Raw genomic sequence first — 144,179 nt, 5'->3', positions numbered from 1 at the left:
TAAAACATGAGATCATTTTGATGCATTTTATTTCTGGTTTAGAAACTCCATCCCCCAAAACAACAGCTGACAGTCATCTTAATGAAGAGTTAACACTGAAGATATGGGTACTTGCACAAGCGTAAAAGGTACTTGATGATGTATTATAATGTTCCCCAAGCAAAGCATTGCTAAGGAGTAAAAGGGAATCATAATGTAAAAGGTAAATGTAAAAGATGTTAAAGAGAATCCACAGACTTGATATGTGAATATACACTTCCTCTCACCTGAGGCAATCTACTAAGTGTAACACTGAGTAATTACTATTTCTGTTCTCAGAAAATATGATATTAACACTTAGCTTAAATTTCAAAAACCTATTTCCACCTCTTGGCTAACTAAACTTGAGGCTGTTTGGGATTGCAATGGCCTGTTCACCCAGCACAGACCTAAAAGGCAGGATAGCTACAGCAGGAGGATGTAGTATGTGAGTATTTTCTTCACATCAGGCATTCTGAGGGCTTCTGATGAGACATGTAAAATGTTTCTCAGCCCTCATGACACTGACAGATTCTGACTTTGTTAAATGTTTCTAGCGTTTGCCTACAGTGTCTACTCAAGAGCAAATGTAGCACATTAGGATCTGAGCTTGTCATGAGTCTAGGATCTTACTGACGACATGTGTTTCCATCTCTGAAAGAGGAGCTATATAATTCACTTGTTAATTAAATCAAGGTTAATTGTTTTAACAAAAAGACTGTGGTTTGATGTTGTAAAATGTTCTGGCAGGATGGGATTGATGCTGCTCCCTGATGCCCATTCCCACTGTCAGCCATTCAGCTGTATTGGCAGAAATGCTGCTGTGGTCAGTGCAGTGACTGAATTAAGGGACTGATTCAGCTGAAAAATAACCCAGTGAAATGAAGCAAAGCATTCCCCATCTTTTACCATTTCTTACATCCGACAAGGCCGGCTCCCCAATCTTGTGTGTCCCCATGGAAAGTCAAGAAATTATGAGAGGCTGGGTGAAGCAGCAGGTGGAGATTTTAGCAGTAGTATCTTGTGGTATCGGATCACAACTACAGACGGCAAGACTGCAGAACTTTATTCCTAGCTCCTCCACTGAGTGACTTTGAATTTATCTTTTTCCTGCTGTTTGTAATTCTTTTAAAATTCTACTGAAAGCTGAAGGAAATAATTTTTTATTGGAAGATCCTAGCTCAGTGAAGTGCAAATGTTTCAATTTTAAGACTTTTGCTAGAGGCTGTGCTTTGCTGCAGTTTATGGTGGGCTACTTGAGGACTATGGTTTTCCTTGACTTTGCTCAGTGCCTGAATGTCATCAGCACTTGGTCTTCATTACAGTCTCCTGAAGCTTCTTCTCTTCTTCTTTTTTTTATTTTTTTTTAAATTTTTTTAAATTTTTTTTTCATCTTGCTGTGATGCAGCAAGCAGCCTGAGGACCTTGGGAATCACAGTTTTATCAAGAGGCTTTCAGAGCTTCTGTGCCATTCCCTCTTCCCATCAGGAAGAATAAGTTCTATTCATGGGAGTCAAGGCAGTATGGTTGTCTTGGCAGTCAGAGTAAAGTTTTTCTTAAACCAGAGGTTTCTAGTATTCAGCTGACTAGAGAAGATTTTTTTTTTTTCCAAAATATTTGACTTTTGGTAGCTGAAACTCTGTTTTGTTCATCCAGTTTTATGCTTTTACTTGAGGCATCTGTATGCTTTAAGCATGCTATTTGTTTATGTTCCTTCATTTGTTTATTTTTAGCACTTTCCTGGAGAATGTAATTTAAAGATCTGTTCCTCAAGAGTATCCACTTTCTTCATCCTGTGAAGTATAGTCCTTTCAGGTCATCATTGGAGTACTTTCTATCCTTTAGCTGACATTGACATGCCTTAGTTAGTTTCAGTACAATATATATTCTTAGTAAATGATTTATTTTTTTTTCCCCTTCCGGAAGATCATTTGTAGATTTCTGTGATATTCCTCCAGCTAAGTTGTTTTATTAGGGGATTATTTCATATTGAAAATAGATACCTGCAACCATGTTTCGCAGACCGAGAAAATCTGTATACGGTGTTAAAAAAAATAATTGTTAGTTCAACATAATAGGTGGGGTTTTTTTTAATTCTCTCTAATTTAGTGCAACTACACACTGATTTAGTAAATCACCTATGAAAGAAGGGATGTGAACAGTCTTTGGCTGTGCCTATATGGAGATCTTGGACCTTGTCGTGCCTTGTATTGACCTGGAGGTCACCTGGAACATGCTTATTCTGAACCAGAGCAATAAGATGGAGGTAATGGACCAGGTACCTGATCTCATGGCTGTACATACACTGTGTGTCATATAGCCATAATGTCTAGTGCTTGTTTCTTAGCTATGGCATCCCAACTGAGATGTAGCATGTGATTGAGTAGTTTTTGTGGTTTGTCTTAGGGCAAGGTCAATCAAACCCTAACCACAGCTGGGCTGTTAGGATATCTGTCAAAGTTCTGAAGCAGACTCACAGCACTAGTCCATATGCTGGGAGGTGTTTCAAAAAGCTGCTCTTCATCATTTCTCAACTGTTTGTTGACCTTCCAGCTGAGATGAGAGGTGAGATGGACCCATGGTACACAATAACAGGTCAAGTGTCAGCCTAGGACTAATGCAATAGCAGTTTGCCATGGAGAAGGCTGAGGTAAAGTATGTACTTGGGTAGTCCTACAGAGAGATTTTCATGTTGTTTGGAGCTTGTTTAATTTGCCTATCAAGAGCTAATACTTTCTTTATGTGGATTTTCATGGGTTTATATTTGAAAAGTCTCGCAGTAGGATTACTGCTTTTTTTGTGCTAAGGAATGGCAGTAATGACTGTCTGAATGCTGTGGTGATTCATGCTTAATGTATGTAGCAGTTATCAGCTTAAATTTGAGATTGATTTATTCCACTTGTGAACTGTAGGGTATGGGTTATCTGCACAGAATGGGTTATGTGTAGCCTATGGAAGGACACAGATTCTTTGTGGAAAGTGTGAGGACAACTGCCCAGGCTGTTTTGTGCAATGATTGAAGCAGTCGTAGTTTGTCACTTTAGGGAGAAAGTGGACTTTGTAAATTATTTTTTTTATCCACACATAACTCAGAATTGACTTAGTGTAAAAATGTCAAGCTTCCTTTATAATCTTACTCTCATCAACATTACCTTGGCTGTCCAGTATCAGACTGACCTTCGAATGATACATTAAGTGTGAGCAGCTGAGCTTGATTGATGATGTGTGGATTTTCAGCAGCAACTGGGACTAGTAGCTACATATAACTGGGCCACAATTTGTTTAGTGATGGAAGCAGTAAGAAGAGTTGTATGCAGGAATAGGCACGCTTTTCTGTGGACTGGTGACACTGAATTTATCACTGTTCCAGTTTATCGCAGTTCCAGTTCAGTTTATGATATTGACATTACAAATAGATTTGATTTACTATTTTATTATTTAGTATATTATTATGTAAGGTACCTCAATACACTCTGTTGTGTGTGTTTTTATTACTACTACTATAGATTTTGGTTTGAAGGGGAAAATTAAGTTAGTAATTTTTCCTTTTTCCCTGTCCCCGTCACTTTTCTCAACCTTTTCTGCCAAACTGTCTCCTTTATGCAATTTTTTCCTGTTTTTAATCTTTGTAATCTGGCATCACCAGAGTACAGCAAAGCAAGTTGCTTTACGTTTCTGCTGAATAGAAGCATGGCTTCCAGTAGTTGTATATATTTGCAGAGAATGATCATGATATAACTTTGATTTTAAAATACAATTCTACTCTGATAGGCGATACCACAATTTACTTTATTCCACATTAAATGTGTTCATTTTGTGAAATCATGATTGTAACTGGATGCTTCAGTTTATTAAAAAAAAAAAGGAAAAAAAAAAAGCTATGCCAAGACAAACAATAAAGTTTGTCCTACCTTTGGCTGTCCGAAGCTAAGAACAAAGCTATGAAGAATGAGGGGTAATGGAAAGCAAGTGACCTGGCATTGATTTGGTTTTGATGTATCGTTTATTGACATTATGTACATAGCTGCAAGTTATCCCTGTGTAAAATATTTGGAGACTCTTTTGATTGTGCTGGTGAAACAGAATACAGTTAGAAGATGATGAAATTACTAGGCAGCTGTGCCAAAGTATCTATCATCTTTGGAAATGTGTTTCCTTTTATTGCTAATGCTAATTAATGATGCAAGGAAGGAACTGCCTTTCTGCATAAGATCCTGAGATGAGTTGAAGGATCTGATGCTTAATATTTTACAAATACTGTATTTTCATTTAGAAATGATGGATCCTTAGGAGGCAGTAAATGCAGAATCCCACCCTTGGTGCCATTTTTTTTTTAGAGTTCATATGAGAAGTGCACCTCAAGACATGGTACCGCAAACAAAGCTGCACATCCTGTAGAGATCTGTAGCGCTGTATATTCCCTGAACTGCTGTTTAAGCCCTGAAAGCTGATCTTTAGAAGGATTCTTAACTCTGTGAAATCATACATTGTGATTGCTCTCCTTGTTTTTAAAAGCTAAGATATTTATTTATTTTACTTGAAGCACTAAGGTGGGTGGCCTGGTGGTTTCTGTAAGCTGCACTGCTTATAATGTGAAGGCCATGATAATGGTGAGGCCTGAAACATACAATTTATGATTTTTGAAGCAAAGTGTACAGCCAGTTCATTTAATCCTTTTATTTTTTTTAAGCTGCTCTGTGATTGGATGATTGGACCCCTGGTTTCCCTGTTTTAGGGCTTCAAGACTTTCTGCTTTCTTCTGGGTGAACAGGCTATCAGTGGATTTGGACAAAATTGTTCTTTGGTTTCTGTATAACTGAAAGGGACTTCCAAGTTTAGCTCAGATCAATTGCTTTTCTGGCATCTTGCAGACTGCTTTTGCTTTCAATTTTTTTTCTTAGCTTTCCAGACAAGATAGTAATATAGCCTCGAATGTTTCTCCACATCTGAACCCACTTGCTGCTTCTAAAGTTGTCAAATTAGTGCTCTGTACTAAAGTGTCTCTCTAGTGCTTTTAAATTTAAGTGTTAGTCTGTAGCTATAAAAAGGCATTTTTGTGCCTGCCTATGCAAAAGATGGGCAAAATTAATACTTCATTGATTGCTGTGAAAGGCTGGATAAAAAGCTTGTATTAGTTGTCTTCCTTGCCATTTCCCCTCTTCTCTGGCCACAGCTAACAACGTAATTGCTGATCCTTTGCATATAGGCTGAGATTACACAAAGCGATCTAATGGCTTGCTGCTGCTGAGAGTGGCTTTCATGCATCCTGGGTATCTTACTAGGAATAGTGTCCTTGCTGGCACTGGTGCTCATCTGATCCTTGATGCATCACTTCTGTTCACTGCACTGTTAGAAAAATAACCTATGGAAAGAATTGTAAGGGAAAAGTTAATTGCTTTCTCCTGATTTAACAGTCTGGACCAGCTTACTTGAGAGGACGGGGCCAAGAAGAGATCCTGATTGCATTTCTGGGATCTGAGGAGCACCAAGGAAGAATGGGCCACCCTTGTCAATGACTATGAGCAATTTCATCAGCATTGTAGTAAAACTGCACTCATACTCAGCAGATGCTTAAGATGGCTGATATGTCAAGATGGGCCAGGGCAATGCTAACTATCTTTATCAGGTACTTAGGTTTGGTACAGCACTTACAGTACTTTGCCACCTGCCTGATTTTCCCTGATTGCAGATAACCAGACATACAGCTGTGATTTGAGCACAGAAAATCAGTATCTTCTCACACAGTGGATTGGAGCTGAGAATTCTGTCCTATGCCTTTACAGTCAGAATATATTCTTTGGGTGCAAAAGTGCCATGTCTTTGAGAGCAGCCGATAAAAACTGGCAGTGGCCTAAACTGTATTAGGCAGATTTTTAATGGTAAAAATCTAGAGTTCAGTAACATGACAGTAAAATATCATTTGCTGTTTCGCTAAATGAACAGTGGAATACTTCTTCCTACTGGGGAAAAAAGAAGCCAACAGTTGAATTTTTTAAGCCAAAAAAATTTAAAAATGAAAGTGTTTTACTTATGTATGAATGCCGTGATATACTCTAGAACTCTCTCTCTCTCTCTCTCCTTTATCATTTTGTTTCTCAGAAATGCAGATCAGAAGCACTTCCTTATTTTCTAATACTCCAGAATGATAATCTAGGTTTAAGAATTTTACATGGTTTTAACTTAAATGACTTCAGCTTTCCTTCTATCTGCCTCCTTTAATAAAGAGACAAAAGACCAGTTATTTTGTTGGCTCTGTGTAATCGTACCAGTAACTGCTCTAACAGTGTGACCTGCAGGCTGTCAATCAGATGACTATCACTTAAATCTTTACCTCATTTTACCATAGGAGCTCAGTCTACTGTATTTTGACATACTGCTGGTATTAAACCGCTGGAATTGACCCTGTTCACTCCATGGATTGAAGCAGAGGTTTTCACTTCCGCGACTGCAGCTCTACAATTCTGGTGTCTGTTCAGCATATGCTGCCACCATATGTGAGAAAGCGAGGTGTTAGCTTTTCCCTTCTCTCTGTGCGTAACCTGGGAAGCTGTGGGTGATGCCTTGCATGTGTGTGAGGAGTACCAACTGCAATCCATGTGTGATCAGAGCAGGCTGAAGTTCTGTGCCGCAATCTCACAGCCATATAGGTGGCTACTTCAGAGTCCGATCCTGCTGTCTTCTTCCTTGCTGAATGTTGTGTTTTAAAATAATTTGTACATTCAAGAGTGGTTTTGGTTTTTTTTTAATCTATTAAACTGTGTTTTGATCTACAGTCTTATGTGAACTGCATGGTAATGATTAAAACCAGATGTCCTTCAGAATCCCTTTTTGTCTTATGAATTATCATATGTGGAGGTATGGCAATAAAGGACATTTTTCTTAACTGAGGTGGCAGTGCAGAAGAGGGAATGAGTTTGGGGGTCAGGAGGGGGAGAAGGATGATGGAGGGGCTGAAGCTGCTTCAGCTGGCATTGCTGAAAGAAATGTCTGTCCCCTGCTCTGAGAGTCACTGAAGTAGATCATCCATTTGCTTAGGAGGTTGCTGGCACTTAATGAAGAAAGTTCGCAAAGGTGTGAAAGGGCCGTTACAGTGTCATCAGCAATGAAAGGTTATCACTCACTCACTGGGGCAACGGGGAATTCGGCTTTTGAACTGCCTGTTGAAGGCTTGAAATTCTACTCACCCAATCCCAGCCTGATGCCACCGCTGGAAGGGCATGGGGCTTTTTAGTTTTGACTTTTTGGTTGAATAGTTGTCAAAATACTTCAGATTTTTTTTTTTTTTTTTTTTTTCCTTGACTAGAAGGTACATTTTCTGAGTAGGGGTTCCTTCCCCTGCTTAGGAGCAGGTGGAAAATGAAAAGTATGACTTCTGACAGAGAGACCAAAATCTAATGTGTTCTCATAGGGCAGAAGGGAACACCTAGGGGTTGGGGCTGTCATTCATGTGCATATGTGGTTGTTATTTGCTTTTGATTTTTGTGCAGGCTTTGAAGTGTAACCATTACGTGTAAGGTGTTTTTTGCTTTGGACCTCACACAGCTTACCAAGGCATTAAAGTTAATGATTGATAAACTTTCTTTGTTATACAACACTTAATTCCGAGACCTGCATAGATGCACTATGGTCACTTTTTTAAAGTTAACTAAACTTGCATGATCTAATAAGCAGGCAAACTACTTCAAGCATTACTGTTTAAATGTCTTTGGTTTCCCTACAGTACCAGGCTTAAGTGCAAATAACGCTTGAAGAAGTATGTAGTAAAGCTTCTTTCAAATAGATCTTACAAACGATTTGACAAGAAAATCTCTCTCTCTGCACCATGGAGACTCTTGACTTCCATCAGTAAAATTTGTAAAATGATTATAATTATCTGGAACTTTTTGGTTCTGCCATAAGAGAATGATAGTGTCACCTCACTAGTAATTTTATTTTCAAGCTGATGATGGGCTTTATAGACAAGAATATATCCTTACCATACAATGCATGTAACATAAATGTGCATGTGCATATATCCGACTGTCTCTTATAACTCCTGAAATTTGAAATAATTGAGAAATATATGTTTCATATCTTGGCAAAAAATACAAGTCTGTTCTCAGGATAACTTAGATCCCAGTGAAAAGGTTTTGATATTCTTAACAATCTTTTACATTCATAAAAGTAAAAGGAAAATTTAATAGAAATATTTTTGTGGGAGGGAGCTGAGATAAGATAGTTTTGATAGAAAAGATGATGGATGTCTTTCTGTGAGAGTATAGGAGTGGGAGAAACTGTAAAAGTCTAGGAAAGATAGCGCATCACAACACAATGATTTTTTTATATATATAGGTATTTTTTTAAAGTGTTTTATATTTTTGAATTTTGGGCAGGATCTAAACATGAAAGGACGTGTATCAGAGTATTATAAATTCTAATAAATTATTTGAATCATTTGTGCTTCTGAAATTGTTAAAAGTTATGTTTACTGAGATTCTAATGTTACCCACTTAACTTGTATGTTCTTTGCCTCTTCCATTACATCTGAAGCTGGGGGGGGCAGGTAATTATATTAAATTAAATTATATTAAACCAAAGCCATTGCTGATCTATGTCTGTTAGGAGCTATCTGAAAGTTAATGGAAATATTCCCACTGGCTGTATGCTGTGAATCAGATGCTTTGTGAATTCTTCCTTTATTGGGTCATTTTGTATCTTTTACATCACTAGTATCCTTCAGTAATTTATTGCCTGCTTACTTACATCTATTACAGGGCCAAGAATGTAATATTGGCACTTAATGTGTAGTAAAATGATAGTCTTTTTTCAGAATATGTTGTTTTCGATATAGGTGAGTTGGAATTCATAAAGATCTTGAAAATATAGTTTAATATGGGCCTTTGAAGTATCAGGAGGGACTTTATACACTTTCTATAATACTATAAATTATTTATTAGTAAATTCTAATAAAACTGCAGTCTTTAGGCTATAAAAATAATGCTTGTCATCTGCTGGTTCTGAAAAGTTTTAACTGTTAACTGTTTTTCATTAGTGTTCTTCCACTGCAAGAGAAGTTCATGTGTGTTACGAAGAAATGTGAGATACAGCTAAAACTCAAAAGAAGGAGAAAAGTATGGAAAACAAAGCTTGGGCAACTCTTGCTACATCCAGGATGATCCCTATAAGAATGTCCCTATGACTTAATTTTAAAAATATTTGGGGCAGATCTTACACCACCACCCCCCACCCCCCCACCCCCCCCATCACATGTGGGCGGATGTGTGGTACATGACCATGATTATCTCCCTTTTTCATTTCCATCTTTTTTTTTTCTCTACTTTGTGAGATTTGGGTTTTTAGTCATTTATCATTGTGTCTTTGGTGGTGTGTTCTTTTTCTCACTTTAGTTGTTATTTCATTAGTCTTCTGATAGAGAATGAAAGATTTGTCATTTGAGAGTAGAAAATAACAAAAAAAGGTTTGATTTGGGGAGATACCCCGATGATCAAGGAGAGCTGGGATCTGTGAACCGTAGACGATAAGAACTCAGAAAACTATGAAATTCATAATGCTGCTGTATGTAGAATGAATAAGGTATCATTAGACACATCTACTTTCCAATCATAAACTAAAAGTACATTTTAGCAAATCATTATTTGGTATGTAAAGGACAACTTTAAAATAAATAATCTATATGGTGATAAAGAGTTTGAAATATTTCTAAAAACAATACGTTTTATGCATTATAAGGGGGTTCAAGTATCACATTTGTGATTCTGTAGAAGTGAACATCAACAGCATATCATTATTCATATAGGTTTGATATTAAATGAATTTCCTGCAGTTTAAATGTGTGCCTCATGATTCAGATTGCTTTGCAAGCAACATGAAAAGCATCCTTTTGTAGATGTCAGTCTTCAACAAAGTGTTGTTTACACCATGGATCAAATATGAAACACTAAAATGCATTATAGGCAGATTACTGACTCCCATTATATGACAGAAGTGTGTCAGTGAAATTAACGGCAACAAAAAAGACAAAGATTTCCTTACCTCTTAGTTGGAAGGTAGCAGCTGTTTGAGTAATTCCACAGAGGGGTAACAATGACCAACTGACTTGCACGTTTTAAAGAAAAAATGATATCAAATCCTTTGAGGATGCCATATGTTCTGTGCTTTGAGGCAGGCTGTGTATGGTATCATAGCAATTAGACAGACTGGAGACTCTTGCTAAAATTTTATACAAAATGCCAGCAGAGAAGAATTTCTTGGGGCTTTTTAACTGTGAACAGAGACATACCTATGCTCCCATTATTTATTACAAAATAAGTTAGTTAAAGTGCGGGGTTTTGGTTTTTTGTTGTTGTTTGGTTTGGGGTTTTTTTTTTTTTTCAATCCTTTCCCGTAGAGTGCTGTATATAAGTAAGCTGATTTGGTGTGTGGGTTTGGGGTTTTTTTGTTTGATTGGTTTGTTTTGGGTTTTTTTGTTTGGTTTTTTTTTTAATTATGGTGGGGTTTTTTAATTATGATTATTATTCTTTTGCTTACAGAGAGACTCTGAAAGCTTAGAATAATGTTAACTTCTTTTGTCATTTGTGAATGAGGTATGCTAAAACAGCCTTGGTAATTGCCACTGGGAGTTGGACCGTTTGGATGATTACTGGATCCAGCTATCTGTTCTGTGGTTTGGTATTGAACTTCTGTAGTTTGATGTAACTTTTTGCCAGACCTATTCTGATTTAAGAAAGCCTGTATTGACTGCTTTTTCGAACTGGGCACATATAAATAGTCTGTGCTGATGTTTTGGAAATCAGTCACTCGCCAAACTTCGCTGAGCTAAAAGCGAGAGCCTTGTATCACAAAAGATGTATTTGGAGCCATTAGGAAGCAGAAAGGCCTATTAGCTGAAACTGCTACAAAGATGTTTTCAGTCTGTGCTACACAGTCTCCAGAGACCTGCCAGGACATACAACCCTCTGTTAACAAGCTGAGAGATGGTTTGTCTATGGATGCCCATATATACTCTAAGCTACTGTATCCATTTTGAAGCAAGGTCTTTTCTGCTGTGCAGGTCGTCTTATTTCTTTGCCTAATAACTGACAGCAAGATCCGCAGTGGCACTTGACTGTTTTTCCAGTGTCTTGGTTCTGTCTGGCAGTTCACAAAGAGCCTGTCTGACCCTCTAGGCATTTTGGCATTCAGCTTTTCTTTTATTTAAAGCACGTTCCTTGTACATGTGCAGAAAAGGTCCCTAGAGCTTTATAATTCCTGCTCATAGTGCTTTCTAATGCAGTGTTGCCATATTGAGTACTGTGGTTCCCAGGTCCCCTTGTAGGCCCTCTCCTTCCCCCCTCTCACTCCCGGGTCCTCATCCAGAAATACATTGAATCCCCAAATTGATCTCTGAAGTCAATAGAATTACTTAGGCTTACTGTTGTTTGATGAAGTTAAGGACTAGGAAGAGCGCCATGTAACCGAAGGCTTGCTTAAGAGGCAGTGCAACCTGCAGGCATGCAGTGTTGAAGGGTTTAAGATCTGGGATTTTGTGATCTGTTAGATCTAATGTCAGAAAGAGCAGAGGAAGGAATGAAAGATCCCATGTTTGTCTGTGATACAGTGAAAGAATATAAAATTTTGAATCAACATCGACCATCCAAGCCCAAAGGCAGTACAATTTGAAGGGTTATTTATCTATTTGAGAGTTAAAAGAAAAATTCTTTCTGAATGTTTTAGGTTTTGTTTTTCTTTTTTGGGGTCTGTTTTCCCCCTAGAGACAGATGTTTGAAGCTGTGAAGTTTGCCGTCATGGAACTGGTATCGATCAATATAAATTAGCATGATAATCGCAAATAAAGAGGTCAGAGGTGTGTGGTGAATACAGTTTTATATATACTTCTGTAGTTTATCATGGTTGTTCTGGTAATTTGGGGTACATGTGCATGTTTACGTACACTTCAGAAGTTGAGTAAATAATGCTGTATTTAAAGAAGAAATATGCATGAATTACGGGGGTTTTTTGCCTTTTTTTTTTTTTTGGAAGAAGTGTCAAGTAGTGTTTGTAATGTATGGTATAATAGTGTAATTTTCTACATGACCTCAGTATTATATGCCTAGGTGTTTACCTGATGTAAAGGGAGAAAAGGAAAGCTCCTTCCCTTTATTTGTATGTTAGGAGCTTCTATGTTTTCTTTCCTGCTTCTCAGATGTTGTGAGCATTGACATTTCTGGAAAAGCCACAGACTGTCAGTGACTGGGGTCATGTGATGCTCTCTGGATCTGTCTCCATGGCTGTGGTATCAATTCTTCAGGGCTCCTAACAGCCAGTCAGGGTGAATCAAGAAATCTGCTATTAATGGCCGTTCCTTTGAAATGTCTTTGCTGTTGCTGCAGAAAAAAGAGACAGTGTTGCAGGCAGTCCTTGAGCGCTGGCATTGCTGTTGCCTGCTTTAACGAGCCATGGCAACCATGAGGAGAGGATCCTGGGGCATCTCAGCTCTGAGGGTGCCATCTGCCACGTCTCGGCCGAAAAAGCCCTTGTCTCTCTACGTCCGACAGGAAGATGGTGGCGGGAGATGTTTGTTCTTGAGGAAAAATGCAGTCCCAGAGGGAAGGCGGGGAAATAAAGATCCTCAGGGGGATGGGGGCGTCATGAAGTGAGAGAATTGCTTAGCAAAGGGATTTCTTTACTTTTAAGGAAAGAGCATTGCTGTTTGTCTCGATAATATGATGGTGGACTGTCTCCTTCACTTTTTACTTAAGGTATAATATGCTGTTGTCAGTCATTTTGCATCCTCTGAAAATTGCATGCAGTCATTTCTTACTCCAAGCCATAGACCCAAAGCAATCTAGGGCAATCTGGTAAAAAGGATTAAGTGTAGGCATTGTAATATCTTCTTTGTTACACTTGAGAGGTCTTTCCTGCTGAAATTAAATTTAATTGAAGTTGCTGCCTGGATACCTCACAAGCAGTGTGCGTCAGGCTGGGAGAAACAGCTTGCAGCACTCCTATTAAAGGTGGCATAGGGGGAAGTTTTGGCAGTAGGGTCAGTTCAGAGCCATGACCTGGGAGTTATGATATTTTTGGAAAGAGATTTGTAAAGGGCTACTGGTCAGCTCTGAGTCTGGGAAGATCTTTGGCTTCAGCATTGTCAATGGTCATGCTTAACTTCTAATTTGGAAAGCAAAAAATACCCCCGCATCCTTACAAGGTACCTGATCTTTAAGAAACTAAGCAACTAAGCACGTAAAACGGATCATTGTCTCCAATTTTACCAGATGACCTATGCAGAAGCAGGATCGTCTCACAAAGTAGCTGGAAGGGACCTTCCATAGCAAGTCTAGTAAACCAAAGGGAGAATTAGATGATTGTCAGTACAGGAGTAGGGGACAGCATGGAACTGAGCACATGCACAGTGACGTGCCATTTTGCTCAGCATAACAGCAGTCACGCTTCCAGTGCTTCTTTGTAGATTTTGCCCCTTTGTCAATGAAGTGAAATAAATCTTATAATGAATGAAATATAAAATTAATATAAGTATGCAAAAAGAATAGCAGATGAATATGAGCTATAATTGTCTATATAGAGTGCTGCACCTATACAAATCTAGGTGGAGGTGAAGAGGAGTAGGCACAGTATATGTGTAATATTTAGGAAGTTGTGGTTTTCATTACAGGGTTAAGATGGTCAGGTATATACAAGAGAGAAGACTGGAGTTCAACATTATGGATTTTGTGCATCTGTAAGGTTCTTTTTTCCTTAGGATTTTTAATACCTTGCACTGTTTTACTGTTGTTAGCCTGTACGTCTGCTGCTTTAATTTCTATGGCAGTTTATACTGTGTATAAAAGCACTGACTTTTTGCTATTACAGTCTGTTTGCTATTGACTTTATACATGCTTCTGTATGTAAAACAAATTTATATTTCATAATGTTTTAATAGGAAGCTCAGTTCAAAAAGCAGACTGATTAATAAATGGTCCAGTGTTTCAGCATTTATGGATACCATGTCATTTAATCTCACTGTGAGTTGACATATTATGTCAGGCAGTTGAGGACAGAATGCAGTTCAACTTCTTTTGTGCTACTGAAATGTCTTTTAAGAGGTAAAATACTTTAATTAAAGATAACTGAAATCTTACCTCGAATTTTCCTTGCTGTATCAGATTTTTAAGTTGCAGTCTTAACCATAGCTATTCTTGTCTTTATATTACATGTCTGTTTTACAAACCTGTACTTTTCATTAAATTTTTTTTTTTTCTAATTTCCTTCTGGAAATTATGTTTAGTTTACTGTCTCAGGAAGCAAAATATGTCAATACTAATTCCCTTGCTACCTGTTTCTTGTTTGAAATTTAAACTACCTTGTATTAGGCTTTCCATAGCACAGACTTAAAGCAAAAGCTTACCACGTGATAGTCTGATCATAGATTAAACATTACATTATTTTTTTTATTGTAGCCTGACATGACTGGTGTAAGAATTGATCAGTGTTTTCTAAAATTTTCCTATAAAGTAGAAGGTTTATTAAGGAGCTTGATGATTTTTTTTTTTTTTTTTTTTTTAAAATAGGTTAAACTGGTGAATTTATTATCAGGTAACTTGTAATTGAATTTTTCCATACATATTTGTGCTTGGATGTCATATTTGAATTTCTCTATCTCAGAATAATTGTTTTTGAACTGCTTTTTTGTTGCAGGACAGGTAGTCAGGGCAGTTACCACTATAGATTAACCTGTTTGTTTAATCTGCTGATGACCATGTCAGGCCTCTTTTCTCTCAGTGTCTAGATTGATTCTTTCCTCAGGTCACCCATCATCTTTCTTTCTTTCTCTCTTTTTATGTCTGAGAAACAAAAGGAGGGGCGGAAACTCCCCAAACAAAAGAGGAATAAAAAGGCCAAGACTGAAGTGAGGGAGCGGGTGGAAGGGCAGTGGGAAGGGCAGAGTGGGTTTCCGACAGAGTCTATCCTGTGAGATTGAAAATGAGCTGGAATAATCAGTCAGGGCACCTGAGTGCCGAAAATGCAGTATCCAGATTACAAGGAGTCTGGTTTTCCAAGTGTCTGTTCATTGTCTCCGTCCAAGCAGCGGGCTTCTTACCCTTGCAAGAGACCTGGACTGTGTGCTTAGCTGCCTCCCTATCTGGACTTGTGTCCAACAGCAAATAAACAGTAATGAGCATATGCAGACCGTCACTATTATTTTTAGTGTACATCTTTCCTTTAACAAGGACTGCTGCTGGGTTGTGGATGAAAGCCCAGGCATCCACGTTCTGTCTTTCTGCTGGCTCTTTGTGTTTAGGAGAGAACTCATTCTGAAGGAGGCTGCTCAGACGTAAGAAAAAATGACAGTGGTGATAGAAGTGCTTCAGCTGCGTTGGAAAAGATCATTCTACTTTGTTTTGAAAGCTACAAGAACAAAGTGCTCTTTCCCTGTAATAAGGCCTGTGGTTCCTGCATTCCTCTGCACATCATCACAGAAGGTCAGGCAAGACAACGCAGTGGTTACTTCTCTAGGTCTTTGATAGTTCTGTCACCTTGGTTTCTAGAAATTGATGAGTCTGGCAGCTCATTCATTTCTGGACACTTTAAAAGACACTGAACATTTGTTTCAGTGCCCCGTACTTCAAAATCCTAGGTGACTTTTGAAGGTGACTACAAGGAAGATGAGTAGAGATGCTTCATGAAGCAGAGTTTTTCAGCTGTTGCTTGCTTTAATAGCAAGAAGACACTGACTTTGTACATGAATTCTTTCCTTTTGCAGATGAGAAGACAGTCTAGCTGTTACCAGCTTCCAGCTAACTCTTGAACATTTGGAATGTCTTTTATTTGGATCTGATAAAAGTTTGTATACCCAAGATATTCTCCCTGCTAGTAGTATTGCAATTAAAAAAGAATTAGAAAATAAAAAGAGAGGTTAATATCTCAAAGCTTGCAGGGCCCTGCTTTTCATCCTAGAATATCAGTGTGGGAGGCTTGCTTTGGTTTCAAATTCCCAGGAAACTCTCCATTCAGGATGCTCTGCAACTTATTTAAGTAGCATAACAACTCCCATTTTCTTGTACCAATGGATTGAGAAAATTCAGAGCTATAGTAATTTCCCTTTTCCTTTTCCTAGAGTTTTTTTTTTTTTTAATTTATTGAGTTAGGTTTGCTTTTCTCAGTCATTTTGGTCAAAATTTGTTCTGAACTCGTACCCGTGTTGTTCCCTCCCTTCTGTTCAGTAGCTTTTGCAACTGCTGCCAATGAGACTTGTTTTGAAAGCTTTAACTCTTGCTTGGCTGCTTGGAAATATTTTTGTTTAATGGCTACAGTAAAGCTGACTCAAACTAGAGGTTACTATTGCTAGATAGTTGTGTGTGCAAAGGGAGGTCGTGAAGATGTTGCTGTTGGAGATCCTTTAATAAAAGACTAGGTAGCTTTTGGCTGGGGTAAGGGCTGATGTAGGTAAATCTTGCCTTGGGGCAACAGAAGGACGGAGTGTGCTGCTGGGACAGGTCCTTGCGGTTGCCAGGCCATTCTCTGGTTTTTGCCCTATGTTGCTTGGGATCAGGCAAGGGTTTCCTGGGCTGTTGGCTTTTCTGCCAGCATAGTTCAGCGTTACAGTAATAAGCATTAAGCCTACATCTCTAAGTTATCAACTAAATGCTCTGAAGGCTCTTTATCAGTTTGAAGACGGTAGAACTGTGGTGTGGACAGGAAGGACTTGTTGCTCAGTTGCTGTTTATTTTGACAAATTTATCTATCCCAGGTATGGGTGCAGTTTCCAGCAAATTTAATATTTCTCTAACAAAAGAGGGGTGTGTGTGAGAGAGAGGGAGGGGAGGACTAAGGGTGTATGTGTGTTAGGAAGATTATTTCACAGGTTTGCCTCTGTGCTTACTGATAGATGGCACCATATTGCTAACTCTCTGAACTGCTTGTCATGGGCGGGGAAGAGAGCAGACTATGACAAACAACTAATGGAAAGTAATTTTTCTTTGTGTCAGTAGAATTGAATAATAGAGCAGCATACAGAAGCATAGCAGAAGCCTCTTTTGTAAGTGGTCAGTTTCTAATGCATATTTGTCATTTTAATTGAGTGACACTTTTTTTCAGCATTAACGAAACTCAAAAGATTCTGGCTATATTTAGGAGAGGCACAAAGAGAGACAAACTGATTAATCTTAATCTTGTCCAGTATGAAAGATTTTATAGATAGCCACTATGATCTCTACTCTGACTTTTTAATCCGGGGTCCTGGGACCTGAATAGCAATTCTAACTGTGCCAGAATGCTTCTGCAAGTCCATATTGAGACATATTTTGCAAACCATCTCTTTGAGCCCACTCCTGCCAGACCTTTGTAAGTCTCTAACCTGCACAGTATCGTCTCTGAGCTACTATAGCAGATGCCAGCATTGTCTGCATTTATAATTGTGTAGCAAAAACATAAGGAATGAGATTATGGACTCCCCTGATGGTGGAGGGCATGTTCCTTGAGTTTTGTAGACAAGGCTAGGTCAATGTGGCTTTGTTGGGTTTTGGATTTTTTGGCTTTGGTTTGGTGTTTGTTTGGGTTTGGAATGGGGGGTTGCTTTGATGTGTTTTTTAGTTGTTGTGTTGGTTTTTTTTGTGGGTTTTTTGTGGGGTTTTTTTGTTTGTTTGTTTTTAATAGTGAAGAATTGAGTAGCAATATGTAAGCTACTTAATCTCCAGTTAATGATGCTGTGGAGCCAGAGCCTATAGTTTCTGAAATTTATAACTTAGCTGGGAGCATCCTAGTTTCCTCTGGTAATACTGACTTAGGACCTACATGGGATCCTTGTAAATGCTGTGTCATTTCTATTGGTATATGTCAGGGATCTGTTTCTTGTACATTCATTATCACCTGTTACATTAGCATTTAAGAAACTTTACTGGATGGAAAATATGTAATGTGTTTCTTGGTCTATATTGCCTTCTTTAGGGGAAGCAGGATCATGGATTTCATTTCATCTGAATGCTAAACTCTGAGTCTTGATTTGATACACATAGTTAAGATACATTAGCTTAGCTCTCCAGCTGAGTGCAGGGATACTTCTTCTCATACAATACAGGAAAACAATTTTATTCTTTTTTCTAGGACAGAAAAGGGAGATATAAACATTAGAAAGCCTGTGAAACAGATGGTGATTTAACTGGTAAAGTTATTACAGATAGGATGGCAGTCATTCAGACAGAAGATGTGCAAATCATAATAGCTTCTCAGGTGCATATGCATGATATGAGCTGTGTTACAGAGCAGGTCAAGCAATCAGTTTTACATTCATATCCTGAGCCTTAGTCATTTTTGTTAGATCACTCTCCTGTGAGCAGCTTATTCCGTCAGGGCATGGAATTTTAGTCTCAAATGAATGTTTGTTTGGAAAAAGAGGCAGGAAATTCAGAACGGGTTTGACCTGTTTCTAGATGACCAAGATAAAATTACTTTTATTCTAGTTGGGGTATGGTGGTGACTTATTCTTTAAAATACAAATGGAGTTTTTAAATGTAGGAAGGTTACAAAAATATTGCAAGTATTTTTATGTGGAAAAGAATATCCCTAATATTTTCCCACTGTTCTTTCATGTTTATAAAGTGCTTTTCATTAGAAATATCTTAGTTCACTATTTAAGCTTTTATGTATAGGTATGGACCTGCCTATTTTGTGATTCTTTGTAGAATCTATTCATTAGCACAAAGTCATGGAGATGAGTCTTAAAGTTCTTTGAATAAAGAAAGAAAAAGAACATTTCCAAATATTGAACCAGGTATAAATTGATGTACCATCATCTCCTTGAAAGTGCAGAAAGCCTGCAACAGGAACTTTGATCTTTTGGACCATTCTTATTATCTCTTTGGAGTGTCAACACTCAACTTGTTTGATAAAAATGTCAGTGGCAATGTTATCCATTTTTGTGTTGATCGCTTTCACAGAGGTATTCAGCAACTGAGTCTCTTTCTCAATCCCAGGTCATTTTTGAAGCACAAATTCCTTCATCTTTTTTCTTTTCCTGTGCAACTGCCAAAATTTCCTCCTGCTACAATGACATTGATCATGCACTTTTAAAAGAAAATGTACTTATTAAATACAAAATGTAAAGCGGGTGTGATTATGCATTTTAATGGAAAGTTCTGCCTTATTTAAAGAAAGATGATCAGCAGTGCTCTCTGTGATGGAAGAAAAGTAAATTGAGTTTAATATCAGGGAATATTTTACTGACTTTCTTAGCAACTCACATATGGTTCGATAAAATTTGTCAGGAGCTGTGGAAGTACATCCAATCTGCCTGGTAAAGTACCACAATAATAGGAAACTTTGACAAAAACCTATGGATCTGGCTGCAGGTTTTGGAGCAGGAACTATTTAGCCAAGTTTAGGGTCAATACTGACTGGTGGGAGCATTGTAGTTCCAATCTATTTTTAAGTAGATGATGATCTAGAAAACCTGAGCAAGACTTGACTGCAAGACTATGTGCTTGCCTGTAACTAGTACATGATCTTGTAGGACAACAAAAAAGGCAGGTGTGAGCATATAGCAAATCTATTATGTATGTTCTAGAAAGAAAAATCTAAACAAAGCCTCAGCAAGCCAATAGAACACATTTTACAGGAAATATAATTATTTAAATCTTGAAGATTATGCAAAGTGGGATGAGTGCTGCAGGGGTTTACTAAAGGTGCATTATGCCGTGTGGAGAGGATATCTTTCTTTGCTAAAAATTAATGAATTTCTAGACTAAGGAGGTGTGGTTGACATCATCTGTCTGTACTGGATATCTGGAAATTAGTGTCAGGGTATTACTAGTCAAAAGTGGAAAACTAGGGATCAGTGTAAGTAAAATATGTGATTAGCTAAATGAGAGAGCACTGGTTAGTGCTGAATGAGAAAGTACAGGGTGGTGTAGGTGTCACTATTGGATAAGTATGTCACAAAGGATAAGTATTGTGATCAGTCTTAAATTTTTCCTCAAGTGACTTGGACACTGAAAGTGAGAGCAAGTTGATGAAATTTGCTGATGAGGAGGAAGAAAGTTGGGTCAATTAGCTGATCACTGAATGACTAAGTCACTATTATTATACATCAGTTGGAAAGGAAAAGGAAAAATCATAGGATGCATTTGAATTTGATTCTGTATGGAAAGAGGAAGTGATTCGTCATTATTCAACGCAATGGAGAGGTATCTTTTAGAAGTGCTCATTGAAAATTTTGTTTACTTGTAGAGAAATAAACTTGTAAGTTTGGTTTAACAAACTCTGAGACAGAATGTGCTTTTTTTCATTCCAGGGAAAAGAACAGTTCGTTTAATCTAAAAGATGAGACTAACAGATGAACAAGTTGGTATAACCTGGATGTGATAAATTTGGAATAAACCTGGAAATTAGAAGCTTTCTAAAAACAGAGTAGGGAAGTTTTACCTTCAGATCAGTGCAAGAGAGCGAAATTGTTTGAAGATGGTGTTGAAATAAAACTTTCTGGAAAAAAATATGCAAAAGGTTACGCACAATAGCAGAGAACTGGGCTAGCTAAAAGCCCAAGAGATGCTGGGCCACCAAGATTTATCAGCCTGTTTAGGAAGGATGAAAACATGAATGTGGTTGCGTAAGTTGAACTCTTGTCTTTCAAGGAAACTAGTAGTTTCTGTGTCCCTCTTCTGCTGGGGTTATTTGGAAGGGAGGAGGAAAAGGAAGGGAAGGCTACTTTCATCTTTTTTTTTTTTTTTTTTTGGTCAGGATAGCTATGGTAATTGATTTGGGCATTATCTGGAAGAGGTGATTTGTTAAATGGTGCATAAGGCATTCGCATGGAACAACTACCTCCCATGTTGACCCTGATTATATTGAGAGCTGAAAAATGTAAATCTCTGCAGCTGGAGTTAGCATCTTGGACTCCCAAGCTGACATAACTAGACTAGTTGGCCTGATCTTGGGTGTCCACAATTTGACCCTCTCTATGTTGCTATGTAGTTGTTAGCGTGTAACTTCTGTTTGATAAAGCACACTTAGACAGTTGTTATGAAGAAAACTGTGTAACTGGCAGAACTAAACACAAGAATATTTGTCTGCTGACTTGCTACGCCAATCATGAGCAGGAGCTTGGTGCAATCACCACCTAGAAGAGGTCAGCCAGCCTGGGAGATGCTCCCTGTCTCATAAAACTCATCCACCTCAGCCTGACCACCTCGGGGACATCTGACCATGCAGGGTTTACAGGGATGTGTGGTTTTAAGCTTGTGTGGCCAGAATCGATGCCTGTAATATCCTATTCTTCCTGACTTGTGAAGACGGCCGCTCCTCCCAGCAAGGAGGAAGGTAGCAGAGATAACCAAGTTTCTGTAGTTTTGTGTTGTTCTGTATGCATTACTGATCGCTCCTTCGCAGGGGCAATAAACGTCCAAACTTTTTCATATCTATCCAGCTATTTTGTAGTAATTAATGCATGTGTTTAGTTTGTCATGACCTAAACTGCAACAGTCAGTCTCAGTGTCATAACAGATCCTTTTCTTTTGCAAATGGGTATTGACAGGTATGCACAGGGATACCTTAACTACTTTGCTTTACATTGAAATTAACCCAATAGTGCAGTAATATGAGGAAAAAAAGGACACAGGAGCTGTTTTGGGAGACCTTACCCTGCACGTCTGTTCGTAGGAAGCAAGGATTCTTCTGCAAATTAAGCCGACTACCGTTAGATTTGACACAGTGTGGAATGGTTTGCAATGCAGGCTTGCACAGCTCTGCAAACGAGAGCAGAACATTTTTCCTGTAGAATCAATTTGCGAGAACAGATCAGAGAGAATTGGAGAGAAATGGTACAAAGGCGAGACTGAGAGAAGGGTACTGCATATAAGGAGAGAGAAGGAACCAGAATATCAAAAAGATGGAAAGAAGAAAAGGATAAAGATAAGCAAGGATAAGGGATATGCAAAGGGGGGCTGAAAAAAAGAGGAGAGGGCATTAGGGAAGACAAACAGAGGAGGGTGTACATGAATGCCTGTAGAAGCTGCTGAGAAAAGGCTCATGTGCACAGCAGAAGCAGAGAAAGATGCACGATGGATGCACATACTGGGGGAGGGGGAGAGGCAGTGAATACGCACAGCAGGAGAGGGAGACAGATAGATGGCAAACATGCATATAGGAGTGGTGTGGAGAAATAGTGGATGTACGCAGCAGGGTGAGAGCAAGTGAGAGACACACAGCAGATGCACGCAGCAGGGGGGAAGAAATGCATAGAATGGGGCGGGGGAGGAGCGCAGGGAAAGTATCAAGAAGCCTCAACAAAATTAAGCAAGAAAATAATAAGAAATGATAAAATCCATTATTTGAACATTTATCATTATTTAACACGGGAAATCAAGAGACTTTGAAAAGAATTTACATTAGTTAAAAATTTTAAGCACTTGAAATGTTAATAGTGTTTGGTTTGGAATAAGACTATGCTTGACTTGATGAATTCCTCTTTGCATTTGCAGTGAAGCAGATGTCTGCTTTCTGTGTCTGACAGGAGACCCAATCCATTGCTTTTTGACGTCAATAGGACTGTAGCTTTTTCAAGGGCGTGCGTTTATCTTGTCTATGTGGTCTAACCAACCAGCCTTGCTTCTCTGCTCTGGTCTCGCAAAGGTGAGGAAGGTGGGTGGGAAGTGTCATCACCTAAACTTTGTGAAATCTAACAGCTGTTGGATGCTTCTCGATACTCTTATGCATGTTTGGGCACTGATCCCTGTTAATCAGTGCAGCACGCAGCTGAGGGGAGGTTGCTGTGATGTGCCTCCATGTGTGGCTTGTAGAGGTATCTGCACCAGCCCAATGGCACTGACAGGGTTAGGCCACCTTGATGATAAGTATAAATCAGTGTAAATAACAGCAGTAAAACTGTAAAATGGGTTAAGGGACAGTATATAGAGGATTTTTTTCTTTCATTGGGTTAGATGATGTGTATCTTTTCCTAGTTTCTGTGGAAATTATACAAGAAAGCTCCAGCAATTTTTATGAGCATAACATAAACTCCACTGGTATGCATATGGAGGGAACACTGCCACTAGAGTGATTTTGTTATTACAACTCTTCGCAAAGTTGCTCCTCTGTGACTGAGCTGACAATTTAATAGACAATCTATAAGGGAATAAAATAGCATGGGAAAAGTGACTGAAAGGAAGATACTTTTCACTTGTGAAGAGACAACATTGGTACAGCAAAGGCATGAGAAAATGATGGTTGGAGAAGCTGTTTCTCAGCAAAGCAGGGTTTCCTCAACAGGAGAGGGGACTTCCGTGTGGTAGAAATGAGATGTTTCTGCAAAACTTGGCCTCTCACAACTGTTTTTGTTGGTGGAATCACAGGAATGTACTTAAGAATGTACTTAAGTCTCTCTCTCCTCCAAATGCTTTAAATCACCGAAAATAATTTATTCCCATTAGTGTGAGAAAGGCTCTACATAGCACTGATTGCAGGCTTTTGAAGGGAGAGTTACTAGTGTCCAGGTTTGTGGGACAAAGTAAGTGCAGGCAATATATCCATGCAGGCCTGCACCTATGATCAGAGCATGGGAATGTAAGGCTTTTGTAGCTTCAGTGAAAAGTAGGTGTATAATGACCAGATTAGTCCAAGATAGAAATGTGATAGAAGACATGCTCAAAAAGAAGTGCATGCTCTTATCCATATCACTGTTTTCCTCTCTTCTGAATTCTTGCTGCTTCTGAAAGCTCAGAGAGAAAAAAAATATTTTCTTAAAGTTTCCTTTAACCTCTGCAATATGTTCTGTGGTTGCTGCTGTTCTCCTACAGTGTAAGGGGCTTAACAGAATGCTATACTCTCTGGCCAAGGAGACTTAGCAAAAAGGAGAGAAGGTGGGTGAAATATGTGGGGTTTGAGAGAGAAGATGTATATGTCACAGACTCGTGTCAAGACGGCAATACTATAGGCCATACTGAGAAATTAGGAAGTCCTAGAAGGGTCTGTTTGTCTCTTGTCCAGATTTGGAAGGATCTTACTGCCTGTTTCCTTCTGGTATAGCGAAGTCTGTGTGCGATTTTCCAAACAATATGGAAAAGTAGGGAGGGAGAGACTCCTGCCACAAGAGCTTGGCTTTTTGTATAAGTAGAACCAGAAATAAATACGGAGAAAAGTGGTGGGACTGATGCATTCAATTAGATTTTAACGTGTCTGAAAGGGTGGTTCAGAGACAAGCTGGCCCTTCTATGTGCATTGGTACCTGCTCCAAGGGTCCATTAGTGCTTTTTAGTGTAAGTGCTGTATGCATTCATTGCCTGTAAACATACTTCTCTCAACCTCCTAGCTCGGTGTTGTGAGTTTGCTCTCCTTGTTCTGAACTGGGCAAATGGGAGGATTTTGGTTAGACACTGCTGGAGTGGGGAGGGGTTTGGTCTGAACTGCTGTCATGTCCATCTGCATTGTCAGAGGCTCTGTTCTCTGGGAGCATCAGCCCAGGCTTTTCTCATTCTGTGCCCTCACACTCTTTCGAACACAGCATGGCATTGCTGAATCGTTCGAGTGAACTAACAAATGCTGAGGAATAAGAGTGCTCTCTTCCACATAATGTGCAACCATGTTTTTGGAGTGCTGCTGTGTTTGAGGCAGAGAGGGGACCTCTCACGACTCCCATGGGCTTTGTGCAAAGCTGCCTGAAGCTGTTGGGAAGATGTGTCTTCAGGTTGGGCCCAGTATTAAGTAATAGATTCTGGGATGCTAAAAATAGCTAAAATATTAATATTGTCTCTTTTCATGTTACCATAATAAGTTTTGTCTCTTTTCTTAGATGCTTTAAATTTCTGCATGACGTTCAGAAGGAAAAATCCTGTTAGTCCAGATGTTTGAATAGGACTTGAAAAAGTCTCCTTTGGCATTCCAATAATTCTGTTTTGTAACCGATGTTGGCCTGGGAAAGCAAGGATTATCTCCAGCAATTCAAGTGTGACAAGACAAGGTAAATCTTATTATCAGAGAGAGGGGAAAAAAAAAAAAGGCTAAAATACTAGGGAATCAGTAAATGGTGGTGATTTGAAAATCCAGTAGATAGAGCTTTAGTGGACCTGTTGTAAAAGCAAAAGCTTAGCTGAGAGTTTCAGCTGGGTGAGAGGTGATAACTCTGTGAAGCAAACATTGCTGCTAAACAGAACCTGTGTGTGAATGTTGTGGTGCCAGGAGCACCATTTGTTTTTGGATACCATGATTGCTCTGTAATTATCTGATGAAACCTTTGCTTTTCAATATGTGTTATTTTAATTTTTTTAAGATATGCTTATATATGTTAATAGCACAACCAGGTGTATTGTGAAATATCTTTTACCACATAGGTAAGTAACACCTCATAAAAAAAAAAATCTTGTTTATGAAGTGGCAGCTATGAAGATTGAATTCTGGAGGGACAAGCTTTAGAAATACCTATAAAACACTAAAACCTTTCTGTTTTTCATCAGCTGGTCTATTGAAATGAATTTTACAGAATATCAAATTAGATGCTGTTTGTTTAACTACTTGAACTGTAGGGGTTACATGCCAGATAGAGAGAAGTGTTTTGAATGTAAAATAGTTCAAAATTAAGTCATTTTAAAATGAGAATAAATACTGTGAGAAAAGCTCAGTCCCCTTCAGCTCTGATTAGTGACTGTGTGATACTTAAAGCGATAGACTTGAATATTAATATGGTTGATGTGTCCTATCCTAAATCTATTCTATAAAAATTAGAATTAGATGTACAGCATAAATCATGTCTGATTCTGTAATTTTGTAACATGTTCTAGGTTTTTTGGTAGGTTTTTTTTGAGGGGTCTATGTTGTTTGTTTTTCACTTCAGCATTAGCAGTGTTGTGATTTAAATTATGCTTCATATTCAGAGTGAAATTAGAGGACCTTATCTGGATGTTGATTGCAGTTTTGATGATTTTTGTTCAGGACCATGTAGTGCACAGACACCATATCCTCTTTTTTCCTGTCAACAAGCAGAAGACAAAACATTGAATTCTCACATTTGGCAAAAGACTCTAAGGAAGAGACAGAGAGGAAGAGAGCAGAAAGTAAAATGGCACGTAAGGGAAGGAAGCAGTGAAATGCAGCTGAATTTCTGTGCATTTATGCAGCACAAACTGGGACTTACGCAGCAACGTGACAAAAATGTCAATTATGACCATATCACTGCTACGTAACTAAAAGGAAAGGCCTGCTCAGCTGCTGTGTTTCTTGATAGATGGCAATGTACTGTATGCACGGTGTCTTGATTTCAGTTAGGTTATCGAAGCTGAATTTAGGTAATGTCAAAATGGCTCATATATTACAAAGAAAGAAAAAAAAAAAGTTGATATATGCTTTCAGACCTATCTCAGCATACACGTGTCCCTTGACAGTTGAAAGCGGTTAGAACATACCATGCAATTCTGAGTTTTTTAATACTACCTTCTTAATAGGTTTTTTTAATGTATGTTCATATCAGTTAATGATAGAATATGCACAAAATGTGTCTTAGTGACCTTATTTGAAAATATTGGTTTGGATCTGGTCCTTTTTTTTCCTTAATATTAATATTGGTTACAGATTCTGAGAATTTTTCTCTATTCTCTTTTAATTTCTTCTCTCTCCACTACTCATTGTATTAAATCAGTAAGAACCTTCCTTTCTGTCGTCTTTATGTCTAACGGCTTGATATAAGAGGGCATGGTGGCAGAATTCAGAACATCGTCATGTTTATTGCTTTTCTTGTGACAAGTCTTTAACAGAATTTAGAGAAAATAATGTGTTTGAAAAAGAAAAAAATATTAGACTTCTCCCCCCGCCCTAGGATTTTTTTTAGAAAATAGTTATAATGTTGAGTTTCTGAAATACACTAAATAGGAAAAAACATATTTAAGCTCTAAGAATTGCATGGCGTCTATGTGATCTGCATTGGTTTGGAGTAGGATGGTAGCGATAGATTGTAGTTAAAGTTCCTCAATTAATTACTTACACCATATTAATGGAACAGGTTCAGTTCTGCTAAATTCTGTACTGCCATTTCTGAAATTAGTTAAAAATAAATATGACTATTACAGATAAGATGAAATCTGACATTGGGCACATTCAAAAAAGTATATTCTTGAAAAACTACATAACAGTCTTGCAAAGGCCTTATTTATATGAGTATGTTGAATATCATGTTGACCACATTTATAGTTTCTCAGAGAGAACTTTCAAGTTAGAAATTTAGGGAAATATTATGTATGAGATTTTCTGAAGAACTCTCTTTGGATTTTCCTTACAGAGAAATCCTTTTAAAATTTTAACCTTAATTATACAAATTGAGTTGTATCAAATTGTAGTTGATCAAAATATTGCTGTGTTATTGGTAAATTTCTTTTATCTAGGCAGACAAAATCTTGGTTTTTTTACAGGTGAAGTATATTCATATGCTAGAAGTTGCAGAAGGGTTCAGCCAAACTGAGAAGATGTAATGTAGTGTTTTGTATCTTAATTTTGTTTTATTTATTTATTTATTATTTATTTATTATTAAAAAATGAAGGAACAGAAATTGATCTTGAGCATACGGTGGCCGGTTAAAACATTTTTGAGAAACAAACCCCCCACTCCCCAAACCGTCGTAGTGTAATCCAATTGGTAAGCAAAGAAAATCATGACTGGGCAAATTGCCTCATTCCTCCTTGAAAAGTCAAGGGCCTTCGCTGCGTAAGTAATGTATTTCATAAATGCATCAAGTCACTGCTTTGTCTTTAGTGTCCTGTTTTGTCTGTGCTACGTTATTCATAGGAAAATACAAGAAATATTTTATTGGATGACAATGAAGTAATCTGTCTGTTGAGAGAAATTCTTCCTACCCAGCTAATGGATACTTACTTGCTTCCTCCCTTGAGGGATACTCTTGATGATCTGGGGGAAAAAAGAAAAGGCCCACTGAAGTTCCTGCCTTCTGTGGTGTCTTGTGACATTCAACTCTTTAAAATAAATTTGTATAATAAAAGCAAGTGTCTCTTTTTCAAGAGGCTAAAAATGCATTAGTACGTTGAAAATTACCTTTGTGTGTGTGGTGAGAAGTCGTAGCCACTCATATACACACAGTGAAGAGTAAAAATTAATTTATTTATTTACTTATTTTTACATAAGGAAGCCCTGACTTAAGAAGCTCCTGACCAACTACGAGGTCTCAAGTAGAGAGAGGGAAAGGTGTCATGTCCATGTTCTGTGCTGTTTACTTCTTGCCATCAGTCAGGTCAGGTCAGTTTTCTAGAATTACAGTGTGAAAAGTCATGGATACAGCATAAGACCTAAGGAATGCCAATAAAGAAGTCAAAATCTGTTAGTATACCTTTCTAAATCAGTGATAGGAATTGCATTTGAAATACTCAGTGCAATATCAACCTATTTCACACAAAAATGTTGGGAAAGAATACAGAATAATCTGAGCATGAAAACATTTTTTAAAAGGAGAAATCAAAAAAGGCTGAAATTTCTTGTCTTCAACAAGATGATTTTGACAGTTCTTGGTAGCCTTTTTTTCATAACGACAGAATATTCAGTAAAACATTAAGGTGATAAATTCCAAATGTTTGAAAGATTCTTCCAGAGGGCTGTTGTGGTACTGAAAATAAATCAAATTAATAAAATGTGATGTGGTGGGGAACAGTTAACAGCTTTTCAACTTTTGAAGAGGGAAACATAGTTCTAATTTACTTTGAATTTCAGACTGGGTTTTGTGAAGTTCTTTATCAAATGTCTTAAGAAAAAAATCAAGAAAGTGTACCTAGATGACTTTCTATATAAGGACAGGCTGAACAGAATGGAACTTTTAAGCATAGAAGAGGTATGTGTGTGGGAAGTGCTATGGTAGAGGTCAATACAAGGATGATTCCTGCAAAGGGGATAAATAGGGACTAGCTGTTCATCATCTTCCATAGGAATCAGGGGAATCCAGCATAATTATGAGCTGGTAGGCTTAGGAAAAAAAAACAACCCAGCAGCTTTTTCCCCTGAAGTACTATATTTAAACCGTGGAATGCATCTCTACTATTTTCAGAAGGTCAAAAGTACAAACTGATATTAAAAGAGACTGGAAAATCAACAGTGAACTGGCTCATGAGGAGCTATTAAAGACAATGGTGTGGATGCAACCTGTGCCTTGGGACATATCCTTGTTTGAACAACCTGGTCTAGTGGAAGGTGTCTGCCCATGGCAGGGGGGTTGTAACTAAATGATCTTTAGGGTCCCTTCCAACCTAAACCATTCTGTGATTCTATGATTAATGACAGATATTTTGCAGCTATGGAGATGGGCTGCTTACTAGATGGACTAATGTTCTGATCTGTGGTTGCTTTTTCTAGATTCCTAATTTGTATATGGCTATATGTACAAAAATCCTCACTTTAATCTTCTTTTCCGGAGTCTAAGAAAGATCAAAAATCACTTGCTGTAGTGTATCCCTATAAGATACTCTGCATAAAATATAGGTTGCTGTTTTCTGCTTGATAAAGGTGCATTGCAACATCAAGACCAAAGGTGACAGTGTTTTGCTGCTAAACTGGATCGGTACAATAATGTTAACAATTGTTCTTGCTCTGAAAAATACTTTAGGTTGTGATGAGGAGGAATGTTTTGAAAAGTCAGTATCTTAAGGGGCACTTACATTAAAGTTTCTAGTGGCGGTTACGCTCCTGTTACATTCTGCCTAGATACTGTTGATCGCGTTACTGAGTGATGACGGAAGTGTTATAATGTATATACTGTTGGGGCATGACGTGGTAGAAAGCAATGTCTTTCTATATCCCAGTTCAGGACTGAGGAAATAAATGCACTGTGCAATTCTGAGTAATTACTTTCACTCCGTTCATGAATCTACATCTCTGCAATTTCTTTAAACATAAACAACTCTGATTGCTTCCAATATTTTAGCTTTTCTCTTCAAAATTCTTTGGCTGAAGAATGCTTTCTCCTCTCTTGCAAGTGTTTAGTTGCTCATCAACCAATCCAACCTGTTATTTTCTGAGAGCCCAATTGGGCAGCAGTCAGAAAGGAAGCCTGTCGTTTGGGGACTTATTGGGCTACAAATGAAAGAAAGGTCCAGTTTATATCCATTGTGTTTTATTTTTAACTGATGTTTTTTGCCTTAGTGGAATGAAATATTTATTCAATTATTTTAAATGTATTTATTTAAATGTAAAAGGTAAAAACGTTAATCGGGCAATTCATATGTAAATTCAAGTACAACAGTCTTTTTGAAAAAGTACATGTTACAAAGCACAGGTGTTATCTAGTGTAGAAAAAGTAAATAAAAAATAATTCCTAGCATATGGGTCTGACCCATCAGAAAAACACACCTTATTGTGAAACGCTGGTGAATTTATGCTTTTGAAGAATCTAAAAGCTTAAGGAGTCACCTGCTGGATATGCATAACAAATAATAAAGTTGTCTGCTACATTTAACTTCAGTTTAGCATCAGAGCCAAAGATTATGGTTTGTCCACTTGTATCAGCAGAACACTTCGGCTTATACTCAATTTTCAGTACCTTCTTATATTTCACTGTCTTCTGAACTGAAACATATGCCTATGTGGTTTGCTGAATAGGGTGGACCCCAGGACACTTGAATGCTTTTGTGTGCTTAGTCCTAATCAAGAAATGTGTCTGGAATTTAGGATGTTTCTAGCAGACTCAAATATGTTACTGGTTTGACAGATCTCAAATTCAACTTGTTTTTAGCATAGCAGTGTGTTTTTGCTGGAGCAGTCTGCTTTGACTTGTAGAGTTTTATGCTTGTGTAAAGACTCTCTTGAATGCCTTTCCTTTTAAAAAGAAAAAGAAACAAATTTTAAAAACCCACCACAAAACCAAAAAGAGAAAGAACAACTCTTACATAATTCTTAACGGACCAGCTGTGCTTTGTCCCAAGGTTAAAAAGAAAAATTGAAACAAAAGAAGGACCAGTTAATAGAATGTAGGATGTTTAGGTAAAATGAAGTCAGGTTTCATCTATGATGAAGAAGATACCGACACTCTAGCAAGCACAGTCTGAAGAAGACATAATAACTAATAACTTATCTGTACCTGGGTTATTAGGATAAATCTGCAGATAAAGATATGTGTATAATGGAAGCTTCAAAAGCTGCAAATCTGATGTGATAAATGATTCAAAGTACAGCACATTAGCTTAGATTTTAATGTTTGTAAAATGAATCAAACAGTACGTCTATATGCCAAAGCCATCTAATCATAAACGTATTTGGTAAAATATGAGACATAAATTAGACTTAAATTTAGTAATCTGTGATGGTATACTTGAATGTATCTTTGTGATTAAATGTGAACAATTGCTCCTTTAAGGTAAAGGTCTGTGTATGTGTGATTAATCAGATTGAAATGACAGGGCGGACAGCTCATGCCATGCCTAGTTATCAGAATGATTGATTTTAGGTGATGCTGCTGGATGAAAAAATATCGGTTAATAACTACAGCTGCAAAACTCCTGATGTCACTGATAGCACAAATCACTTCTCACATTCTGTATTATCTGGCTTATTTGCAGGTATGGAGCACACAAACCGATCCATTGGAACGCAAAATTATAACGTACAGATTTATGCAAGAGGGATGACTGCAAAGTGCGTTGCATGAGTAGTGTAAGAAGCTGAAAACTGCTGCTGTTGTAGCTGTCATAGACACGTTATTTTCTTTGGTATGTGTGGAGTTTTTGCTGTCAGGCTTTTATCTTGCAGATTGTTTGTGCTGTACCTCTCTTCCTGCTTAAAATAGAAAATCAGGCACTGAACCTGAATGCTACTAAGTGTTCTCAGAATAGTTCTTATCTAACTTGGTTGATTTGCACTTTCTGATGAAAGAACATTTGGATGTTTATTGAAGGCTCTGAACAAACATGTTGTTCCAAAATCAACAAATAAGATTACAAATGGCGTTGCATCAACAGAATTGTTTACAGTAGGTATATTACTTGCCATATAATATTTATCTGTTTAGTTGATATGTTTTTATTTTGAAAGATCTGGCATTTGTCTTCATTGAACATTGCATCTTGTCTGCATTTTGAGGGGTTAACAGGAAATGTGGATGTCTTATGGACCTCAGAGGAGAGGGACAAGTAATCATATGTGTTTGGTAGGATGCGCTGTTCTTGCATTCTGTCTGTTTATTACTGCATGTAAGGGTTTGCCCTGTCCATTTGTACTGCTTCCTTTTCTCCCTTTTCCTGTCTGTTCAAGGTGCTTAGCACCTGCAGGTGGAATAAGCTTCATTTTTATTTTATTTTTTTCCCCAGCCTCTCATGTCCATAAATTGCAGAATGGACACAGGTCTGAAAGAAGTGCAAATCCTTTTGTGTCGGTGTTAACTGTTTCTCCCCCTCCCCCAGTAATTCACTCCTTGTTGTTCTAAATCTTTCTCCCCTAGCTTTTCATCTGCTGTTCCCCACTGGCTCAAAACAACGCATTTCCTGTGTCTCCAACCACAAAATTCTTTGCAGGTTCTTATGGTCCTCCTTCCCCCTAGAATTCACAAATGCATCCATTTTCAGGAAGTGCATACAGTGGTGATCCAAAATTCTGGGATTCTTGTTTTCTTGGAATGATAAAATTTGCTCTTTCAAGCTTCTTCTTTCTTCTTTGTAGGTAAGTTCTTCAACTTCGGAAATATTTGTATACAAAAATGCCAGACATGTTGAATGTGTATGCTATTTCATTATTCTGCCGTTTAATTATGGCTGGTATTCTGCAGAAGACCAAAGCGTGGTCATAGTGATACTGGTTAACATTTTATGGATGTAAATGATAGGGAAAAAAATGGTAAGTTAGAAGAAAGCAGAGATGATTCTTGCTTAGTAGAATATTAAAGTGTTACTGTCATTATTATTTGTTCTTATTTCTCCAGAGGATCTCAGTCTTGATTATGATTCTGTTGCGGTAAGTGCCTCTATCAATCACAGGGAGATCAAATCCTTGCCTGAAGATGTGCATATAAAGATACCCCATACAGGAGCATGCTCTGAAGGAGCTTGATGATAATTTCATAGGTGCCAAATATATTAATGTGATTTCAGGTAGACTGGCATGTTTTTGAAGTCTGACTTATTTCAAGATTAAAACTTTTATTTATTTGTTTGTTTGTTTTAATTATTCCTGTGATTCTCACAAGAATAACTGTGATTCAGAAACAAGATTTGCCTGCATTTCAGATCTGCAACCTTCTTAGCTTTAAATGGAAGGATAACCTGTCATATGTGAGTATGATTTTATGTAATAACTTTCATCATTGAAGAACTTTTTTGTAAACATTAACAACATAACCCTCAACAACATCTCTCTGGATAATGCCCTTTTATGTGTTGAGAAGGGATGTGTGTGAGTTCTGTGTTAGGTGCTTTCATGAAAGAAATGGAAAATGGAGGATGAATCCTTGCCACCAGTGCAATTGATGTAGGAATTTACTGAGGAAAAGTCACAACATTTTAAATAACAAACTTGTAATATTCAGAATGGAGCAGTTACCCTCTAAGCAGCTAATAATTTTGAAATGCTGTTGTCCACATATACCCATAAATTACCTTCCGTCACTTCCCTTTCATACAAACAATGAACGTTGCACTGAGCTGCAAAAATGCTTTTGTCTTTTGTTCATGCGAAAGAGTAAGAGTTGACTTTAAGCATGCTCATGTGTGTATAGTGTTCCTGAATTCACTGTCTGATTTGTTTGCAGATATGCCAGTGAGAACTGAGCAGGTATGGTTAAAATACTGCCGGTTGTTTTTTATGTGCAAGAAGAATCCCAGCTGTGAAGGAATCTGAACTAGGAGGAGGAGACAGGAGTTTTTGTCTGCACTCTTTTACTAACATCAGTAAGCCGTTGCTTTGGCCATAGGATTGAGTGAAGATGCACCACCTAAGGAATTTTAGATAGAAAGTCACAGTTTGACACCAAGTGCAGGGCATACATACGCATATGTTCCATTACACAGGGCATCCATTCTGTCTCCAGGCAGAGCTGCAGGACTCTTCATGTATAAATAAATAACCTGGTGTAAGACAGATTATGTTCTTCGGGTATCAATCACTGGTAAATATCATGTTTCTACTGACGATGTAAGAATACTAAATGGCAACTCATGAAGATTTCAGATTGCCATTATATTTACAGTCCCGGGGCTTACTGCTGAGAATTATTGGATGCCTTTGCCTCTGAATATGAGCTGAAAGCTGCAGTGGGATACTCGTTCCTAGCTTGCCTCTCAGACTCTCAAATCAACATTAATCTTACTTCCTATAACCCTACCTATGAATCACTGTAAATAATGCAAAAAGCTACCAGTTCTTCACCTGCTGGGCTCAGTGAGGAACAAAGCCCCAAGCCCAACCTTTCCTGATTCCATATCTGGCAAATGGTTTGGACCAAAGTGTTCTAGGTATTGTGTGATTATGGGGACTGAATACAGTGGGAGAGAAGGGGAGAAAATATGACAGAAAAAGCTTGAAGTGTTGGAGTGCCTTCTGGTAGATGTGCAATGAAAGAGCAGTTGTTTCATTCCTCTTCCTTCTACTTGGCTATCAGCTCTTTTTCTGTCAGCAGTCAGACATTCCCCATTTCTAGCTGAAAATGATATATTCCTCCATGTGCTGGCGTCAAGAGGCAAGATTGATTCAACCCTAGATTATTGCCATCTTTCTGTGGCAGTGACTCCAATTTCTTTGCAGTCTGTTTGTATGCTTCCTTCACCAGACCCTCTTCTCCACTGGCCGAAACAAAGGTGAGATTGTTTACAAAATTCAGGAATTCTGTGCTGGAGACTGTCAGTGTTGTGAAACAAGCCACAATTGGGTATTCTGAGTATAGACTCTGATATTTTTCAATATGAATGCAGCTGCTGTTTCATTCTGTATGAATTTTGGCGTATTAAAATATAATTCTAGACATGTTTCAGTCTTTTTTTTTTTTTTTCTTATGCTATTCTGTTCCATTCTATTTATTCTCACATGAGAAAATATAGTCAGAATATATAGCATCCCCCCGCCCCCCCCCCCTTATTTAGTGTATCAACAGATAGCTTGTGATCATTTTTAATGAGCTATCAGGATTAGAAGGAACTCAAAGCTTGGTAAATAATCTTTGTTTTTAATCATTGTTGCTAGTAGGGAATGCATAAAGAATGGTAGATGATGGATATTTGTTACCCTTTTCCTTCTTGACATAATTGCTTTTATTTTAGGATTGGATTTTTTTAGTTCTGTAGCATCCTTGTTTAATCACAAAAGGACAGTTGCAAGCGAATTAGTAGCACATCCATGTAACAGTGTCAGCAGAGCCAAAACCAGCTCAGCCAAAATGTCAGCTAAGAGGGGTACAGAGCACTTCATTAACCTGGTTTTGTCCAGGTACCCTGGAAGTAGGCCTAAGGAGGTTATCTAGCTGAGTCAGCCAAGCTGGTAAGAGAATCATCACAACTTTGTGTAGCCAGCTTTATCCTTAATGAGCTTTGATGTGGAACAGTAGAATCCAGGCTGACGAAAATTTGGATATGTGTTGAGGGATGATTATTTCCATTTGGAGCATAAGGAGTCTGGTGGTTTTTTGGGTTTTTTTAAGTCCTCTTTTAATTCCATTTTGGGTTACAGCCACACAAAAAAATAATTTCAGAGTGCCTCTTCATGACAAGAATTTGTGTTTTCTGCGGTAATGTTCTACTCCATACAACATCATGTTTAACACATCACGGGCTTCATGACAGTGGACCTCCTGAATTTTCTGAGAAGATTGCTTCAGTGTGAGGGAAAGCTTACTATTTTGCTATTGGTTTCTATTACAGATTAAATAATTTCCACGTAAGAAGTGATTTGGCGTACCACAAAAATGTACAGCATTTTCAAATGTAAAAATCAGAAGCTTATTTTTACTGCCTCTGTGAAACAGTCACCTCAGAGAAAGCCATTTATGAATTGAAAAAGGGAGGTAGAGACTTTTTAGAGATATATTCAGCCAATTTTGATTCTCTTAAGTTGTCTTAGGTATTTTCAAGCATTTTTTCTCAGTGGATTCATATTTCAGACAGTATTTCTGACAATCTATTTTATGCTTCGTTGACCTCAAGGTTTGAAATTCTAGTCCATATTGGCACAATAGTGCCAAATCTGTAGTGATAAATGGATAACTTTTTGATTTTAAATAGGTCTCTGTTGTTTAATTTGAGATCTTTAATTTTTTTTTTTCAGTTCATTACTTCTGCTATTTTTCTGTCTAGGAAAAAGTGATCAAAAGAGACAGAGGGATCAAGGTGGAATATTGCTTTAGACTTGTCCATATAAAGAAAAAGAAGAAGAATTGGATTGTCCAAGGAAGGGTAAATGTACTTATACCATGTGTTCATTTTACTTTAACAGAATAAATTTTATAATTTTCTGACTTTATTTATTTTTTTTAGACAAATGAGAGATCGTGTTTTTCATGGTGACAGTTTTTAGTTTTTTCTATACCAACGTTGCTACTCTTGGGAATCTATTTAAAATGTGTAACCTGTGACTCATAATTGGATAGTATGCTTGCTATTATCATAAGCAAAGATCATTTATTTAGATGTATCCTGAATAAAATTTCTTGAAGTGGTAGTGTTGCTAAATTATAACCTCCTATAATAAAAGCAGTAATATCTGATATCATTATTTGTGTTGTACTCTACAATTATAAGGAAGAGGAAGCTGAAGAGGAGATTAAGCTCTGAAAAAGGCATCTATTTTAGCATGTTCTCTATTATTCTTTATCCATTTTGCAGTAAACCCTATCTCCTCAGAAATGGGCCCTGAATCCAAAGTTAGTCATGTTGTTTGCCTAATTCTACAGAAGTTTAATATTACTCATGGGAGATTTTCCTGATCTTAGTCTTTAAAAGTGTAGAATTTTTTTCATATTTTCCTCACCCTAAACCTCTTTTCATATCCTCATTTCAAAACTGAAGTATTTGAATAAATTCTAACAAACAAACAAAATCATCTTATAGTGGCCTACATAAAATCTTTCAGGCAGCCATTGAATAATCTCAATACATTTTGTAAAATAGATGGTTTTGCTGACCAACAGATACTTTAGATGTATACTAGAGAGAATGAAATCTGTAGTCTGTGCATACAAGTTTGAACTCTTTGGAGGACAATCAGTTTTAAATAAAAATAGTTCAAAAAATTGATGAGAAACTTGTTAGCCAACTCTCTTGTCATGTAGCTCCTTCAGGTACTGTAGCCTGGATTTTTAAATTCTTTATATTATTGTATTTATTCATATTTTATATCTAAATAAAACATGGATCATATTATTATCTGTTTTTTCTTCAAATTGGTGGAAAATATTATTGTATTTTCCGATGCTGTGATAGCTGGTAGAGTCCACCTTTTATATAGGCTACAATTAAATAGAGAGGACACAGAGTGAGATTACGGTATGTCAGGAGGGCAAGGGAGTGAGTTGCCTACCTGAGACCAATGAGTAGCTTGAGAGACCTGAACAGTATTATGTTGTATCTAAAGGTAATATAGAAAAGGAACTGGTCCTTAAATGGGCAATAAAGTGCTTGCTTCTGAAACTGGTGAGTGGCTGTTTAAACACATACTATGATGAGGAATAGGACTAATTTTGCTTTCCCTTATTTATTTGGGTCTGTGTCTTGTACGCAGTTATGTGTACTACATTTCTGCATGTATATTTTGTGTTGTGAAGTATTCAAGTTCCTAGGTTTTTTGTGTGTATCAAATCTACGTGTGTTTATTTTCACAAAGAAAATCCATTTGTCATGTGTTTTTGTTTTCAGTTTTTCCAGGAACCCATGATAATGAATCATAGAATCATAGAATATCCTGAGTTGGAAGGGACTCAAGTATCATTGAATCCTACTCCTGACTCTACACAGGGCAATCTAAAAGTTAAACCATATTTCTCAGAGCATTGTCCGAACACTTCTTGAACACTGACAGGCTTGAGGCCCATGACCACTTCCCTGGGTAGCTTGTTCCGGTGCTTGACCACCCTCTCAGTGGAGAACTCTTTCCTAATCAATCATAGAATACCAGGTTGGAAGGCACTTCAAGCATCATGTGGTCTAACCTTTCTTGGCAAAAGCACATTCTAGAGAAGATGGTCCAGCACCTTGTTCAGCTGAATCTTAAAAGTGTCCAGCATTGGGGAATCCACCACTTCCCTGGGGAGATTATTCCAATGGCCTATTGTTCTCATTGTGAAAAAATTTCCTCTTGTGTCCAGTCGGAATCTCCCCAGGAGTAACTTGTACCCATTAGCCCTCGTCTTTTACATGTGACTCTTAAGCTTCCTTTCACAGTGGTTTCACAAATCTGGTTGTTTCTAAAAATGCTAAACTGTTAAGTTATAGTACAAACAGAAGATCTTTTGGTTAAGAAAAGATGAAGTGTTTCAACTGGCACATATTTATGTGCATATGTACGTGCATATATACATATTTGTATGCATGTATTCAATATATGACATATGTATATATACATATTCATATAAGTAAAAGACAGTTTTATGTATATAATACTTATATCATGAGTAAGTGATAAATGTGATACTTACATCATGAACTGTGGTAATAAAAATATGCTAAAACTTGAACGAAGATTCCAGAATGCCCAGGTGAATTTTTGTCTTAAAAATTTGGTGTAAAAGCTACCATTTTACCATTTTCTTTACTGTTACAATCTCAGTAAAACTGTTTTCCATTAAAAGGAAGAGTAAGGGGAAAATAAAAGTAATTCAACACAAAGCCTTCTCTTTGGGATTTTTTTGACAGGGCTTACATTTGGATTTCAGCAGGCCTGTGTGTTTGAGGAGATGCTGGTTTGCATTCCAAGGTGTGCTCACTGTACTTACCGCAGTAAGCTACTGAAATCATAAAATACTTCTAATACTGGTTAGACTTGAGATTGCTATCCCACTCCCAGATTTGGTGGAAGTTGGCCAAGTTAAAAAAAATCACTGTGCCTAGAAAAAACCCATGATCTCATTAAGCCTAATTTCAGGCTGAAGCAGTGGTAAAAGACGACAAAAAGATACAGTGCTCATAATAAGGAAATTTCAAAATATGTTTAGAATTTAGATCAGTATTTTTAAACAGAACTAAGGGTTTTTCTTGGAATGGGAGTGGGGATTGATTACTGGCTGATCTCATCTATAATTCATCAGTCTTCATTTATTTTGATACCTGTGAATTTGTAACATAGCCAATGGCACTTTAGAACAAAAAGCTTCTCCTCCTCTTCTTTTTCTCACTGATTTTGTTTGACTTAAACTGTGTTGACAGAAAGGAGTTGGAAGGAATGGAGTTTGGACAAATTTATCTCTGTCATAAGAAAAGTCACACTTGGGAGAGGAAAGGCAAGGAAGAGCTTCTAATGTTTTAGCATGCATTAGAATATTAATAGACAATTATCACAATTAAATAAAAGAAATCTAGTTTCTAGCGTGCCAGTTTTCAAAAAAAAAAAAAATTCCTTGTCTCTTATGTGAGAGATATAAATCAAATTGTCTACTAAAACCAGGGAATGCCAAGGCACATCTTTTATTTATCATGCCATGTCTATCTATTTGTCTTTTCTTTTATTGAAAATGTAGGTTGGCTTGAGATTTAAAATTGTTAATTTTCTACTCTCCCTCTTTGCTTGAATGTCCTTTATTTTCATGTGCAGTCAAAGAAGCATGAGTATAATCTTCCATGCTGTGCATATAACTCACTCCTCTAGCAACTGGCAAGAATTAAAACATGGCATTAGTGGCAATAGCTGCATTAGTTGGAATGGTTTACCCAGAATACATTAACTAATAGACTTATATCTATTTAAGAAAGATCAAATTAGGATGCTTTTGTTACATAATAAACCAAGCCCCATTGTTTATTATAATAAAACCTACATAAAATAATGAATAGAACATCATTTTTTATAATTTCATTCAAATGAGATGACTTAAAGCTAATTTCTGCATTTTAAGCATTTAGTTTCATGGCATTCCCTAGCAATTCACTGACTATTATGCCTCAAATGTTTGCTATTATTAAGAAACATTTAATGTAAGATTAGTTCAGTCATAAATGTTTTATAGGGAGAAAAAAATATTCTTTCAGGTGTTTTCCAATGTCTTTATGCCTGTAATTCTGTGCATCTGCATACAAATAAAAGGGATGCTCTATTAGCATATTACACTCCTACTGCATTCTTCTGGCTTGGGTGACTCAGTCTGAAAAAACTCTGCAGATTGTTTCAGTTTTACTTCCAAAGTCAGCTAGGTAAACTGTGGGAGGACACCTCTCTCCCGGACACTGTCATCTCAGCAGCCTTTGAGGTCAAGTTATGCCTGTTCCCAGGCATCTGAAGGGCTGTGCTCCACCATCCCTTCCCAGGGAAGACAAGGTTTGCACCATGGTAGTCACATATGAGTAAGGTAGATCAGTCTGCCCAAATCAAGCCAGTGAATGGGAAAGTGGACGGAAGAAAACTGAACTTTATTGTTTACAGATTGTATGGCATGATTGCTACAAACATAAATATTGTAATTTTTAGACACACAGTTTGTATTAAAAAAAATTTGAACCTTCTGAGGAAATGAGCCATATTTTACAGGGTTTTTTTCCCTTTCATCTTCTTTGTTTTTTGTGGTCAAGGAACTGCGTACCACCTGCTGCTGGCGCGTTAGGCGGACATCCCTCCTGACTGCCACTCTTGTTTTTATGACCCAAACAGCAGTTCCCAAAGTTTCCCTCTCAGGGGCTCATGACACTTCTCTGGGTTGTGATTCATCTTCAAGAGTCCGAATATCCCATGGGTTAATGACCCCATGCGTATGCACACCCTGTCTTGCAGCATATGGACTGATGAACCGCTGATGTGAACCATGCACAAGAGTTGGACATGAGCAGCAGCAGCACCAGCCTGGTGTGGAGCTTCCTGGAGAATGATCACCATTTTACAAAGAAATAGCACACCTCAGAAATGATGCTTGGTAAGATTACTCTGTTGTGTGCTTTAGGGCTGTTCTTCACTGTAGAAGTTTAATAAGCTCTTTATTGTTTTACCTTTTGTTGTATTAGATTGGATCACTGAAATCTTCCTTGGAAATTGACATTTTTCAGTGTCCACAAAACTTAGGTGTAGAGATGCTAACTTCCTTGAATGTTTCATTACCTCTGTGATAACCTTAAAAATCTGTGTGATCCACATGCTGCCACGTGGGTGCTGGCGCAACAGCATTCCTTTTAACGATTGTTAGGAAAGATAAGGGACTAAAATGATAAAAACTAAAAATATTTCTCTTCTTCTGTAGAACGTGGGATTCTTATGCTTTCAAAGTAGTTTTAGCTGTATACTTTGCAACAAGTTGGGTTTTTTTAGGTTTTATTTTCGTCTAGCTATGGATTCTCCTTAGACATCTATACTAATGCAAGCAGCAGTCCCCTATTCAATGCATAGAAGGGTATTATTAAGTTGTATATGTGTGAATGGTGCCTTTTGCTTTTTTCATTCTGATTTTTTTTTGGCAAACAGGGATTGGAAAGAACAAGAGAATAGGGTGGCAATATCCTTTCTGTCTGTTTAATGAAAAACCGCTACAAAGTCCACAGTATGACAGAATTTATTTCCTTTCAGCACATACAAAAGAAATACAGTGTTGTTTACAATACCACCATTTTACCATTTACTTCCCTTTTTTCACTACATGATAAACACGGTATTTCTTATGTAAGAAAACCGTTTGTCTTCTTTGTACACCCTGTAAAAATAACATCAGCAATTAGTTCTTTCAGCACTGGTACTAATAAAATCACTTCTACTGATTTGATCTTGTGGTTACTTTTACTTTGGAGCCTTGGAAAGATACAAACATTGATTGAAACTTTTCAGAAGTTTCATGCCTGGGCTCTTTGCCGTGGTGGCTTCTCTGGTGCATATGTTAGTGCCACAGCCTGTCCCTCTTTAGGGGTGCATGTTGGAGGTCTCTCCCTTTCACCAGAAATCTCTTTTGACAATACCTATGGGAACAGTGTGTTTAACCTCTCCACCCCAAAGCTAAATTTCAGCAAAACTAACAGTTCAGGAAGTGATTAATGAGGGTGGTAAGCAGGCTGACAGAGCAGATAGTATTGACTGCGTAAACCCATTTAGCTAGGAAACTGGATTAAAAAAAAGCATAAAAATTAAATGTAGCCACTAATGCTTCCTTGTGATGTGGTATGGGAGGTGGGAATCACTCATGGTAAGTTATAGTTCCAAGGAAAACGTATGCCATTATGATAAGTGTGTTATAAATAGGTAGGTAGGCTGGCTTTCAACTGCTGCCTATTACTAAGTCATTGTACTGCCCCAGATTTGCTGTACTGTAATGATTCATAAGATAATTTCTTGTAATGCATGAGTAAAATTCTGGTGGAACATGGAAATTGATAGTATAGCTTGGTTTTAAATTATTTATTTTAGTGATATAGTAGAAGCTGAAACTAAAGCAAGAGCAGAAGTCTCCTTTTCTCCTTCAAATTCTTTTGGAAAGAACACAATATTTGAAAATTATTTTATAAAGGTATGATGAGGCAGGTGTTTTCTCTCTGGTTGCAATCACCATCTTAATTATTTAGAAAAATTGGGGAAAATGTCTAGTTTTATATGTTGTTTTAGCTAGAAGTTGGGGGTTAGTCTCACCTGTGGTGATACTTGTCTGCATCATGGAAGAGAAACAAATAAAATTGGGAGAGCTCATAACTTTTGGATTAGTTTTTCTAATAAAAGTAAATTTTTTTGACACTCTGAAGTCAGGAAATGAAAAAGTGATTGTTCTCATGGTAACACTAGCTCAGCTGCTTTACACAAATAGTTTTGGGTGGGTTTTTTGTAGATTTCTAATTTTTTATTTTTTATTAATTTTAAAAATTTTAATTCTAAAATCATACGTTATTAATTAAAGTTTATTATATTACTATTTGATTTGCTCTGCATGGAAGAAATTCCCTTTCTTGCAAGATATACATTGCCTTCTGTACGCTGTCAATAGCTAAACTAATAGCTATGGTTAAAGGATGGGCTGTACAGCTTGGCTAAGTTCAGCTATTAGAAGTAGGTTTTCATTTCCTGAGTCTTGATTGTTGATGATATTGATGTAACCTGAATTTTAACTGTGTATATGTTTTGAAATGTAAAGCAGCACATCCAAAAATGTCATCAAGCGTGAGTAAAATGTGCTAGACTCTGTATCCCTCCAACGCAAAACACAAAAAGCAAGGAAATAAGCAGCTAAGTCATTCGATATCCTGTGCTTCACTCAGGTCTGTATCTCAGCCTTATCTTCCTCCCTTCCGTCACACACAGCTCACCTATCTTTACCTCCTATGTAACAGTCTTTTTATTGCCCACAATTATTATTTGCGAACATACTTAGTAGAAATTACAGAGTCGAAGTTTATAGATTAAAACTGTCACATAGTTCAACAATACTCTGTATATTTCTGATCCCGAGTTGCACTGGCTAGCACAAGCTAGGCAGTGAGACCATGTAGCAGGACTTTTTAAAGCGCTTCTCTGGATTTTTCTACACTTTTGAGGACTGAAGAGGTATCCTCAGCATTGTGTGTGCTGCCCTCTGCTGCTGCATCTCCTTCTCGTTGTAGCCTCTGTTCACAGTGAACAACCCTCACCCGGACCAGGAACCTCTTTGCAAGACCAGGGCTGGTGGAGATGAGGTCAAGCCAGGACCAGCAGGTGAGGATCAGCAAGGCGTGGGTGTACCTGCAGCATAATGCCAGAAAGGGCTGAGGGCCGGAGCTTAAGTACAGCTCCTGAGCTGAGGGGCAGAGGCAGGTCTCTTGCAGCTGTTTTCCCAGCAGCCGATCCAAGGTTACACAGCAGCACCATTATTGGAGGTAGCCTTGAGCACAGGCAGCTAAAGCCCAGGACGGGTGGGGGGAAAGGCTGCAGGGTGCCTCTCTACCTCATTTAGGGCTCTGACAGAACCTATATATAGAGAGAGTGTATCTATGTAAATAGAGTTTTATGGCTGTCTCGGCCTTCCCTGCTGAGAAATGGTGTGAGAATGGGACCAAGACACGTGGAATTGGCACGAGTGGTAAGTTCTCCTAAAAAGCATTCGATCTATTGGCCACCTTTGAAACCTGTAGTGTGAGACTTCCTATCATCAGCAGAGCAAGCATTGCAGATCTGATGGCAATTCTGGTCTTAGTGACTAATGCTGTCAGGGGAAAGAGAGGAGGTGATGCCTTGTGTGGGATGCTGGAAACTAGAGGCGAAAGAAAAACTGAGCTGGAGAAAAGTCAACTACTGAGAATACCTTAAGATTCTCAAGTCTTTTAATAGACTAAACAGAACTCTAAAACTTTTGCTTGGATTTCAGAGAAAAACCTCCCTTCCAGTATTCAATGCTTTTGCTGCTTCCTGAAATAGTAAATTTTGCCTTCCCGTCTTAAGCTTCATGAACAGCAATAAACAGTCTAAATATTTCACCTTTCTTTTGTCATCTGTTTTCTGTAGGAGTTGGGAAGCTGTGTAGTTTAACATATGAAGAATGAATAATTGAGAGATGTTACTCCTTTCCCTCATGGATGTGAAGGCCAACAGTAGCTAATTGATGAGGAGGAGACCTGCGTTTGTTGATTTTTGTTAAACAATGCAAGAAAGGAAGGAGAGAAAAGTGGTTTTCTCCTTTGTTTCCATTGGGAAAAGAATAGCAAATACACTGTGATGTGACATGGTTGGTATTGCTCATGGAGAGGGATATATTTCAACAAAGTAACTCCAGACAATCAAAGAAGATTGGCTAATTGAAGGTGAAGCAGTTCAAAAATGAGCCATCGGAACTCTTTTTGTCCCTGAAGTTCATCAGGTGGGATGGTTACTTTTGGTTCTTCTCAATATTATTAAGGTGACTCATTTTATTTGCTAAAACTGAGTTAAAGATGTTGAATTTCCCTTTTTAAAGAGCATACATTTTTCAGCAAGAAAACAGACAAAATATTAGAAAAGTACAGGTGTAGAACTGTTATTTGGGTATCTTTCAGTCTGTGAGGAGGACCCCTGCGGTGTTATATTCAGAGACATTTATTCACTGTCTTTTTATTCTTTTCTCAAAGATCTAAATTTCAGTTGTCAAAACTTTTTCCTTTCAGATGTAGAAATGGAAAACTTTAAAGCCAAGGGAATAACCTTTGGCTTGAATTTAAATGCATGTCTCCAGGGATTATAAACTCAAACCAGACTCCTTTCTACCCAACAGATTCCGCAGGCAATACAATATAATTTAGAAATTCTTTTCAGAGTCAGCCTTGCCTGATCTGTCACCACGCGCGTGTGGAGTAAGGGGAAAGAAGAAACCACAATGCTCCAGAGAGAAAGTTACAGCTTCTTGTGTTGACATTCCCTTGCGTTAATCCTTCTTTTTTCACCTTTCATCAGCTTGCATGTCTTTGGCAACTGGTGCTCATTTCTTGTACACCGAGTTACTCACAACCATCTTGATTTTGTGGTAAACACTTTAGCTACAACTTTCCTTCCTTTGCTGTGGCTGGTGTGCTTTAGAATTCTTGAAGTGTTTCGCCATTTGAGAAGAGGTCGTCTAAGTGAAAACATAGACAAGTCATACGAAATTGATGCTGCATGACTATTTTGTTGTCTGTGAATGCTCTGAGGAGCTGTAACACTAGGGGTGTATGTGCATATATATCTGTATAATATAGATATATGTATATAGTCCTGGTTATGGCCTGCATGTGCGCACACGTACACGCACACATCATCTTCTCTGTTGGGGTCTTCTTAATTCATGAGGTGCAACTTTTTGCCCACACAGGAGGTTTCTGGAACCATAGCCATTCATAAAGAACACCAAACATTAAGGAATCAGGAGGCCAATGACCTTGTATGCATTAATTATCATTTTGCTTTCAACAATGTTGTGCATACCTTGTGTTCACCTCAGAAAAAAGACTTCTGTGGCATTGACTGGTGTTAGATATAAGCCAGAAGGTGGCCTTCACAGGTGATGTGCTCCTGTTCCTCAGAAAACTAATGTTCTGGAAGAAGCTTTGCTCAGCCTTCCAGCTGCAGTGCCACAGCAATCATGCAATACTTCCAAGGACTGGAATACTGTGTGGAGCATGTGTTAAAATGCTTATGGGAATGACATGTAAGTGTCGCTTGCTGAAACCAATTAGTCATATGCTGGAAAGGAGCAGGGTAAACCAAGAATTCAGCCTATCCTGGACAACACAGCCATGATGTGCTATTTTAACAAACCAGAGAACTCTCCTATCCAAGTCTTCCCCTGCGTCACAGTGTGTGGTGTTTTTTTTATCCAACATACACGTTAAAAAGGAACAGAAACAAAACAAAAAACACAAACCCTCAAGGTCAGACAATCCAAATAATGACAGGCAATACAAATGCATTTTTGTACGTAAACAGAAAAGGAGTGGGCAAGCTCTTGCTCATTATGCCAAATAGCAGTCTGGCTATGATTTAATGCATTTGAAATTAAGTCTGTCTCTTCAGCTGTACATTTTTACTAGATCTGCAGAACAGACTGGCAGACAGTGTGAGCAGATGCTTCTGGTTGGATCAAGCGTAGGAGATGAAGGATAAGTTTCTTTGTGCTGGCTTTTTGGTCTGATATCATTTAAATCTTTGTGCAGGACAACAGCAGCAGTGAGCTTTAGGTGTTTTCGAGATGAAGTATTGGACCAAAGGTGTCTACTGGTATATCATCATAGGGAGTCTATAAAGGCAGATTCTGTTTAAAGATCTCTGCTTACTGCATAGGTAAAGAACAATTATGACTTCATATGACTTTAATCTCTCTCCCTCTTTCCATCTCCTCATAGCCCCTTAAAAACTGTTTAGAGAATTTTTGTAATTTTTTCACCCAATCAGTACAACAGCTGGTCCTTTTTGGGTTTACAGTAATTGAAGTAACACCTTATTTCATAAGGAACCCAAAGCAAAGGAGATTGTGGTTTTGGTTTTTTTTTTCTTCAGTAACAGAAGTAGTAACGTACTTTCACCTCCTGCTGCATCATGTTTGTGGGTGTTCCAGGACAATTCTAGTGTTAAGACATTCATCAATAGTCAAACTCGTAAAGCCCCAGATCCCTGTTCCTGTCCCACAAGCAGGCCCTGACTCTAATGATCTTTTACTGAAGAGTTTGGAAAACTTATCTCACAACGAGGCGTAATGAACTGGCACCTATCTTCAATATATACCAATAAACAAGCACCTCTAGAATGACGTGAGATACAGTACAACTAAAGCCACGTTTGGAATTATGATGAAGTGTTATTGATTGAAAATATTGGAGGTGTGATTTATTATTGTTGATGCATATAGCTCAATAGCTTATTTTTTTTTACTTTAAAATGGGAAATAGTTACAATCTCTGAAAAGTAATTATGCTTACTTAAAAGTCAAAATAAATTGAATTTGATGGAAAGGAGCAAGGAGTTTAAAGAAAAAAACAAAAGAGTTTAAAGATGCCCTTCTTTATCGTTATCTATATGCATGATTTTTCTTTGTTCCTCTTTTTTGTTCTTTTTTTTTTTTCTTTCTACTTAGAAGCTTTGTTATCTGGATCTTTAGTTCTTCCTGCTTCTTTCACATCGTAGCTGCTCTTTCAGCAAGAGTTTATGGCCTGAAAGCCAATTGCCTTTTTCTTCTTTAATTATGGAAGCTGAAGGCCACTTTGTCTGCCCTGAGTGCTTAATTGAAGGAGGACCATGCATGCTTTTTTGTTCCTGCCTAGCCTGCCAAGAGTATGGTGCACTGCATAGAAGGGACAACAGCTTCTTTGGTGATTTCTTTTTAACTGGCATCCTGGAGCAAGGAGAGAGCCAATAAGGAGGTTATAGTACTCTGTCCCTTATTTAGGAAGGATTGTGATGGCCTGGTCTAGATTGAGTATATGTGGAATGCTCTTCAGTTTTCCCTTTACGCTGGCAAAAGATATGGAAAGTAAATTTTTTTTTTTTTCTTTTAGGGAGGGCATTTAACATCTCCTTCATCTTTTTTTCTTTTCCTTACAAAAAGGGGAAAGAATTTTTATTCACAAAGAAATCCCCTACTTTCTACCCTTTCATCACTAGGCAATATTTTTCTCATGAATTTATTTTGAAAGAAATGTGTGTATGGTCACTGCAAGCTGGTTGCTTGGCCTTTTATATGCCGTCCCTATGAATGAGTCAGAATCAGCCAGAATGTGGCTTTGAACAATAATTATCTCTGTTCGAGTTCTAGTCTTTATTTGCCCTTGTTTAATGTATTTGCCCAATTTGATATGAGTCATTGTTTTATAAAAGACGTCTTTAAATAAAATTATTAAATACAGTGATAAGATTTCTAAGCAGAGAAGCATATTTGAATTGCTCTTACAGTATTTATGCTAAAATGACAATCAGACACTCAAATTCTACCCTGAGACACTTGCTAAAATAGTAGTGGGATTGAGCTTGGCTCTGACTTTTCAGAACATGCAGATCTTATGAATGAGTCATGAAGGGTGAACTGTCATATATCAAAGCTTAATTATTGCATAAGTTTATCCTTCAACTGTTCTCCTCTGATCTTCTCGTACCAAAAGTCAGATATTTCCTGTTGTGATGTGTTTTATTTTCCCAGGAACAATTCCAATGATGCCAAAGTAAGCTGTGGTTGCACTTTAGTGACAGAATACAAAAAGGAATGTGATAATTATGTTATGAATATTGGTTATAAATTATGTTGTCTCATGTAAGCACTTGGGGTTTCTGTTGTCTTTTTCTTTCTACTGCATCATTTTTTCACAATATTGGAAGCCTGGCCATGTGCAGAGATTTCCTTATCTAAGGATACCAGCTGTTTTCTGGAGGTTGAAACTAGTTGTTCCTTTCTCAATCAATGTCTGTCACAAGGAGACAAAAATGTGTGTATGACTTACATGATTTGTTTTCATAATGACGAATGTAGTTTAGTTAGGAAATTGATTATAAAAATAGAAACCAGGCTTTGAAAAGCAATTTGAAGATATGGTGTAGATCTGTTATGATCATTTTAAGGCTAATGAGTATATTTCACTTACGTAGTTAATCTTTTCAGTGTCTAGCAACAATGTTAATGTGTGAAGCCAATGTCTAGAGCAGGATGCACACGTTGCTGTTATTCACCCAAATTATATGCTAACTATTTAATGGATTATTTCCATGGAATGAGTACATAGAATGCAAATGTAATATAAAGCTGAGGCATTAATCTTCTTCAGAATATACAAGTATCAGCGTAGAAGTGCAGTAATCTCATTTAGGCTTGCTTGGAATAATGTTGAGAGAAGATTTTGAATCATTACTGGTTTAGAGGCATGAACAACAGTTTGAGAGGCAGGTTCTATCAGATTCATGTTACTCTTGAACCACGTTTCAAATCCAAGCCTTGAAATATCACAAAGTCTAGGCTAAAAGACATCTTCTTTGTGTCAAGGGAATACTTAGTATGACCCAGACAGGGACTGCACTCTGTGTCGTCGTATTCCTTCACTCCTCCCAGTGGTCAGTGTCGCTCCCTGTTACTCTGTATTAGCTCTGACCAAAATAAGGGGGCATCCTTTGTGTAGCTATGGAACCCTCTGCCTCCTGATACCGACAGGTGACTCTGTTTATTTTATAAGCTCGATGAACGTTGCCTAGGTAGGCCAGTAACTTCAAATTCCCTCAGGACTTTGATTCAGTACCCTGCTGCCTTCTTTGATAGTCCTTCCACCAAATGAGGAAACAGAGCAGGTGTCATTTAAAAAAAGAAAAAAATGAGAAAAGTAAAATTTTCTTGGTCTTAAATTATGTTAATTTACCTTTTAGCATGCTAGAATTGTGAACTTTGAAGTTCTCTTGGTTCAGTATGGCCATTATACAGCCTTATCTGTGATTATTTTGCTCTCCTGACAAATGTAAGAGGGAGGCCAGAGAGACAGTGACAGCAGCCCTAAGGATGTGGCAAGTAAATTTTAGCATGGTGCTTGCTTTCTGTAATTTCATTTAATCAAAATCAGTATGGAAATGCCTATGTTTCCGCTTTGAGCTTTATTAGCCCATGCAAAACTTTGCCATTTCATCTCTTTACTTTGCCTGACATATTTAATAAATGTGGCAGCAACTCAATGAAGAAGGCATAATAAATGAGTCTTTCCATATCTTTAGCAGAAGAAAGTGTAGATTATTAAAAGATCCAAGTTTCTTTAGAAAAAACCCAGACTACACCTTGATTTCAAATCCTCTGTATGTGTGAATGAATTGAAAGGAATACTACTTTAGCTGAGAAGCCCAACAGAATGTCTGTAGATTCTTTGCACATTAAGCAAGTATCTTTTATTTTAAGAAGACCCTAAGACTTTGTCTGATCTCTGCACTTCTCAGGTAATGCAACTCAACTTTCAAGGCACGGTTTTGAGATACTTGAAAACACACTGTGGAACTTGGACATGTAAGACCTTGTGGTTTTTTGTTTGTTTGTTTTGTTTTTATTTTTATTTCCGATTCTAGTAGTCCTGTTTTGCCAGGCTGAATATAAGACTGCTTTGGGTGATGGAAGGTGGGGGGGCTGAAGGTAGAGTCAGAGATGATTGTTCATGTTTTCTTAAACACCAGTTCTTGCAATTCTTCTGCACAATGGTGCCTCCAAAACATGTTGGAGAATTTAGCTAATCTTACTATGTTTAGCTTTGCATGCAAGTGGGGATCTGGTTATGTACAGAAGAACTTAAACAGACTTGTTATACTAACATTTAAACCTTTTCTTTCCAGCACAACACCACTGCGGGTGTGTTACATAAATTGCCACAATGGAGTGTATTTCAGATCCTTCAGCTCAGAGGCCATCTGTCATTGAAAGTGGCACATTCACCTGCTCATCACTTCTGCAGCAGTGTGTGTGCTAGACAGGGTATATCCAGATGAAGTTAACAACAGGAGCAGCTCTTCATACAGCTGGGTTTGGTAAGACTTAGTAATCAAGTCACTCTTTCAGATGCGAGCAACCACCACACACAGATCGCTCTTTCTATCCAAGAGAACACCAAGTGCTTTCCGCTTTGCTTCAGAAAAGAGCAAACTGGTTCCCTGAGGGATATTTTTCTACACAGTAGAATCCAGCATCGCCTCTGTGGGCACTTCTTTACTGTGCCTGACCCACAGGTAATCACAGAACTCTAATAAGAAAATTGTCCTCAAGTCATTGAATAGATATAGACAGGATTCAGCATTTTATAATTATTAATAGTTATCCATGACTCCCCGTTTCCCTTCCACTTTTGTATTTCCTTGAACTCTGAGGAAGTGGAAGTAAGCCAGGACATGCTGTTAACCACTTCTCCTAATATCATTTGTCCAGAGTGTTTTTTGGCTTTCTGTATTTGTCTGACTTTTCCTTGTTCCACGTTTAATGCAAACCGTGTAAGTTGTTGAAGGAGGAACTTGACAGTGTGGATGTGTGCAGACAATTTGCTCAAAGAATTCCAACTATGGGTCAGAGATTTTTCTTCCTAATCAGTGACAATGTACATAACCTTTCTTTCTACTCTAAATGTTCTTGTCTGTAAAATGAGATTTTACTTGCCTGCCTCACAGGCATGTTGAAGCTTAATTAGTGTAGTTAATAAATGCTAAGTATTATTTTGAAAGATCTATTGCATTCTAAAATGATCAACTTTGGATCTTAATTCATAGTTTTATGGGGTAAGGTTCAGTATTGATTACCTTAGAGTTTCACAAAGCCTCTCCTGAATTTAATAAGGGATTTAACAAAATAACTCTTGAAAACACTTATGATTCATCTTAATAAAAAGGTAACTTGTATAAAACTAGTACAGCTTTGCACATAATCAGAGGTTTCTTGAATGACAGAGTCTTTGAAATGCAAATATTGTAGAGGTCTTCCCCTTCTGAAGAATATATGCTTGTTACTGTATTAACATGTGTAAAATGTTTTTCTTCAGATATTTTCTTAAATTATTTTCTTCAGGTTCCGGTTTAAAGGAAGAACATGATTTAAAAATCACACTCATTTGGCATTCTTTCAACATTTCATAAGTAAAAACAAATTACACAGTAAAAATGGATTCCATTTTTGCAGGGTGGGAGGACAAAGAGTAAAATGTTGGGGTTTTGGGGTGCCTGGCTTTGTACCACATCACGTTTAATCAGACTGGTATCAATCATGAAAGACTGTAGGTCTAAGATACCTTTCTCAGCATTCCTTGGAAGATGAGTGTTGCAGTGCTTTGTTTTCTCTCCTGGTTTCAGACCCGCTGCAGAGATCACTTTTTTTTTTTTAAAAAAAAATATAAAAAAATCAGAGGTATTACTGGAAAATTCTATCAATAGAATTAAAAGGTGCAGCATAGAAACAAGGAACAATGTGTTCTGCAAAGTTTAGAGGACTCTAAGAGGAGCTATCTTGACACTAGAAATTACTTTATCTATATCTGTTGTAAAGTTAGCCATGCCTCTGTGTGAGTGTGTGCGTTAAATGTGATTTTCCTTTTTCGCTAAATACTACTCTTCTTGTACTTCTTCTTGAGGCCACTTCTTGCTATTACAGTATGTAATTAAAATTAACCTTTAGTCAGGGATTCCGAGCAAGTTCCTCCCATTGATTCTTCCAATCTAAAGGCTGCCTAAAGCTGTAAGATGAAGATGTGGTTAAAAGTGTCATTCTTTTGCTGCAATGTAAGCTTCTCTGGTAGTGTTAAAAATCATCTCTGTTGGACACAGGTCATTCTTGGGAGTCACGTAAAGATTCTGGGATTCTCCCAGGAGCTAAGAATCATCACATATCTCTTTTTAATTTCTGCTTTCATTGGTAGGAACATTTTTGACCTTGCCTTTGTAAATACATAGCAATAAGTAGAAAACAATAAAATAAACAGAAACCAGATCCCTTCATCTTAATCCCTCAAACATTCTTCTCAGCCATGAAAAAGGGCATAGGAACAAATAACATGATGAGGATGAATCATATTGCTGGATGCCCTTTTAGAAAATGCTCAGGTGTTATTAAGTCAAGGGTTTAATGTGTGTATACTTGGTGATGTGCCAAAATTGGTTGTCATTGTTTTTAATTCATACATTGTAGTAACTACAGATAGTTACATTCACAGCTGTGGCAGATGCATGTACAGAACTAGTCATGCATAAGCACACTCCATGCAATGTGCAAATAGATATAACTTAAAAAGGATTTATCTCTTGGTGGTTAGTTGTTGATTTCCAATGATGAGAGGGTGCCCTTGTGCCCTTGTGTAGTTGTTAGGTATTCCAGTAATGGAATTCAGGTTAGTTGTCTTTTAGCAAAAATGTGCAATGTCTAAAAACAGTCTCTTTACAATGAATGGATAAAACATGTTTGAGGATTTTCTGTATAGCAGTTATGTCTCTCCATCTATTTGAAGGGAAGAATCTCTGTGAAAACTTTCTACTGAACTGGCATAGGCAGTTAGTTATGTCCTTGATTCAGAGCTGGCACTCTTCTAGATGCATCTGATGCTTTCATTCATTAAGGAAGATTTCCAGCAAACAGTTTTATATCTGCATATTTTAGCAAGTTGAGATGTCACTGAAAACAAAGCAGTGAAGAACTTCCATATGCTAACACTGGCCCAAATTAAAATAGTGCTTAACTGTCCTTTAGGAGCTTAGAACTAGCTCTCAATGGCCAGCCTGACACTTTAGGCTGCACCTCCTGTACTCTGGTAATTTCTTCCCTTGTTAGGAAGCAGGTGAGTTCTTAGAATTCACTTACTGTATGAGAGAAATATCTTTGTGATCTTCAAGATAGTCTAAAAGGCTGCCTTTTTTCCCAAAATATATATTTCAAGATCTCAGTGGAGAGCTTTTGCTGTTCTATCTCAGGAAATGACTGATACCTTAAATAGCGAGTTCCTGATGCTATGTAAGGCGCTGGCTTTGATGCTGGCTGGTAGAAAATAGACTACTGACATCTAAAGCTGGTGGGTCAATAAGTCAAGAGTTCATTTGGACACAAGGAAATGGAATGGAGATGCATCAGGGGAAGCTCAGATTGGACATTAGAGAAAGGTTCTTCACTGAAAGGATGGTTGATCACTAGAACAAGCTCCCCAGGGAAGTGGTCACAGCACCAAGCCTGTCAGAGTTCAGGGAGCGTCTGAACGATGCTCTTAGTCATATATTTTAGTTTTAGGTAGTTCTGTGAGGAGCAAGGAGTTGGACTTGATGATTCTTATGGGTCCATTCCAACTATAGATATTCTGTGATTTAAGACTGCAGAGTTTTTGGCTGATTGAACTAGGACTATAAATTTAAAAAACAAACAAACAAACAAAACAAACAAAAAAAACAACAAAAAAACCCCCAACAACCCACTTCATAGTTCTTGTCTCATGGTAAGTTGCAGATTTTTCAGTCTTTGACTAAACTCACTTGGTGTAGAGGAGGATCTTGAGAAATCTGAGAAAATGGCCATTATTTTTTCCCCAGAAGGAAAAATTAAGAAAACACTAGGTACGTGAAGCAAAGGGCATTTCTTTGCTTTTTAAAAGGAGAATATGGTCCCTCACTATGTATCCAGGAATGACACTGGAAGAGTGTTTTTCATTTCTTTTGTGGGGCAGTTTGCAGGGTGATAATTACATAGTCTGTTCCTTTGGCTGCCTAGTCTGTTACCCTTTCCCCCTTAGTCTGGAGGATGAGGCGAAGGGTCTCATTGCTGAAGAACTGTTGAGGAAGGAGAATTCTCTTTAGATTTTTTTTTTTTTTTTTACTATGTATTTTAATGAATAACTGTGAGATCTAAAAGTATTAGCCTCTTCTCCTAAGCTAAAAGACAAACAGAGTCTGCATGAGGTCTACCTGCAGAGTGTGGTGGGGGAAGGACTGTCACACTCTGAGCTTGACCTATTTTTCTTATTTGATGAAGAGAATGAGTGAATGTCCTGAATGCCCGTCAGCTGCATGACTGAAGAATTATTTATACTAAAAGAGCTTTAACTAAAAGTGTATAGCAACAAATATTTACTTCCTTTAGTTAGCACATTCCTGCTGTATTCAAGAGTTTTCTCCAAGGAGCATATGCAGAGCTATGTGTAAAGCAGCATGAAATTCTTTTTTAACTTAGACTGTTAGTCAACCCTTCATTTCAAATGCCCTCTTTCGTCCCTAATGGTTAAAAAAAAAATGCTTAGTTTGTGTTTTCCTTCTATAAAAATAATTTCCTGAGGGTTCCCTGGCTTAGAGAAAGATCGTGAATAAATTCAGCTGTTTTATACAATCCCCGGAAAGTCAGTTGTCTTGTGAATCTTGCAGGAACCGTTTGAACGTCTTATATATGTAAAGTTTGGAAAGAAAGCCCTGTGAGAACATGATTTAGTGTTTCTAGGTAGGATGAAACTGGCTTCAATGATTTTTTGTATTGTAAAAGACAGATTTCTCATCCTTATTCTTCTAGGACAAAACCTTTTCACATTTTTTTATTGATGAGTTATTTTTAAACAACGTTTTCCTCTTGTTACATAGAAATTCTCCTAGAGTGATTCAGGTTTGTGTTGAGGTATGAGTGCATGCAGGTTTTTAAACTAACTATAATGTTTAAAAAAGGGAGCGTGAAAAGTCTTAATCCTGTTGGAAAGTTGGGGTTCTAATCACTAATGTTTAGCTTTTTTTTTTTTAACCAGCGCATGAAAAATCTGCACAAAGATGATATTTATCATCATAAGTCAGATGACATTGATTACTTGAATATGGTGCTTAATTAGCTCATTAAATGACCCTTGAAATGCATGTGGTGGAAAACAGGTGGAAGAGTAGGTCCAGATTCTGTTGGGTTTGCTACGAGTAACAGTTTGGTGGCAGCTCACCAAGGGGTAACAGGACCTTCAGGAGCTTGGCTAGCCCACCTTCTTCTCCAAGGGCATCATCAGCTGTAGCTGCATCTTTCCCAAAACTGCTGCATCTATCTGTATCGATTTTAGCCAGGACCACTTGTGGAGTATGTCACTAATCAACGTAATCTTAATAACTGTCTGCTTTTTATTTTAAACCTCTATGGGCAATTGATTTACATTTAGTCCCTCACTTACACCGTGCTGCAAAGTCTTTCTTCCAATAAAGTTTATTGACAGTAAGTATTAACATACTTTACGCTCAGTTAGTGCCTGTTTAGTGGATATGAATGCTGAACAGTTGATTTTAATATTCCAGCAGCAAAAGTCAGTTGTATAATTCCTCTCATAGATAGATGACAATAAAGTAGGGAGTTTGATAGTTTCTTGTAGATAATCTGTTTGGAAATAAATATTGTCATAAATACATCCAAAAGAAAGTTGCCTGATTTTTCTCTTTTTTTTTTTTTTTTCTAAATTAAAATATCTGTTTAACAGTACTGTATTCTGTAGGTTTTAAAAATACTTGTCCCTGTGAATTTTGCATTAACTTTACCAATTTTGCGTGAAAATAAGGTATCTCATTATTTTTGTAGTCACCTGGAAAATTCCAGCTCTAACGAGTTTTTGTAATACATTTATCACTACATGATATGAATTCAGTATTTTTAATAAGTTAGACCATTTCTGACTTACAAGAATAGAAACTCTCATGAGACTGGAGCAACTGGCTAGGGTTAACCATGCGCCCACTTTCTATTAAGCTGGTTGAAAGAGGAGTAGCAAAATACTGTGCTTGCATTCTGCAATCTAAAGACTACATTTTTAAAGGCATGATAACTGAATAAAAGTGTGTACTTAGCTGAGTTCTGTTTTGTTGAGGAGATGACGGTCTCGTTTGTTTAGCAAGGGGTTAAATAGAAACTAATCCTTTAGGCTTACTTTGAAAGGTGGTTATCTTTCCAGCAAGAGAGAGAGCATTGTTTGCTTTGCCAGAAACAGTGTAATTGTTCCTTAAACCATCATGTTCTCTAAAAGAATAAACTTATTAGAAAGAGGAAAAATATCATTGGCATAAGCATTGTCTTTAAAAGATTCAAAAAATTAATGAAAGTGCTTTCATTTATATCTAACGAGCATAGGCATTTCACATGGTGTATTAAAGCTTTTTGTGAAGAGACTATTTTTTGTGTGACGAGTGCTCTAATAGAAGTATCATAGGTTATGGGAAACGGAACAGTAGTATGGTTGGCTCAAGTTAATTACATTTATTCAGATGAAATAGTAGTCTACTGTACACTTCACGGCAAGCAGAGAAAATACCGAAACCTTTTTTAGTCAGCATTTATCTATTTCAATTATTTTTGACAGTGTGTTGCATGTGTGCTTTAGCTACCGTGCCTTTATATCGACAGTTGGTAGCACAAGCCTTTTAAAGCACAAAGGGTAGCAGTACTTCAGCCAATCTGTGATAAAAGGGAAAAAATGAAATCACTATGGAAACTGCAGGAAGAATCTAAAAGCTTTCTTTATAAAGTAAACGTCTGATGTTTGTGACTGCGGGGGCAAAAAATTCATAAATCTGTACGATGCTATCATTTCTGATTTGTTATCGCAGTAAATGCCAAGTCTAAGCAGTCTGACCTTAGCCTTATTAAGTGCTTTCTTTTCAGATACAGTTATTATTCGACAACAGAGAGACTGCAGTGCTGCAAGGAGGAAAACTAATATATTTAAAATGTGTGTGTGTGTGTCTGTGTGCGCCTGTGTGCATGTATATATATAACTATCCATCTTTTCTTCCCCGTGAAGCTTATGGAGTTGGGAATGCTGAAGGTGGGAACTCAGGGACTACTATTCTGAGCACAATTGAGAAAACTATGTTTTCATCCCATTGCATGCGCCTATCTTTGATCTCAAATTGAAAATCTCTGAGCCTCTTCCTCCAATCCAAAAGCAAATAAATACTGAGAGAGAGAAACGTCTCTCCTCTCAGCAAATAGGGCCTCCACGACTGAAAAATGAAGGTGACTGTAAGAGCTCTGATGAACCTGTTTGGACAACAGACAGCAAAAAATACCTGTCTCGGTGGAGGAGTTTAAGAGCACTGCAGAGATCCTCAGACAGTACAGAATATCTTGGCTCACACAGGCCACTCTCTTTATCTCAAAACAATACCAGCCAAGCTCCTCTGTACCTACAACTGAAGAGCTGCAGGAACAGGAGGACAGTAACTAATACAGCTTTTAAATTCAAATCTCCTTGTCTTGTTTAGGAAAAGAAAAAAAAAAAAAAAAGAAAAAGACATGAATTCTAAGCAAGATAAGATATTTGGTAAGTATTTTTATTGCCTTTGGTTGCTTTAACTTGAAGATTATTTTTAGTCCTAACTGTCTGCTATAAACAAGATTAGGGTTTGAATGAGTGTGGGGTTTTTGTGAAGTTTTTTAATTATGGAAAAATTTGATGCCTATTTTTGTATCTCCAACTTTGATAGCTTTTGAATTTGTTTGTTTTGTTGCTGTGCTGTAATTAGTGTATAAGCTTTGCAAGTCTGATGTTTCAAGACGCTCTAAAGAGCACTGTTGTTCCTAGGCTTTTTGAATATAAACATGCCCAGTGGTAATACATATTATTGTATACTATATATATATATACACACACACACATACTAACAGGCTTTAATGTTTGTTTTAGTATGGCAGTTTTAAAACATACTGATAAAGACCCAACCCAGGCAAGTACTTTCCAACTAAGTGTTTCAAGCTCTCGAAACAGTGTGAATGTTTTAACTCTTATTGAACAAGTTTATATATGAAGATTTAATCTATGACAGATGACAGCACGAAATTATTTGGCTATAAATGTGAGAGGCCAGAAGAATTCCTGATTATATTTAGATTTCATGGTACATTGGTGAATACTACTATAGTGTGTGCTTAGGTTATTAACAGTAAAGATTTCAGGTTAACAGTAGAAAAACAGAGACAATACAATTCTTGGAAAAGCAGGTCAGTCTTGCAGTAATAAATATAAATCCAAAAAAAGATATAGTTTGACGTATTGGCTTCATTGCAGCTTTTTATACATATAATGAAAACCAATTATCTGTGGAGAAAATTTGACTTTGTGGAATGGAATTAAATTGCTTTTTAAAGGCTTCTTTAAACAGCACTAGCTGGAGGGAAGTCCAATAACATTTTCAGCTCTGAATTGTAATGACTTTGCTATATTAATAAATCATGTTGTGTTCTGACTTTTATCAAAAGATTCCAAGCAAGAAAACTATGCACGGCAGGTTGAAGCTACAGGGGCAGTCCTGACTGTTTTTTCTCCATCCAACTGCTTTACTTATGGCCCTTCGACACCAGCAGTTCCTGTAGATCAGCACTTAAAGCGGTAGGTCCAAATCCATCTAAGGTGATGAAAACAATTGATAAATACAAATTCCTGCTAACAGCTGAATTGTCAAACTGGAATATCTGTAATGTAGTCTGGCTACTTAAACCACTGTTCTTAAGGAACCAAGGGGAAAAATTCTATTCATGTTCATCACATTTAGGGGGGGGGGGGGGGGGGTTGTTTGGGCATTTGGGGTATTTTTTGGTGGGTTTTCTGTTCAGTTGGTTGGGTTTTTTTATAAGGAAAACTATTGTTCTATTTAATATATTTATCTCTTTTCTTGATATGGAACTGAGTACAAGATTGATTTTAAGAGTAAACTTTTTTGAAAGAAGTGGTTTAATTTACTCAACAATGTGTGAATATGCCCTGGTGCTGTAATTCGTGCACCACCAGTTAGGTAGGTAAGTGTTCGGACTCTGTTGAATGGAGGGAGGTTTTGTAATGTGTTTGGGATTCAAAATCTGAGACGTTATGAAAAGAAAAGCGTTTATTTGAATAGTGGTTTGGTCTGCTGATGTCAGCTCTAAAGTAATTGGGGGAGAAAAAAAAAAAAAGATACTGTCAACTTCTAATCATTTTCCGCAACAGATCACGTATCAAAAGTGTAATTTGTAAGAAGAACATGAACTACTGAAATGTACCTCTGATGCTGGTTTCCTATGTTATAATGTAGAATGTTTGTAATTATCTTGCTGAGTCGTAATCCCTGACATTTACTTTCACAAAGCATCTAGTGGAGAATGCAATACCCTAATTATGTTTCTGTGAAAGAGTTGAGCGGGGAAAAAAGTTGTGCTCTTTAGCACAGTATTTTAAAGAGAAGCTATTTAATTAATAATATACATATCAAATTTTGGGAAGGCTAAGGGTACTTTTTAAACTGTAATTCCTGGCTGTCTTATATTTCAGTGTACAAACATAGTTGAACATATGTTAATTGTAAGTTCTTTTCTGAACTACGTGCTGTACTTGCCTACATCCTAAGCAAAACAGGCGCTGGCTCCAGTCTAAATATTTTTATATCTTTGTTTGCTACCTTATGTTTTTCAGTATTTTCTGAGATAAATAAAGTATAGCTACCATATTTTAAATAAATACATTTTGTTTAAAAAAAAAAAAAGCAGTGCTTTCTCATATAATGTTTTACAGTAGATTTTATATTAAGGAAATGAAGATCAAGAATAACAGAGTTAAATTTTATTGCAGCTCATGAAGATCTCCTCATGTTATGTCTTTTTATATAGGGGACTAGCCACAAATGATGTGAAGTTGTAAAACTGGTTTTTGATCACGGGTAGAGCTCACTTTTTATAGATAGGTTTGTCCACAAACTGAGGCAAAAGGTTAATTGAGGTTGCATACTTGAATACATTATGTGCATTTCACCTCTATAACACAGTTACTGAAACACTGTGCTTTTTTTTTTTTTGTATCTGGTATGAACAATTTCTAAATACAAAGGTATTTACTAAAGAATCATTAAAATGGAATCTCCAAAGGAAAATGGATATGTGATACCGGTATGTGGCTTTGTTCACCAAATCGGGGCTGTGTGGGTTAGCTGAAAGAAATGACTCCAGCAGTCTGTTCTCAAGCAAATTTCTCAGACGCGGGATTGTTATGCAGAACATACCTGGCCTTCTTTATGCTGTCGTTTTGGGAACTGTTCAGATATCCTGTAGTACGTGAAACAAGTTATCCAATGTTGTGCCCATAATGCCTGCTTTTATTAGATGAGCCGTACAATTAAAAAAAAAAAAAAAAAGAATGAAAAAAGCCTTGCTTTTCCTCCCCCTTAAGCAGCCCTCTTTCCCTCTCACTCTGTGCTTGAGTGTTTCTGTCCTTTAAAAAAAAAAAAAGGGAAAAAAAATATTAGCGCCAATCACTATAAACAAACACCGCCCTTTTCATAAATCTCGTAATTTGTACTTTATAACAAGGCATCTGTTACCGGTGACTTGGGGTAGACTTGGCTGGGAAGAGTGGCTATCTTCCTGCTCAGAGGCAACCTCCAGAAAGTGCAGAAGGTCTTTGGGCAGAATACTTCTCTCCACTCTTAAAACCTGAAGACAGTTGTTTCCCTCATGGATGCAGCCTGGGGATTGCTCCAGCGAAAGCAGGGAGGGTTTCTGAGGAGGAGGTCATGCCTTCATAATAAGCGCTGACTTCTCTGTCTTCCCACGAGGTGCTCAGCTCTGATGTAAGCTCACTAAAGAAAGTATTCCTTTTCCGTGTTTTTTAAATGCTGTGTTGTTTTTGAGCGGCGTGTATGTTCCTGTAGATACCAAGCCAGCAGCCGATGAAGACTTACCAGGGTAACTCAGCGCTTGAAGATGAATGTGGGAGGCTCGGTTCAGGGTGAAATATCCCAGGGTATTACATTGAGCAAGGCCTAACCAGAGGTGGAAATTAAATATGACCGTGCTCAGGACCTTGTCATGTGGTCCTCGGGGGGGCTTCAGACCATTCTTTCCACAGCACAGTGTCAGTGGTCTCCATTTTGCAGTGGTATACACATGCTGGGTAGGGTAGACATTTCCAGGCAGTAATGTGTACTCCACAGCCCTTTGATGTTATGGCTTCATGGCCACATTCTCACCTGCGAGGGGCTGGCACACCTCTTCCACACTACACTAGCAGCAGAGGATCTGCCTGGCATGTATTTCCCCAGAAATTTTTAATTCCATTTAGTGGCAAAAGTTTGTTACCAGTTTACTCAAAACAGAAGGGAAACCAGTGTAGAATGCTTCAGAATTTGTAATAAATTCATCTTTTTATCTAAGAACACTGTTAATTTAATTGAAAGCTTTTTTCCTGCAGAACTCCAGATATTTACCTAAGCTGGTGATAAAAAGTACGGTCCAATATATATGTCTGTCCTTAAGGACTGATACTCTAATTGACATGAACGAGATACTCTGGAATTAAACAGCAACAGGGTTTGTGAATGTAGAGTCCTGGTTCATTAAAACACATCGGGTAGTCTAGAGGTATTCTGCCACACAGGGTGCATTACACTGAATAACACTGATTTGCTTTCCTGTTTGCTTGTTTCCTCGCTGCACTGGGAGAATTCTGAAAGGGACTGGACGCCTGGCATTTTTGTAGGAGTATAATTACATTCACAAACATGCAGAGAAGATTGCTTTGAAACACTACAAAGTGACCATTGGCAAATTTCAAAATAAATCACATGCAGTCTTTTTAACATGTCATTTTGAAGTTGCTAATAAAATGATTATTTATGTAATGAGTAGAGAGGCTGCTCTGAGTTGATAGGTTCTGCCAGGTTAAAATACTGGTTTTGACGTCATGTCTCTAATTTGCATTTGTGTTAGCAGTCTGAATATTTTAACAAATCCCTGCATTTTATAAACCTGATTTTATTGCCAGTGTGACTGTGAAAAGTTTTCTTGTAATCTTACACCTTTACACTTTAAAATTGCATTAAAACAATTCAACGCCCCCACCCTAAGGCAAGTATACCTGTGCATATATGCATCCTACTACAACCTGCTTGAAATGAAGTTAAGGCTGACTTAAACAGAAGAAGGGAAAAAGGTGTTTTAAAGCTGAAGTCTACACCTGGGCTGAACTTATACAATATTTATACAGAACCCAGAATCATTAGCTTTTCATATAATAATGCATTACTTCCTAAAAGTCAAACAAAGAGCGTAAATGTCAGGATATTTTCTCTAACAGCTTCATTGCCTGTGTCTTTGTGAAAATTTTTGAAATTTTTAAGCTGCATGTCATAAAATAAAAAAAAAAATTGTGCAAGTAAAATCTCCTTGTCAAAATATAAAACTGCTGCAAGACTGAAATGAGTATCTGCTCCTTCTTATGCCAACTAATTGGCTAACTGTCTACTTGCTGTAGCACAGTTTTCTGTCAGAAACACTCACTTCATTTCCAGTCAATGCTGAAAACTGTTTTCTGGTGGAAAAACTGCTGAAGCATTTCACTAAATTTCTCTGTTTCTTAATACCTAGAATATTTGAGCAATGATACGTTACCTATTCAAACTGTTTTACTTCCCAGTGAATTATGAGAATTCAGAGGAAGGCAGAGCAGGAGTTATTTACCTTACAGAATTAGAATCCTGTTTTACTGCTGAAGTGTGCTATTGCTGTGTTGTTCAACACCAGACTAGATGAGATTTCAAAATTAAAATCAATACTCCTGAATTTGCATAGGATTACTGACTGTGTACGTGAAACCTGAAAAACATTTTTCTTAACAAAATCTGCACAATTTACTTTTTTGGGGTTTTTTTGTTTGGTTGTTTTTGTTTTGTTGTTTTTTTTTCCTTTTCTTTCTCTGTCCCTGCTTCTCCAGGGCAAGAGGAGATCTTTGTAAAAAGTAAAGCACTAGTAAATAAAGAGTTAAACTGAAGGCAGGCTCACTGGTTTGTTGAGATCTGTCAGAGTCTGAGTGGCTGGCTACATATCTGTCTCAGGAACAATAGCTACCTGTATTCTGCACGGACTGCTGGGCAGGCACTAGCAATCTGGAGAAGGTCTGCCTCTGTTAGAGGATTTTAGTGGGAATCCCTAATGACAGCCCAACTTCTCATTGGGGGGAGCGAGCAGGGGGGAGAAATCGTGTCTACTCTGTTGATGAGGGACAGAGCTTTGATCATTTTCATTCAGCCTTGACTTGGCCTGAGGTTTAGGTTCCCAGTCCTGAAGTCAGCAGGCTCTCTTTCTCACACACACACACACGCACACACTCACACCACACACACCCCCTTACTGGTCTGTGCAGGCAGATTAGTGTCACGGCTGTAACTGAGGCACAGAGCAATAAACATAGCAGAACCAATCTCCATGGTGGCAAGAGGGGGCACTGGAGGTGACAACAATGGAGAAGGATCTTTCTTCTGACAAGTTTTAGGTAAGAGAGAATATTTATACCCTCAGCCAAGTATTTTATAGCCTTCTAAATAAGTTAGAAATTGTTAGGTTGCAAACATGCCTTGTTATAGAAATATTTTGGTTTACTGCTGTATCCAGGCTGTTACTAGCTTTTAAACCTGTAATTGCCATGCTTTGTGTTATGAGAATGTTTGCAGAAAGCAGGCAGGGTTTTTCCATGGAAGTGGTGGCTACTATAGCTACGGTCTTAAAAATACAACATTTCTAACATTAGCATTTTTAAAATTAACCACGAAGCTTCATTTTGGCAACGTTAAAATTATACTTAGCTATAATAAATATCCATATCCTGTAAAATGTTGTGTAGCTGATAGCACACATGCAATATTAAAACAGTGCTCCCTCAACCCTAATTTGTAATTATTTTTACACCCTTAACTGCACTGGGGTCAGAGAGTTTTAAAAATTAATGAGGTTCCCTGCTGAGTTCAAATAGTATAATCTACATGAGTTGTTGCTGCAGAGGGCTGAAATTATTTCTGCATATTTTTAATTAGGTGTAGAATTTTGTTGCAATATATTGCTTTTGAACGCTTTCCTTTAAATGTCAGTTTATGCAACCTGCAGTAAGAAGGGAATGATGATCCATTTTTAATAATGACAAATTGAGTGCGGGAAATGCAGGGCATAGAGTGACAATACAACGCAAACATTTGCTGGATACATTTTCTGATTTCATGTGTTAAACCTGTGTTGGATTTCTGCAGCTGTGATCATCTTCACCTGTTTACAAATAACTGCTGCTCTAGGGAGAGGAAAAACCAGCAATACCCAGTGCTTTGTGTGAGATTGGAGTAATAGGTTACCGATGTGTTTGGAACATTAAAAAGAATTGTTGGAGTACTTGAAAACATATATAAAAGAGAATAGCAACCGTGCAAAAAGAGGCAGTAAAAATGAAATAATGTACTATCCCTTTTCCTGGAAACGCTAGACAGATAGTATCATCAGTGCTCCTGGAAAGTAGAATTTGCTGAATATCCTCAAATGGAAGGACTGGAAAGGAAAGGGGGAGGAAGCTGTTTACTATGAAATTTCCATATTGAAATATGTCAAACTTGCATACCACAAGATTTAAAGCATCGGTTATTATTTATTATAATCTACAGTGCATTATGTTTCAATGGTAAGCATTTTAAAGCTGAATATAGTGTAATCAGCGCTAAAGACGCGTCTTCCATTTGCAAGACCCACTCTGAGCTTCCTGTGATATATTGTTATGTAAATATGGTGCAGCAAGGGAAAGCAGCACTATGGAGATTCAATTTACTTTGAAAGTTGTTCATTATGGAAGGGATGAATGTTATTTATTGGATGTGAATCAAAGACTAGAAATGACTTTTTCACTGTGAAGTCTATTGTGATGGGTGCAGCGTGATCTAATCTTTTTAATTTTGGCTTTCACACCAGTGGAGATGAAAAGAGATCTGAGCTCATTTATTGGTTGCTAAGTCTTACTGAAGGCCTAAGTACCATTCGTGGTTGCTATGGCCAATCTGACCTCAATCTATGCAGTTTTAGGGACTTAAGCAATCCCTTTTTTATTTAGGAGAATGTACCTTGATTTATGTCCAAAATTGTGCCTGAGCGTCTTTGTCTACAAGTGATAAATGGTGGTGTACAATTCATCAGTTCTTACAAGTAAACACTGCTGTCCCACTAAAAATATGTTTTGTTCTGAGTTAATGGTATGGAACAAGCCAGTCTCCACAAACAGCTATCTTTTATTGTAGAGAGCCACTGAAACTTGGAGCAAAGTGAAGGAAATTGGCATTCATCTTCTCTGCCATTAGCATTTCATTTGTGCTTTCTGGTGATGAGACTGTATGTCAATTGACAATGAAAGGCTAGCATTGTGTTTCCCCGCTTGAATATATAATTGATCAATTATGAATTTATTTTTTCTGTACAGATATTAAAAAGTCAGGAATACAATTTCTTATGCTGTTTGCCTGCCACTTCATTATTACTAACTGTAAAAGTGTTTGCAGTCAAATAAACTGTGGCTTGGCTGTAGAAAATTCCCAGTTTCTCAAACAAGTTCCTTGTCTTCAAGTAATATCAGATATTTGTTATTACCAGACATGTACTACTTGTGTGGTTTTTAATGGTGCTTAGTCTTTCATGTATATTAGAATTTCTTTCAGTAGGAGCTATTCTAAGAGGTAATTGAGACTATAGAGTGGCTTTTATAATACAAGCAGTAATAATTTTGTTGCATTGAAACTGGTGGTAGTCATTTAGGTTGTACATACACCAAGCAAATAGGATACTGAATACACAATAGCAGAAGCAAAATCTTCTGCTGATTTCTTTGGTGGGGGTTTTTTGGTTTTGTTTTTCCAGATAGAGTAATAATAATTAAATAAAACTATATGGAGATGGATGTTAATATGGCTTCTACTTACATTGGCTACCATAGATTTACTAGTCCATAGAGGGAAAAGTCAGATCAATTGTTGATCTTGGTACTTGACAGTATTATAAATGTATTGCTTAAAAAACCCCAAACTCTTGCTTTTTGATAATGTAAGGAATAGCTTGCTGTTATGGAGTTCAGTGTAGCTAAGCACATGTGGAGCAAAAATAATTCTTCAATTGTATGCGTTTTTAAGCTAGTGTACTAGAAGGAAAAGTAGTATTTCCTGAAGCCTGATTTTTTTCATGGCTTATTTTCAGTAATAGGCTACGGTGCGGCTTAGTATTTTAATTGAGCCCATTGAGCCAATTTTTAGTCTTCCTGAGGTGAATTTTTAAAATTTGAATCTATAGTGGTGACAGATTTTACCAGTATACTCTAGATGATAATTGCTACTGGAATAAATTGTCAAAGAGGTGGAATTTACAAAGGTTTCTGGAACTACTGAGCTGCTTTTCAGCATCAGATTGATAGCAGAATTTGCGGAGGCAGTTCGTTGGAGTTAGTTCACAATAGTGCTACTGCTTCAGGGCTTTTGTGAGTAACAATTATTAGCAGCTGTGGCTAGAAATGATCTGAGATACTAGTTACAGAACTAACCTGGATGTTCTTCTTGTAAAGGTGCTTTGTAATAGTCCAGTGTTCATATACTGTCTGGTTCATACAATAAGAAACTGTTAAACCAGTCATGCAGACTTGAAAGTAGACTTTTTGAGATATATATATATATATATATATATATATATATATATATTTTAATTTAAGAACTACCAAGGAAAATACCTTGTTTTTTCAAATGTTTTTGAAAGAGAAATATCTTAGAAAAACACTTAAAAATACCAATCAGAAGTAATTTATTGTGACTATGACAGTATTTCAGTGTTTGACTATTTGTTTCTACAAATGTAAGGAAAAAATAGCTAGTTCTTTAATCTTACAAAAACTTTAATTTGATAGGACAATGATTAAAGAAGTTTTGTTGAAGGGTGTATATCTTTGCTCTTTTTCACACCTGTATTTAAGTTAACTGTTTTCTGCATACACAAGCAGAAATTGGTTTTGGAGTAAAGGTTTGTAGGATCAGGACACACAGTATGTCCTTGTTTTTGTTCTTGTTCATTTTGGTCTTCTAAAATGCCAGTATAATAATTGAAATACTTGCTTCAGAGCTCCAGAATTCTAATTAAAAGAAGAGAATACAGACATTATACCTTTGTATTTCAGTAGTGCATAATACAACAGTGTTGATTAACTGGCAAAAATGTCACCACCACCTCCGTGGAGTACAAAAGTGAGAGAAAAAAACCCCGTAATTGCAGTTTTTTGGGAGTTCTTTCAGCTTGTGAAACAAGTTTGCTTTACTGGTATTACAGCTTTAATTTTTGTGGCAGACTTTCCATTTGTGAAACTTAATATAAGTAAGTTACATCAAATTGCAAATTGTTGCAGGAAAATAGGAAGTATTTATAAGTTTATTTTAATCCATGGTCATCTGTGAATAAAGTTAATCATTATTCTTTCTTGTTAACAGCTACCTTATTGGCTAATTTATAGTCCAAGTTTTGAAATAAAGATGTAACAGTGGCGAAACCTGTATTTTTGATCTTTAAAATGCATGATTTTGCATGTAATCATGCCAATAACATGCACATATTTTAGATATATTCACTGTGGACTCCTTTAATGATATTAGTAACTAATAGTCTTTTTTGGAAGAGAAGAATAGATCATAACGTAATTTATAAAACAGTGCTTAATCATAAATCTTGGGGTTGGTTTTTTTACTCTCCCTCATGTTTTCATGAGATGTGTGCATGTTCTGTCACATGTACCCAGAGTGAGCAAGCTGTTACATATAAAAGCAATTCACATGACTCTTTGAATTTTGGAGGAAGCTAAAACTGTGTATGAATAAACTTCTGGAAGGTACACTTGGTTTTGACTATGGTTTTTTTACACTGTGCCAAGTTGTACACTGATAAAGCTGTGTGGAGGAATAAACTGAAGATTTTTTTGCTTTTAATTTTTTTTTTTCCCCTTTGAATTTTCTGGGAGCTTTGGCACAGATCACGTGTTGGGGACATCAAATGAGGTAGTTCCCAGATGAGGTCTTCCTTACCTGGCCTGCTCTTGCCCCTGGCCACAAGTGGCAAACGAGGTGTTAGTGGTTCATAGGGCAAAAAGCCCTTGGCTCCTGTTCTCTTCACCTGAGACAACAGAGTCACCCACCTGAGCACAGATTGGGAGGGCAATCTTCTCTCTTTCTCAGAAGCGAACACCATGCATTTGTCTCTGTCACTGTCACTGTTTGTCATCAGGCATGGATTTGTATTTAACTAATTGGTCTAAGGCTACCAATGTATTCTTAATTTCCTGGCGTAATTTACGATACCTCAGTGTCTGACTGTCCACAGGACTTTATGTTCCTCTCTCTCTCTTGAAATATCTTATTGACTAAAGTCTCACGGAGGGTGGAAGCAGGGTCTGGGTGACTCAGGTGGTTTTTATTTTGTCTGCAGAGGAGGACTTCTAATTTTGATGTTGAATGGTAATAGCACAAACCCTTTTAACATCTGTAGGTTGACCTAGGTATCATCAGTATGCCATTCCTCTTCTCCACTATATGTCTTTCCCATCTTTGCTATTGTCTGTATGTCAGTCTGCAGGCCAAAGATGCTTGAGAACAGAGTAATTCAGGTTAAATAATCCATTACTCAGTAACAGACTTTCTGTACGTTTAATGAGATAGGGGTCCTATCAAAAAGAGAAAAAAGGTAGTTGTATAATTAGACATGGTGTCATAAGGTCGAATTCTGAATTCATCATTAACCTTAATTTTGGTACCTATCCTATTGCTTGTTTGGTAGTTTTGCACCCTCTGTCATAATCTTTAAGATCAATTTCTGTCTGTTTACATATGTATATGTAGAGAGTGTGTCTGTTGTCAATTTACAGTTTGTGAGAATTACAGCTTTGAATAGGATCCATTTTGTTGAAATAAAGTGGCAACCAGAAGAAACCCTCAAGGTTGTCTGAATATTGTTTCCCACATTGTTTTGTTTGCTGTAAATCAATAGATTCCGCCAGAGCCCAGCTGAGTGAGAGCAGTTCGTGTTATCTCTCTCTATCAATTTCATCATCTTCAATCATCCCGATGATACTATTGACCAGTTATATCAAATATTTTCAGGCCCCAAATACGGGCTGACATATCGTTCTCTCTGCAAAATGCAAGAAAGTAGTAGTTACCATCCCATCGGCTGGAGATCTTTTGGGACAGCTGCTTGGTAGTTTGACTGCTTGAATTGTGGGCTAAGCCACCCTCCACTGAAATAAATACTTCTCTAAAGGGTGCATATGCAGATGGTTACGGTGAATCACCTGATGCAGGGTCACCTGCTTAGCAACCTGGTGGTTGGGTGCATGAAGGAGTGAGCCAGAGCCTTTGAAGCAGCTTAGCTGACCAGGGCCAGCGATGATGCTGAAAGCGCTGTCCTGCCTCCTCTTTGTTGTAGAAATGACTTATAAAGCTTTGCTGATCAACTGAAAACTAATCTTTCTTTTCTTTTGCTGGTAGGGTTAGTTTTCAGACAGATCAATCACCTGATCCAGCTGACTGCATGGCTGCTCACGCCCTGGTGTCAACACCAGGCAGGCAGCTGTAATGCGGCATGGAGAGGGCGGCTCAGCTCTTTCAGCAGGGGCAGTCCTGGGGCTCCAGCAGGAGCTAAAACAGTGTTTGTGGAAAAGCAGCTCTGGCTCATTGTTCCATCCCTCTTGCTCCAGTGCTTTCTGGAGCAAAAGCTACCTGCCTTGGTGATTTCAAGTGTCAATGAGCAATGTGATCAGGATGCTTTTCTTCTCTGCACTTGCATCTTGAAAGCGGTCTGATATGGTGTTTCTTGCTCCAGACTGGTGACGTTGTTTCTTGCAAAAAAAACATTTGTATCAGTCTGTAGGTCAGTCTCTTAGAAAAAGATGTTATTCCCTTAAACCTGAACGAGAATGGAGATGCCCTTGAATTCCAGCTTCAATTCTCAGTGCTCTCAGTGTGCCATCCTGTGATTAAATCACAAGTGCACTACTAAAATTGATAGGTTACATTTTCCAGAGGTGTCTCTTACCTCTGCAGGTTTTTCTTTACCTCATCAAGGTATTTCTTTTAGCTGCTTTTGCTTTTATTCAGTCTGCTGTTATTGATTACTTGGGTTCCATTCCTCTCCTTTAAAGAGGTAGGAGAAGCTTGCTCTTTCATTTCTTGCTAGCAATTCCTCAAGAATGTCTACAAAATCATCTTTATCTTCAGTAGTAGCTGTCATCTTCCTCTGGGCCTGTGGCATTAGAAAATGGCGGTATAGTCATTACTGATGGCTTTGGCTTGAATCTGAAGAAATCAATTTTTTAGTGTTATTCTCAGCTTTTGGCATTACATTTTTAAATTTTGCTACATCAACTATACTATAGAGGCAGCAACATGATCTCTAGAAATAACTTGTGTAGCAATCTTATATTCATTACTGTTTAATATCTTCGTATCTTTTTAAAAATCTTAATTCCTGTTACCGTAACAGGACCCTTGCATCTGGGAATGGAGAACTGGGGCCTCAAAGACTTTTACTTGGCCATTGGGTGGAAGCTGTAGATTGAAATATGAGCTCATTGGAAAAGGAGCCAGCCTTCATTTTGCCATTTAACCGTAGCACTAACCTTGGTTTCTGTCATTGATGAAATATTGCAAATTGAAAGATAGTGAGTGTGACTGGGGCACTGTAAGTTTCTCTGTTGAATGAAACAATCAGCTCTACATGTCTCGGTAGGGTTGTTGCATTGACTCAGATGGGAACTGTACTGTCCTGTACCAGGAGCGTTGATTTGAGCAGACTGTGTTCTTCTTTCTGTGATGAGAACCCAAATTCACGCTTAACATTCAGCGAAATGCAACAGACATTAAAAAAAAAAAAATATCCATAATATTGAGTATTATTGCCCCATAAATTATACCTTTGAAAAGTTTTATTGGAAAACAAATTATTTACTAGTAGGTTGAAGAGCATGATTTTAGAAGATTGTTTTCTGGAAGAAGGAACTGTTAAGTGGTTTGGACAAAAAATTTTGCCAACATAAATAAATGTGTACTGATATTGTAGAAAATAACGGTCTTCCTGAGAAGTAGCTTGTGATCACTGCTATCTGCGTTCAGCATGTTTGTTCAAAACTGTTATTGCACGAAACTGACTTTTTTCCTTTCAGTTCATCACCATGTCCATGAAATTCACTTAAAACCTAATATTTGCCTTTATACATTCTTTATATTTAGAAATCCTTCACAACTCTAGATATAATAAAAGCCAGTTATGCAAATATATTCTTGCACCATGGTACACATTTGGATTGTCAGTTTGTTTTAGCGTTTCATTAAAAACAATAGGTAAGGAGTATCTATAACTTACACATTGTAGGTGTATGTTCATGTATGTTCACAAGTTAGTAATGTTTATTGTGTAACCTCTAGACCTACCCACACCGACCAAAACTCCAAATCTGTTCCGTAATGCATGGTTTGATTTTTCGGTAAGTACATGTTTCTTATAGAGGTTGAGACTTTAACACATTGGAAAAATAATTTAAAAAAAAAAATCAATTCTGTTGCTTCTGGATTGTCAGGAGATTTGCGCACTGAGGCAGCATCTCTTGAACAGAAGCTGTCTGCAGGGCCTAATAGGTACAAGAGGAGGAATTGTGTTCAGGTATTATTGCAGTAGTTCTCAGACATCTAAGGATAGGCCGTTCTTTCTCTAGATTTCTGCAACATAGGTTTTGCCACCTCTTACTCAGTGTTGAGTGTTTCCATAGGCTGCCTTGTTGTTAGCAAGTTGGTAGCAGTCTTTATTGTATTTTTGTTTCCACAACCCACTTCTCCCTATCAGGGTATGGTTGAGAGAAGGTGGTATTTATTTCAAGAACAATTTACTCAAACTGAAATGAGATTAACTGGGGTTGACAGGGGAAGCCATACTGAGGGACTGTCTCGCTGAACATGCCTGCTGCCTTTGATCAGAGGAATTCAACATCTTGGGGTTTTCAGTTGTCCTCTTGAACACTCTGTAGTGAGTAGTACCTTCTCTTGCATTTGACTAGTCAGTTTTAATCACCTGGTGACTCAAAATGTCACTTTTTTGGTATAGGCCAACTGGGAAAAAGATGATGGAGAAGTTGCAGCAGGTAGAAAAAAGTAAAGTGTAGCTGATTATTCATTTGCATCCATTTAAATAAATAAATACATACAAATTAATTGCTAGTACCTTCTCTCTACAAAACAAGTGATTGACACTAGAAGGAGCATTCTTCTTCCTAGATGAACTAATTAAAGTAGACAAATACCATAGACAAAAGGCTTTTCAAGTGTGTTTTTCCACAGTACAGGTGTTACAATTTTAGTTTGAGGACTGAGGTGTGTCTTTCATCCCCCATCCATGTATGCATCTGTCTGTGGGTGATGGGGAAACCAGGAAGCAGCTGAGATTTGGATCAGCCTTCTGCCCCAGTCTGTGGAGTATGGCAGAGGTGACTTCTCTCTTTCATATACACGGTCTGCACGTGATGGGAGGCCAGCAACGTGGACCTCAGCACTGAAGCAATGCTGCTGTTATCCTCCGCCGGCTAGCCCAGCCAGGTTTGGCATCAACTGAATATGAAGACTTTGGGATAGTAAGGCAGGTGATGCTGCTGCAAGGTTTCTATGGAAACAGAAGTGGGAGATGAGAGACAACTAATAAGAGCTCAACTCAGCCAGCTCCTGGATGGTGATTGAAAAATATGGACTTTTAAAAATAACCCTTTACCTTATTTCCCCCCACCTAATCTTTGTTTCTGAAGAAAGGGATCAGAAAGGCAGTGGGTTCCTAGCAGCAATGAGTGAGAGCTCTCACTCACTGCTTTCATCTGTTGGCTGTCACACAAGAGCTGTAAGTAGCAGTTTACTAAAACTGGCTGCAGGCTTATAAAGTGTGTAGTAATTGTAATTTTTGACTAGAAGAAAATGTGAAACACGTTTTGAAGGTGTTCTTCCACTCCTGCTTTCATCTGTTTGAATGCAGTGACTTCAAGGATGGCACAGAGGCGCTTTCTAAACCATGAACTTATACTAGATACTAACTCTGGCAGAATGTTTTGTGGTTTACTGCGTGCAAAATACTGTTTGCTATGTTGTACACGTATTGCAAACAGGATCTAGTTCTGTTGTTCTTTTTAATCTGTTTCACTTCTTTTCACCCTTCCCAGCATTGTCCCTACTCTGGCAAATTCTAATTTTGAGGACCTACAATGCTTCAAGAAAAATTTTGTGAAGTTTTTTCCAAGAAGGAACTTAGAAGAAGGTTGTTATATATCAGTGAAAAGGGGAATTCTGTGTCAATCCTCTGTTTTATTTAAATTGCTTTAAATTGTGGTGTTCGGGTTTTTTGGGTTTTTTCCCCTCAAAGGGTTTAGAAGGTGGGAAATTATGATTGTATCAATTTTTTATGTAAAATTGAAAACCAGTACATCAGGTCATAGTTGGTGTTACATCTGAATTTAGCACATTCAGTCTCATGCTGCATTGGTTTTTGTTGTTGTTGTGTTAATGTGACTCTTGGATGCTTGTATTAACCTTTAGAATACAGGAACTGGATCAGATTGTGACTCAGCTTCTTAATCAATTCTTTAAAATCTGTTGATTTTTTTTTTTTTTTTTTAAAAAAAGGAGACACTCAAGAGAGGTGGGAGCTCCACAACTTAGTGCTATATGGCAGTTCCCATCCATGCTAAACCAGAATGAGGAAAACAGCTACCTGATGTCCTTGTGCATCTACATGCCTCTCCTCAGTCTCAGCTGTCCTGTCCTGTCCCTCTGGCTGATGTCTTAGTGATCCTGGGAAGCCTGGGGCAGAGGTATTGGGCCAGTGCCTTCTCTGTCCTGCTGCATGTGTGCAGGAGTATTTCCACTCTCCGTACTGTACCTGGAGTCTAATTTGCTCCCTGAGGTCACTTGTGTATGTGATGGGCATGTCTGTGACCACGTGATGGTGTCATTCTGCTGAGAAAACTCTCCAGACAAACAAAGTGGTGGCAAAGATCAGAAATCAACAGTTTTTGGAAATGGGGAGCTCTGTTGGGTGATCTAGATAAAATTCAGTTCTGTGACAAGGAATAAACGGCTGCACTTCATGCCTCAGTTAAGAAGCACTTTCGAAATTTTAAAGGAAAAATAATCTGCTTGTGTGGATAAGTGGGGGCAGAGGACAAAGTGGCTGGTTAAGTAGAGGGAGAAAAGTTACTTTACTGGAAAAGGCTATATGCACAAGGAGGGGATTTAAAGTATTTTCTCTGTGCATTTAGTAAACATTTTTTCTAAAGTTTCATATGAAAAATCCAGTTACTTTTAGAAAAAAAGTTATAAGAATTGAAGCTCCTCTAGTGTAAACCAAAGGAATTTTAATTCAAATCTAAGTGCAAATCGTTGGAGGTTGTGTAAGTTTCCATTATGCAGACATTTCAATTTTTCTCAGTCTTTTTTGGGGAGCAGGGAGAGGAAAGGGAGTAGGGGAGGGAGTAGCTAAGGCTGATTTTAATTAATACTGATTTAAGTAAGAGCAATTTTCAGCATCTTAGTATTTTTTCCAGAAAAGAAGAAAGTGGTTTCTATCTGAGTTTTATTTTTCCCTTTGATGTACTCTGCATTCCTCCTGTTGATTATCATGTACTTAACAGTTGTGCTTGCAGACTTGCAGATGTAACACATGCTGATTTGTCCTCCCAAAGGCATGGTAGATTTAACATGCAATTTTTGAAATACTGTATTTGTCACTGTTGAAAAGCTTCTAAGCCTATAAACATCATTAGTTCATTAAAAACACCGCAAACCACATAAGTTGCTATAGCTTGCTGCGTTTGTACATATACACAGGTATAAGTGTGGGATATTCATAAAAGTATAGAGTGTTGCAATGGTGTAGATACCATAATATGTAAAAGCACTTTGCAGTACATTTTTGCTGCTGTAAAATAGTCACTATGTTCATAACAGCTGTCTTCTTCAGCGCTGTGTTGACAAGGACTTGTTATTTTGAGGATCTCTTAGAGATGCCAGGAGACAAGTAGGGTTATATTGCTGGCAGTATGGAAAGCAGGTCACTTTCCAGGGACAGTCAATGAAATTTAGTCTTCTAAGTGTGGAAATTCCCCTTGGAATGTGACCGAGACTCTTAAGCACTTCTTAATTTTTATAGCAAATCATAGATTTTCCTGGATTGCCTTTGAAGTCTTCTACCAAGTGACAGCAGTGGAAATGCTGCCAGAAGGTTTGGTAGACATACCTGTCCGTGTGTGGCAAATAGCTGAGACTGTATGTAAGTCTTGGTATTCTTAACGGTAGCACCCATCACCACAGCCTCTGAACATAATTTATTAAAATATTATTTTTTCTTTTCTTCTTGTGAAGTAGCCCTGCTGGCACGATTTAAGCTTAAATATAACATTTTTAATGATGTTTAATAATATTTAGACTAGTCCAGCTGGCATGAGTCACATTAAGGAAAAAAAAAAAAAGGAAAACAGTTTTGATATAATTTGCATAGATACTAGTGCGATAGGTCCTAACACATATCTGTAGATATGGAACAGTGTTAATTTATGATAGTACTATTGCAGGGCACTTTCAGGGTATGGGTAGCAAATATTAGCATTTCCTATGAATATTTTTTTTTTTTTTGGAAGCAAGCATTAGGAAGAAATTTTACAGCCTTGGTTCTGCTTCTGTGTAGGGTTGGTTTTTTTAATCTATCCTTATGAGGTTTCCATGAGGTTTTCCTCTATTGCATTACCAATTTCCTTGTTCTTCTGGAATGTCATCTTCATGTGAGCTAGTGCCTGTGGAGGGAGAGAAACAGAGAGAGAAGGGGGGTTTTAAGTAACTTGAACTAATCCCATTCATCCCTCAAATTATTCCTCTTCTGCAGGGGTTGTCTACCCAGAAAGAATATGATAGCCATTGATCAGCATTTGCAACTCTGTAGAGGTTGTTTCAGGCTGAGATCAGATTTGTACAGCAGTTATTAAAGAATCACTAATGCTACAGGTGGAAAGCAACCTTTTAGAAGGTCTTTTTCATTTTTATTTTTTTTTTCTCCCTATATGGAATTATATCTTTAAATGCTTTTTCTGTCTTTTAGCTTTAAATGTTCTCAGAAATGTATCTTATAGTGACCAAGGACTGTTTCTCAGCTTAACAAATCTCACTAACCGATGGTGTTTTCTACTATTCAATCTTATTTTTTTCCCCTTCTTAATGTCATCTTATTAAAATTGTCATATCTTCCGCATCACACTTATTTACTGAATCCAGTGAAATACAGACATATGTATTCCCTTGGCCATTGGCTCAGGCAAAGAAGCTCAGTTAGCGTCAGCTCTCTTTAATTTAAAAGCATTGTGTCTTATTTTTAAACTTTATCATCCTCCATCAATTTCCTTTTCCTCAATTTTTTTCTTTTTGGTAGGGCTCAGGTTGAATGTACTTCACCTCTGAGGAGTTTTTACCACTTCTGAGCAAGTCCCTGAGCCTCCAGCTTTCTTGGGACTGTATATAAAGTGGCAGTTTTAGGCAGGTGCAACATATTTTAAAATGAAGGAATCATTTTAATGTTCACAAATGTTATGGCTAATTTAGATACAGCCATAACTAGCTATAGCTGTCAGCTCAGAAAGAGGTACTCAAAGACTCATGGACCAAAATGACATATCAGAGTTGACGGCTGGAGCAGTCATGAGTCTCCTGGCAGGAGTGTGCTGGGAGAAGAGAGGGAGTTTCTTTGAAGAGAAAATTTACTGCTGTGTTCACAACAGGCTGAACAGGTTGAAATAAGAATTTAGGGGGGGGGGGGGGTGGGGGGAAGGGAAAAAAAAAAAAAAAGAGAAGTTTCTCTTTCTAATGGTACATTTAGTTCAGAGTTTGCTCTATTTCCACCAGTACGTGTGAGGAGAAGGCAACCAGAAAATAGCTAGTTAATGTTTCTTCTGGCTGCTCAAGACAAGCAAGTTTAAAAACCCTTCCTGGCAGCATGAAGCTGGGTTGTGGAACTCAGTGCCAGAGGAAATTAAGGAGGACAAAGGTATAAATGAATTAAAAATGGAATTAGGGAGGTTCATCGAGGCTAGTTTCCATGGTGGCTGTAAAATGTACTGTTCAGATGTAGTCTGCTCATTCAAGTTCACTTTAAGTCTCTGATTTAACAGAAAGTAGGAGAAATATGTCTGAGTTTTATATTCTTCCTTAACTGCCTGCTCTGAACCATGGTCAAGGACAGCATTCAGGGTACTGGCACAACTATTCTTGCAGGTTAGGGGCCTTGGCTTTTTTTTCTTCAGAAATAGAAGATACTCATTTCAGTGTATATTTCTGTGTTTTTTTAAAGTTGCACTGAAAATAGATTCTCAAATTATGTTATTCAGGCTTTGCTCTGACTTAAGTAAGGAGTTAATGCACAGGTGTTCATTGGGAACCTGTAGTGATCAGGGAGGTCGGGTCTTTTACTAGAGTGTTCTACTCTTTGAGCAGCTCTGCAATTCTCAGGTAGGAATTGAATTATTTAATTAGCACTGCGCACTCAGCTTACAGAATGGATCCAACTGATGTTTCAATTTTGTATGTCTGGAAACCACATGCCACAGTGTTCTCTAATACTTTTGTGGTGGTTTGTGTTCTTTAACATTATGTCATAAGCAGCTTCATTGTGCGTCAGACAAGATAGATTTTTACGTCACACAAGTAATCATGTGTCAGATGATAGATTTAATAGATTCTGACTCTCCCTGGCAAGGATTATGGTAGTTTGTTTGGGTTTTTTTCTTTTTAATTTCATACTGGTGCAGATAGAGGACTTTGAATACAGTCTATTTAGATTTTGATTTCAGATTATTAGGGAAGAAACATATAGCAGAAGTTACTTCTTACATAAATTCTTTTCTTCTGAAGCTCCTTGATAGATGGCAATCTCAGGCATTTTTGGTAAAGCATATTTGAGGCTTACTTTCCAGGTTTATGGTAACATGCTGATTATTTCTGAAAAAATGTGGCTGGCACATAGTGAATTATACTGTTGAGTTCTTCAGGGTTGAAACAAATATTTAGAAGTGCATCTCAGTCCATTCTCCACTGTTCTTTGTGTTTTCTGTTCTCTGTTCCTGGAAGGAGAATTAAGATAAGACTGGGGAGCTGGTCGACATAGGCTGGGGTGAGTGAGAGTGAGATTAACAGTACTGAAGGCAGATAACTATTTGACTTTACTTTAGATGTTTAAAATTCCTATTTGGGTTTTGAAATCTAGTATATTTAGTAAAGAAAAAAAATGCTAATGTTATTAGCATTTTCATTTATGGATAATTCTCTTTTAAGTTGTCCTTTCCCAGGACTAGTTTTAATATTGGTGCTATCTTTTCCAGGAAAAGTGAAAGCAAAGATTGCTTTTAGGTTGGGGTTGAGAATTTACTTATACATGAATCCCTGAAGAGCAGAACCACTTGAGTTCTGTTTAGCTCTACCTTAATTCTGTTGAACTGTTTCAGGAGATATTATATGAAATATCATCTATCACTTAGAAATTTGTGCGAAATTATATTAGAGTATGAATTATAAGAGTTCCTTGACGTACTAGATCGCAATTTTGAATTGTGCAAAAAAAAACCCCATAAATTTTGGGATCAACACTAGTTCTCTTGGTAGCTAGCTGAATTATATTGAAATATATCTGTAATTAGTACTATATCTATACAGTATAACAAAATTTTGGTGGAATTACTCTGGATATGTACCTCTTTAACGTAGTATATGCCTTGATCCTGAACTCCTGGGGAATATTTTCTGGTTATATTAAAGAATATAGAGATACTGATTGTCAAAGCCCAGGGAAGCCTGTGTTTTATCTTTATTGCAAATCTTGTTGGCAAGTGAGTGCGTATGATGGCGTGTACATCCTTTCTCTTCTAGAATTCCAGAAATGAAAATTAAATTATGAAATTTTGCTATTATATTCTGCTTTTATATCTGTTTGCACAGCAAAATTTAAATGACTAAAGTCCACAGATTCATAAGGTGTAAGCTTATATTTCAGATTTGGTTCCTGAAAATATGTCCTTTTCCTGGAAGAAGATCTGAGAGGATGTGTATTGGTCAGAAATAGGCACAAGTTCCCAAGCACCAAAGATCTTAGTATTTCATAGCTCTTCCCAGATGGATTTCAGCCTAATTTGGCACATATATAGTACTTGACCTCAGACAGAATAATTCAGATGTTTGAGCCTTTTAGATGTGTAGCCAAAAGCAAATTGTCTTGTTGCATGTATTTTTAAACATCTGCAAGCTGAGCTGGGAAGAAGGCAAATTCTAGGACTTGAAGATACCTGTGAGGTTATGAAAATCCCTTCAGGACTGCGGGGAATCCTGGAGCCTACAAAAATATGTTTTTTCCGGGCGTGCTGTATTTAGAAGTTTACTATTTGCATTAATTTCTAGTAACTCAAATACAAGTGACAATAGAAGTAGCTCATCAATAATTTAATAGCAACTGTACAATCTGAGTTAATATCTTTTCTTGAACCTTTCCATGCATATTCTGTGAGGACTGGAGGGACTATTTCCTGCAGTTTGTATTTCTGCTGTGTTCGGACATAGGAATAATTTGTTCATGTATGCCAAAAAAGTTTTAATGTTGTAGCCGGTTAACACTAGCAGAGTTGTTTCAATAGCTGTCTTACTCAGGTAGTTACTAATACATAGGCAAATGAGATTTCCAATAGACTACAGTGTAATTCCCATGTCTCTTAGTTAGGAATAGGAAGGAGCTACCTTCTCAGCTCATGATCATGTGGAGTTTAGGTGGGGAGCTTTGAGTTAGCACTTTGAAACTATTGGCTAATATAAAGATGTGCTGATTGTTTTAGCTCAATTAAGTGTTGCATGTATCTATAAATGGCCTGTTTTCATTTTAAAGTAGTTTTTGCTCGAGATATTCCATTCCCTGACCATGTTTCTTTAAAACCACTGTGGGGAAGCCTGCATTTCAGCAGGATGTTTTACATTCACTAGTTGACCTTTGAGGAAGAATTTTTTCTAAGCATTGATTTTTTAAATATTTATATTGTCTGCAACCAAGGATTTGATTCCAAGAAGGGATCATTTGGTCCTTCACCATTATAAAGCCTATAGCATAAGCTCTGTTGAGATTTTTTTCTGTGAAGATTGTTCTCACAAGCAGCTATAATCCAGCATTCTCTCGGATACAAAACACGTAATCGCTCTTTTTGTAGTGGTAAGCTCTTACTTCTGGCCAAACTCCTGTTTAGCCATAGGCCCATAAGTTACACCCACCCTCTTCTACCAGCTATCCTGAACAAAGTTGCTTTTCAGTGGCTGATGAAATGACTTATCTGTGCAGCAATTCGTAAGGTGCTCTCAAATATTTGAAAAGCTGCAATCTGTTTTCAGAAGCATTGATTAAAACAGAAAAGATCTTTTGCGGTAAGGAAATAGGCATGTGCCATCATGTTTTAAATGACTTTGCATCATGTGCTATGACCCAACAACACAAATTCAGTAGGTTCAAAACTTCCCTTAGGCTTGCTTTGTTCCAGTCTGTGAGGTCCTTTGTTGTAAAAGCTGTTGTTTTATGAAAGTGAAGGGAACAAACTACACAGGCCTCTGCAAGTTTGTGAGTTCATTTGGCACCCCTGTACAGCATCTGCTGCCAGTATGCATCCACAGATGAGACCAAACATGCTGTCACCTCTCCACAGTGATCCCTTTTCTTCTGTAAATCTTGTTTTTAAAAAATAGACAAATATGTTAGTCTGGGGATAAGTTTCCTGGGCTTTGAGTTTTAGCAGGAGAGTAGAGTGGATTGCTTGAGGAAGCAGTAGAAATTGACACATATATTTCATATAATGTTTGGGCCATGTTTGCCTCCTCAGCTCCAGTAATGAGGCATGCAGGAGCTGCTTCTCTGAATAGTCCCCGCACTGGTCTTACTTGACTTACAATATCTCATACCCTGGCAGTGATAACAGGGCATGGTATCTTTTGCAGTCAGTGAAGAGCTGTGGTTATGATCTTTTTCCCATCTATGCCATGGAAATTAGCTGTCTTTTTCTCCCATGTGCCTCAGTAAAATGTTGGCCTTGAGCTTTGGAATCTTGAGGTGGAGGAAAAGGAGATAAATAACTGAGCTCCATTCCATAAAGCAAAATATCCAGCAACAAGATCCAGAAGGGAATTCAAGTGTATTTCTGAGGACTACAATCACCATATTTAGGAGCAGTGATTTGGTACCTCAGCAGCCAGGAACAGGAAATGGCCTTAGCTGGTGTAATTTCAGTTGCAGATGATAAACTGTACTAATTTTCTGACTATGTATGTTATAACAGGTTGGTGTACAAATACCCGATCCAGAAGAAATGTGTTACAACTGAACTCATATATGCAAATACTTTTTAACTTACATGGGGGTCTTTTCAAATCTTGGTTTGAAAGGTGCCAATGACTTACAGGGTTCACACTGTCTGGGAAAATGAAGCTCTTCTGAGACTGGCAGTTTTGTGATGTTGAGCTGAGAAGCAGCTGCTTGAGCAGTGTTTCAGGAGAAACAAGGCGGGCGATCTGCTACAGCTTGTTTGCAGAGAACAATAGTGCGTTGTGGTTTTCTGGGGTTTTCTTCCCTCATAATTGTGACCCTTTTGATTAACTCTGAAGTTTTTGGCGGGGTCGCATCATGAGGTAAACTGAAGTGTAAAACCTGTTAAAGACCTGGTTCAGCTACGAAGTGAAGAGAAGCTTAATTTATAATGAGCTTGAAAGGAAAGCATGTTCTTGTGGAAAAAAAAAAAAAAGATTAATCGGGGGCTATCAAGTCAAGCTTTTACGTGAGTCTAAGTGTATTTGGCAGGATGGCTATTCTTGTGGGTTTATTTCTGTCATGTCTTAACACCAGGCTTGTCACAAGGAAACTCCAGCTGTGCCATTTCAAACTCGAATGTCACCTAAATTGTGGAAAACCTTTATACTTTCTATCTGTCAGGACTTGCTGACAGAGCAGCAAAGTTATCACAAATCATCTTCATCTCACCTTGCGCTTTCGCTCCACAGGTGCCGGGGGCTCGCTGAGCCATCGCCGACCCTTGGCAGCGACACCGTGCCGAGAAGGAAGGCTGCGGCGAGCCTCTTCCCGCATCCCAGGGGAGCCCGGCGCTGAGCCTGGCAAAACCGTCTAGGGAGTAACACAGGTGCGTGAAAAATGTTAGAAACATGGCTTCTCATTGATTTTACATTAGTGTTTGACATGTGGAGTGAGGATAATATTCCAGTGGCAATTACCCTCAAGACATGCACCATTATACAAAAAAAAATGTCAGCGCTTGCCCTCCAGAGCGCACGTAGCCTTCTAATGCACACGATTAGTTTGAAGATTTTGAAATTTTAGGTTGTCCACTCCTCTCTCCTGGCAGAGCACAATTAATTGGTATGTCCTGAAATAATTATTAAAAAAAATACATCAGGGATTTTTTCTGCTCCTTGTTGCTGTTCTTGTGAATCTTAGAGAAAGAATAAATGTTCAGGCTTGCCAGCAAGGATAAATGCTTAGGTCTGATCCATCCTGTTTTCCTCTGCTCTCTGCTGTACCTTTCCATATCTCCCTCAGCCTTCCTGACAACTTTTTAGTAAAGGTCCAGTTTCAGATAGTTAGTACTGGAGGGCACAGAGAGAATTAAGCATAGATTAATTTCTGATAAATCACGTCAGTGATTGGTAAAAGTCAAGTTCTGATAAAAAAAAACGAGTTAAGTTCTGATAAAACATGAGTCAGGCCTCATTTGGAGATACATATTTTGGTGGTTTATTTTTAACAATTCTGATATTTTGCTTGAATTTTGGTTTCTAAATTATTACAATTGCATGCAGGTGCAAGCTGAAGCTTTTGCAATTTTATTGTCAGTGAAAGGTGCATGCTTCATAGCTAGAGACTGAAATCCACTATTCTTTTAGTCAAAGGTGCACAAAAAAGGGAAAAAAAAAAAGACTTCCACACTCTGCTCTGTCAGGGTATAAAGGCTGATGATGTGGGAACACTCAGATTTGCAGAGAAAAGTTGTGTTCACTTTGTTTTAGTCCTCTGCTGAGAATCACAACTGTAAATGTCGCTGTGGATAACACTGTCCGCTGTCACGTGGAGAGAAACTACTAGTTAACAGATGTTCTTGCCTGATAAGTAATTTGAATAGTGTGAAAATAATTTGATTGTTGCTATTCTGAACCTGAGACAGGACTTGGAAAGTTGAGGGTGTGAGCTTTTCATGATGACTGAAATCACCCAGACTGTGGGAGCTGTGCAACTCATGCACGTAGCTGGTTTCTTCTGGGATGAGAACTTGATTTTCACTGTAAATTTTCTGGAGCTGTTGATTCCTTTCAGTGGTCTTTAATTTCTTATAGACCAAAAAAATTAAAATGTGTGAATCATCTATTGGTAGATTTTAGGAAAGTAGATTTTAGTAAGAAACATGTTTTTAGAAGAAATTCCTTTCCGTTGATTGGAAAAAGGATTGTGTGCTTCTCGCTTTCAGTTTCCTCTGTGACTTAAGAGGAAAAAAAAAAAAGCATGTTGGGCTATGATGGCGTATTGCCTGTTTTAACATTATTTAGTGCAGTCACTCCAAAGTAGTAAGAAATAGAAGAGATACCAAATTACCTGCTTAAAATAAATGAGTTACTTTTAGAAAACACAGAAATGCTGTGTTTATGCTTAAATGTAAACAGGAGTTAAGTTGTGGTCTCTTTCCCAAGTTTTAGGCAGGTAATACATTCAAGGCTTAAACAACAAGTAGCATAAACTTCAAACATCTCTTCTCATATTGTTTTGAATTGCTGTAAAGTATTCTATGTAAGTGGCTTCCGTTGCTTCCTTAATGACTACCTACTTTTTTTTTTGCTGTGTTTTCTTGCATAGGATCACAGGATGACTACACAGCTACTTCAGTGATATCAGTAATGGACTAGATAATGTTAGATTTCTATACTGAAATATCTCCACAGTATGTAAAAAAAAAAAAAAAAAAAAAAGGAAAAAAAAAAAGATTATGCTTTTCATGTTTGAAGAAATGTAACACTGATTAGAAACTAAGTTGTTGAGATTAAGGCAGTGGAAGGGTATTGCTTGAAACTGTGCTAGCTTTTCATATCTTAGTTTTAAAATGGTGGCACAATACATTTCACAAAAACACTTAATAAAATTATGACTTTTGACTGTGTACCATCTTCAATGTTCTTTAATTCAAAAATATTTTCATTTGTTCCCCAGTAATCTGCCAAGTCTAGAAAAATAAATTTTATTATTCAGAGTAAGTTACTGTGCATGTTTTTAACTGGATATTATTCTAAAAGTATTATTTATTTTCTTACTGGAAATATACTTTCCAAGCATAAGTGTAAATGGTATACCAAGTTAATTGAACACTATTTTCGTATTATTTACCCTGTTATTTACCCTCTTATCAACAAGAGAAAATGTTTCAACTTTCAGTTAGACAGAAAGACTTATCCATTTTTTGTTTAATGACACTCTTTTATTCAAATGTTTTCTAAAAAAAGAAAATAAGGAATTTTAAATGTTTTTTTCACCAAGGAAAACAATCCTGAGAACAGCAGAAACTGTTTATCTGGAGTATAAAATGTTTCTCTGCTGTTAGGAGAGGCAAATACCATTTGTTTCATCGTATCAACAAAGTTCTCTTCTTATGCTGTGGACTATAGTTTGCTTGTAGCTGCTGGTACAGAAAATTATTTTAAGATGCAGTTTAAGCAGTAAGCCTGTAATAGTTTATAATGTTGTGAATTTCCGTTGCTCGTTCATATTGTGCAGGTAATGACTTTGGGGGTGGAGAGTGAAATGAAATTCTCTATTGAGTAGATAAACACCCATTTATTACTGCTTCTCTGGGTGCCAAATTATAGACTAGTTGATAGTGAGAACCTCTATCCGTTTTTAGCCTTTGACTCGAGATGAGTGAGGTAATCACATGACTCATATCGCCTCCAAAGAAAAAGCTCCTCTTCAGAAAGAGTGGTTGAAAGGCTGTTGCTGCATTATTTATAAAACACAGAGGCAACACAGAATCCCTGATGTCTCAGGATGATGAGGTGAGACTTTGAATTGTCCCATAGGAAACGGTTTTATTTTATTTATTTTCTTCCAACAAGTTTTGCATTTCCTTTGTTGCCACAGGCAGCTGTAATGCTTTCAAGTATAGAGTACAAAATGCAAATAGCAACTTTACAGTTGATAAGTGGTTGGTAATGTTGGTAGTGCCACAGAAGGCAAAATTACTTGGAGTGTATCTCATACATACATTTCTATTTTGTAGTACATCTGCTAGGCTTCCTGAGTTGCTTTGACTAGTAAGGAACAAAGTTGAGGGATGCACTCTGCTGATGTCACAGTGCTGGCGATATGTGTGGTGAAATACTTAGGGCAAGTATCAGGAGAGAGTAGTATTGCTTCAGTGAAAAAAAAAATCAACTGTTGCTAGTCACTAGTGATAGACTTCAAATTGGTGAAGGGTATGTAGTCAGAAGCTCGTTGTTTTGTTAACGACAGATGACATCATTCAGTGATGTAATTTAAAATTAACAATAAGGAATCAACTATGCGTAACATGTAATATCATCACTCTTATTTTGATGATTTAGATTCACTGCTCCAGCAGCCCTGCCCTGGGGACTCTGGCTAGCAAGTTTGTCTGGTAATGTTTAACAAGAGACAGGGGAGCGATGACATCTAACCCATGTAAGATATGAGGACCAAGGGAATCCCTCTGATCTAGTACATCCCTATTGCTTACAGCTCACTGTCACTGTCACCTCTTTGAAAAGAAACAAGTTATCTTCATAATGTATTGCAATTCCTTATATTTCTTGCTTAATGGAAGTAACTTTATTCAGGTGTATGAACATATGATGTTTATTTTTGTGCCCCCTGGTTTTGACTAGCAACACAGAATGGGTGTATGTGAAATGTCTGTCAACCTACTAAGTACTTAGCTAATGAAAAAATACACTTTAGAAACAATATGCATTCGACAGGTGATGTAATGATGCAAGGGTAGGTCACACCACAAAACAGAGTGCAAAATTTAAATTAATGAGGTCTGGGGTTTGGGTTCAGGTGATTTTAAGTTAGACAGATACTTGGTTTTATTGCCTATTTGACAGTTTTATTAGTAAAAGATGCTGAGGGACAGTGTAGTTTAAAACCAGCAGCACCCAGCAAGTGTTGTGCGGTAGGCAAGTGCCATTTTTGTACGTCAGCAGTGAAGAGGATACCACTGTGGAATTTGACAGTGTGTTTACAGTTGCACATCATACTTCAGTTGGTCCATGACTTTCATGCAAGTCCAAAGAAAATCAACCAGGGGGATCTGCATTCTAGAAGACTTTCACAAAAAACAGAATTTGAAAGAATTAGTCTGTTAAGAAAAGATTTAAGATTCAGATTCAAATACATGTATGGTTGCTGCAAAGAGGAAAGTAATAAACTGTCCTCTTTCTATGGGGAACAGGACAAGAATAATAATGCACTTAAATTGTAGCAACAGGGATTTAAATTAGACATCAGGGAAATCTTTGTAAATGTAAGGTTAGTGAAAGACAGCAGCTGATTCATTGGAGGTGCTGCGACATCTCTATTGGAGATTTTGGGAATGAGTTAGGCAAACATCTGCCAGAGACAGGTTGGTGATCCTTGTTGGGAGCAGAGGGGTGGTGAGATGGCGCCTGACATCCTTACCCACCCTGCCTAGCCCAGCTCCGTTTTTATGCTGTGCTGGGGACCCAGTGAGGTTAGAAGCTCTGAGCTGAAGCAGCTTCTTTACCCTAAACTGTTTCATGATTATATGTTTTATTTTACTCTTGATAGGGTATCAGATAAAGCTTTAATATACCTTTCACTGGCAAGTTTCCATACCTTTCTTTTCCCAAGAAGGGTATTAAGAGAATAGTCAAATCCAAACAAGATTTGAATTTGACTTATGAAAATGCAACATGTCTATTTAATATTATTTAAACCCTGATTTTGTATTATTTGGCAGTATTCTTTGTTCATATGCTGTGAATGAAGTTTCTAATAATTTGAAACAAATTTGCATATTGTCATTGGGTAAAATCAAACCTCAGAAATTTATGGCTTAAGTTCCATTTTCATTTAAGGAAGATTTGTTGAAATTGGTTACAATGGGAGTTGCAAAATGCCCTTCTGTTTTGTTTTGTTTTAATATAGGACCATAAACAAATAAAGTCCCTTTTATTCTGAGACTATGTGACATTACATCATTTCCCACATCAATTTAAAGTTTTTTCTCTAGAGAAGGTGTTATTTAGAGTAAAATTCTACAGTATTCAAAGTAATACAATGTGTCTGGTTGCAGCTGATGAAGACATTTTCTAGAATGGATGGTAAATTTCATCAGAGCATTAAAGACGGTATTCTTGGTAAAGTTCATCAGAGCATTAAAGAGGGTGTTCTTGGTATCTCATATGTAGATACAGTCTAGACACTTGAATAATCAGCAGAGTCATTAGAATGTCTGCCTGTAAGAATACCAGTGTTGATGGTGAGAAAATAGATATATTTCTTGCTTGTCAATGTCTTTCTTCCCTGTTTTTCTTAGCATCTGACCTTTCATGCTTAGATACTAATTTGCCCTACTTGTAGTTTGACTCTGTTTCTGCTTTTTGTTTCAGTTCAACAACTGGAGTGGGAAAATAGTATTCAAGCCCCATTTATAAATTTTCATTGAATGATAACAGAATTTAACCGACTGATATTAAGAAGTCCTAATTAATTTTATTTACAGCACTGGAGATCAGAAAAGCACTTTCTGACAGAAGTCAAACCATTGTTTTTCACAAATGCTTGTTCCAATGTGCTCTTAGATTTGGAAAGAGAGCGATGCAAATTTCTATCAATATTTTTTAGTTAGGAAATATTTTAGTTGTGATCTTGGACTTCAAATAGATCCATGGTCTTTCTGAGTACTAGAATAGTGGCATATGTGGCTTCTGCTTCTCTTAAGTATCTTCTTTGAAAAGGACAACTAAAAGTGTGTCTTTGCTGCTACTGTCACCGCACGTGAGTTCTATAGCAATTTTAAAGGGGGAATTTGCTTTGAGTCCAACAGGATGGGGCTGAAGTGCTACACATGAGAAAGGATATGTTCTAGTGGGTTTTTAATAGATTTAGAAAAAACACTGTTTGTCTTACAGAAGCAAGTAAAGGGCCTCCTGTGACACATAAGATTTTGTAAGCACACTGAACTGGCAATCAGCTAATCTCTAGTGTCAGAATGATATCAGTAATTGGATCCCCTATGAAACAGCAGGAGTCAGTGGTGGGTGGATTGTTTCTTTGCAGTGCAGTGCAGCAGCTGAGTTCTCCGTGCTCAGCTGCGAGGTTGTGGGAGCATGATTGCCACAGTACCAGGAGAATTGAGGCAGGTTTTTAATTACTGCTTTATTGAATTATTTGGTATTATTTCTTGCAAGTGCGCAATGAAGCACCATGTGAGAATACTAATTTCTACTTGGTTAATCATGGGTGGTAGCACTTCCGCTGCATGCTTGTCGCCTGCTGATGTCTTTCGGTTTTATATTAATCATGAGAGATAGCACTTTTACATTTCTATAGTTAACTTAGGTAAATTTTGAGTCAGAAATAACATTATGAATGTGCTTGTGATATTATGATTGAAAGTCACAGGAGAGATTTCAGCTTTACAGAGTACCACCATGGGAATGCCTTGTTGTTAGAGAACAAAAACAACACAAAATGTAGAAGGCAGAAGTAAGAAAGGATTTTATTTTCTGTTGTTTGTAATATGTAGGCTTGTTTTGACTCAACTAATTATCAGAAGTCCCTGTTCTGCTGTGAGTATTTTCACCAAGAGCAATAACTCCTACAAGACAGATGTCCTGATATTTTGAAAGAGTGGTTTAAATATGTATGTGTATGGCTTTTTGCATCTATTTGATGTTTAAATTAATTTTAGAGACAGCCATGGATGTAAGATGCTCTTTCTCTTTTAACTGCCTCAGTCCATACTTCTGTGAAATTGTATAGCATATTTTTCAAGCCATTTAGGACCCTAAAAGGCTAACTTTTTTAATCACTAAAGTGACAAATAAAGCCAAGCCTTTGAAACTGTATGAAAAATGGTTACTATCACATAATGTATTTAGCATGACTTGAACAACAGCTTCAAGCTTTTGAAGTTGATTTTCTTTCCAGCTTCAACATGATTTCATCTCCCCCATCACCTGCAACTGTTATTGATGCTTGAATGAGTTGAAATACTTGGAATCTGTTTTCCTATCTTATGCTAAATTTGGAAGACCTCAAAGTCAGTCCCTATTCAAATTATTTCCATTGAGCAGAATTGGAAATGGAGAATGTCACTGTGGGGAATATATATAGGTGAGGAACAGAGAATATTTAGGCAGGGTACTACATGGAGGGAGTGTTTTAGGACAGGTTTTATTTATAATTTATGTTTCTGGTTCAACATTTAAACTCTATTTTAGTAACTTCTTAAGAAATGCGCTTAGTTTCAGTGTTTATGCTCCATCCACAGTGTCACTTTATTCTCTATTTGCCTGGTTCTGATCTGCAAAGTAATAGTGTTGTGCCGCCTTAGTCGTGTGCCATTGCTGTATGCACTGTAACAACAGTAAACTGTTGTTTCGTGCAGTTAAAACAGGATTAAAACTGGCTTTGTAAAGAGATCAGGGAAGGATGGTTTCAGTTCAGTAAGTTTTAATAACTTTTCAAAGAAAGACAACTTTTGATCTGGCTGGGCATAGAAAAGCAGGGGGTTTCTTCAAGACATCATTGCAAAGAATCACCAGTTGTTCTAGAAATTACTTGACCCCATTATTTGTCCTTTAGTTTTATAAAGTATATTTTTTCTCTTTGAAATTAATTACTTCTCTTCCAAGAACTGTTTCATAGAAGTTAGTTCTTTAATTGTGAGTATTTACTGTTGGTAAGCTCAAATAAGTTTTGTCTTTTCTGTCCTCAGTGCTTAAATAAAAAAAAAAAAAAAAAAGGCATATTGGCCTCATTTTGTTATTTGCCTAATAAATGCTACGCACAGAAGTAATGTGGCCTCTCACAGAGTTCTTAAATATCTGAGTATGTCTTTGCCCTAGCTTTACTGGAGTGCTAACCCTGGAGCATGGGTTCAGAGGTGGGTTTGGGGTTTTTCCTCTTCATTTTCAAAACTGCTGCTCTGGGGGATAAACACACACTGTTATGCTTTGGGCTTGGAGTTTTTTTGACATTGTTTCCCAACCAGCATCTCCTGCCATAATTTCCCCAGTCTTAAAATGTTTTTCTCCCCTACTTTTAGCAAGTTTTCTGTGAGAAAGCATTATGTGCAGGATTTTCTGCAGCCACTTTTCACTTTCTGAGTGCTGCTTTTCCAGCTTATTTTGGCAGATAGAGCAGAGAGATAAGGTCGCTATGTAGGAAATTTGGACAAATACATCAATGCTGTACTTGGCACTGATAATTTTCCAAATGCCCTATTTTCTTAGTTGTCTTTTTTGTATTGCACACGATCCCAGTATCACAGTTTCAGGGTCTTAATCAGATCCCAACTTGGTGGTTAGCGCTTCTCTTTTGATAAATTTTTTTTTCAATGACATTATAGAAAGGTAATTTCCTTCCCTTTATTTTCTTTATGTAAGAAACGGCATTAGGCTTTACTTTACTTTGCCCAAATGCACATTTTTTCACCTGCTGTTTCTGTGGCTTGGTGTGTGGTGAGACAGCTTCTTGGTTCCCAGTGCCAAGTTGCTCTGACCGGGTGTGTTGACTAATTGGTCTCTGCCATTTTCTTAGTCTTTATCCCCTTTCTCTTGCTATCCCAGTTAGAGCAGAGCCTTACTGAGAAGAGCCCACAGGAAAGCGCTCTTCTTGAGCTTCTGACAACCACCTTGTCTCTTGCCTGGTGCTATTATTAATGAAACAAAAGCAAAAGTCCTCATGTGGGCTTCTTCCAAGTAGTGAGGAGTCAAACTGTGCATTAAACGTCTTTGTCTACGTTGCAGCTAAGAAAGAAACAGCTGAGTGATGTTTGAGGCACAGATTGATAGGCTTTTTAAGAATACTAAAGAGACTAAGCGTTAAGCTTTTGATACTAGGTTTAGGTTTCTTTTTTTTTAAAAAAAAGGAATAGTATAATGTCACGTTTAGTAGGGTAATAGTATTAAGAGCTGACTCACAAAGTAGGTGTAGTGTAAGTACAGTACTCCATTCTCACATGCTATATATGACATTTAAGATCCTTCTGCTCTTCAAATTGATCAAGTCCATACAGAAATGGATAGCATTATCAGTCTTCAGAAAAATGAAGGAAATTAATGCTGTGATTTAATTTTGTGTTTACCTGCTTCACTAGAATTTTAATTCTGTTCAAAAATTATAGAGAAGCTTTCTATTAATGGTGTTGCATGACATTATTTTAAAAACATTTTCTGATGAATTGATGCCATTGTAGAGCAGAAGAGTAAACTTTTTAATGTGGAATTCAAGTTGGGAATTTTGAATAGATGCAGAGGCACAGTACATTTGATGCATTCAGATTTAAATTTCCACTTTAAAAGGCGTACTGAGCAGAATACAGGAATTTACAATTACATTCTCTAAACTGTCTTGATTCTGCCCTGTCAAAATGCCCTGTAAGTGTAATATGATTGTGTTTAAAAAATTTCAGCATTCATGATGTTAAGAAATGGATAGCAAATATACTCTGGTTTTCCACATATTTTCTTTTTCCTTAAGACAGACAAATGTTCCGAGTTAAAGCTTTTTGGGTATCTTACTTATGTATTTCCCAGTGTAACCTGCTCATGGCTCTTCGTTCGCCTTGCTTTTTTTCTGAACCTCTTAGGTCAATGGTTCTGGACTAACTGCTAGTCTTTTTAAAACCTATGTCTGTATTTTTATTTCTGATATAAATTAGCCTTAATTCCATGGCAAGGTATTTTGATCATTTATAGGCTTAGGATTAGACGACGCTGACATATTCATGATGATCTGAAGACGTGTACTATAATTAAATCTTAGATGAACTCTAACTTTCCACCTTGGGTTAACTCAAGCTTTAATTTACACCAGGGTAACATCGATAACATCCAAAACACCTCTGAGTTAAGCAGGATGTAATGCTGCTTTTAGAGCAGCACAGTTGTCCAAGTGCAGTACAAACTAGCCTTGAAATGCTACAAGGGTATTCTGCGATTGACTTTCTGGAGTATTTGCTTAGTAAAATCAGTGCCAATGACTCTGGATATTAAGGGTTTCCCTTGTACATCAACCTCTTTTGTGTCCATAGGTATTCAAACCAGTGTAGCTGTACAATGTGTCAAACACCACCAGCTACTATGGCAGATGGCCACCAAAGTTGTTGGTCTTCAGGCTAAATACTCAGCTTTAATTTTTGGCTTTTGCATCCATTCTCCCTTGCGCTACAGACTCATGAAAATCAGTATAATTATTTCAATGGAAATCGATAGAGAATCTTCATTTATTTCTTTTTGACCTGACTTCAGGTAACTTGTGTGTCTACATATACATTAAAAAAATTCCCAAGGTGTGTAGATTGAAGTTCATTGACAACTTGGTATAATTGCAGCTTTTTTTCTTTTCCAAATTTAAATTTGCATAATATTTAGATTAAAAATATGGAAATTTTGAACAATTGAATTTTAATTATAATCACTCAGGATTAAAAATACAGGTGCTAAATTCCTTAACTGTTTTAAAATGTTTTAATTATTAATTATACCTGTACAAAACTGTTTTTTTAAATTTGCACAAATCTGCAATTCAAGGGTATGGTGTACTTTTCATACATTTCAGTAGACTAAATGGCTTATAACAGCCTGTATTGTCATATAGCACCAAAAAGAACTTCCACATTTTCTCAGTAGTATGCAAAGCAAAAGTTTTGTCAAGGAAGTTTACTAAGTTGTGGTTTTTACCTGGCATCCCACTGTTTGAGTAGTTGTTTAAGTTAAGATGTGGGAAAGTGACAAAGTGCAAGATACCTCTTGTGGCCAGTAGCCGCCATCTTCACCCATCTGTGCTCTGGGAGGAACTGAGGTCCTATTGCTGAATCCCTCTGGGTGGATACAAGGAAGCAGCAGATGAACCTTCTGAAGTTTGTCCCTTTTGCTCAGTGGTGGTGATTGTCACTCCTGGGGTCTGTGGAGGCTGACCCTTTCCTTGACTTACCTTTGAGCTGGGGGAAGCAGAGCAGGACAAAGCACAAAGAAAAGGCAGGACTGGTCTTGGCAACAAATGTCTCTTGAAGGCTTAATACAAGAAGAGAAGCTTAGGGAGGAGACGAGTGTGTTGCCTAGCCCGTTTTGGCAGCTGTCAAATGCCTTTCTCCATTTCTAACTAGTCAGTAGAGGCATTAGCCTTGAAAATCAAAAAGGTGAAATTCTGGTGTATGTCATCATATGTGCAGCATAAAGATAACTTTTGGGACCCTTTGACTTCAAATCTCTTGACTGAATAGGTAACACCAAATGAGAAGTGTTAACACAGTTTGTAGAGGGAATCAATTATTCTTTGCTAGAGCTTGTCACTGCTGCCTTATATTGCTCATAGCTGTGGGTATATTTGACCACCTTTTCTTTGCTGTTATTCTGTAAGCAGCTTTAAGGTAATGCCCATCACAAAAAACAAACTAACAAACAAAAAAAAGAAAACCAAACAACCCCCCCCCCCCCCCCAAAACTAAGAAAAACCGGAATAGAAATGGATCCTAAATGAGGAAAGCGATTCAAAGACTTTCCTCAAAACTAAATCATCTAGTTTTTAAAGGACATGTTATGCAAAGCACCTATCATAGTAGTTCTTGGAAATGAGGGTAAAAATTTGAGAAGGAATTAGAAAATTGTTTATATTGGTCTTGGGTTTTTATTTAATACTGTATGAACGCTTGCCTGCTAATCAGACAGAATTAGCTTTATTTGCAGTTGTGAAGGGAGGGGAACAAAATGATTCAGAAGAAAAGCTGTGTGGTATAAAGCCTTCTATTACATAATAGAAATCAAAATCCAAAGTCAACTAGTAGTGATTCAGAAGTTAGCAGTTAACATTATTTGGCCAATAGCAAAATGAGAAATCAAGATGATTGGTATTTTTGAAAAACTCTTTTCCATCTGAAGCAAAATGTATTTGCTGATGCTAATGGACATTGTAGTTGCATGGGGAATGAAGCTGGAAGCATTTTGTAAGTCATCATTTATTTAATGGTCATGACTGGCTCTTGTGGTAAGTGAGGCCAGATGTTAGATGGAACCTGTTTTGGCTGCATTTAAATTTTTTAAGCCTTTCTTCCTGTGCTGTTTATGCCGATGTACACTTTTTTATTAACTTCAGTGGATGCAGGATCATGTCCTTACATCACAATTTTATTGAGTCACTAGAAAAAAAGTTCACGTAGACCCTGAAAATGTTTCATATTTCAGAGGAAACGGACTACATTAAGATTGTGTTTGGAGAATGAAGAAGAAAACTTTAAAGTAGATCATAATTCCTACAGATGATATTTGCATTAGTAACAAGTGCTAGAAATGTTTTCGTGCTTTAATTCTTGCTTGATGACTGGGGAGAATAGTAAAGAAGGAAAGTGTTTCTTTGCCAGTGCTGTTACTCGTTAGTCTGTTCTATGAGTACACCAGAATTTCTGGCTGGTCATATGGAAATGAGTGAAAAATGTCTGTGAAATTAAGAAAAAAAATCTGAAAATTTACCATATTCAGTAAAAGCTAATCTAATTTTAATATATGCTGTGGGTTCAAATTTATGTCCCTTTGTCAGTAAGCTAATTTGAAAGAGTTTAATTGGGAAATACCTTTTACCCTTTTCCTCAGTGGGATTGTGCTTTCAAACCTATTCAAATTCATCATCAATCTTGTACAAATTATCTTAGAAAGCCCAAGGAAAAATCAATGGGAATATTTCCCTCAGGGTCCACCATACTGATTACAAAAATATCCATGCTTAATACTAAGTTTATGCTTGTATCTTCACGACTGATCATGAAACAGATTCGGTGTGTACATTCATATGGAGCCAATGATATTGCAAGTACTTCCAGTGCTGGTAAATTTGTAATGACTTGCGTTTACACCAAACTGCTTTGCACTTCTGATGAAAATACATATGTAACTTCCAGGGCATAACATGTGTGTTTGTTTTCTCACCACGTGCAAATCTGACACATCACAGTTGACAGTGTGTATCAGAACCTCTCCCGTGTTGGACTAGCTCTGCTAACACTCTGTCATCTTCTGTAATAACCTTTTAACTTTCCTAGGGTGAGTTACAAATGTTTGCACTCATGCAAAGCACAAATATAAATGTTGACAGTGTCATGCAACAGTGACTTATTGTCATTCCTACCATCTGCATGATCCTATAAGGTACTATAGCAGCTGGAACTCGGCTGCTAAGTAAAAACCATACAGTAGGCTTATGGGGTCCCCTATGCTAGTGTTGCCAAATTCCTATGGAGTAAGATATCCCTTTTTTTTTTTTTTAAGAATGCAAAACTTTTGCAAATAGTGTTGCTGTTTGCCTTCTGCTAGGCTTGCAAAATTGTCTGTGATAATGTTTCAATAGAAGTTTATTTTTCTTTTATTGTTTAGCTTAAATTTTGGTGTGGCAGAAACTCAGCCTGAGTTTTGTCTGGCTGAAGGTCAAATTCTTTTACAAATGAGGACAAAATTAGATTAACTTCCCTATTTTTTGAGAACCTCAGTAAAGTTAACGATCCTCTACTTCCTACAGTGAATTTCTGATGGCTATGAAGTGGTTCAGTGTTAGCACTGCTGCCGTCAGAAAGGAGTGCAGTATTGGCAGGGAAGACTTCTAATTTACACAGGTATTTTTAAATCCGTGACAGAATGGTGAAGGCAGTAGGAGATACAGATTTTCCACAATGTCCACCTTATTAGAGACTTCTGTGGCATGGTCTTAGTTCAGTTTTACAGGCAAGGAGGTGTTAAATTTTGACCCTTCTGTTCTCCTATGTTTGAACATGGGTTTTTGACTGTTCAGAGGCTATGTAAAATTACTGGCATCTTTAGCATCCCTTCCTTTTGCCCAAGAATGCTATTTTGCACGTGATGAAAACACTGTTTCTCCTCTCCGAACAGCACTTGTACACCAGCTTCATTTGCTCTGTCTCTGGAATTAGAGCACGATTGTTTCACCACAAGCAATCAGCTGCTTACCTTCTTAGGCGTTTAGAGACACGCCTGAAGAGGGTGTCCCATTTAATGCCAAGCCAGAATTAGGGGAGATTTCTTAGGAAGAATGGAGTTCAGAAAGTGGTAGCCTTGTCACAAAAGTCCAAAACTGGGTGCCCTGTGCTTCTTCCTGCTGTGGCCAGTGTAACGTCTCTGTGGTCAATGGTACTGGTGCTTTTCTGGAGGGATGGATAACTTTGACTTCCTTGTTGTGGATGCTGGGTTTGTGAAGCCCTGCAACTTAAAAGCATTGTTTATTAATCCAACCAAACAAGGGAATTAAACAGATTATAGGCTTATTGTAGAGCAAATGAAAGACAGAAAGTGCATAATTGAAAGGAGGAGTGTTATGACAGCTTCTGTAGATGACAGGAAACAGAAGGGAGGGTTGCATTCCTAAAGTGTAACTTTTTATTAATAAGGTTCAAATAATTCTAGCAGCTCTTTTGAGGGTATTGTATTTGTCATGAAAAGTATGACTGGATTTCTTTCTAGATATTGGTTATGAAGGTTTTACTTTTTTTTTTTTTAGTAATTCAGAACACTTTCTGAGCAATGTCGTTGTGCAGATTATGTACTAATTTTTGAAGCAACACTCTGATTTGTTTTTGTAATGCTGTGTTCTCCAGAAGGATCAGGAGTTCAGTATTGCCTGAGAGACTTTGCACTATTTTATCACTCAGCAGTGTTTTCATCTTCAGTATCGTGTCTGAAGCAAAATATTTAAATGGAAGATTGTTTCGGAATAATTATTTTTCAGAAACATATATAAACATAAAAATAATACAGTGAAGAATTTATTTTTTTGCATGCTTTTGGCTTTTGCATTTTAAAACCCAAAAGGATTTCCTTAGGGATTTGCTTGTCTAAATCTATTTTCTCTCCAGCATATGAAATGACAGGCTATACAAAATGCCCAAATATTAATTTTTGTGGCATGTCTGTATATTCATCTGTCAACCTTCAGTGAATTTTCTGGTTTTCTATTAGCTTGTCCCAAACTGCTGGCAAGCTAAATTTCTCTAACAGGCATCAATTCACTGCATTAAATGCCTGTTCTGCCCTGCAAGATGTATTGATTTTTTTTTTCTCAGCAAAGTGACAAATACCATTTTCATGACAATAATAGAGATTGATTACGATTTTATGGAACAGAGAAGGAGCCAATATTGCTGAGAGAACCTTGGGGCTTATAAAAGATTGGAAAAAAATCCTTTGAATTAATAAAGAAATTAATGAATTCATCTGTTGCTGATGAAGCTGAAGCATTTTTGATATAATGAAAACTACAGTCAATGCATGATCATTGCTGAAGTGAGGCAAGTTTAAATGTATTCATAACATCTGGTGTCTGAAATTACTTGGAGAAATGCTAGTAATCCATTTTGAACAGCTCAAACTCTGAACTCTTTAAGACTTTAAGATAATTTTTTCTATGGATTTAGGTATTCATGATCACATACTAGTGAATATTGCAGTGCTGTCTTCATCGGTGGAATTGAACCTGAAAGACCAAGGAAATATTGTCAGATTTTGTGTAGGGGAATTTATTTTAAACCTCAAAAGAAATAAATGTCTCTAGAGGTTTGGGTTTTTTTTGTTCATTTTCATTTGCATCTCATTGTGTTACCTACTTTCCTGGAGATACCAGCTGTAGTTCAAACTCCTTTACCCTTGTTCTCACACCTTATCCACTCTTTAAATGAAGCTGGACAGATAGTGAGGTTTCAAGATGAGACTGAATATTTGAATTTGACACAGAGTTAGATTATTCATGGCACTGCATCAAAGCAAATCATAACAACAGAATCCATGCTGGGTATAACAGTGTTTACAATTTGCATGTAGTTTTGCATGTTGTCTTATCTTTAAACAAAACAAAACCTCTTTATGGACACTTTCATATAGGCTGGGTTTCATGTGTGTGTGATATGACTGTAAAACTCACCTCTCATTCAATAACCTTGTATCAATTTTAGTACTTTTTTTACTTTGGAAAATATATTTTCCTGATTGATGTACAGTTGTAAAACTAAGGTTAGACTATGATGGATGTAAGACTTTCAAACAAACTGGAAGGTAGGGCAGCAAAGAAAAAAGATTACAGTGATAGCTATAGTCCCTGAAATGGCACTATATTTTGCATTGAGTTTATTCTCTGACCTTTTCCATCAAGTAATATGAACAATATTTTCAGTCTAGGAAATGAAATTCAGAAAACTAAGTTTACAGAGACAAGCCACAGTAGTATGCAAAACTAATTAATTGTGTGTCTCTTGCACGTGTGATGTGTCAGTACAACTTGGAAAATTTTAGTTCTGCCTACCTAAAAAAAGTTGTAAATAATCACAGTTCTTACTTAGTGTCGAGCCAAAACCAAGTTTGAGGCCAAACACAAAGAAGAAATGTTTCAGAATTAGGTGTGAGGGCATTTTTTTGTTTTGTTTAGCATGCTTACAAGTATGTTCAGATGATTTTTTTTTTTTTCTTACAATCCCAGGTGAACTATGAAGCTTAAAAGAAATTTTTGTTGTGGCTTTTTACTTGAAAAAATGAGATAATGTATTGATTCCCTTCTGCTGAATTTATATACATATAAGTTGGAAAAAAATGCAGCACAACAGATAGTGAGAGCTGAGGATGTAGTATTCAAATAAAAAGCAAAACAAATAAATGAGTACACAAGTCCCACTGTGGAACTTGCATAGAGCTTAATGGTTAAAATAACAATAGAGCAAATTTCTGCATTTGACTTATGAGCTTCTGAACTGCTCACATAATGCTCTAAAATTTTTTACTGTATACTTTCAGTGCAAAAGTTATTTCAAGAGTGTATCTAAAACTGTCCAGCAGTATTTAGAGGAAGAGGAAGTAAAATAATGCCTTCATTATAAAAAAGAATGGGCATGACCTTTTAAATGACAGCTTTTAAATGTAGTACCAAAACAGCTGAGGAAACAGGTTGAACTTTTTCAGGGTGGCAGCTCTCTCTCAAAAGAAATGTCTCTGAAACATTTCTATGAAAATGATTGTGATTTGGTCTGAAGGTATTGTGATTTTCCCATGGGTGGTAAAATTTCAGTAATAGTATATCCACCAGGTGACTTGAAAGAGCAGTTGGCTCAGTCTGTGCTTACGTATCTTACATGATTTTTGCAGGATGTGCACCTGGGATTTGCAGGAGTCCTGGTGTCATTCAGTGTTGTAAATTGTAAAATGTTGGGCTTCCTCTTGACTGATTTACAGTGCACTAACAAGCATGTTTATGCCCCAAGAGGTCATGCAATTGGCATTGTTCAAGATTTAGGAGCAATCTTAGTTTTCCATAAGTTTTCTTCTTGAAAACAGAACTCTGTCCAAGCAAGATTGAGAGGCTGCAGTTAGGCTCGTGTGGAGCTGAAGAGGATCCTGTGAGTCCTTACAGCAGCCACAGTGCTGCACGGGCATGCATGCTCTGCCACTAGTGTCTCCTTTGGTTCACGAGCCGGTGGAACTGCACTTGCGGGCCGCCGCTGCCGTTCAGCCCTTCAGGACCCAGATCAGTTTTATAGAGCAGCAGTTGAGAAGTCTTGGTGCAGCGCTACCCAAAAGACCTGCAGTGGCAGAGAAGGACCCATGTCCTGCTGCATACCTTGGCCTTGCTCCTTAAACCATGGTGAATGTGAGCTCTGTGGTGAGTGTGGGCATGGTGAACTCCCTGCGGTAATAACCAGGTGACCTTCCACAGTCTGAAGAGTCTGATTTAGTCCATGTCCATGACAGTGCTGTCTGGAAATGTATAGTATCTTCAGTGATGTATTTCATTACTGTTTTCTGGTACAAAATGCTAAGTTCAAAGGTGTTCCATCAGCAGTCAGTGTGTTCATAACAGTATTGTGCTTCCACACCATTTTGTGAAGCAGTAAAGTTCAGTGGCCATAAAATGGCATCAGAAGATAAAAGTTAAAATGCGCTCTGTGACTTTTTTGCTGAAACAGAAAATTAGCCTGATTTGTTTATAGCAAAGTGATTCTATTTGATTGCTCAAGGATAGGCAAATGTTTCAAAAAGTTATTTTAAATATTATCCACAGCTTGAAATATACAGTCAGGAAGTTACATATTACCAATGAAACAACACATAAAATTCCTTACAGGAATACTTGCTGAATTTTGTTTTACTGTTCTGATTTTGGCTTGGTGTGCTGAAACACTGTAGAAATTCTGCTTAAAACTGTGCTGTACAAATTCATGTTTGCAACTAATTTTGGAAATATAATGAAAGCTTTGAAAACACTTGTTTCTTATTTTATTTTCCACTTAGAAATATAAATTCATTTAAAATTATTAAAACTTAATATAATGCTTACATGTGATTGATTTATATTTTCATTGCATTTGCTAATTTTTTAATTTCGTTTTTGTAGTGAAATCTTCACGTATTTAGCCAGATTAGGTGCTGTGGGATGAAGCCCTACTTTCATGCAGTAGGTGAAGGACTCTTAAATCAGTCTCTGGAGTTATTTAACGGTTACCAATTACTCCTGCATTGTAAACAATCAAAGTGCTTGTATCTGCAGGCAGTAGATAACCTGAAAATCAAATATATCAGCTCTGCCCAGATCCTTGAAGAGATTGTCCTGTCAACTAAAACAAGAATAAAAGATGTGATTGTAAATAACATATGTGGGACAAGCAGGTTAGTAACATTAATTTAAAAAATAAATAAGGAGCCACCTGTAGCAGGTAGTTGACATTAATTGAACATCTAGCAGAAAGCAAAGCCTTAAGAAACTTGCAAGCATGTATATGTTCAATTGGCTTTGTTTCTCAATTGTTTTAAGTTATGGTTTGCCATCTTTAGATGCAAGGGTTTCTTTTATCGATTCCTTGCAACAAAGTGTGGCGTGTTATGCTGATCCTTTCGGAGGTTTTAGAAACCTCTGCAGTTCAGCTCCTTTGAGTAATGGAGTGACTGCTAGCACTACATTTTTTTCCTTATGTGAGGGTTGTGGTGATGGCTAAATGGACGCTGTAGGGATTTAATTTGATACAAGAATTAATTCATTCAGTTGAATGGTGTTTCTTACCTGTTGTTAACAGCTTTTTTCCAGATTTGTTTCTCATTACCAGTGATCATAAGAGAAAAGAAACCAATCATTATCTATAACTTGTGATTGTTGGAATATCTCCATCTCTGTATAATGAGTAGACAAGAAAAGTGAAGATTTATATATAACATCATTTAAAATGCCATTAGTGTTAGGAATAATATCAGTTTTAGTGACTATGAGACTTACTTAATGCCACAGCACTGAAGTTACTAGAGTTTTGACCATTTAACATAAGTGCTGGAGGACAAAAAGAGATTGCAAACCAGTAATACTGAGATGGATATTTTCATTGAGAATCCTAGGCTGCCCTGCTATATGTGGATGTTTGCGTTCACAGTTTAAGTGCATGCTAAGCTTTTTCCTTTTATTTCAAGGGAATGAGAGGATGGCAGTAACAATTTCTTTATAGCCATTTTTCCTGGAAGTATTTGGTAAATAAACTAAGTGGAGGGGAAAGAGCAAATCTGTTAGCTACTGTTTTCTTGTCTCGACTCTTTTCTTTTTTCTCTTAAAGATAGCTATTTAGTCCATTAGTGGATTTCTTTCCCCTTCCAGGCTGGCTTCCTGTAGGTTTCACTGTGGAGTAGCAGGTGTACAATTCCAAAGTGTCTTTGCAAGTGGCTCAGCAGGGCTTCCTGTGCCGTACATTCACTGGAGACAGCTCATCTGTTTAATCCTTATGTTTTAGTCAACCTTTCTTATTATGCGGACAGGGCTCCCATGCTCAGCTGGATTTTGACTCTCAGAATGAATTGATGGAGCTCTTTGATCTTTGCTGTGTATTGCATCTGTTTAATCTTTCATCTTAATGCACGATCTTCCTAACTCCTAGCTAGCGCTTTATTTTATTTATTTTAATGTTTTTTGCTTGAATCCATCAATTTTACTTTGTTCTTTTTGGCATGCCTATTTGTGTGCAATGAACTTGATTGCACAACTTTAACAGAATGATAATTAAGTTGGTATGGGTATTTAAAAACACAGGCAAAGACCCAGAGAACCATGTTTATTTAGGGTTGGCACTTGGTGTTTTAGAGCCTTGATTGGCATCTTTAAATGGGATTCATACAAGTCTTTACAAACTTGCAGATTACTGCGCCTGGTATTTGTGATAAATAGGGGAAATACCAAAGAATCGTAGGATGTGACGGTATATACATTTGGAGTAGCCTGCTACTGCGTATCGACACCTGAGCTACAGGAGCATTCTGCAGAACTGGTATAATATGGTACTTTATTGAGGTATAGCACCTCGATGGCCTAAAACGTGAGCAAATATTTAAGTTCATCCCTTCTAAGTTCCTGTTCAAAATTAAGCAGTTCCTTAAGTAATGTTAGCAGTGATACTTTTCCTTAACTGTGGGTTTATTCTGCTCCAGACAGTTTTGATGTGAAGACATTCAAGTTCCATGTTCTAGCTGAGGTAAATGGTGAGTTACAATTACATTCAGGGTTTTCTTTTTCTTTTTTTTTTTTTTTTTTTCTCCTAAATTTAACTATTGCAAGCAGCAAGTCATTACTCCTTTTTAAATGAAACCAACAAAGGAACCATTTAGACTATACTTTTTAGTTGAAACTAGCACTATCAACAGACCATTTTATAATGGTATATTTGATTCCTGTACTTGGACAATAGAGTTTAAATTCACTTCTCAAAAAGATTTAAATGAGTGTTCAGTTTTATGTGAGTGTAGCAATTTTTCTAGTGATCATTAATGCTAGAGTGGCAAGAGCATTTTCAAATAAGCAGGGAGCTTTTGGTCTGCAACAGCTAAAATCTTAAGGAGTCTTTGCTCATAAGAGGTTTGATATATTTCACTGCAGTCCAGCATCTTACATACATGTCATACTCAGAGCTGTTTCCTATTTTGCTCCGTATACCTGTCTTAGAAACAACCTTGGGATTAGGCAACATCTGGGCATTGAATTTTTCATGTTTTTTTTTTTTTTTTGCCTTTTCTCAGAAGATGGCTCCTTATGCAGAACTTCCACCTTATGGTTTGATGTGGTGAAGCCTGGGGCAGTTGATTGTTACGTGATGGGGAACCCTTCATTTACAACTGGAGACGGATCCTTCGGTGATGCTTCTTTGGTCAACTGCATATGAGCCATTCAGTCACGTTACATGGGAATCTTGTAATTATCTTTATTTAAAAGGAACACAGAACCATGCAGAAAGGACTTGAACATCTGGGAGATTTGGGTATCCATGTCCTTTTGGCAGCTTTGAAAACTTTAGTGACATATAACGCAGCCATGTATTCCTTATCGCAAGACTTTGCAACATGTGCATTTTTGAAATTGGCCTCACAAAATGACTTATGTGAGACTTAATTTCACTGTGGCGTTGGTAGATACCACTATTCCTAACAATAATTTTGGTAATGAAAGAGTAAAATGACCTTGATCTGATATGATACAATTACATCTGCTGCTGCTGCAAAAAAGGATAATTTGATAATTTTTGCATAGTATACTAAATATCTTCCCCCGCAATCGACCAACTGAAAAACCCCCAAACCCTGAAACTATTCTTCTTTTACTGTTAGACCTCCTTCTTTTAGGTACTGCTTACATGAGTCTGTAAGAGCTTGCTGTCCTGTGGTATTGAAAATAATAAACAACAGCCATTGATGTAGGGTCTAGTTTTAGAGTATGTAAGAAAGACATTTAGAATTTAACAAAAAAAAAAAAAAAAATATTACTAACTTGGCCACCTTGTTCTCTTCTTTTTTTTTTTTTTTTTTTTAATTTGCTTTTGGAGCTATTGCCTTTTAACTGCTCTGAAATTAATCAGGTGTAAAGTATTATCTGTCAGGAAATTAACTGATTCTGTTGAAAGAAGCTCATTAAGTCAATCTATAAAATTACTAAAATCCTGAATGCCCGTGTTGGGGTTTCACAATTTGAGACCTAACTTGGGAGAATCGAGACCCAAAATGTAACTACATTAACTCTTTTTTTTAAATTATTTTAAAATTAATTTTAAATAGACGGTTTTAGTGTTTTGTGTTATTAGATTTTTTTTTTATTATTTCCTGTCAGTTGGGCGTTTTAGCTTATGTCACTTCAATTGGATCATTGCAGATACAACTGTTCTATGTACCAGAGTTTGTTTCTGCCACATTATTAGTGTTTTACATGCTTCAATTTCCTTCAGATAAAATGGGTTCTTTTAGGAAGCTACTTCAGCTGTATCTGTTATTTTGGGGAAAAAATATAAAATGGCACATTAAAAATAAGTACCATGTAATCTGAAGAGATTGTGTTGCTGTAACATGGCAGTATGTTTTCCCCAACGTATTTTGTGTTCATTGTCTCCAGAATAAGCATTTGTTTAATTCAGTTGTTATTTATTCTGTGTGTGTGTGTGCGCGTGCTTGCGTGCGTGTGTGCCTGTCTCTGCCACCCCAGTTCCAGTTTACTGCAGGTGGTAACTTTTGCATAGGAGAATTTTTCGGGCTTTAGAAAAGGCTTTTTATCCACAAAATTAGGAATGGATTTCTGCACAAGAGTTTCTTGTAAAATGATGCAAACCCTGCCTTTAGGGAAGAATTATTGCTAGCTTGTGGAGCCGTGGTGGTCAGATGTCTCAATTGACCTAGTAAGGGGCTCTCTGAGAAGGTGCATTATATATGAAAACTATCTTTCCATTGAGACATTGCAAATTTTTTATTGTCTTATGTTTACAGAATGATACAAACAAAACTCTCTAATCCAGAACTGTTAGTAATCTGAATGTAAATGAATGACTTGCCTTTTTTTTTTTTCCCCTTAAATTAAGATGTAATTGGTTTTTGTAGATTTCAGCTCAGTCTTAGTTTCTTATTCATGTGAGCCTTCCTGTTTTACAGATATGTTGTCAATTATTTGATTGTGCACTTTTTTTACTGATTTTTGTCATTCTGCGACACAGAACTGTATTGGAATCTTGTCTAATGTGTTGCATTAAGCCATCCTGACCTTTCATGTCCAAAGTAAACTTCCATGCTGTGGGTGGGCAGAGGTTGGGAGTGTATACCAGGAAAAAATTGCTCCGTTCTTGCCCTTGTGTTTTTTCCTGGACACCTGCTACTGGACATTGTCAAAGGCAGGATGCTTGTATCTGAGCCAGTGTATATATTCTTACTGATCAGTTTAAAAAGAGGTATGTCTGACTACTAGTGTAGGTAACAGAATAACAGAACATTGGTGTGAGGAAAAAACATTCACAGTTTTCAGGCTTGCCTGCAGCTGGTCACAGCAGAATAGTACAAAAGTCCTTTAGTTCACATGTACTGACAATATTATAGCAGGATAAAACTTGACCTGTTTATCATGATGCAGGTGGCGAAATGGTCTGTTTCCCCTTTTTCTTTTTTGGTCCATTCCTAGAATGTAAGCAAGATTGTGTTTCTGGCAATGCATTAATATTTCACCTCTATTCATTCTGTGCTAAGGATTGACGCAACATGTCGCCTCATCACATCTGCCTCATGGTGCTTCTCCCTTGAGAAGCTACACATGACCTTTGCAGATATTGTTCTTCACTGTGAAACTTTATGGTTTCATTCTTTTCAGTGGAATATACGTGCAGTTTGTGATGCAGGCTAGCTCTTAATTAGCATTGCTAAAAATAAAATAAAATAAAAATAAAAAATCCGTGACTATTTTTGACACATGTGATGTGCCAAAATGAGAAACTATACCATAAGCTCTCTGTCTGTAGCTACATATGTGCTTTCTTGGAATGAGGGGGGCCAATCAGTGAGTGAGAGGGTCAGTGTGTCACCGAGTCTTTGAAGCTCATGATTTCAGGAAGAGGCTCACTGCAGAGGGGCTTTGCTTCTCAGACCCAGGCTCTGCCACATGTGTTCTCCTAAACCTGCCGACCGGCATCTGTGCACCATCCTGCATTGGCTTCATGCCCTTGTGTTGCTCCCTTCATTCTTCTAGTTTGTGTGTTGTAGCACAGTCAAATGTGTAGGTTCCTTATAGATTGGCAGCCACTTTACATTAAAAGTTAATTTAAAATCCCACTGGAATACAATGTGAAGAGTATTCCTTTCATTACATTGACCATTATTTAAAATATATAATTTGCGTATATTATTACTTCATTTCACTGATTTTTTTATAATGAGGTACTAAAAGGAAGGTTTACAGGATTTACGAAAGTACAAACAGAAGGTTTATTAGACAGGCATTTTTAAGGTTAAGCTTACGAAATAAAACTAAATGGGTTTATGTCAATCTGGGGTTGTGAAATACTATTGTGACTATTCATCAAAATGTTTTAGAATATTATTTTCTTTTTTTTTTTTGCTTTAGGTCATGCATCCTACTATTTCGGTACTTCCTTCTAGGATTTTTTTGTGTGTCAATTTTCTGTGTTCTGAGAATGCAGCAAATATTGTGGAAATAATGGAATAATCTTGTCTTTACCAGACTAAACCTCTTTCAAGCCTGGACTGCCATTATTATGGTCATGGCTTGTGGTTTTTTATACTTGACATGCTTTAGGTTAACTGAGGCGTATCCTTTTCTGTACCTCCCTCCCTGCTAAGGAGATTTTTCTTTTACCTGACCCTGACTTTACTTTTCCTTTACCACTCACTTTCCTTTTCTCCTCCTAGACCAGGTATGTTCTCTGGTTGCTTCCACAGAGGTCTTTGTGTACTTTCTTTTTGTATCCCCTTTGATACGTTTCCTTTTCTCTGAACCTCTTTTTGTGTAGATGATTTGGTAATTCTCATCTTTTTGTCCCAATGGAAGGAAAAAAAAAGGCAAAAAATGGTTTCTTTTTCAAAAGGTTTGAGGAAGGTGAGGGCCAAACTGCCCAGAGGAGCTGCCCTGCCCTCCTGAAAAAATTACGTGTGTAATTAGTGTAATTTGGATCATCTCATAACTTTTGCTATTTATGTTGCTTTTGTCTTAGCCAGTTCATAGATTAATAGAATAATTCATGTTGGAAAAGACCTCAGGAGATCAACTAGTCCAACCTCCTGCTGCAAGCAGGGTTAAAACTGAGTTCAGACCAGTTTTGTGGTCTCCATGAGAGCTAATAGAGAGCAAGCAGCGCATCCAGTGGACAAGTCGTTCCACCAGTATCTAAGTATGGAAATGGGTATAATAATTCATGCTCAGCAGATCTGTGTCATGCTCTCCTTCATCCTGGTGCTGATAGAGGAGAGCATAGATGACCAACCTAGTTGCCTTGTTTATTATAGCTGAGGGTAGATGAGATTAATTCCATATTTTTCCACAGTGGACTCTGAAGTAATGAAAAAGTGTGAGTGAGAGAAAAAACAGATGTACTTACTGGACAAACGTAAGTGCTGCTGGGGTACCCTTCTTTCATGCTACTCTTAAATAACTGTCAATCTGGACTTGTCAGAGACCTTCTTTTTTGTTTTCCAGTTCTACTGTCTCAGATCAATTCTGATAGCTTAGAAACGTGGTCAGGTCTATGCTAGTGACTGACTGGAGATACTGCTATGGATAGTCTTAAGTTATCTGATGTTCACCTTCCAGAAAAATGAATCAGTTGTTATGGCAGCCTCCTATTTTTGTGTCCTTCCCAAGACCCTCATTCATTTGCTACACTCAGTTATTTCCTCTCGCCTTAAAGCTCTGTGCTAGGATCCAGACTACTTCTTTATATTTAAAGGCCATCTAAAGAAAACAAGATCTGATTCGAGTACTGCAATAGTAATGGGGAGGAATAATGCACAAAGGGCTTCCTTAACTTCTGAGTAAATCCTCTCGGCAGTAGATATTTTAATAAAGTGAATTAGTCATTTTAGTTGGGCTAGGACTGAGCTTTCTAACAGCGTATCTGCCATTGCATTGGTGACAATGTGGTGTGGGGGTGCTTGAGCTAGATCTCACCATGTTAACATTTGGGTATAGATCCCAGCGCAGAACTGGCGCAGTCTTCAATATCTGCCTGAGAAACTGAGTGAATACTTCATCAGTCATCCGAAATGACTGGAGCGATGACATTACAATTAAGGATGTAATTTATTTTCTTCCCCTCATCCTTTCCAACAAATATCAGAAAGCAATTAGCTGTGTTTTGACCAATCATGAGCATCATAACAATTCCTGTGTTTGGCCTTGTAAACTTTCCAAATGAGATAGTTACATAAAAGAAAAATTTGACTTCTGAAAGGCAAAACAGTTTCTGGCAACACTGTCATTTCAAGGGAGTGAGGTCAGGATATAATTGTTACTCCCACAAGCTGCTGTTTTCTAACTGTTGCTGTTTTCTCTTTGGATTCCAAGAAAGTGTGAACATTTTGTCTGAATTGTATGTGAAAACTTTGAAGAAAAAAATTATTGTTTTCAATGGATTTACCAAACCCAGATAATTTTATTCTGCAAAAGTCTAGAGCTTCTTGTTCGAGATTGAGACAGTATTGCTGGATGCCACCTTTAATATGAAACTAGCCTTAAATTAAGATGAAGTAAACATAAGATCATGTTGTCTGAAAAGATATTGTTTTGTAAAAGTAGTCTTTGGTCCAAGTGCCAGGGCAGCTAGTGAAACCATGAATCCAAAAGTGGTCATAAAAATTTTTACACGTCCTTATAAATTTATATTAATTGACTAATGTACTCTGCTCTAATTACGTAAATGGAATTGTCGGCAGGCATTTTGAAATGCACCAAGTTGGGGGTATTTTTGTACCAGAATGCATTATTGTGATGGTTTTTATTCTATTGTAACGTTTGTTTCTACTTTATATGAACTACCTTCCAGTACTTTGCAGTGTATCTGGTTTGTAAAAAAATGGTCTTACAGCAAGAGCGCATGATTTTCCAATGCTGCCGTCACTGAAAAGCACAAACATATTATTGTTTTCTAGAGCAATGCTGAATTTCACTATCAACTGAAATTTTGTTAGGATGCTTTTATTTTTTGGGCTTATAATACATTTGCATGTTTAACCTTCTCAAAGCGTAGGCTTCACTGGTGGGGAATTATAGACAATCAGACTACTTGAGAGGAAGATGTATACAGAGAAGCCTTTAATGGTGGCTAACTGCTTCTGTGGGCCCAATTAAGACTATCTGACTGTGAAACACAGTCCCCTGAGTAACGGTGCAGTCGGCTTGCCTGGTTTTTTTGAGATGGGGGAAGGAGACCTGGAATAAGGGAATATCCAGTGCAACTGTGTAGGAAAAAAAAGAAAAAGCGAGAAAAAAAAATAAAACAAAACAAAAATCAGACGAACAAAAAAAAAACCCTAAACCAAAACAACAAAAAAAGCAACCCTCAAACTTTTGGTATACAGTATTAATAAAGGTTGAGATCACCTTTACATATGCACCACATTCTAGACTTGATGCCATAGTAGCTCTGCCTGAGAACTGGACGTGTTGTTGCTCCAAAATCAATCTTGTCGCTCCTCAGAAGGCAATGAGAGATAATAAGTACTATTCACCTGATTGCCTTCCTGTTCTGAGACAGCTGGTGACGCTTGTCTTCCTGATAACCAGGAGTTTCAGATCTAAGGCAGGGATAAAGAAAAGCTGGGAGCTTGCTGAATCTAAATTTGACAGTCGATGGCTGTGTAGAGGGTCAGGAGGGATAGAATCTGTGACACGTATAAGAAAGGAACAAAATTTATCTGCTCTGGTTGCAATGATTAGATGTCTCTTTGTCTGGCTTTCTTACAGTGGATGATTGATTGTACCCGCCAGCTGGCTAATATCATAATTAACAAAGTTGCTACCATGTCTGAGAAGTTTAATCGAAAAAATTGCCGGCAGTATGATGCCATTGTCACAGAGATCACAAGCCCTGCAGTGTCGACTTTTGTACTGGTGGAGCCGCAGGACTATGTAGATGTGCTGAGAAGTCGTTCGCTGGGATATCTAAAGGTATGTTTCTTTCCCCATACATTTCTCCCCTGTTTGTTCTTTTGAAAAATGAAGTAGATGGTCTTTTGATGGTACCTTTCATTTCAGGGTGCCACATGAAGCTATTCTGTTGTATTTTAAAGCAGTTGCAATAGAAATCTAGAATATGCTTTATCAATGCATCAAAAGGTGAATGATCAAAACTGTAGTTCAGTGCTACTCACCCTTTCTAAGTGGTCTTCACTGTCTTGCCAGATGCTTTTTGCAAAAAATACAGATGCGGTTGTTTTCATAGCTAATTTTCTCAGTTGGATGAACTACAAATGCTGTTGACAGTCTATATTCTAGGAACTCGTAGTTCAGTTCAGCTTTATGTTTTGTAGTATTTCTTTTCATTCCTTACTTCAAGTTAGAATGTAATTAAAAAGGAAAAAAAAAAATCCCAGGAAAAACCACATATTCTTGCATTCATAATTCAGCGTTAAAATATCTTGTTAAAATATTTGCTTTTGTATATGCATATTTGTTTGTGTGTGTGAAATGAGAGCATTGTTAGTACCATTAGCTGGAAAGCCACCTCGCAGCACCTTTGTAAAATATTGCCTGAGAATCTCACTTATTCCCTTTGTACGTTTACCTAGTTTTCCAAGTTAAAAATGATTCCGCTGAGCTCTTCTTCTCTGCAGTTGTATTTTTACGTGTGTGTGTGTGTGCGCTGTGTGGTAGTTCAGTTATGCTCTGGAGTATGTGTTGAAAATGCCAGCCTGACATATTGCTAATGAGTGTGCATATTGACAGTGACGGGGGCGTGTGTCTGTCTGTGTGCCATATATTAAAACAAAAAGAGGAGAGAGACGGAGACAGAGAGAGACAGAGAGACAGAGAAGGAAATATTGGGATGGGAAAGAACAGTTTATTTACATTACGGTATGTCAAAATGTTATTATGGCTAAAAAATCCATTTTAAATAGACATGAGATGGCATGTGACGGTTCCTTCTCTTTCTCACAGGAGCTAATATGGCCATGGTAGGAGAATAAGGGACACCCATTTATTTTGGTAGTATTAGTGTTTTTCTGCCCAAGTAATTTTAACTTTTTGGTACCAGTTTCTAAAATTTGGGGAATGAATTGTTTGCATTGTGTTTCAGTTCCGTAATGAGCTCTTCCTGAGTTTTCTGTTGCTCTTCTTCTCTGTATCTTTACAGGTAAACTAGTTCTGAGCATTCAGATGAAATTGTTACAGTAGGCTTTTGAAGGAATGTATTGCTGTGTCGCTAACATTTTTTTTAAAAAACAACATATTTTGGGGATGCGCTCTTTTCTATTTTACAATTTTCTGTTTAGAGTGAAATAATTTTCTAGTTTTGAGCTGATATTATTGGAATGGTAATTTAAAACTAATACTGACTTGATTTTTTCAGAGGGATTTTGCTGGTTTTAGTCAATTTAATAGCAGATAAATTATTTTTAATTAGTAGACCAAATTTTTTTTTCTTTGTTTGCTAATGGGCTGTGACTCAAGAGTGACTTCTGTTTTTTGAGGAAATACTTTTTTCCAGGCCAGAAAATATTCCTGTCATCCTGTAATCAGTAATGTATACTAGATTTTAACTTACCCTTGTAAATCTACTGCTTTTCAAGAGCTGCTAAGCAAAATTAAAAATCTATATTTTGTTTTGAATAGAAAATTCTGTGAACAGTGGCAAAATAGATTAGTGTTGTGATTGCAGACAATAGGGAAGATTAAGTTACTAAAACAGTATATTGTTGTTCTAAACTAAACCCTGTAATATTTTGTGTAATTGAGGCTTTGTGTATTGTTAGAACTCAGTTGGAGTATCAAACGGTTGTGAGGATTAGAGCAGACAACTAAAGCAATGTCACAGTAGATGTGGCTGGTTTTTAACAGGATTATCTTCTGAGATGTGTAGAAATGAGCTCTTGTAATAGTTTCGGAGGAATTAATAATTTTAGTAAAATGTTAATGGCAAATGTGCTAATGTAAAGAGTTAGAAGATTAGTGGTGCATTCTTTTGCATGGAAATAAGAATATAATAAATGTCCTGCAGGTGATGGAAGCTACTGCAATTTTACTGGAGATTAAAGTTTGATTGACCTTTGCTGAGGTGATTAACCCTTCCGAAATTAAAAGCCAGTAGTAAATTATTCTGTCCAATTTAAATGCAAACACAGAACAGTATGCTGTGTCGTTCAAGTGTAAGAGAAAAAAATGTTTTAATTTTCCTTTTGCACTTAGTGAGATGTGATTGCAGTCGGCACACAACTGGGCTCTGGTAGAACTGGCCAGTGACAAGCTGCCTTTGCTCTGCTCATCACGGCTGGAGCAGCCACGCCACAGGAACAGCGAACTTGGGAGCCGCTGCCTGCAATGAACCCTCCCATGCAGGAATGTCAGCTGGAATGCATGGAAGCACATCAGCGAGGTAAGCAGTGAAAATCACTGTGGATATGCTTTACCTGCTAGTGTGGACCTTGAGCCGGCTGACGCGTGCATGAGCAGGCAGTGTAAGACAGGTGAGGATTCCTGCCAGCCTTGCAAGGCAGCTCAACGGAGCTGGGTCGCTTACCTGTGCAAGCCATTTAGAAGTAAAGCTGCGTGTATGTTTTCCTTCTGTTGATTTTTCCTTCTCCCTAATCCTTAAAAGTCATACTTACAAGCTTGCAGAGCTGTACTTTTTGACTGACAGAGCACTTCCTCAAGAGCAGGCTGAGTGCAGGTGTATGAAACGCTGTGCTGCTTAAATGCTGTGATTCCAGTCCTTCCTACTATTCGGTTGGAGCTGATATGTCATGCTGGATGGGTAGGATTGGGACACAATCTTAGCAGTTGACTAAAGCTCATGGGATTACTTGTGTGTGTAAAATCATGCAGATGGTCATCGGAGTCACTGCAGCTGCGCTACTGAATAGCCTTTGAAAACTTAGAAAGTTACTTTCCAACAGATTTGATGATTCCCTTTCACATTACGGTTGGTATCTGTGTTTGCAAACTTTATTAATTAATATTAAATTGGAAAGACCTCAGCTATACGCTTGCTGCATTTTTTATGACTCTTTCATTAAAAGTTGAACACTTAGAAATTCCTCCCAGAGTATCTGCGTTGCTCTTTATTTTTTTTTAACAGACAAAAGAATGTCAGGGCAGTGGTTTGTTTTATAATGAATTACACTTAATTTTCCCAGAGTAAGAGATCAGTGTGTTGTTATAAAACAGCATACTGTCTAAAAGTGGTTCTGGAGGACTATAGTGACTCTCTGGGGGCTTAACTTTACACTGACTAGAACCATTATAACTGGATCCATTTTAAATTCACATCTTTTTGTTGCTTTTGGTAAGAAATACCTTACACCAAAATAGCAGTAAATTAGAAACAGTTTAGTTACTTGAGGTTGGTTCAGTTTGCATAAACAAGCCCTTTGGAGCATCACTGTCTCCTTCCTTTGCCTGCCAGTCCAGGATGGGAGGCAAATGGATCAGATCTGCACCCTGAGCTCTTTGTGGTCCTTGGCACACAGTGTACTGGATCAAATTACCACCCTTTTTTTTTTTTTTTTTTTTTTTTCTGTTCCTCTGAGTCCACCTCTCTGACTACCTGAGAAGAGATAAAATGGCTCTTTGAAGGTTTTTTCTTACATGCCAGCAGCAGTAGTGCTGAGAATTGGGCTGAAGGGCAGAAGGGCTACTGCAATTGTTTGGCCTTGAGTGGACTTTCTGCCTAGTAAAATTTCCTATTCTTTCATGCACCTGCAAAGCATTAAAATGATAATGAATATGCCATCTGAATTCCATATTCAGTTTTCCTCCTTGCTTTTCAAGGAAGACTTCATATTGCATCTGTCAAGGTAGGGAAGTCCAAGGAATTGCAGTTCAGAAATTAAGGACCCTGAGCTAGTGGCTCACTTCTGTCTCATCTTTTCATTTACACTTTAAACAGCCTTCAGAGAGATGGGCTGCTGCTTCTGGGACCAAGTGAAGAAAGTGAGGAATAGATAAAAGCTAAACTTGTGGTGGAGTGACCTAAATGGAACAGCTGGCAAAAGTATAGAGGGGATCCTCCAGGGTATGAATTATACCTTCAGGCTTGGATTAGTAGGATGTTTAACAAAGAGACCCATTTGCCAAAAGGATCTCTGCCTGATTTTTAATTATGGAACTAGCACTTCCTTCAACATTTGTAAATTTTTGAGGTTTTTTTTCCTCTTGTAAGGTGTAGAGTACTAATTGTTGGCTTTGGGGTCTTGCTTCTGCTTTCCTCAAACTAAATTTTTTGTATGTTCTTGATTTAACCCTATGAATACCAGGGACACGAAACTTTTCAACAGATTCTATGTTATGAGTAACGAGATGCATGCTCTATAGACAAAATAAATACAAATTTTAAATATCTATTGTTTTGCTTATAATCCTGGAATGCTTTTGAGTGCTTGAAGTAGGATGAAACTTTTCTTTAAACTGAGGAAAACAGTATTTATAGGGTCTTTTCAGTCATATATATCCATTGTATTTTAGTTAACGATAGTAGGTATACAGCACCCAAATTTATTATTATTATTTTTTAGCTAGATGTTTCCATCTCTTTGCATATTTTACAGTAGAGCAATGCAGGAGAGGAAAAAGAGTGGGGCTGCATATGTGAGAAATTCTGATTGTACTAGCCAAATTTCATGTAACATTTTCTCTTTTGAGATAACCGTTATGCACTTGTCTGTTGTCAGCTAATACTGCCATACATTTATTCAACCAAAAACCAACACAAAAAACAATATTTCAAATTGCAAGAAATAATGATACTCTAGCATAATATAAAGTTTTCAAATGGGTGACGCATCAGGACGACTCATGATGAAGTAATAATGTACACTATATATATGTGTTCAGTGAGGAGATGCTTCTAAATGTGTCTATTTGTATTTACCGATGTAGTCAGACAGAAGAGACAGGGCAGAGTAGTAAAGTATTTCTGGAAAGTCTATTGGAATACTTACTATATTGGACTACTTTAGGCAAAAAAGTACTTGCAAGGCAGGGGGAGCGGCTCGGATGTTGTCACTGTACTCACTTCCTACAGAGTCTAACATCTAAAATAAACACTGTTAGTCATTACACCTTCTGCTTTGCTCTCTTGAAAAAGCATTTACCAAGCAGGGCAAGTTCTTTCAGAGACAGGTCACATAAGGTTGTTTTTATGATATTCACTGTATGTCGATGTTGATAAACCATGTGAGAGATCGGAGAGCTGCTTAGCATGTGGGATGACACATAGGTGAGTGTTTCTCTCTTGCAACAGAAAAATGGAAAGAAGGTGAAGTTATAACATTGTTTCCCATGGCACCCAGCAAGGATGGCATAGAGAACTGAATAAACTTTTAAGTTGGTCTGATAATTGTTTAGAAATTATCTTGTTCAGCATTCTAACATTTCACAATGTTGGCAGTAGTCATTACGATTATTTGAATAGAAAGTACTTCAAAATTTTATTCCTTTGATAAGCTTTATTTTTCTTCTGAACTCTCTGTCAATATTCTCTCAATATTCCACCTTGCCTATAGCTAAATGAAAATTGGAGGTTTAGGACCCTTTTAACTGCTCTGTATGTTAAGCATTTTTCATGACAGAATAAATCACACTTTTCTATATAGAGAAAACTTTCTCAATAGTGATGCTGCACCGCATATGATTGCGAAACACACTGTGATTTCAATAGGTGTATAAGGTTAGACCTTAAAGTTTAAAAAAAATTAATTTTTTATTCTTTACAGTGAAGTTTTTAGGAAAATCTACATATTCCATGTTGCAAATCTACACATGATGAAAATGTGTTGTATATCCCTACCCAAATGTTACCCTGAAAAAAGGGTGGAAGATACATCCTGACTAGCCTGAGAATTATCCTACTTTGGAAGTAGAATTATTTTGTCTTATTTATTTGTTTTGGGAAGCTGGAAGTAGGCAAAAATAGCAGATTCATTTTCAGCTTCTGTTAAAAATCAGTAATTGCCCAGGCTTTTTTTTTTTGTCAGTCTTACAATTTATGGAAGATTAGCTGCAAGTTGATAATTGCATTTTTTTCCATCATACTTGTGTAGTTTTCTGAAAGAGAACTGAATTTGAATAACTTGAATAGCTGCATATGAAAACTCTTGGAGTGTACTGTTACAATGAACATTTCTTTCCGTTTCAGTGGAGATGAAAATTCTGTTATGAATATACAGTTTCTTACACTGCTTTAATTTTTTGTTTGTTTGTTTGTTTCCGGAGAGTTTTAAACTCTGGTTTTGGGGTGAAGGGAAGTGAAGGAAAGGGTGTGAAACTTGTTGATCTTCTAGGAAAACTTTGTAGGTCAAGGCAGAATGTTTTTGAAGTATTTACTACTTGAAATTCTTGAAGTGGGTGGTGGGAGAAATTTCTAGAAGCTTTTCTTTAAAGTAAACTAAAATCTGCCTTCTTTAAAGAGATTAAATTAGAAGGGAAGCGAGGACATTTTCATTAAAAATTGTCTAACTGGAATTGAGAACAAGTTGGACCATTATGTTCAACAGTTCAAAAACTGCTTGAGGAAACATTAACTTTTAAAGTCCTGTTTGAATAATCACTAAACTTAGTCAGAAATGAATCTACTCTTCCACATAGAAACACTGAGGAAAACATTTATATGAAAAAATATAGTCCAATTTCTGAAAATACAGACCAATTAGTGAGATTTAATTTAGATATTTGTCACTGAGTCTGCATCATGTATATGTTAGAGCTGATTTACCATTATTTCCTTGTCTTATTTGCAAAAAGAGACTCCTATTTATTGAAATATTACTGAAGAATCTAGCTTTCCCCACAAATTACACACTTTTTGCATAAATGTGCCTAATTACCTGAATTCAGTTTTGATTAGCAGTGTTAATTGATGCAGCTGTGGATGGGCTCTGTTTACCTAAATTACCATGTGCAAACAGCAATATGTCTGAAAGTGAATATGCTAAACTGAAAATACTAATTAGCTAAGACAGATTGTTATTCAAGTCACATCTCAGAGCTTTTTAATGAAAGCCTGAATGTGTCAGGGTTTTATGATATTCAGACAGAAATGTCTATATTACATATGATTTCTAAATTTAATTCATGGGAACAGATGGGATGTCGGCCGGGGTTCTTCTCCATCGCTTCCAGTATTAATGTGAATATTTTACTCTACTGGAGACATTTTTGAGTGTGTATATGTGAAAGAATTGTGTGTGTGAGAGAAAGAGAGAGGAGGGAGGAACTCATTGTGTGCATTGACAGTGGACGAGCCAAGAACATCTAGCTGGTCTGGTTTTGACCAACGTATTTGCAAATTATAGCCACATACTTTCCCAGAAAGAAGATAAACTATTTTGCAAATTTAATAAAGCTAGATTGTAAGTGTACAAAAACAAAATAACAGAAAGGTTAAACAGATCTCAGTAACAGCGAGATCTTTTGCAACTACAGAGATTTTTTTTCCTTTTGTGACAGTGGCAAAAATATGTCAGGCTTTGATATAAGAGGAAAATTGGGCTTTGTGTTTCAAGTTGTTGTGGAAAGGCTTTTAATTACATTAAGCTGCATTGTGAGATACAATTACAAATTATTTTCTCAGTTTTATTTAGAACAGCACAGATTTAGGTATTTAGATAATGCACTTAATCCCTCTTAATAGTTTTCTTGGATGCAAAACTGTAAATAAGTTTAAAAGTAGTAGAAAAGAATATTTAGAGCATATACATTGACTTAAGTGTTCTTAATATAGATCAGCAGCTGTATCGTGTATGCCCAGTCTTCAATCCATTTATTCTTACTTTTGCTTCAGAGCTTAAATATTTAGAGGTCAGCTCCCGTGTGAAACTCAGTAATTCCATCAGAAGCTTTTCCCACAGTGTCTTGTCAAAATGCAAAGCAAGGATTAAAGTGCCATGCCTAACTATCTGTACCAAAATAATAGTTACCATTGTAACATTCTCATTTTCGTATTTGGAAGTTCTTGCATAAATGTTCTCAACATATCTGTAATGGTCCTAATTCAATGTAGGTAGCTATGGTTATAGTTATAAAAAGTGTCAGATCTTTTGACCTAAATGGGTCAGACTCTATTTTCTTGTGTGTGTTGCAATGAGAGACTCTTTCGACTCTGTTATTCCACAGTTATGGTGAATATGATGAATAGAATTTGGCCTGGTTACTTAGTTTTGGGAACACAATACTCCTGTTCCGAAAGATTCAATAGTTCTGTTTTTGTGTAAGTTGACATGTAGAGCTGATCATATTTTCTACAAGTAATAATCTAAGCTTTATACCTCCATCCTTCAGTCATGCCCTCTTGTACTTCATTGGTGTAGGCTTTAGAGATGGAACATGTTCCTAAATAAATCAGCCACAGACACCGACATTGTTCAGCTGGCAATTAACTCAGGCTGAAGAGGAGAACAGTAGTGGTGCGAGTCAACTTTGGACCACTACGATAGAAGAATCACTTCATTGCTATTACAGTTGCAAAATATGAGTGATCCTCTGTAATGAACTGTCTCTTCAGTCGAGACATCTGACCTAGTAAAGAGCTTTTATCCCAAATAAATCATGTTTTTCAGGAGTTCTGAATCATAAAATGTTTTACTAGACCGTTTAATAACAAGTACTCCACCATTCTCAATAGAGCTTGACTTCCTTATGCAAGATGTAGCTGAAAGAGTAAATGGGAAAGAGAAGCGTCACATTCTGGAGCATGGAAAGGGAAAGAGGCAAAATCCAAACTAGTTTTAAGATGGAGCTTGAAAAACATAAAAGATTGCATCCAATGATTGCTTTCACTGGTAACATACTAGAATAAATGGTTTAGAGACAAGTTCTGGGCAGATGATGATTTTCAAGTACACTGACAGATGAAAGGAAGGACAGATTTATCCATTGTTTAAAAGAGTCTACCAAGGCCTTTTTTTCAAAGAAAATAAGGTAGAAACATCCACAATAAAGGTCTTAAGAAAGCCAGCACTTGAGGCAGAAAATCTCTCCAAACTTTGACCTTTACTCAACCATCATTTGAGAGCAAAATCAGTGAGAAAGGAGTCTGTGGTATTTGCTTTTAGCCTTCGGAATAGGAGTTCAGACCAGAATCTTAGTGGCAGCAATAGCAGATGAACGATTTGGGAGAACATACAGAACATAAATGATATTTCTGCCTCTCTGTAACCTTCAATTCAGTTGGTTGATCAGGTGCTACTGAGGGCATCAACATGATACAGCTGCAAAAATTGGCTTAGCATTACAATGGGTTCTTGTTTCCATCCAACAAACTCAAGGTCTGTTTGGTATCTTTTGGCACCCAAAAGCTGTCACCTGCTGTGTCCAAGCTATGTATGTTACAATTTATGCACAAGACTGCTTAGTAAAGTGATCAAATAATGTTAGTAAGATTGTATTATCTCTCTTTAGGCTTTCAACTCTAATTCCAAAATTAGCCAGTGTCTTATGAGATATGTAGTCAACCCTCAAATAAGAAGGACAGAAAAAATCATGCAGGAAAAAATAAAATAATGTCATGCATAATTCCCTGTTTTGTTATTATTTCTCAAAAAGAATCTTCTCAATAAAAGTGAGCGGTCATCAAATTTGTGTGGAGAATAGATAAATTTCAGTCCATTGGAACTGAAGTGCTTTAAAGCAGAAGACATGTGAAAGTTATGGATGTAAGCAACATAATAAAAACATCCTAAGTATACAGGAGGTTTGGTTCTGATAAAACTACAGATGTGAATCAAGGAGGAATAGAAGAGAAGGGAAGAGACGGGAAGGGAAAAGAAAAGGAGATTCTAGCTCCTCCTCGCTCATCACCACCTTCACAGGGCTTGAATACCTGCATCATGTAGTGACATTACATCTCTGGTTAGGGGGAAGCCTATCTAATAACAGAAATGATTTCTAGCACGGCTTATATATATAGATATGTATGTGTGTGTATATCTATCTATCTATCTATCTATCTCCTTGTTTCCGGCTCATCTGCCTTGCTCCTTACTCAACCACTCATGTTGAATTTCACTTTATTGTCCTACAGCAGAAAGACCAAGCTGTTGCTAATGCAGAAAGTTTTTCTTCATCTCCTCCATAAATGCTTATAGTCTTTTCTTTTGCCTTATGCAGTCTGCATTATTGTAATTCTTGTCGTACAGAATTGTCTTGGAAGGAAAGATGAGACACTGTGATGTGTTGGTTACTGCTCTGTGATTGAGTTGAGTGACTATACATATTCATCCCCTTTCTTCTGGTATTTTCACTGGATTCAAGGTTTCTGCTGTTGCAAACTCAGTGCAATGTTTCTGGTCTTTAAGGCAATTAATGTGTCAGTATTGGCTTTGTTGGCTATCTCTTTGACTTGCCAAGGTACCTCTCAAAACAAGGAGCATGCTATTGTTGTACTGGGAAATCTCTTTATAGACTGCAAGTTGAAAAGCATCTTCTGCTTTTATAAATAATATTTGACATTTTTGTATCTATCCTAATTTAAATTGTTCTGAAGTAGTCTTTTTTTGTTGTAAGTTTACAGGAACACCTTAAAGTTCACTTACAGGAAAGCACTTACAGTTCAGTTACTCACCTGAATTTCTTTTTAAGCCAGCTTTAGTCTACAACTGATGCACAATTTTTTGTTGCTAAACTAAGTGAATATGTTTATTCTCCATTGAATCTATGTAATTTAAATCAATTAAATGTTTTTCTATTTTTGAAGTTAATTGTACAACTATGCAATTTACGCACACCCCACACCCCCCCCAAAGAGTAGCATATATAACATGTTCTTTCTCTTTATATTCACATTCCAGCTTCAAGTATCCATTGGTGTGAAGGGTCCCTGTTTGAAAACTCATCCTTCAGGCCCCTGTCAGAAGTGGAGTCCTCTAGTCTCTTCCAGGCTCTGTGTGTTCCCCTTCTCCAGGCTCCTTTTCTCCTATAGTCCAGTTGCTATTTTTACTTTCACTCTCACTTCTGTTTCTGTACCGTGACTATATCTTACATCATTATTTAGCCTGATCCTCTTTTCCTCTCTGTCTTTTTCTCCTTATGCTTGGTACACAATTTAGGTAATTTTGATTTCTCCTGTTGATTGTATTTCCCTTCTACTTTAAGATTTTTAGGCTGGCCATGAGTTTTTGTCTGGTCTTGCTTTATTACGGTTGCTCTATCTTTCTAATAGCATATGAATGATGAAAAAAAAGATCTGAAAAATGACGATGATGGAGAAACTGATAAAAAGATCTTTTACCTTAGAAAGGGAAACCAAACTTTTCTTAGTCTAGTAGGCTACTGTAGACATCTAGAAGTACTATCACTAATGGTGAACAATATTTTCTAAGTGTCTTATGTCAGCACGGAGTTCGAAAAGACTTGCAAACTCCTACTTAATCAACTAGTTCTGTGTAATGTTTTTAATCACACTCCCTCTATATAAACTTTTCCACATGCTTTTCTCTGCTAGACACTGTCATTTCTCTTCTGCTCAGATTCAGCTTCAACCTGTTGTTCATCCATTAATTTACTTCATGTCTAAATTACAAGCCACCAGTATTTATGTCAAAAAAGCAAGTGCAGTAACTGTGTGTTATCTGCAAACTTCAAATCAAGACTGAGAACCAAAAATTTCTTCTTTCTGTCATCACTGGTTTTCACTGCATCTACTTTTAATTTTCCTAAAATTTTCTCTGTTCTTTAGTGCAGACTACATTGTTCCTGTTACATTTCTATACATGAATTACAAAACAACCTGCTTTTGATCTAAAATTACTTTCAACTATATAAAACTACATAAGATAGTAAGATAAGTGAAAATGGAATGAGTCAGTACCGTCTTCTCTGTCAGATTAGAGATACTCTGCTTTTTGTGTGGTTGTCCATGTCTGTGCAGGAGGAATGAAGGAAGGAAGACTCAAGCTATGTAAATAAATTGTTTTCTTAGTTAAGTCTATTAGCTCCTTTGTCAGTCACATTAAATTGAAAGTTCTTGTCTTCTTTTAGTCCTTCCATAGGTCTGCTCTTACTACATCTCCTCCAGTAGTCCCTCATTTGTTCTCTTTCCTTCATCTATACTGGCCATTGATGATTAAATCAATGCTGCTGCAATATTCTCTCTTAGCAAATATTATGTATGTGTGTTTGTGTGAGTATGCATGTGTGTGAACCTATGATGCATACTATGGGCCAGTTCCTGTTTCAGACAGAACTGACATGAAATGAATAAAGCCTCAACATAAGACAGTAAATTTTCTTATGTTAGAATGTCTGTTAATGAACTAGTTCAGGTGTCAATTGTCAGCTGTGCAAACTGAGAAGTAGAATAAGCAGTATGCATATTTGCGTTTAGTTTGAGTCTTTCCGAAGTGTACATATATGTGCTGACTGGTGGCTCTGTGGTGGTTACAAACAAATCTGTGTGTGGCATTTTTATGCTGCCATAAATGGAGGGCATTTCATTTGGGTGAAAATCTACTATAAGAAACATGATTTTTGAATGATGGCTTTTTCAAGCCTACAAACTCTCAGAAGGAAAATTGCGTGACCAGATAAAAATATGCCTAAGTGCATTTAGACTAGTGAAAAGATCTGTCTGAAAAGTTGTATTCTGCTTAGTACAGCAAGTGTGTTTCTGTCTGTATTTGGTATACTCATATGTGTATGCATGTACAAACGCATAGCCCATCAAAATGTCTGCAAAGATCACACAGGAAATGTATAAAAACTTTCACCACCTCTCTCTTTTTTTCTTGCCAATTCCACTTTGGGTGACCATCATTCCAAAATTTGGAGCATTTTCTAACAATTACCAGTGTCTTTTTGCTAATATCCTGCAAAAAAAGCTCTTTTTCTCTTAGATGCAAATTTTCTGTGTGCTTGTTGGTCTCCAGAGTAGTATCAGACCATGTTTAAATCAGAGACTATTTTTATGTTAATTTTCTTGCTGGGTATGAGAATGGAAATTGTACTTTTGGAAAGAAGGAAGAAGGCTCAGCCAGATTCCCAGTGGAACAAAATATTTCCTTCCAAGCACATGAGCTCTCAGTTGTGTAAAATAAAATCTTGGTATTATCATTACCTAGCCTTTTTTTCAGTTAGACTGTGTAACTTTAAAATGTTTTTACATTATATTGTTTTCCTTTTGGACCTGCACAACTTGACTCTGCCTTCAACAATGTCAATATGTTGTAAAATGTTACATGCAATCTTAATCCTTCCTCCCTTTCCTCATTATAGTACAAACTGATTCCTTGCTTGTACAATATATGTCTCTGTAAGCTCTCTTTCATCTCTTTAAAAAAAGTGAGTATCCATGTATGTGTGGAGGAGGGATAAAAGGAAGTTTTCAGGCAACTCACTTTGTTTCTCTTTCATTTCAAACTTCTGTTTCATCTGGATTGGCTGTAAGTCCTCCGAGAGAGCAAAGTGAAGAATGTGGAGGGGTTCTAAGTTTGTGTTGCAATGTGGTGCTCTCAGCCTGGGTCTCCATGCACTACTTTGATACAAATAATAAAAATCGTGATGCATTCATACAAATAGCATGTCATGGAGGAGAGGCATAACTATCAACTACCATTTTAACTGTTGTGCTTTTTTGTCAATGACGAATATACTGTAAGTGAATAAATAACAAAATGTCACAAGACTGTCACAGACAGCTAAAAATAATCAAAACACCATAGTTTTTAACTTGATGGAAGGCTCTTCAGGGCAACAGGCACATCCACTTTTGCTTGTACAGTACAAAGTACAGTAACTCCTTGGTCCTGACCATTCACTCTGGGACTTATTTGTAATAAAATATTACATATTTATAGATGTATGCATATTTATATACACATATTATATAATTGAAAGGTTGGTTTCGCGTAACAGAAAAGGGAACACAACTGAACGAAAGTGCATATTACTGCTGTCTAGCTTTGATGTAGCTGGAGAGGGGACAGTGGTCTGTGAGCTCAGAAACCCAAAAGCAGTTCAACAAATCTGTGTTGAAGAAATGATCAAGCTTCACATTAACAGTAGACATTGAAGAAAGCTGTGCCTTTACAAAAAGGTTTTCTTATCATGGCTACTAGGTTTAAATTATTTTAGAGTTAAATTTTTGGACTAGAACCCACAAAGGTGAACTTCACTCAGAACGAAGTCTGAGGCCTGAAAGAGACATGCATCTTTTAACAATACAACATTTGACAAACCTATGCTGTCTCTGTTGCATTATATAAACTTTACTTTGCTTGATGAGTTGAAGAACAGCATAAGGAGAACCTTAGCTGCATCTCCATTATACTTTTGTAGGGCAGCTGAGCAGTTTACTCATCCATGTGTTCTGGGTTCCAAAATCAGTTCTAATAATAAAAAACAAATGTAAAAAAATTGAGATTCAATTTTGTCAAATAATTATTTATAGTATGTACAACTTGGAGAGGATTCAACAATACACTGAAGAAAGATTCTTTCTGGCTGTTGATTTAAATGTTACTCTCAAAAAATAGGTGAAAGATTTAACATTCAAAATGTAATGCCCAAATCATTAAGGACTGTGTTTCAGAGAATCCTATTAAAACAACTGCTGATTAGAATGGTATATTCACTTTTCATCTCAGAAAGACAGAAGAATTCATGTGTTAGCAGCAGTTGATACAAATATTATACAAAATATAATACAAATGGTTTGCATTCTCCATGTGATCAATCAACCCTGCATTACTAGTTGAAATGCTGAGAGAAATAAAATCATAGAATCATAGAATCACAGAATGGTTTGGGTTTGAAGGGTCCTCAAAGATCACCGAGTTCCAACCCCCTTGCCATGGCAGGGACACCTCCCACTAGACCAGGTTGCTCAAGGCTCCATCCAGCCTAGCCTTAAACACTTCCAGGGATGGAGCATCCACAACTTCCTTAGGCAACCTGTTCCAGTGTCTCACCACCCTTAGGGTGAAGAACTTCTTCCTTATATCTAGTCTAAACCTGCCCTCTCCCGGCTTCCAACCATTACGCCTTGTCCTCTCACTGCAGGCCCTTGTAAAAAGTCCCTCCCCAGCCTTCTTGTAGGCTCCCTTCAAGTACTGGCAGGCCCTCCCCAAAGCTTCTCTTTTCCTGGCTGAACAAGCTCAACTCACTCAGCCTGTCTTTGTAGGAAAGGTGTTCCAAGCCTCTGACCATCTTGGTAGCCCTCCTCTGGACTCGCTCCAACAGCTCCATGTCTTTCTTGTGTTGGGGGCTCCAGAGCTGGATGCAATATTCCAGGTGGGGTCTCATGAGGGCAGAGTAGGGGGGCAGAATCACCTCCCTTGACCTGCTGGCCACACTTCTCTTGATGCAGCCCAGGATACGGTTGGCTTTTTGGGCTGCAAGTGCATGTTGCTGGATCACATTCATCCTGTCATCTACCAGCACACCCAAGTCCTTCTCTCCAGGACTGCTTTAAATCCGCTCATTTCCCAGCCTGTATCTGTGCTTGGGATGGCCTCAACCCGGGTGCAGGACCTTACACTTGGCCTTATTAAACTTCATGAGGTTGGCCTGGGCCCACCTCTCAAGCCTCTCCAGGTCCTTCTGGATGGCACCCTTCCCTCCAGAGTGTCAACCTCACCACACTGGAGTTTTAGAGTCCCTTACATTAGTGATTTTAATAACAACAAAAGATTTTCTCTCTCTCTTTCTTCCCACTAAACAGGCATAAAATCTTATCTGTTTCTGCTGCAGTACATAGAGTATTTTAATTGCATTTCATTGTTCCCGAACCTAATTTGTTGGAAGTTAATTTTAACAATATTAGAGCCGAGAGCTGAATCAGTGTTTACATGCAAGAATTTGGCAAGATGGACTTTTATGCATAGTAAATCCACAAGTTGGTGTTTTTTTCTTTATGTCTTTAAAAAGGACTAATTTATTTTAAGAATGATCAGTATTTAAGACATAAAATTTACATCTAGTAAGTGTGCCACAGCCTTTTCTGAGAGTGCTTTAATTCTTCTGTATAGCAAAAAAGGACAGGTTCAAATTACGCACATCAGAGTGGCTTTTAAGACAGAGCGAATGGTTAGTAACTGGTTAACTGACTTGGAATCATAGAATCATTTAGGTTGGAAAAGACCTTTAAGATCATTGATATTCAGACATATTCTGAAGACTGCAAAACAGGCCTAGCTGCCCCAATATGATGTGAGAAGCTGGAATGCTTTCTGTGCTTTCTTTGAGAATCTTTCTATACTGAACTTAGAAAACAAAACAAAACCAACGGAGAAGTCATCAGTCTTTTCTAGTAGCTAGTCCATTCAGAAGGGAGAAGACCTGTTGGAGTACTTGGAAGTAATAAAACTAGTAGCTACCAGCTAACTCTGCTTATTGGAGTTAATCTTAGTAATGAAACTCATATCTATCTCTCAAGCCTTCTCAAGCCTTTCCTCCTTATCTGTAAAATAGTTGCCTGATTCTTTTGTGCGTGCTATATATGTAAGCAACATAGCCTGCTGCAAGTCAAAGTGACACTGGAGTTCATTTATAACTAGGATTGTGTCTAGGACATGGTCTATACCCAGCATTTTGTTGTTTGGTGTTTTTTGGGGTTTTTTTGTATTTTTATTTTAAGAGGGATACAGCTTGGGCATCTCTGGTGATCAGAACAAAATAGAAGAATGCATGGGCAACGTCCAGTCTTGGTAAAACAGAAAGGAGAATCCAGCCCTCCCTCAAGTCCTGTAAGGAGTCTGGCTGTTGTCAAGGAAGACAAATGGCATTTCACTTTGATATCAGATGTGTGGGTAGGAGGGGCTTCACGTCTGAAATGAAGGGAAAGGTGTATTCATAAGCTTACTTGAATGCCTGTCTGGCAGACCCAGTCAGCATGGATTTATGGAAAGCCAGGTCCTGCTTGACTAGGTGACCTGCTTAGTGGATGAAGGGCGGGCAGTGGATGTTGTCTACCTGGACTTTGGTAAAGCCTTTGACGCTGTTTCCCACAGTATTCTTCTGGAGAAACTGGCTACTTATGGCTTAGGCAGGTGTACTCTTCGCTGGGTAAAAAACTGGCCGGATGGCTGGACTTGAAGAGTGGTGGTGAATGGAGTTCAGTCCAGTTGGCGGCAAGTCACAAGTGGTGTTCGCCAGGGCCCAGTACTGGGCCAGTTCTGTCTAATACCTTTATCAATAATCTTGCTCAGGGGATCGAGTGCACCCTCGCTAAGTTTGCAGATGACACCAAGCTGGGTGGGAGTGTTGATCTGCTCAAGAGAGGAAGGCGTTTCAGAGGGATCTGGACAGGCTGGATCCATGAGCTGAGGCCAATTGTATGAGATTCAAGAAGGCCAAGTGCCGGGTCCTGCACTTGGGTCACAACAACCCCATGCAACGCCACAGGGTTGGGGATGGGTGGCGGGAAAACTACTTGGTGGAAAAGGGGGGTGCTGGTTGACAGCCAACTGAACATGAGCCAGCAGTGTGCCCAGGTGGCCAAGAAGGCCAACAGCATCCTGGCCTGTATCAGCAATAGTGTGGCCAGCAGGAGTAGGGAAGTGATCCTGCCCCTGTGCTCGGCATTGGTGAAGCCACAACTCGAATGCTGTGTGCAGTTTTGGGCCCCTCACTACAAGAAAGACATTGAGGTGCTGGAGTGTGTCCAGAGAAGGGTGATGAAGCTGGTGAAGGGTCTAGAGCACAAGTCTTATGAGGAGCATCTGAGGGAAGTGGGGTTGTTTAGTCTGGAGAAAAGGAGGCTGAGGGAAGACATTGTAGCTCCCTACAGCTATTTGAAAAGACATTGTAGTGAGGTGGGTGTCAGTCTCTTCTCCCAAATAACAAGTGATAGGATGAGAGAAAATGGCTTCAAGTTGCACCAGGGAGGTTTATATTGGATATTAGGAAAAAATTCCTCACTGAAAGCCTTGTTAAGCATTGGAACAGGTTTTCCAGGGAAGTGGTGGAATCGCCATCCCTGAAGGTATATAAAAGATGTGTAAATGAGGTGCGTCAGGACATGGTTTAGTGGTGGACTTGGCAGTGCTAGGTTAATGGTTGGACTTGATGATCTTAAAGGTCTTTTTCAACCTAAACGATTCCATGATTCTATGATTCTTGTAGCTTGCAGGGCTATGTGCTCCCAATAGAAAACACAGTTTATTGTGTGGATTCCCATTTTTTGATTGGCTACAGTTAAAATCACATTTTGAACAGGTTTCAGTTATCCAATATTCACAAGACAAAGGCAGCTATAATTTATGTCATTGTTAGGACACAGGACTGCAAGGTCTTTATTTTAAAATTTAATATTTTTGAAGGTTGCGGTCTTCTGGTCACATACAGAAAGAAACGCTAGCAGATCACTGCTGTGGTGCAATCCTGTTACACCAACTGGCATTCCACTTGGGTCATAACCTTATAGATTTAAAGACTGAAAGGGAGAGAAGTGTGATTTCTGCACCTAACCAAACAACTTGTGGTTGAACTGTGAAAATATTGTTTAAAAATAGACCCTGATTAGAAGTAACGGAAAATTTCTCACCTTTCTGAACAGTCTGTTTCAGTGGTTAACTATCCTTATTGTTACAGTGAGAGTTAGCAATAGTTTGAATTTTGTGTAATTTTACCATCAGCATGGCAAATAAAAGCCACAGATGGAAGCCACACAGTCTTATAAAAAGGGGGAGAGTGTTGTTGCCATGTGTGAGGGTTAGATAGGATCAGCTTGGCTCTCTCTGGATAGAGTATCATAAGCTGGTTGTCTTATCAAAGTCCCAGTTTCTCCCACATGTTTGTTGGCTCAGATAAAGTGAGAAGGATGTCATACTGAAAATCTTAAAGACACTCTTCATTCTTTAAGTGGTCTTTGAATCCTGACTGATTTGAGAAAGGTGACAATATACAAGATCATGCAGCAACAGTTGCAAGAAGCTAGACAAAAGTCCCATGCCACTGTTAAGAAACGATCAGCAAGGGAACAACAAAACCACTAAAAGGCAGAATCCCTTTTCCCACAGGAACTAGAGTTGATCTAAAGCAAAGCGAATGTGTCCTTTCTGGTGTTACTCAGGCCCTCCAGACGGAGAGTCTACTAATAGTGCAACAGTCACTCTTGCTATCATTCCCTTCTACATCTGGTCCAATGAAACAGCATTTAAGTTACTTGTCTGTTAACATATGCTGCTCTCGAGGAGACAGGAAGACAAAAAAAAAAAAAGAAAGAACACAAAAGAAGTGAGCATCTTGCAAAAATGGAATGAGGTGGCATTCCGTTACTCTGTTGTAAATGGCATCAAAATATGTTAGAGGAATATTCTTTGGAACATTGAGTTTCTGACATTAAATGTTTGCATCTTAGGCATTCCCTATTTTCATGATGAATAAGGGTTTTTTCTGGCAAAAAGTTTCATGAGATCATGAGGGTTCACAAGTTCGTCTTTGGGCTTAGATCAGGAAGGTGACTGAATTTAATTTCTCTATCACTCTTGTTCAAAAAAAGTTAGAGGAATAACAGTCATGATGTTGCCACAGAAACTGGAGGGTTCCCCTGTAGTTACACATCTGTGATGTTAAAAAACTACATTTCTATTCTGTTTCAGCATCATCCTGAAGCTGACAGTGGGAGTTTGATTAAAAAAAAAAAAAAAAAAAAAAAAAAAAAGAGTAGTGGAGTCTAATTCAATTGTTATAAATCTAGTATGTGGTTACCTCTCTGCAGCCCCTTTTCCATGTATACAGGTGTGCATGTCTTCTTTCAAAACCTTCCTAAATTGTTGAAGAAAGTGTTATGTTTAAATGGTATCCGTGTATCTTTTCTGTTGGGGAACAGTTCCCTTTCAATTGAAAGTATCAGCCTCCATTAGCGGAAAAATTCTCCGTGCTTTTTGTTCCTCACTACCGCTAAGCCTTTCTGATTTCCTTTCAGAGCTCTGAAGTTCTGGAGGAGTGAATATATATGCAACTCTTCTGCTGCAATTTCTTGTTACTCTCTGAATGTACAGAGCTTGAGGGGAGGGAACACGACCATATGGAAATGGCTTTCTTATCCAAGTGGAAACAGTTTTAGTCAGCTTTCAGGCAGGCTTCATAAACATAATACAGTAGAGGAACTCACAGAGCTGTACTTTAATGGCCGTTAAAATTGCCTCTGCGGTGCATTCAGAGCCAGGATACAGTGAATACCGGTGTTTATATTATGAACAGAAGACAAATGTCTTCTGAGCAAAACAAAATCTGATGTTAATTAAACTTTTCCAGGGGTTGGGGTGCATAATTCTGCTTTTGTGTTGTTAAATCTCCTTTGATTTTAATTGCATAACAAAATTTGACTATAAGTGTAATGTTAGGAAATGTTCATATTTGATTACAAGCATCTGTGAACACTAAGTCAAAGAATTGAATGCTTTTAATTGGGTGGGTTTGGTTTTGGGTTGGTTTTTTTTTTTTGTGGTGTTTTTTGTCAGTTTTTATTTTTTTTCTGGGACAGCCACATTGATAACAAAGCTTGTACTGTCAGTATGTTGAAGGTCAATCTTATAATCTGTTCAGTAAGAACTGCTTCCCTTTAGGTGAAAAAAAACCACCTGAGCGTACCTAAAATTGTTTAGAAAATCCTATTACACTTACTGAATTTCAGTTATATATTTCAGATTCACATGGAATTCAATGAATGATCAGATCAAATATGAAAAATTATAGCAAGTTTCCAATGATATGCACAGGGGTTCACCCCCCCCTTTTTCTGGTTGACAGAGAAACAAGGCACATTCTTCTCAGAGATGGCAAAGGATAAACTGAAATGTTTAACATTAGAACATATCTAATACTGTGATATGTTTTAGAAATGGAAACAAAGGTAGGATAAGTCTTATCCATCTGTCTTGCCTCCTTGTGCATCTGTCTGTCTCTCTCTAGAGCAAGTCAATAAAAATGATTAGACCTGGCATCTCAAACGAACACCCTTAGACCATGAAGCAATAATACTGTGAAGGAAATTTTTTTTCTGACCTTTTCAAATTACATCCAACTGTCTAGGGAATTTCTCAGTGACTAGAGGTAATAAGGTTCAATCCGTTTTGCTGGTTGGCTTCAAATTTAGCTCCTCAGAAGCCCTAACTTATCTATTCTTTTTATCTTGGCCTTGGCATCTATTCAGTACAGTAATCCATGCATCTAATCTTTTTTTTTTCTCCCCTCTCAGGTTTAGCTGGTGGATCACATTGTGAAATCTGCAGCCATGAAAGACCCTCCATTTACTTCACCCTTCAAAACGAAACATTAGCATGGGAGGCTAAGCTGGTATGTTGCCTTTGAGAGGTTCTTGTTGAATTTAATTAGCTTTTAGATTTCATCTGCATCTCACATCTCAGCTTTCAGTATTGTATGTGATTTAGGCTTCAGTGACTTTCATTATTTAAAACTTTTCCAACTTAGCCGTGCCACTTCAGAATACCAAGGGGGGAATAAATTTTAAAGTTCATTGTCTTAAATTGATTTCTGTTTAGTTTTTATGATGTGAGCTCAGAAACAGTAGAGACACAGCCTCCCGGTAAGTTAATGAATCATTCAAGTGAGAAAGGCAAACAAGCATTTGTGCATGGCTTGTTTCTCATTGTACTCCATGAAGAAAAAGTGGAAACAGGTAAAGACCATTTTTAGCAAAATATTTGTTAGAGTATTTTGGTGTCAAATAGTTTTATATCTAGGAGAAAATGCTTTCTTTTGAACTCATTTCGATATTTGGTTTCATTTTTGTGACTTATGCAGAGTATTATGGAGTAATGACTTGAAGTTCTGGCTCACAGGGAACTCCAGGACAGGACGAGGAGAGCTGTCAATAAGAAATGGTAAGCTCTTGGCTGTTAATTTACTCCCTATACGGTTAGGACCTAGAGATTTGTTTCATTTCAGGCAGGGGAAAGTCATAAAAAATGGCCTTTGCTTCTCTTGCTTCCCAGAATATTAAGTCTGTGTTTACTTATATCTGCCATTGAATGACCTGCAGAATATTGAAAGTGGATGCATATCGAAAGTGGATGCGTATCAAAAAGCACCAGTAAAACACTTCTTTTTAATCGTGCAAGAAATATATTGGAAGACATACGTAGCTAACTTACACATAGTTACAAGGCAAAGCAGTAGCTACAAAGAGGTTTGGTAAAGATGTGTGGTGGTGTGGGTTTTTTTTTTTCTTTTTCCTGAATTCATCTGCATTTTTATTCTTCCTTCTGAAGTGTAGGGAAACGGATAAAGTACAGAACTGGGAGTTTATAGATCTTGTCCCTTTATTTAAATGGGCATCTAATAGAGCTGTAATGTTTGTTGAGTCACTTAATTGTTTTGCACCATAATGTTGGCTTCTGTGAAAAGATGTCAATTACTACTCAGCAGAGGATGAACACGGTGCAATCTGACTATTTCATTGTCTTTGATTGATTCAGCTGAAATAAAATAGGTTTATTTTTAATCAAAATGTATTGTGCACCACTGATATTAGCGATGTTAAAAGTGTGATACTTAATAATTTGAAGGCTAGTCATATGCATGGAAGTTGGCTACAAAATTTTTGAGAATATCTAATTCTGAATTTAATTTATGGAGAACAGTACCTCACATTGGCAAGCCTTCTTGCATTCACAGTTATTTCTATAGTGTCCTTACTGTCACATTGCTAAATGGACAGATCCAGATACATTTTTAGGCAAGCAGGAATAAGCATTTCAAAATTCCTTTATTATTTTAGTACAAAAGATAACATACCTAAATTGGCGGTGTGCTAGATAGTGTATTTGTTTCAGAGATAGTATGAAAGGACATATTTTGAGTGTACACAAACACAGTTTGGTATTAAAGTGTAGTCAGTTAAATTAATATTTGTGTGGCTGTGTTCATTTACTCTCACATCTTGGAAGCTCCACTGATACATGTAGAGTTATTTCTTAGTAGAAGAGTTTTGCTGTTCTTAATTGTTCATGTATTAGGCTTCTCTTGGCACTCCAGCGTCCAGGTTGGCCTCCAGATATGGAGACCAGTAACCCAAAAGGGTCCATAGTTTGCCAATTATGTTTGTATCACCAGAAGACTGAGAAATACCTCATGGAAGGAGTAAGTTTTAGGATCTCAAAGCAATGACACTGTTGTTGGCTGTACGTGTGTGTCTTCTTACAGTAGGTGCTTGAAAAATACATAATGAATACCCCTCACAATATTTCAGGCAGAAATATATAGGGATGGGATTATTTTGAATGCAAGTAGGATATTAAGGTGGTGGTAGTGTGAGTTTTCTTTCACTGAGCAAGTTCTTGTTTCCAGAATTCTCTTTAATTTGTAATCCTGAATGCTGGACAGAAGCAGTTTTGTTGACAGGTCTTTTTACCATACTGATGGTTTTCAACTCAGAAGTATTGAAAGTGAATTTGAACTAATAAGGGGAAAGCCTTTTTCTTATTTATTTATTTGCTTAAATTCAGTTCATCACAGTATGTGTTGCATAAAAGGAACTATGTGGCGATATTTAAATATTTACATTTCATCTATTGGAGCATATGTGTACCAGTATGGACAACAGTTGAGCTAAATGTGTTGTTGTCAACTTGGAATGTACTTGAGTATCTTTTCCTTTGTCAAAGCCAAGCGTTCTGGATTGCTGAAGGTCCCAAAACCTCAGAACTATATTCTGGGTTTTGGTATAACTGGGGAATATCAAACTCCTCTTTCCAAACTAAGCCATTCTTGAAAGTGGCTGATTAAAAAAAAATTAAAAAGCACACAACTATTTTTCAAATCAAACATGCTACATTATGTAAATAACAACAGAAGTCCTGGTGTTTGTCTGGTTTAACATCTTTATAGCTTTGCCTTCTGTTCTGTCATTCCTGATTTTTATAAATTGATAGAGGTCCAACAACAGGAGAACAAAATGGGTGCCAGGGATAGGTATATTAAAAATGGTGTTTCAGCTTTGCTCTTTTTCCTCAGTTCTCAGGAAACACCCAGTTTAACAAGCCTTTGTGAGAAGAAAATTCTGTAGATTGAGTCAAAGTAACTCCCATCCATGCACCAGTGGTGTTAAAATGGGAGATTTCATTGTGCACATCAAAGGGATTGTTTGAATGTTATTGATACACCATTCTTTATTGTTCTGTGTTATTTATATTTTCATCATTAGTCTATAAAGTCTTAATAATTAGCTCTCTAATTTCACAGAAAAAGCATGTTAATTTATTGAACTGGCTGAAGGGAAAAAAAAAAAGCTAATCAATCTGGTGTTGTAAGTTAATAGTATAGAACAAAAGGTAGTCATAATTAGTTGAGAAAAGGACATTTCTAGTTCATTCCCATTTATAATAAAAAGTCCCTTGCCAAAGTGACTTAGAAAATAATGCATTCAGACTGAGCAGAATTACTGCCTAGCAGATTCTATTTATCTGTAGCTTAAAAAGCAGCTGCGTTTTTGTAAAAAGCAATGAATGTGGCAGTCCTACTTAAAGGTAGAAGAAAAAGAACACCCCTTGTTTTGTAATAAGGGGATTTTCAATTTAAAAGAGAGAGAGAGCCTGTTGTGTGAAGTATGGTTATTACATTCACTGTATTCTATCTCACCCACCAGGAGGCTAATAACGAAGGAGTCAGTGAAGGAGACCAATGCCACGAGGGTTATCTCACAGCCCCAGATGCTGGATAAGTTGAAGGAGGCAGAATCACTTTTGGATGACATTCAGGAAGGCCTTGAATGATTATTTGGCGAAGAAAAGACTATTCTTTCCAAGGTAAACAGTCCATTTCATCTGTCTGCTGTCGGTGTTGGTGTAAAATATGTTTATATAAATACCTCTAAAGTTATTTTTTATCGTTTTTCAGGGTTTTTCTCTTGATGCAGCAATGATCTCTCAGGAACCCTTTTTGAGACAAAGAATCCACTCCATGTTCAACCACAACTAAGGAAATGCTTTGAAGGAATTGCCAAGCTCACTTTTAATCACGAGAAAGAAATTACCCACATGGAGTCAGCAGAAAATGAAAAAGTAGAGCTCGTGCTGCGAATAATTCCAGCAAGTGCCAAGGGGCTAGTTGAGAAATGGCTTCATGAGGTGAATATCTTTAGCTCTTACTTAGGGTTTAGTTACTGTATAATCATTTTCTCTTTTAGGAGCAATGAATATCATAAGCATATTTCCTAACTAAATGGTTCTCTGCTTATTTGTCAAGATGTTGACAGATTTCAGCCTTATTGTTGTTATTTATTGCAACTAATTTAGCATCTGCGAACATGCAGAAATTAATTCCAATAAAAAGCTCTCGGAGTCAGGCTGTCAGCAGAAATGGGTCTGTGTCTGAAACCATATGTGTGAATATATGTTTGAGTCTACATGTGTGTGTTTTTGTGCTTTTATGGTGTAATGTCTGTAGTTCAAGAGGATAAAATTTAAAAAATAATCAGAGAAATGTAAGATTTTGAATGCTTCCCACCCTGCACAAAGTATGTCCCATTGTGTTGGAGTGGTTTAATTTCCAATCATTTTAACAAAAGGGAGGAGAAATTATGTCACTGATAATACCCTAGCGTTTCTCCTTTGGGCCTCTTATCCAAATTCATTGGTTTCAGCACGAAATTAGTTTGGTGACCTCTTTTTGTTTGCTTTATTTAACCTTCCTCTGCTAGCGGATGGGAATGAGCCCTTCCCTTATTTTTTTTTTGTTTCTGGGCTAAAACCCCATTTTCCTTCCCACGTGCTTCCATTTCTCCTGGGGCAGGATCAGCCCCAGCCAGGAACACCACTTCCCTTTACCTACTGTTGCGGGTGCTGGTCTTGTCCTCCGTGGCTTGTCCCTGGGTGCCCCCTGCACAAGGGCAAGTGGCAGGGACCAGCACCCAGCTCCAGCCAGAGAGGGAAGGCAAGCCAGGGAACTGCTATTTTTATACCCAGCTAATTCAGTGGAGGTTGGGGGGAATCCCTGGGCAGCAAAAAATGGAGCAGGTGATGGGTCAAAGCGATTTGCCCCCATTATGTGTTGTGTTTCTATCGGCTGGGTGAGCAAAGCTGAACTACTACAGTCCTCTTGTGAATCCCCATTTTCCACCTAACAGCTGCACAACAGCAAAGTGCCAGCTTTGGACTGAGCCCCTTTTAGAAGTGACTGCATGCAGTTTAAATTGGTCCGTCTGCAGCATTATTCAGGGTAGGGAAGGGAGGAAAACAGGGCAAGATTTAGGCAAGCCCAAATGCTCCCCACCCTGTTCTCCATGTCAAGTCACTAGCTTGGTTTTTGGACTAGTTTCCCACAGAAAGTTATATAAAAAAAAGGAGCTGCTGTGGGTAAATGGCAGTCCTGAGGAGCACAGGAAATGCCCAAATTCTCAGTACACCAAGCCTGCAAGATACTTAGTTTTCACCTTCTCCCACAAATGAAACAGGGTTGAGGAAGATGAGCAGCTGTGTTTATTTTAATACATCTCATTTAACCCTCACCTAAAAACAAATTGGAAGGTTTGGGAGTGCATTAATCTGGACTCGATTAGTGTCTCTTTCTCCCTCAAAAGTGCAACCTGAGATTAATGAATATAAACTAGAGTTTCATATGCAGTCTTTAAATCATTTGCATGTTTTATGCATGATAATTGAATTTATTTATGCACTTCCTTTCATTTAATGATTTCTTGCTCTTTTCTGTGCTATCAACATTATATTATGCAAGAGATAGGATTTGGAAGGCAAGAAAGGATAGCAGTATATAGCTCAAACCTGAGTTAATTTTTAGTTCTAGTGTCAACGGTAGATCAGAATTAATATTGGTACCATGCCAGTGGGGTTACATGGCTGGGAAAATGTAAAATATTTTTGGTAAGGCAGAGGCTTTTAGCCTAACAAGACATTTCTGAGGCAGCTTAGTTTGCTTGCAAGTGTACAAGCAAAATTATTTTAAAATGGCAGTTAAATTATTGTATTGACTTTTCAATGACCCTAGAGACTTGTGTTTCAACTTGGCCAATTAGTAGTAATAAGAAGATGAACAGTAATTACGTTAATAAATAACTGTTTTCAGACCAGGACCTCAGCATCAGAGTCTGTCTTAGAAAGTAAGGGTATATTATAATTTGTTTCATTTGGTCTTTCATCAGGAGAAATAGGGACTTTGGAGCTATAGTAAATTTATTGTATCTAAGATGGTAGAAGTCCTAGGGACGAGTGAGTCATATTAGCTGGCAGCTCTGTGGTAGTAGCTGTTTCAGTGCCATAAGCAGGGAATTTTGCTTTGTTTCTCCAGTTAAGCTCAGATGTCTTAAAGATGTCTTAGTGATGGAGTCTGAATGTTTTATAAAGCACTCCAGGAAGCTACTATGGAAAACAGTTTTTAAAAGATGCTGGTAGTGGTGCTTTCATAGCTTTAATCTATACCAGTTTCTTTTGTGTCTCTTGTCTTTCCTTATGTGTTGAAAGATGTATGTGGAAGTGATATTTTTCTGTGGTGTCCTGTCTTTTATCAGTGAATTAAATGGTTGTGTCTCGTGATTGTTTCTTGATTCTCATAGGTAGGAATGTGTTTAAAGGCTAAAGCTCTGTTAATTTGTGATGTAACCATTTCAGTGTCTTTCTTGTCATTGAAATGTAGTTTAAAATGTTCAGTAATGTAGCATGAAATCATTGGTTAGTTTTGGAATGGTGGTGAAATCATGTGAAGAAAATAAGTATTGCATCTGATCAAGATAAATTCACTCTAGTGTTTTATGGCTTTTTATTCCTATGTGATAGTAATAAAGTCTCATGTAGGGATGGAAGCCATGAAATACATTGTGAAAAATCATCAACTCAGATGGGGCCATCAGGATAGCATGCTGTAGTTGTAGAGTTATTGAGAATGATTGGAAGATGATTTAGTGTGTCATCATGTTGACTACCACGTTTTTGCATTTTGTTTCTTCATCCTTCACACACGTAGTTTGATGAGAGGAAATCAGTTTGTAATGAGACGATCCATCTTTACATCAGTGTTCAGTGTTTAAATTGTTCATACATCTTTCATTTTCTGCCAAAGAAAACACTGTATATGAAACACTAATCTAAGAATTTAATACAGCTAATAAACACGTGCCAAAATGAATACAAAGAAAAGCCAATGGATTTCTAAGTGCTTGAAAATTAAGGAATCAAAGCAAGGCCTACCCTGTTAGCAAGTCATCCAGGTTCTTTGTTTCCATGTTTGAGAGCAAATCTGAGAGATGATCTGGGAATTAAAAAAGAATTCTTTTCCCTGTTTACATGCCTTTCTGAAAGTGTATGATCTTTTCTCTGTCTGGAACTGAGATAAGGGCTGACAGTGTTGAGGGCAGAAAACAATTTCTGACGATTTCCTTACGGTGCTGCCATCCACATATTGCCTTACTGCTCTGTCTGCTTTGCTCTTGGATACCAATTTCCTTTAGGAATATTTTGGGGAATGTTATTTATTCTGATGCAACTATTTGCAATTTTCCTTCTGTATTAATTTTGTGAAGCATATGTTAATAAAATATTATTTATTTTTTTAGCACTTTGACTCCTTTATTATTTCTCTCAGGTCTGAATTTTTTGTCTGCTAAAAAGTACTTTCTCATTATTGCTACTAAGGACATATTCTGCTGAAAGCCCCAGCAATAATTAGGCAGAAGGTATATTTCCCATTCTATTATAAATTTAAATTTATGGTGTAAACCACATAGCACGCAGAGAATTTAACCTTGATTAAATTCATAGATGTTGTGTGGCAATTATTTCAGTCTTACCTGGGCTTACAAAGATGGATGGTAGATACCGGCTCCAACGCTGCTGTGTGAAGAAAAATTTATAAAAACCTGTAAAACAAGTTACCTTCAGACTCCTGTTAAAAGGCAAAGTATTATCTTCCTTATTTTTTAACAAAATTGCTTCCAAGAGTATCTAGGGTCTACTGCCAAGAGATGAAACTGGGCTTATTTATCAACTTTGTATTTGTATTTGGCTAAGATAAAAATTGTCTTCATCAGTTGTCCCCAAATGTTTTCAATATATACTTTGTTCATTACTTTTCAGAGACCTGCGATGAAGTTCTTTAAATAGTTTCACATGGGCTCCCATACTCTTTTTCTCCATTTCTTCCAGTTTAATGATGAATTGCAGTTAAACTGTATTGTTGTCCCTCCTAAGTAATATGCAATTCATCTTTACTGCAGACTATACTTGGAAAAGTAGTCTACAGTCCCACCTGTAGAGTATATTTTCAGTACTGTGTTTTTTCTCCAAATTGCTTCCAAAGTCAAATGTTCTCGAAGATGAAGTACTTGTTTTAAATGCCAAGCCAAATTGTTGAACATGGGATCTTAGAGGAAAGCGGAGCTCTTTTCTTGTACATTAGCACCAGTTTGGAAGGGCTCTACTGACCAAAAATTAAGTCCTCAGTTTAAGCAGTACCTATTCATTAATCTTTCTAGATTACTTCTTTTGCAATGCAGTTGTTTTCAATAAAATTACATGCGTGTGACTGGAACTTGTTAAATAACTTATTGTTAACAGTTGAGGAGAATCCAGTTCATTCTCCTGTAGTAGTTCTGATTCTGCAATGGTGAAAGGGAGGTAACAAGTACCAAGCATTTTAGCAGGAACTACTCTGAAAATGCAATGTACATATTTTCTGAATATGTTGAAACTGGTTTTAAACCCTCAGGTAACCTGGTATAAATATATTGAGGCACTTTGCTTTATTAGCACAGCATAAACTTCACTGTGCAAACTATTGGCTCCACCTTGGCTAATAGTAAGGATTAAAGGAGGGAACTCAGAACTGAGGTTTAAAAGGGAGGTTTTGTCACTGGGGCTGCTGTCATACCTGGATTTTTTGTGGCTGACATCTGCTAGTACAAACCAGTGTGATATGTTCACTCAAGGAACAATATACATGCTTTCTATGATCTGAAGGAGTTTTGGCCAGTGAAGAAAAATGTATCCCCTCCCGGCCGCCACCCCCAATACATTATATGGAGTGCCTACTTGACCTTTTGGTCACTGACATGGGCTTACTCTGCCAGTGTTTCTAGGCTGAGGTGCTGAAGATATAAGATTTGGCTCTGTGTCATGCTAATGCAGCTACATTGCTTTGTGTCTGCTGAGAGCAAACCCCTTTCCTTGGAGAATGAGCAGGACCAGTCCATGTCTGCCATAACGAGTCCTGTCAGCGTACCTGTAGGAACTTTCATCTTGCCAACTTTATTTGTCCCATTTGCCTAATGAAGTATAGGATAAGAGTAAAAATTTAAGCATGGCTTTTGGAAACTGCCTAAATCTGGTTTTCCAAATAGAAGTCGCAAAGTGGTACACTGAAATGTATGGAGCGAAATGCCAGGAAAGTTACAATCCTCTGAAATAACACCGGAATCACCTAACAGTGCTGTTTGCTTTGATACCTCTCTTCACGGCGTGTCTGCTGATGTAACTTCACTGACTTCACTTCATGAGCAACTCCAAGTGCCATGAGTGTTCGACTCAGGAGTTAGTGAGCAATGACCTGTCTTGGAGTGGTCACACCTTAAACACATTTTTGGGTTTCTGATGTGTTTTTCTTTTGTTACTGGAGGAGAGAGTGTTGGTTTGGGGATATTTTTTTCTTTGTAGTAGTAGTTCATCCACAGAGGTTGTAGATACCTTCTTTAATCTATTCTTTCCTGAAAAATTTTATTATTTCTACTCTAAATATTTTCCTTTCCCTCTGCCTCCAGGGTGGAGCTTATCTGTTTATTTCCTTTTTTTTTCTGAGCAAGGCATATGCTTTCTTGTAAATCCTGCAACATGACATCAGAAATATCTCTTTGAGTTATGTGTTATAAGAACTTGACAATCAAGTTTTAAATGACACCTTGCCGTGATGGTGAAGAGAATATTTTTCTTGTCAGTGCCAATTTGAATAAAAACGGTGTGCGTGTATGTTTAGAATGTAGTCACTTGTCAGAAAAAAAGCAAGGTCTTGTCACAGAAATGAAATGTCAAAGTTACCACTTTGTTTAATATTTTGTAAATGTCCATATTGTATGCATTCTTTATTTATTAACAGCCTGAGTTAAGAGCAAGACAATATGCTATTTATGCCTTCAAAATACTGTCTTAGGTAGCGTACATACCAGGTTTCAGGAGAAGCAACCTCTTGGCAATCTTATATGCAAGCAGGGTTTCATAAGTCTTTCTAGGACAATGCAAACAGCTTGAATGTCACCTGTGAAAGGGTGCAAATCTCTGAAAACAAGCGTAATGTGTTTTCCAAGGCCAAGGGAATATAAAATTAAGGGCAGTTGTTTTCTGCTGGAGCTAGTGCTTTAAAGCAGTCTTCAAGGGTAACATCATGGAGAATAAATTACAGCAGTTCAATCTGGATCTAAGAAAGGCTTTGTTAACTGTAGGGAGGGCCATGTCAGTGGAGGAAGAAGAGAGGTTTGCAATAGCTGTGTAAATATAAAATTGGAAAGGCTATTTCTGGAGACTGGCACTTACCTATTTTCCTAGCTGTATTGTTGTCTTGCTGATATGAGTATCAGTTGGTTATTCATCCACAACCCCATGTTGGGTTTTGGAAAAATAGGTATGACGTTATGAGACAAGGAGTTGAGGTGCTATTAAAGTTTGTGGAGTTATGTGTGGGGTTAGGTGTGGAAGAATCTGTACAAAGAGAAGAGATACATAAGTTTTTCGCAATCAAATTTTTAGTATTTAAATTCCTAGGAGTAGTTTGAAAGGTGCTTTGTCAATCTGATGCTTTACTACCCTTTACAATATTTAATATGTATTCTAATTGTCTTTGTTTTTCTAGATTTCTTTAAAAAAATACACAGTGTATTACTCTCCATTCCTCTCCAATACACTCTTTTAATTACAAACTGTCACCCAGAACTTGGTTACCTGTCAAACTTCACATGAGTTTTGATATTTCTCTCTATGTTGTCAACACAGGGGACATTTGTTTTTGGTTTTATACTCTTCAACAGTCATTGCTAAAATAATAACAACGTTTTCTTTCCATGGGAAAAGGGAAATACAACACAGAATTGTGCCCACTTTTCCAGCTCAATCTGGATTGATTTGCTTAAGATTTACTTAAAGATATTACATATTCATACAAACTTGCCTTTCATTGTGTCATTACACATATTTCTGCATAGAACTTGGCATCCTTGTTCCTAATTATTTGCTTAAAGCTGAACTTTCTGAGAGGATTTTTTTTTTCAACTTTGAAATGAAATGCTTTGGCTGGACCTAAGTTTTCAATAGATATGGTCAACCTGAAATGGTATTTTTGAATGAGTTAACTTGGTTCCTTTTGGAACCTCAGCAAGTAGGGAAACTCCAAGAATCATTACAGAAAAAAAGTAGTTATCTCACAAACCCATTTGGGACAAATAGGATTTTTATTGTCATTTTGCTTACACTTCCTGTTCTCTAGGTCACCCACACAAGAAAATACAACGCGGAAGGTGTCATCTTGGTTCTTCAGCTCTGGAAGCACTTGTGCTTCTGCAGGACAGTGGAAGGGGAGGTGTGAGGACATGCCCTGGTCTGATAAAATCTAGTAGTATTTAGAGTTGATATAAATTTGGTTCTTACTCTTTGGGCAAAGTTCTTGAATTTTTTGCAGCATTTTCTGTGAGTGCGAGTGCTACTCACACTGGGGAGCTTTCCACTTATGGCCCATTTCAATAGATTTCTGTAGGATACTTTCACTAATTCGTTGTAGTCTTTGTCCATTGGAAATGAGACTAGACCGGGAAACAAGATGCAGGGGGACAGGGAGAGGTATGTAGGCAGTGGAGATTGGGAGCCAAAAAAAGGATCAGTAGGTTAGTGAAAGCTGCATGACTCTGGATTCATTCCAGCCCTCCTCTGCACAGAAGCTTTTGTGAAACTCACTGTGGCTTCTGAAAGGAAGGTCCCTATTCATCTGACCACTGAAGGAGATCATGCTAATAGGCTCCACAATCACAAAGACTCTCACCACCTGCTGTCATGAGCACAGGTCAGGCTTTCTTTGCTGTGCTGAATACTTTTTTTCTTTAAAAACTGAAGTGTAGATATATATTTGATAGAGTTTATGAATCTTTTATGTCAGTATTTCAATTTTTTAAAAGATAAGAAAGAAAAACAGATATTGTCCATATTGTTGCAGGTA

Source organism: Leptosomus discolor, chromosome 1 (assembly GCF_034619465.1).
Source record: "Leptosomus discolor isolate bLepDis1 chromosome 1, bLepDis1.hap2, whole genome shotgun sequence".
Classification (NCBI taxonomy): domain Eukaryota; kingdom Metazoa; phylum Chordata; class Aves; order Leptosomiformes; family Leptosomidae; genus Leptosomus; species Leptosomus discolor.
The sequence above is the reverse complement of the archived record's forward strand: the minus strand, read 5'-3'. Positions refer to the sequence as shown.